This window comes from Theropithecus gelada, chromosome 6 (assembly GCF_003255815.1).
Source record: "Theropithecus gelada isolate Dixy chromosome 6, Tgel_1.0, whole genome shotgun sequence".
NCBI lineage: Eukaryota > Metazoa > Chordata > Mammalia > Primates > Cercopithecidae > Theropithecus > Theropithecus gelada.
Genome location: NC_037673.1, coordinates 97,606,336 through 97,750,514, shown reverse-complemented (window position 1 = coordinate 97,750,514; position 144,179 = coordinate 97,606,336).

The window sequence follows — 144,179 nt, the reverse complement described above, 5'->3', positions numbered from 1 at the left end:
GCCACTGTACCTGGCCAAATGTCCAGTAAATTTTAAGGTTCTCCTGTCTCAAACAGCTGCATAGAAAACTTTTTTGTCTGAAAAATTGTCTTTGTTCACTTTAATTCTCTTTGCATTTACCAGATGCACTTGCAGCTCCATAATCATTACTGTTGAAATGTATATGACTTTATTTTGTTTCATTTTGCTTTCTCTTTAACTGATATTTTAAAAATCGACAACTAATATTTTAAAAACATAGGTTATCTTTAGTTTTTTTGATGAGGTGGATATAGCGGGATCTATATACTAGCATATAGTTTGCAGAAGATAAAAGCTGAAGATGCACAAAATAGACATCTCAGCTACTGCATAAATCTGTCTAAAGAAATTTGTTTTGCATTATGGTTGTTTGTGTCAGTCAGCCACTGTTAGTTCTGTTGAGATAGAGTATTGTCTCCTTTGTAATATCATTGATGACAGACTGCTCTTTAGAACACAAAATAATTGAGTTTTATATTGCACTTCAGGTTTTCCTTTCTTCCCTGGACATTTTTATAGGTGTGTTATTTACAGTATAATTTCATCTATTAGTTATTTATGTGACTCTTCAAATTTCCATCAGACACAAGTAATACCATGAAAGTATCTATATTCCAACATGTTACATATAATTTAATACACTAGAGTGTTCAATCTTTTTTTTCTTTATTGAGGCACAGATATTTTATTCTGAATTTCTTTTAATAGTAAAGAGCTTTATATATTATTTTATATTTTTATAGTATGCTCCATAATATTAAATTTTACTTCACTGATTTATCTTGATATATGCAGTTTCATTAAATTAATAGGTACATGATTTTAGTTAAAAAATATAAATGGATATGCTATTTAATAAAAATTTTTAAAACATGGTATGTTTTTTATCTCAGCTTTTGTGATGTGTATATATGGAGAAAAGCAAAAGTTATTGGGTGTGCTTTTAAGAATATCAGGTTAAAGAAAGAGGGGCTATGAAATGTCAAAAAGAACTGGGACATAATAACTATAAATTGATGACAAGATAAGAGTGGAAAAAACTGGTTAATTCAACTATAAATTAGACATAAAATGTAAAATATCTTCCAATCTTATCCTTCACCACGAGTTCTACAGGGTTCTATATTTTTCCAGTGAACTTACTGAACTTCAGAAAACACTCAATTCTGACACTCTCCCATCCTTTCCCATGCACTTTGTGGTTTGAAATATGACAAACATATATTCATCCATGTGTTCATACATATTTTCCTATGGCTTATGACAACTCATAAATGAATATTTTTGAGGATATCATGTCTAGTAAATACTTTGCATGAGACTTAGTAGCCTAGTTAATACAATTTCAGGGAGGAAGGGTAAAGACCTGTAACAATGAAAACCAGAGAAAGTAGCAGAAAGAATGGAGAAAAATATGTAGAAAGACAGTAGCTCTTAAATATTAAGAATAATAGCATTTTGGGGAAAGAATTTACTGACCTTATGAGATTACATAAGTTGAAATATAAATTGTATACACATAAGATTACACACACACACACATATATATATATATATATATGATAGTGTTTCTTTCATCTAGGCTGGAGTTCAGTGGTACAGTCACAGATCACTGTAACCTGGAGCTCCTGGGCTCAAGGTATCTTCTCCTTCTCTCCTGCCTCGCAAGAGTAGCTAGGAATACAAGTGCTTACCACCATGACTGGCTAAATTTTTATTTTTACTTTTGTAGCATCAAGGTCTCACTATGTTGCTGTGACTGGTCTTGAACTTCTGGCCTCAAGCAATTCTACGGCCTTGGCCTCCCAAAGTGCTAGGATTACAGGCACGAACTATAATGCCAGGCAAAAAAAAAAAAAAAAAGTCAGCCAAAGAATACAAATCTTTCTTGATCCCACATCCTCCTGAAGGTACTATCCAATTTCTCTTTCCTTCTTCACAGGAAAAATTTTTCTTTCCTTCTTTACAGGGGAAAAAAAAAACTGTCCAAAATTCCTGTAGCATTTTGTATTCTAGAATTTGAAATGTTTGTGGTTGAAAATTTCTACACAATGATATCCAAATATCAAAAATAATAGCGTTCTTTGTTTTTTAAGGTAGTTTTCCTTCCCTTCCCTTTTCCCTTCTTTTTTCACTTCCCTTCCCTTTTCCCTTCCCTTCCCTTTTCCCTTCTTTTTTCCCTTCCTTTTTCGCTTCTCTTACATTCTCTTTTTCTTTCTCATTTCATCTTCCCGAAGGCATGTTGAGGGAAGGAATGGAAGGAAATAAACAATTCCATAATTTTAAAAAGAGTCATATGAATTAATTTATGTTGTAGCTTTTGATATACATTAAATGTTTTAAATTCTCTTATTTTCCATTTTTCTAGACAAAGGAGATCTTGCCAAAGGAAAAATATTTGTCTCCTTTCCTGTTAACAACTCTCTCAGCTATTTGTAAACTCACAAGCTTAGTGACATTCTGGTGTTAGGCTGTATGCATTGCCAAATACATATGCAAATATCCCAATCCTCCAGAAATATTTTCAGAATCCGCTAGGATTTCCCATTAACATCTCTAGATGTTTCTAAACATATTCCTAAGGTATTAAGGATGAACCAACATTTGGTCTAACCCCTTTCTCTCTTCTAATTCCTCATCTGCTTAATGGGTGGGGATTTTAGTATAGCTGTAGAAATAGGGAGTGTGGTGGGGGAAAAATGGATTCCTTGAAATAGGTCATTAGCTAGGCTCTGCATTGAGCTGTTAGAGCAAAGTTCTCTTGGAGGTGCACATTTTCAATCAGGCTTTTTCTCTGGTTTCCAAAATTATGTAATGCCTCTGGTTATATAATTTTTTAAGCTAAACCACTATAATCTATTACAGATTAATAATGTAGTAAGACAGTATAAAATAAAATGTGCTTGTATTGTATAAATTCTCATCATTAAGGAGTAAAATAAAAGTAATTTAAAATGCTTCATATAAAAGAAGAAAATATTTTTATTTTCTCAAATAATATTCAAAGTTTAAAAAACTGTATAATAATGGTCAATTCTAATTTTACATGTTATATGTGCATAAAATAAGAAATTAAATACTTCAACAGCTGTTTTAAGACAAGGTAGATTTTTTTTTTTTCCTCCAGAGAAGAAAAATCGGTAAACCTAGAGAGATGCTTATTTATCAAACTTCCAACTTGCTCTACAAAATTGTGACATCTTTAATTTAGAATTAGATTGATATCGACTTATTTTATTTTATTTTTATATAACCTAAACAGTAAATTTGTCTTTTCTCAAAAATGTAGCATACAATTTTACAACTTTCAAAAATTAATACAATATAAAATTAAATTTTGTTGTAATTTATTAAATCAGTAAGTTGAGAAAAGTTTGTCTTTTTTTTATATTTATAGGTTCCCAATATTTACCTTAAATTAGTGCATTTGCTTCATCAATCAAGACTATTTGTGTGGCAGATCCAATATTCTTATCATTCTGTTATTTAGTAACCTTATTGAGTTATAATTTACATATCATAAATTCAATCCACATGATTAAATGATTTTAGTAAATGTCTAGTTGTGTGCCATCACCACCATTTAGTTTTAGAACATTTCACAACACGGTTAACTTTGCCTGTTTTTTCAGGCTTTCCTGTTTTTAACACTAGAAGTCCCACATCCCATGGAACATTCAAGGCAAACCCAAGTGATTGGTCACTCCATATTTCAGTCATTCTGAAAGTAGCTTCCTATCTGGTTATAGTCAATCCCACTCCCTCTTCATGCTTTAGAAAACCACTTATTTGCTGTTTCCATAAATTTGCCTTTTCTAAATATTGCATACAAAATAATCCTAAATATATTCTTTTGTATCTAATTTCTTTCAATTACATACTATTTTGAGTTTTATATATAGCATGTGTTGGTATTTCTTTTCAATGTTGAATTTATTTCATTTTAATGTCATACTCCATTGTTTTCCTTCAATCACAACCTAACAGACATTAGATCATTGCTGGTTTAGAATCTTACAAGTAATTAATTTTGCTGTAAAATTTGCATACATATCTTTGTGTGGGAATTTAACACTTTATCTTGGATAGATTTCAAGAAGTAGAATTGCTGGGTTTATGATCCATTTTGAGTTCAGTTTTGTGTGGAGTGTGAGGTATGTCTCCTCCTCCTCTTCCTCTCTCTCTTCCCCCTTCTCTTAGTGCTCCTCCTCCTACTTTTTTGGCACGTGTCTATTCAGTTGTGGCAGCACAATTTGTGAAAGAATACCCTTTCCCTTTTAAATTGTTTTGGCATCTTTGTTGAAAATAAATAATCTTAAAGTAATGATTTGTTTCTGGCTTCTCAATTCTGGTGCTTTAATCTATATGTTTATCAGTGCTTTAATTCTATACTATCTTCATTACTGTGGCTTTAAAGTAGTTTAAAATCTAGTAGTATAATTCTCCAAATGTGTTATTTTTAAAAAGTTTTAGATATTGTAGTTTTGTGTTTTTCCCATATAAATTTTAGGATAACCTTTTCAATGTCTACAAATAAGCTTGACATGATTGTGACAGAAATTACATGGAATTTATACATCAATTTGGTGATAATGGCCATTGTGACAGTATTGAATTTTCCAATCAATCAACATAAAATGTCTCTTCATTTGTTTAGATATTTAGTTTTCTCCACATTTTATAATTTTCGGTGTGTAAACGTAAGATACATTAAACTAAAGTTCCAAAGGAAAATATATGAAAGAGACAGAAGAATTCATGAGAAAGGTGGGAAATTCAGGACATTAGAGTGTTACAAAAGCCAGAGACTAGTAGGAAGACTGGGCTGGAAAACAGGATTTAATCCCAAAGGTTGTAAATTCAATGGCAGGAGAAAAATAGGAAAAGATACAGATTTTAAAAAGCTGTAAAAAAGTGTTCGCATAATTTCTGAAATTTTATGTTTCATAATTCCATAGGGATTAAGGTAATTAAGGGATTGAACAGAAAAAGAATGAGATATATGCAAAATAACTTTTTGAGGGGTCAGGGACATAAATTATTGCTAGAGAAGTCAACAAAATCAAGTAAAAATTGCTTAACTTTATTGTGTTTTAAATATTAGGGAATTCTTGTTGTGTTTTTGAATGAGAAACTACTAGCAAAAAGAGATGGAATATTTTAAAAGAAGAAATAAATGTGGTCGTACAATCCTTCAGGAGTAAGAAATTGGTGAGAGTTGAAGCCCAGGTGCCACAATTTATTTGAAGAAATGGAAAGGCACTTGCTCTTACTAAATAAAAGAAATGTGAGAAATGGCGTGCCATGAGAATGAAGAGTCCTAATAGATTGAGCTCTCAAAGTCTTTCTCTAATAGTAACATTTTAAATATCAGATCTGAAGGGAAAAGTTTGGGAAGTGAGAATTATATAAAGTTATTAATAATTAGATTAAAGTAAAACGAAAGTTGAATTTTGAGTGAGGTCAATAAAAGGCTATTTATGCCATTCATATAGGGTAGTAATACCAGAAAAGGTAGAAGTAGTATAAAATAGGCAGTAGTTAGGAACTCAATTTAATAAACTGATAGAAAATAAGTAAACAGAGACTCTGTAAGAAAATATTATTTTTCTTGATTTCTGAAGAGATCAGCTAAGTCGAAAGCTGATTTTATAAAAGTAACTATACTTTAGGGAAAGACTGCCTATCTCTCTTCACTAGCCTAACACAAATTGTTTCTTAAGTAATCTGGAAAATAATTCCTAACATAAAATAATTAATGGCCTAAGCACTCTTTGAACTTTGTATATTATAAATTATACAGACTTCTTTTAACTTCTTTCCGTTTAAAAAAGAATAATTTGTTTAAATTAGTGTACATAGATAGTAGCATTATGTACCAATATGTCTGTATAGCCAAAGATATTTTTAAAACAAAAATTTATCTGTATATAATGTGTGTTTCGTTTCAAATATTTGTGTATTATTAAAACATACTGCTTTGGGAAACCTTAAACATATAAATCTGCTTTGTAATTTTTGAAGTTTTTCTTGATAAAGATTATCTAGCCCCAAATTTTCAGAAAATGGATAATTATTCTTAATATTGCTAGTTTCTCTAATAGGGTTTTTAACCATCTCTACTTTGAAAATCACATAAAAATTGAGGATATCTTAAAGCATAGTTTTATTTTAAAGTCCATTTATCAAAACTAACTGAGTGAAATGAGTGAAGGAGTTGGGTTTCCATTACCATGACATGTTTCTTATTACCTAATGCTCTCAGATTTGTAAGTACAGATAAAGCTTTAACTAGGTTTACATAATATTCTATGAATAGAAAATGTAGGAACATCAAATAGGCTCTAAAAGCTCTGCAGAACTTACCAATTAAATTAAGAGACACATAAAACCCTTGCGTCTTCACTAATAGAAATGTAATGATTAACAAGTGAACACAGTTCTAAAGATATGATGCCAGTAACATGGTTTTATTTGAGTTGAATTTTTATCATTTTATGCATCTTCAAATTTCTAAGCAAATATATATATATTTTACATTTTATCATGAAGGACTTGTTATCACACCATTTCCCTGATTTTATAATACTCTTGTTATTCATATTGAATTAAAATTAAGCTGGGTGTGGTTACCTGTGCCTGTAATCACAGCTACTTTGGAGACTGAGGCAGGAGGATTATTTCAGCCCAGGAGTTTGAAGCTGCAGTGAGATATGGTCACACCATGCACTCCAGCCTGGGCAACAGAAAGAGAATCTGTCTACAATAAAATAAAATAAAATAAAATAAAATAAAATAAAATAAACTTAATCTGTGTTAGGACTTATTTAATAGTCTGTATTACGGTTTATTTTATTTTACTATACATACATATATATACACACATATATATCACTATATTGTGTAGTGATATCTATCATACACACACACACATATATATACACATATATGACTACATATAGGAAAAAATTACATTTTTTGGTCCTTAAATGTAAGAAACAGTAAATCCACAGAGTTAATTCCAAATGAAATTAATCAACTGCTGTATAATCATTCTGGAAACAGGAGGGACTAAAAGTAAGATTTTTTTTTATTAACTTGGGAATTCAAAATTCCTGTACTTTGTTTTGGGGTAGTTCAGCTAGGTAAGATTTTTGTCATTTTGGAACATGGTAGGCATGCCATTTTCCCCAGAATGTTCTTTTGTTTATTGATTTATTTATTTTCTCTCTAAAGCAACAATAGAACAGAATGTCCTTAAAGTATTGATTAGACATTATTAACAGTAAATGTTCACTAAATGACCTCACTACTAAGTAATTAAAGTGTTTAACAAAATGTCCAGCTTACTGATCATAACCCTATTGAAGGCTCCATGTCTAAAGAGATCCAAGAATAAATATGTTTCCAAATCATACCAGTTCTTGTGACATTGCATGCCCTTAACCACTATGGACAAAAGACCAGTTCATCAGAGGATATTTTCCTAATAAATTTCTAGCTACTATTCTGCTCTTCATAAAACTTCATGGTTAGTTTGCCTGATTCAATCTTCTAGGGAAAATAATACAATATTACCTGGAGTTCAATATTAATTAAATACAAAACTTTATTAAAGATTCTAGCAAAGCAAAACCTAAAAGGTAGGAATAAAAGTTCTGTTGACACTGATTAGCAAAATTGTGAATTCTTTTTTAATGATCCAAGGAACAATGTAATATAATCAAAATTGTAACGTATAGTTCCCCAGTACGTGATACATTCTAGAACCTACTAACTCAAAGAAGAGTTCCAGCAGCTGCAGCCCTCCCTGACCTCTTAATTAAAAATGTGAAATCTCACACCCAACCCAGAAATCAGAATCTCCATTAAACAGATTTCTACTTATGTGATTTTTGTGCAAATGAAAGTTTAAGAAGCCCTGATTTAAAATAGTATACTTTCATCCACTAACTATAGTCTTCTTGAGTACCACAAATATACCAGACTCTATGCTAGACACAGTGGGTATTAAGATAAATTATTCCTGCACTGAAGAGTCTTACACAGTGGAAAGAGAGGAAAGCAGCTACTGTGGTGATAGTTGGGTGAACAAAAGGAACCACGAAGAGAAAATAAGTCACCACCCTGAGATAGGCAGACAATAAAGAGATCGACATTTCCACCGGGCCTTAAAAGGTGGGAGTATTTCTCAAGTTTTCAAACTTTTATCAGCAGAGGATAGAAGGGAATTCTGCTTCAGGTAAGACAAATTTCCCACGAAGTCTTCAATTCTCTCTACATGCTCTACGTAAGTCTACACAACCCCTGAGCAGGATCTTTACCCCTGTACATTGGGGTACTCACTACTCCACACCTCATAGGAAGCATATTTTTGCTAAAACTACACAACTGGATTTTACCATTATTAAACTCATAAGATTGTTGCAGGTCCTACAGGAAGCCCCAAACTTTCTTATACCTCCTGGGTCATCTCTTGAATAATTTCTAAACTCATAGCTGACCTTTTTAGTCCTCATCTCTGACCCCTCACAAACTCTCTGTGATTCATATTGTCAACTTCTTTTCTGAAATGTTTCTTCAACATTTTACTCTAACAGAAACTTGGTTCTCTCTTGATGATACTTCTTTTCCTGAAACCTTCTGAAGTGATGCTTTTTTTTTTTTTTTTTCCAGATTTCTAAAACCACCAGGATTAAAGATGAAGTATTTGTCCTTTAGGTCTCTCATTGACAATTCCAGACTTTTCTCCCTCCATTGTCCCTAAAACTGACAATTTTGAATCTCCCATCTTACAGTACAAGACTACTATTTCTTATTGTGTTATTTACAAATATCTGGAAACTCCCTTCACCTCTCAATGATTTCTAGCTATTATCTCATTGTTGTTCTCACCAAATCTCTTTACATCTTATTTCCTGATGATTTGAATAAAGAGATGATTCTTCCAACCCTTTGGCCTCTCCATTACTTTAAATATTCCCCTGCAAGGAGCTTGACCACCACTATCTCAGTCATTCAGTCTTATGGTCAGAGCCCAGACCATGTCAATTCTAATACGTGTAACCTTTCCATTATCTCAGTTTCATATATCTCATTCTTTGATTACTCCCTTTTCTTTTTAGTTCACTTCCTCTAGAATTCCAAATCTAACAAGTTACTGACCTACTGTGACCTCCTATCCATCAAACCTACCAGTCTCTTTGTTGATCTTTCTTCTTTTTCTTACCTTTTGCACTTTTTTTTTTTTTTTTTGTCTCTCTCTACACTCACTGCCTTGGTGATCTAATTTCATCTCATATATTTACATAACATGTATATAGTAATGATACCCAAATTCACGTCTCCAACATACAACTCTCTTTTAAACTCCAAACAAAACCTAATATATCCCACATAGAAAATTCGTTTTGTTTTCGCTATTGTTGTTCATTTGCATGTTTCAATTGTTTGAGCAATGTGTGGAACATGGCAGGTCTTTAATAAATGAACAGATGTGATTTTTTTTTCCACTAAAACAATGAAATAAGAGAGTAGATGGCTTACTGAAATAATTTGGAGTAGTATTATATGGTAGAAATGAAGAGTTCATGTATATGTGTGGGGATGGGAATATTGATTAGACTGAATTTTAAGGAGATTTTACTTTATTTTTTAGACATCAAGGAATCTGATGATTTTAAGCATCTGAGGTTTCTATCTTCAGTTAGCAGGTATATAGTGAAGCAATCAACACAGAGTGGGGAAAGAGTTTATGAGGTAGTCTTTCTTAGTTTGAATTGGACATCTCTGTGAGATAATCAAAATATTAGTCTTCAAACAACAGGATGAGCATTAAGCTGGCAGTGAAGGGTAGTGTCAGCTACAGATAAATATCAGGAAGGAATAATTATATTCCTAAGACATATTTTATGAAGAATTTTAAGTAGAGTAAGGATTTCTTTCAGCAGGGTACATCTTTATGTCAGTTTACTGCTGTGATTAACCAAAACACCTTTCTTTGAGTGGAAGTCACAAAAAGTCCAGGAGTTTTAGGGAAAATATAACACATATCTTTAAAAGTATTTAACAATAATTTAATTAATTAATTTTATATTATTTTAATAATATAACTTATTTATAAAAATAAATATAAATATAAAAATAACACCTTTTGTGACCAGCTGGTCAAAGTTCATTAAATAAAATTATTTCATTATATTTAATGGATATACAAATGTTTTATTTAAACATGGGCACAAACAAGCACAAATATATAGTTATCTATTTATGTATGTATATCTATATGTGTATCTATGCATACACACATATTCTGACCATGTCTCTAATTTTTGCATTTATGTGTTCAATAAATAAAAAGATTGAGTCTTTATTAAAGTATACTTTGTTATCATAGTATCTTAGTTTTTCATAAAATTGTAGATAATAAATCATTCTCAGGAGAGAATTCATAACCTGATCTTACATATCATGATATGTTATCTGGCATGTCATGTCTATTTCTATGAATTTAGTAAGCAAATAACCATGTAAACTACAGTTGTAAAAAGTGTGATATACAACAAATGTATGAGAAAGGCATATTAAACGTTCATAGACAAATAAGTATACAATGAATGTAATCTCTTGATCATCATAATAATTTAAAAATATTGGAATGGAAGAATTTGCATTCATGTGTACTTTAAGTTGTGTACTTTAAGTTAATTACTTGACAAAAATTGGGAAAAGATATGATACTTTATACAATTTTATTGCAACATAAAATTGTCTTTGCAGCTGTAATAAATGGCCCATCTTGTCATAAAAGAGAGATGAATGGTAGAAAATTGGCCAGACTTTAATGTCATAATCCCATGTTTCCTCATCTTGGCTAAAAAATCATTAAGTTTAATATCAGCCTGAACATACTGCCATTCTTCTTTCCTAACATTACATAGGAATGAATAACAATTCATAATAAATGAGGGATTCATTAATAAAAGATTTCTTGGATATGCGCTACAGGTAGTGAGCTTTGCTTCACTGCAGCAACCATATGTGTCAATGCATGTCTTCATCACTCAGCATATAGTCCTAGTATAGGAAGCAGAATTAATTTTCTTCTGGTTTCTGTTAAGAAATGTGTCCAGATATTATTAACTTTATAATATCTCTAGAAAAGTATAATATTTTATGGTTACATCAGTGAATTAGGTGTACTTTTGTACATAAACTTATTTATGTTTATTAAATATACCTCACCATCTATTACCAAACTCCTGTAATAGTATTTAGCTTCAGTATTTTTTGTAATATATCACAAAATGTTATATCAATTAATATATTAAGTGGTATTAACTATAATTCTTTTATTTCCATAAAGTTAAAATAATACCAATCTTCAAAAACAGAGAGACAGAATCACCATAGTAATATCACTAATATTATAAAGGAATATTATGAAAATCTTCATGCAAAAAATAGACAACTTAGATGAAATAAGCAAGTTAATAGACATATAAATTACAATTCTGTCTCAACTTTTCATCAGGAAGTGGCCCCTCCTTCACCAGCCCTTGAATCTGGATTGGCCATGTGATTTACTAAGCCAGTGGGACTTCAGTAAAAGTGGCAAAGATTTCAGAAATGTTGGCATTTTGATGCTATTTTGTTGTTGTTAAATGTGGAAATCTTAGACCGCCAGGTGAAGAATCCATTCTCTGCTGGAGGATGAGAAAATTTGTGGAGAAAACCAATGCACCTGAGACAACGGTCTGCCTGTGGCTATACACGTGAGTGAAGACATTTTAAATTTTGCAGCTACCTCATGACCTAGCACTGACAATGGAGATATGAGAAGGCTAAGCAGAGTCCACTGAGATGATCTAATTTGTAAACCACCCATTAAAACCCCCAATTATGAGATAATTTACATTCTTGTTTTAAACTTCTAAGTTTTGGAATAATTTATTATAAAGAAATAACTAACTTATACAGCAATATGTTTTTCTTATTGATACTCTCTTTACTATAAAAGCACACAAAAAAGACAAAATCTGACATATGCTTTTAAACTATCACTTGTCAGAGCCTGATTAGATAAATAAACTAGATAAAACCTACTTTCCCCATTTCTAGCTGGAAGTTGAGAGAGCTAACCTGGAGGCAGAATTCCGGGGTTATGAATAAGAATCAAATGATTCAAAAGCCCAAATTATATTTTGACTTATTTCAATACTTCATTTGAAGTATGTTTCAGAAAGAGTTGTTTAGGATAAATTTATGAAAGCCAGAAAGAGGACCCTTGCAATAATGTAACCAAGAGATAAAAGATTCTGAATTATGATGTGGCAATGAGAATTAGTTCAAGATTGGTTCAAAAAGATTGTGAAAGAATCATCAGCTTATACAAAAATTGCTGTAATGCAAAATCTGGTGTTACTCATTCTAAACTAAATGAGGTAATTTTTTTTTCCTGAAAGAAATAATATCAAAGCTTAAATAAATTAAATCTTCCAGAAAAATATTTTAATACATAAAAATAATATACCTTTTAATTATATATTAGTATTAAAACTCTGTTAAATAATATAAGATCATACTTTTAATATCATTTTTATCTTATCTTTTTTCTTTACTTCTAGAATTTTGTGCTTTTCCTGTTCCTCTTCTCCCTCTGCCTCCTTCTCTCTGTTATCCTCCTAGTTTGGATACTTTTTGGTGATAATATAGACTTCTAGCACCTTGTCTTCAGTAAGTCATGTGAAAGAATACATTACGGTGGTGGATGGTTGATTCAGTGTTTATGGCTCAGATCCAGCACCTACTAATTTGGTAACCTTAGATATGTTACTGAAACTCTCTGTAACTATATTCTGATAGACATATGGCATCACGAAAGACCACAAATGGAAAATCAGTCTTAAGAAAGAACAACAAAGCTGCAGACATTACACCTTTTGATTTTAAAATATATTACAAAGACACATTAAACAAAACAGTATGGTACTTGCATGAAGTCAGATTTCTTTAGTTTCTGTGTTTCTAAAATTAGAAAACTATGGAAACTGTTTTTATCTATGGTAATCTTAGCTAATTTCCTTACAAACCATCTTTGCCAACCCTTCTTATCTTTCAACAATGGCTTATTTTCTTGTCACTTTTATAATAGTTTTAAATTTTAAAACTTAAAAATAACAAACCACTGTTGCAGCATGGATTCAGTAGAGTCCTACTTAAAATTCAACTTACATTCTTCCAGCATATTAGAAAGTATGAATGAGCAAGGATTCATTAAATTGTTTTTAGTCTAGTAACTTTTCTTTATACCCTTTAGAATTAATGTTTTTGGTTCTTAAATTTCATATTATGCAATTTTTATACTTGCACATGAACCTGATTTTTAAATAAGTTGGGTTCAAATTATATGGAATATATCATACTACACTTGGTGTTAACCAAGTTCAGGTGACATTTGTCATACCAAGTCTTACATATAAGTGCTCTAATTAGTTAAATTGATTATTTATTCAAAAAGGAATGTTTCCAGATATTTAATTATAGGGTAAAATTGTATATTTTCAGATTCATGCTATGTCAGAAAAGATGAATCTGTCTTAATTCAAATATCATCCATTTACCATGTGCATATATTGACTCTTATATGGAAGCTTCTATGCATGTATGAGATTCAAATATTTCAGAAAAAAAGGCTATTTATAGCTGACATCTAAATTCCTGATTAAAATTATTTATGAAAGGGTTAGTTGTATCATCAGCCATAGGAAAAAGGCATAAATGAACAAAACCAATTTATACTACAATTATTTCTCTCCCTTTACTGACAACTTATTTTTTATAACTTTATTGGGGCCTTATCAGTTACTGCTTATATTTATTAGTGGTTTTCTTTGCTCTTTGTCTTTTAGTTAACTAGCTATTTGAACCTGTATGAATTCAGGAAAATGTCTTTATGCTTTAATATTCCATTAGTCACACTTTACTTATATTAATAATATCCAGTTTAGCAATGCGGCAATTGTGAAGGTGAGATATTGCCTAATGAAACATTCATCAGCTTATTACCTCCTTCCTCACTCACTTATGCTCTGCCATGAGTTTTATTTCATTTTCATCTTATTTTATCTATTTTGTTACCTGATCATCTTTATTAAAAACTGAAATAAAATTGTAATTTAGTAGGAAGTTTTCTGGGACAAAATTCTCCAGAGATAACTGAAAACACGTAGGATGGGGAAGATTTCAAAAGTTGTTCTAGATCTTAGAAGAAACATTTTTCTTCTTCTTTTTTTTTTTTTTTTTTTGAGTTTTTAATGTTCTGTGAAACTCTGTTTTTCCTCTGACTAAACACATGTTCAAAGGAAAGATTGAAGCAATTATTTAAAAAATATTTTTTCCAAAGGTGTATGTAATATAATCCACATAAGGTGGTAAGTCAAAAGACAGACACTTAGAAATTAAAAGTTGAAATCCTGATTATGTTACCTTGCACTGCAAAACATGCCAGTGTTTGTGAAGCTAATTAGTTTTCTATAATGGAAAACAGTATAATTGAGTCTATATTTTATGAGATGAAATTGAAAACAATCGCATATTTCCTGAAATTTATATTCCTAAATTATCAAACATAATTGTTTTCAGTTTTGCAGGTAATTGACTTGCAATTGTATAAAGTTATTGGAATATATTTCTGCTTCAAAATCTTTTCATAATCCATATTCCAATAATTTCATTTCAAAGACTTCAGAATGTTACATTTTAACCCATTAGTCAGCTGCAAGAATTATTATTTTTTACTAAATGAGAGTCACTTTATGGATAAACTAATACTTTCTTATAAATGGCAACAATCCTGTTTATTGTAAAGTCAACATAAATATTGCAGAAATGTCAAATTGGAGGGGGAAATCCTTAATTCCAAACAACCTGAGATGATAGCATTGCAATGTTATTGTATTATTGAAACTGTTGTATGAATTTTTATATAGCTATGTATATTAATATACCTTGGGACGGTATACTAAGTGAAATAAGCCAGTCACAAAAAGATAAATAATACATGACTCCACTTATTTGGGGTATCTAAAATAGTCAAATTCATGGAATCAAATAGTGGGATGGTGTTCGCCAGCAGCTGGAAGTGGAAGAAATGGAGAGTTACTAATCAATAAGCATGAAGTTCAGTTAAACAAGATAAATAAGTTCTAGAGTTCTGCTGTATAACGTTCTACCTGTAGTTAGTAATATAGCATACTATACTTAAAAATGTATTAAGTGGGTAGAACTAAGAATTCTTACCAAATTTTTTAAAAGAGTGGTCTCAATATTTTTTTAAAATTCAAAATAAATCTACTGTTATTTATTTTTTTAAATAACTGAATAATTTTAAACCTGAAAAAAGCTGGCTTTTTCAAAGAGCTATCTATATAATAGAACATTTACCTTTTGAAAGCCAACATTTTATATTGTCTGCACAATTTGAAAGAAAGCATGAATTTATCCGTTTCTTTGCTTCTGACTATTATTTTCATAGTTGCAGAATAAGCCAGCCTCCAGCAGGCAGGGAGAACCCTGAGCAGCAAAGACGGTATGTGTTTTGACTTGATGAAAATCAATTCAGTCAAAATTCACTAGCCAAATCAGTAAGGAAATAAAATCATATATTTTATCTGATTGATTCAACCATTTGAGTCTTTTGTGATGCTTAATCTAGAGCCAGCACAAGAAGAAAAAATAACCTCAGTATTCTTTCATAATAAATTTTCCAATTTTCCTGAATCATATATTTAGGTCAACTTAATTAGTTTTAGAACTTATGAGAATTCTTTCAGTTACTAATCTTCAGCTTTGAAGTTTTCTTTCATTGCTAACCTTCATTATAAAGTATGCCTGCCTTTATTGTCTTTCAAAAGATGAATAATGAATACATTTTTGAAGGTAGATAATAAGTCTATTCCTATAATAACATTCAGAAATCTGTTTCCTCAGTACAATGAATATTTTTATCTGGTCGGTAGATCTTTATTTTTTTCTTGATATTGGTACATTGTAGTGTTTTGAGCTGTATATATTTATCCTTTATATGAAATAGTTTTGTAAAATTAGACTTTCCTTGTCATTCTCATAATGGCACTTGACTTTGAAAGGACATTTATTTTCTCTTTCTTGAAAATTATTGGAAATCAGGTCTTTTCCCCTAGAATTCTATTGCATCAATAAATGTGGCCTAACAGTGACATTTGTAGCATGAAGTCCTCCTGTTCTGCTTAGGATCTCTGTGTACATAAAATTGCCATTGTGCTGCTTTCTTATATGCAAAATAATTAGAAAAGACTACTGTTTTAAAATTTTGTTTTTAACATGATATATTTTTATGAAACATAATCTGCTACTCTTTTGTTTCCGTGATCTGGAATCATTTCTTCCAACTCCAGGGATTTTAGTCACAGGACTGATAGGCAAATGGAATCAGTGAATTCCAAGATACTTTCCAGGTACAAAAGTGTGTGGTAATTCTAATTTAGAGTAATGGGAAATTTTCAGAACTTTTTCAATATATTGTCTCTGCTTTCTTTTTCTGGAATGTCCTCTCTCATGCTAACACACTTGGAAGTTCCTCCAGTATCTATCTTTAGAAGGCATAGCTCAGTTTCCATTTTCCATAAAACATAATTGCCCTTCAAAGAAAATTAAGCTCTATGGTCCTTGTATGTCTCTAGTCGATGTTCCAGTTGGCTATTATCAAATGTTTGTCAAACTGAATTGTTGAAAGGAGAAAGAAAAGAAATAGATGAAAATCAAAACATTGCTTGAAGCAGTGGTTACAATAGCTAAGATGTGAGAAAAAAACATGAATGTCCACTTAAGAGACAGATCAATGGATAAAGAAAATGCACTATATACTTACAAAGGGATACTATTTAGCCTTAAAAAAGAAGGAAATTCTGCAATATGCAACATCATGGATGAAACGTGAGGACAGTATGCTAAGTCGCAGAAAGTTATTGGAAAGTCAATTGAAATAAACAGTACAGAAAGGCAGCTTAACATCTGTTAAATTTACTCTATGTCACAAACCCTAGTCACCAAATTTTTTATGGCCATTACCATCAGCCGTTGGTGTAGCAGCTGAAGGAAGGCCTCCATCCTAAGGGAAGAGGTGCTATGGGTAGTGTAGTATCCACTACATCCGTCAGAAGCTGCAGAAAGTTTGAAACTTTTAAAAGGCAAATTATTCAGCAACTAGGTCTATCAAAATAAAAACAAAATAAACTTACATTTAGCTTTGCTCTAATATGTAAAGTAAATGATTTAATAAGTTCTTCATTTAGCATGAACTCAGCTATCTTCAATGCCTAACATTCTCTGGAAAGTATTAGTTTCATAAAACAGTGAATTACATTTTTTCAAGTCATTTCTACCATGGATCATAAAATAACATAGTGACCTGACAACAATTTTTATTAAGAGCATCAGTTGCTATTTCTAGAACATATAAGGGTAAAATGTCAAAAGTCAGGACCAACTGAAATGTCTCTATATAATGTTTGCTAGCTATTACCAGAAATATAAAAAATAATTTAAAATACTTAGAGATATGATATGGATAAAGAACTTCGAGTCTAACATTTCCAGGTTACTCATCAGAAACAATTATTTGAATTAATATGTATTTTCCCCTTTCTCCTGACCTGTCTTCTCATTTTGGCTTCCATTTTCCATAAACAATGTACAAAATAAAATCTCACATTTTATAAAATGTTTTTCAAACCAGGAGCAGTATTAACTGCTTTCATTATGTGTATCGAACGTGTTCATTTACAGTTTCTGTAATGAATAGGGTGATAATAGAAATGCCAAAATAGTCATCACTCACAAATTTACTAAGAAATTATAAAATATTCTTTAAACACTAATGGAATTTCTACCCTTATTTTGAATATGATGATTGCCATTGTGAAAGAAAGGACTCATGGATATAAATAAATTCAGAAGTAGGATAAATTTAGCAATTAAAGATTACACACTGACAACTCTTTTAATAAGCCAGCTTATTTGATGAAATTAGTAATGAGAGAGAGAGAAAGAGGAGTTGGGAGGGAGTGGAGGAAGGAGGGAGGGATGAGTTGCAAGGGGGAGAACACTTAATACGATGTGGAAGAGGTAAGACTAACAACACTGATGAATTTATCTTTCCGAATATATACAACAAAGGATAATCAAATCCTGGCACAGGATCCATTAATGTACATATCCAAGTGATAAAGTGTGAGTGTACTTTTGTGTGTGAGAAAACTTAGATTCTTCTATCCGTCTCTTCTCTCTTTTTTTTCCTCCTTCTCCTTTTCGTCCCCCTTGTTCTGCGTCTTCCTCTTCCTCCTCATTCTTTGTTCCTTATCCCCCTCCTTCTCTTTCTTCCTTTCTTCTTTTTTGTTTCTTTTTCTTTCTCTTTATCCTTTCTTTTTCAAGTGCCTTATTCATGTTTAGAACTTTGGCTTAATCTTTTAAAAATTATTTGAAAAGTAATTTTCCTGTTACATGTAAAGACTTCATCTAGCATGAACTAAGCTAGTTTGAATGCTAGCAACTTAACTGCTATGAAACAAATGGCTCACAAAGCATTCTCCTCTTTGGAAAAGTGTAAAATATACTGTAATAATTTACCAGTCTTCAACTGCTGAATTTAAATTGACATTTTGGATTCATTCTGCCATAGCTGATAAGAGTCTGAGGATAAAGGTGTTAAGCATATTCAACGGCATGTCTGTAATATTATCAACTCCAGCAATATTCTGTCGTCTGCCTTGGCAACAATAAAAGCAAAGATCTATCTCACAACAAAAAAGCAGCAGTAAACCAAAAGAAATGACAAAAGAAACTACTTAGAAAACCTTGAATATCATTGGCTTTGCCTGGGACCCTGCTATGGGCTCCTGTTATGTTATATTCAACTAGAAACAGACAATTTCAGAAATGTTAAAAGAAAAAAAAAACATTTTTTAGCTTTGACAATGGTCAAAATTGCAAGAAATATAATCAGGATGATAATATCCCTATTAATATGGCATGGATTGTGTAGGATGATGATGTGAGCAGCAACGCCAGCAGTTTCTCACCCTAAGTCCTTATTTTTTGAATTCACATTGTCAGGGCAGAAGTCTTTGATAGATCAGTTTTTAACTTTGAAATTTCATTCTCACTAGAAAGGGCTTAATGCTTTATGGCACATCTTAACATATATTATTTTTCCAATGGTAACACTGATCATAAGTTAGTTTTATGCCTGTTTTAAGATCTTAATTGTCATAGAATATCACTAACAAATAAAAGTAAGTCTTGAGAGGTAATCATAGACACTTATCAACAGGTTGTGTTGGTGGCAGAGGACAATTCTGTTTCAAACAGTATATTCAATTCTGTTTCAAACTGTAAATTCAAATAATATTACTATGTTTATTGTAAGTAATATAAAATTTCTATTTAATACTCACATTCTAACTTAAACTTAATATAAATTTTATTTGAATCATAGCCAATTTTCTTAACATATCTTCTCATAGTTTTGACAATTTCATTATACTTTCAGGTTGTAGTGTGTCTGCATGCTGGACAGCCAAAAATAAGATTCTCATGGGAGTGACAAACATTTTGTTTGTCAAAACAAAAATTTGTCATAACAACAAATTTTGTCATAACAAAAAATTATCCTTGATCAAACCTTAGTTAGGCTTCTATGAACCTTGTTCTTTAGTATACCTCAACATTGGCCTTTTGTCTTTGTCTTTGCGAAGAACAGTTTTAGCAAGAATTTTGCTAAGCTTAGCAAGAATCACCTACCATTGAGAGCTGATAAAGTTCTTCCCACACCCTTAATATCTAAGTCCTTTGCTTGCCTTTAGCAAGAATCCTGTTAGGCCAGTTTAGCAAGAATCTCCCTATTCTTTATGTCTTCTCTTAGTAGTTTTCGATTTACTGACCACTTAGCTCTACTCCCTGGCTACAAAACCCCACTTTTCCTTCTGTTGAGAGTTGGGAAAACCACATTTACTTTTTTACTTTTTCTCTCCACTTCTCTCATTGATTTCTCCCCTCAAAAAAAAAAAAAAAAAAAAAAAGGAAAGAAAAGGAACAAAGAAAGTAAATATACAGAAAAATTTGTTGTAAAATGAATTCCTATGATGTCTACTATTACTAAATATCTACTGCTGTAAAGTGATTACGTTCATAGTTCCTGTATGGCCCCATATCTTCTCATGCCCTTTTTCTCCTCTCTCCCTCTCTCTCTCTGGTTCTCACTCATGCTATGTACAATTACCTCATATGTCTTTTGTTTTTTTTTTTTCTTGAGCTGGAGTCTCGCTCTGTCGCCCAGGCTGGAGTGCAGTGGCTGGATCTCCGCTCACTGCAAGCTCCGCCTCCCGGGTTTATGCCATTCTCCTGGCTCAGCCTCCCGAGTAGCTTGGACTACAGGCGGCCGCCACCACGCCCAGCTAATTTTTTTTTTTTTTTTTGTATTTTTTGTATTTTTTAGTAGAGACGGGGTTTCACCGTGTTAGCCAGGATGGTCTCGATCTCCTGACCTCGTGATCTGCCCCTCTCGGCCTCCCATTACCTCGTATGTCTTTCTCTGATGATCCTCACCAATCACTACACACTTTGGGGCAAGGCTTCTTTATATATTTGAGGATAAGTGGGATCTGTGTCCCTCCAACTGCTCCATTCCCTACCAAGGTGGCTCCATCAGTTGAATTCTGAGAGAAGGGACAAAAAAAGAGAGTTCAGGATCAGTTTCAAACCTCTGCCTCCAACCCACTATTCTTTTCTGTAGTGAAAACAGAGTCACTGAAGTCTCATATGGTCTCAGTTTAGAACACAGTAGTGAGGAGAGTTCCCACTGTCATCTCTATAAATCATTAGGGTTTATAAGAAACCTAGAAAACAAGATCAAGGTATAGCAAGAACTTGATTAATGGGGATAGGAAAACACCCAATAAACTTCATAGAGGGGGCTGCTCTTTGTGAGACAGGAGATGTGCCTTAGCTTAGCTTTGATTTAGAAAGATCTTTAAGAACATTCCCTTCCCTAAATCAAATCTACAGGTCCCCCATCAGTATCTTATACAATGTTCACCTGAGGCAGTCATTTGTCATCCTACTGGGAAACCTTGATCTGAAATTCTCCTCCAATTTTAAGTAGACTTTCTAATAGTAGTGCTATTTTTATTCTCTTTAAAGCACTATGTCCTGCTGGGGTTTTTTTTTACCTTTATATTCAGGTAAAGAATATACAGGTTTCAGTATTTCAGCAGTGGGTTGATGCCAGATATTCTCGACCTCTCAAATTGCACTTTTGACATGATAATATGAGATAAATAGGCATTCTAATTCTAAACCCTCTACTTATTAAACAAAACATAATAATTACTTCCACTTTCTTCTTAATATGCATCAGCAAACTTTCCTTTCAAAGCTTCCCTTTCAGTTCCTTTATTAGTTTTATTTTTATTCTGAACTCCCTTCTGTTTGTTTGACACACTCAAATAATAATACAAAACATCTTAATTATATCCAGAAGGATAGGACATCTTTTACAATGCTACTTAGAGAAGATGTGACAGCTGCCTTCCTCACAATGCAAAGCTCTCAGTGTGACTCTAAAACATGTCTTATCAGCATCTGCATTAAATGCATAAAAGTATCATTTAATAATTACATATAGTGATACAATTAATTAGGTTATTAGCAACGACTTAAAAATACTTGTTTCTTCAATGTTAAAATAGGAACAACTCAGTAATAATCATTTGAAAATGTGTATCAAAGGGTGGTACTTTTGGCTATGACTGAGTGATTTATGATCAGGAAATATGCTGTCCAAAAGCAACTACAAAGTTGTACCAAATGGACAGAAACAAATATTTCAGCACACTGGAACTTAACTAAAGGCATGGAGAAGTCTGAAAAGTGTTTGTTTTTAAAAATATGCTGAATATCAAATCAAATAGTCTATTAGGGAAGTAGATGGCAAGACTGAACTGTGGTTTATAGAGTGTAATAAAAAAGATTGGTATTGTGGCTTAAATACAATAATCGAAATGACTATATGTATCCAGCTAGACGGGAATCACAGCAACCAAAAACCACAATCTGCTTATGACAATAATGTTGGCAAAATTCTGTTCCCTTAGAATTATGCGGAGTTCAATTATCTATGTGTTTTTGTATAGTAGGTACAGGGTTAGCAATACCGTAATAGAAACATATATAGGAAGAAAAAGAAGGCTTCAACGAAAAAGAGGTCAATTTGGTTTTCTCTGTAGGCAGCAAGAACAGCAAGAAAGCCTTCATAAAGATGACACTGGCAAAAGTCCTGAAGTGTAAAAGATGAATGTGCGGTAAGATGTGTTGGACAGTGGATGAAAGAAGAAAGGGCATTTAACATAAACAGGCACAAGGGCAATACAAAGATATAATTTGCTCGGCTATTCTGTCAAATTGTGATTCAAAGAAGTTGCAGTGAATTTTGAAGATAGTTGGGCACCAGACCCAGGCTGCCTTTTTCCTACATGGACGGAGAGTCATTATTAAAAACCTGGTTACTGGTGAGTCTATACTCACCAGTATCAGTTGTGCCAATTAGAAATTCCAGTCTGATAACAGCATGGAGAGACTGAAATGAGAATGAAGTCAGGGAGACCACTTGCTATAATCATCCAATTATTGTATAATGAACATACAGACCTAGAATTGCTGTTCTCAAGCTGTTTGGTCTAGGGACCTCTTTCCACTGTTAATTATTGAAAATGCAAAAAGCTTTTGCTTTTTTTTCTTTCCTTCATATTTTCTATATTATTACTGAGTTCTTCCTATTTTAACATTGAAGAAACAAGTATTTTTAAATCATTGCTAATGGCCTAATTAATTGTATCACCATATGTAATTATTAAATTAATACAAATTTTAACAATTAATAGTTTTAATTAACTTAAAATATCAATAACAAAGTTACTACAGAAATATTTTACATTTCTGGAAAGGTAATTATATTTTCCACATTAAAAAAAATCAGTTAAAAGAGTAACATTGTTTTACAGTTTTGTAAATCTTTTCAATGTTTGCCTGAATCTTTATATTTGCTTCTGCATCCAAAACAATCAATCTTCTTTTGGCTGATGGTTATGAAAACAACTTGGCCTCACATAGATCTGAGTTGAAAGACAAAGGATTGTTTTAATTAGCTTTTCAGATAACTCTTAATTTTCCTCTTTAACATTACACCAAAACTTAACAAGCGAGAGTTCATTAAAGTTTAGTTTTAATATGAAATCTCAAAATACATCAATAAACTTTTGATATCCTCTTACATTAAAATTCCTTGATCATCTTGCACTTTAGTGCTCTTTTCTCCATGAATGACTTTGTAGCATAATTAACTGGTCATTTGGAAAGTGCTAAGCCACTGCATTTTTTACTTTTCAAATACTGAGACATATCATTATGTAATATTTTAGAAAATTTTGTTTGTTATATCAGATCTCATCAGAAAAGCCTTTAAGAACTGGAAGCAGTCAAGCTAATGGTGACGAAAATTATTTTTCTAAAATTTTAATTTTATTTTTTTTATTATACTTTAAGTTCTAGGGTACATGTGCACAATGTGCAGGTTTTTTCCATATGTATACATATGCCATGTAGGTGTGCTGCATCCATTAACTCGTCGTTTACATTAGGTATATCTCCTAATGCTATCCCTCCCCCCAACCCCTTCCCACAATAGGACCCGGTGTGTGATGTTCCCCTTCCTGTGTCCAGGTGATCTCATTGTTCAGTTCCCACCTGTGAGTGAGAACATGTGGTATTTGGTTTTCTGTTCTTGCGATAGTTTGCTGAGAATGATGGTTTCCAGCTGCAACCATGTCCCTACAAAGGACATGAACTCATCCATTTTTATGGCTGCGTAGTATTCCATGGTGTATATGTGCCACATTTTCTTAATCCAGTCTGTCACTGATGGGCATTTGGGTTGATTCCAAATCTTTGCTATTGTGAATAATAAAATTTTAATTTTCAATTGAAATCTCAAATGTCATTGGCAACAAATATCATCAGTTGTTTAAGGTACAGATTCACAACATTCAATTTCGAAAAAGTGTCTGGCAAATACCTAAGTCTGAATAACTATAATTTGTCTAACAATCCATCATTCTATCAGGTAAACATGTTGTTGTATGAAAAAAAGGCAACCCAAAACCTAATCACACAATGGTTTTCTTCCATAATACCATTGTACTTCAATATAAAAAATGTTTTCTGTGTACTTTCCATTTTCTCACACAGAACATGTATTCATTGCTAAGGTTTAATAAATTTTAATTTAATTAAAGGACATTTAATTTAAAGGACATTTTTTTGTTTGTTTCTGATTTAGAGGCTCACTCTGTCACCCAGACTGCAGTGCAGTGGTGTGATCATTGCTCACTGTAGCCTTGAACCCCTGAGCTCAAGGGATCCTCCTGCCTCAGCTTCCTAAGTAGCTGGTATGTGCCACCAGGCCTAGCCATTTATTTATTTATTTATTTATTTATTTTTGTAGAGATGGAGTCTCACTATTTTGCCAGGCTTGTCTGGTCATGAAGGACATTCTTAAGTGTAACCGCTATTTATTTTTCCTGAGAGTACTCGGCCTCCTAAGTAGCTGGGTGACAGGTGTGTGATACGAGGCCTAGCCATTTTTTTAAAAAACATTTTTTATAGAGATGGAAACTTAGTATGTTGCCCAGGCTTGTTTGGTCATAAAGGACATTCTCAAGTGCAACTGCTGTGTATTTTTCCTGAGAGTGCATGACAGTGAAGAATAAAATGACTATCAGTGTAGTTTGCTGCCACTTCTAAAAGGCCATCAATTTTACCTACCATTGTGTTTGCACCATTAGTACAAATACCTATATGATGAGAAAAACAAATAATATAATTGTATGAATAAAAAAATGATTTTGACCTGTAGACTTCCTGGAAGGGTGTGAAGATGACCTGGAGTTCATAGACCACACTCTTGAGAATCACTGACTTGGAGAAGAGCAGAAGGGAAACAAAGTGCGAATGAATGCAAAAGATTTGGATAAATAAAATTTATAAGAAAATGTCTTTTTTATCCTTTCAAAATGCTGATGTTCATCTATTTGAATTAGGGTAGTCCTTTTTGTGTGCATCTCTGTATTCTTTCCAAATGGTTTTTCTGTACAATTTGTCTAACTGATCTACTTGTTAAAGCTTTGGGAAACAGAGTCTATCTTTTTCTGTAACCACCTAGAGCCTCCATAAATGTTGGTCATGTAGTAATTACCCACACAGTTAACAAGTTTTGAATTAGTTTGTAGCTCTTGAAATAGACTGAAGGAGTTGGACAGTAGATTTACACTCTTATGTAATCTAATATTTTATTAAGAATAACTAATATTATTTTTAAATTACTCTGAAATTTAGAACCTTCAAATACTAAAGTTACAGCAATTGGCATATTAATTTTTAAAATTTAATTACAGATGACTTTTGAATAATGCAGGGATTAGAGGTGCCAACCCCCTATGCAGTTGAAAATCTGTGTATAACTTTTGACTCCCCCAAAACTTAACTACTAATAGCCTACTGTTCACCAGAAGCCTTGCTGATAACATAAATGGTCAATTAACATGTATGTGTTATATGAATTATATATTGTATTCTTACAACAAAGTAAGCTAGAGAAAAATTTTATGAAGAAAATCACAAGGAAAAAACTTCATTCTCTCTGAAATGGCAGGGAACTACAGCTGCACCACACAGCTGCATATCAAGCAGTTTTTTTCTTGTAATGACATAATTTTCCTCTGCTTCTTGACAGACTTCCATGATCACTAATGACACTTTGTATGGGTCTTATGGTGTTATCAAAGGTCCACGGTATCACACTAACAACAATGAAAAATATATGAGAACCTGAGAGGTCACTTTTTATTGCAATATGCAATTTACTGAAGAGATGAGCTGCTCATACATAGATGATTAGAGTCACATACTTACAGACTTCAACATGATTTGAATAAAAGCAAAGTTATTAAATCAAAACTTAAAGCAAAAGAAAGGTGAAAGCTCTAAAGCTGGAGAATTTAATGACAGCAAAGGATGGTTTGATAATTTTAGAAAAATGTCAAGATAGATGAAGATGTTGTTTCTGTTGATCCAGAGATAGCAGAAAAGTTTCCAGGCATTATTAAGAAAATCATTCAGGAGAAATTATAGCTTCCTGAGCAAGTTTTTAATGCAGGTAAAAGTGTCTTATCTAGAAAGAAAGAAAAAAAAGCCACAGAGAACATTTATTAGTAAGGAAGAGAAACAAGAAACAGGATTTAAGGTAGGAGGAAATAGGTTAACTCTACTGTTTTATGCAAATGTAGTCAGTTGTACAATCAGGACTGCCCTTGTTTACAAAGCTGCTAGCCCTTGATCCTTGAAGGGAAAAGATAAACACCAGCTACCAGTGTTTTTGTGGCATAACAAGAAAGCCTGCACAAGAGAACTCTTTTTCTGGGTTGGTTCCATTGATGCTTTGACCCTGAAGTCAGGAATTAACTTGCCCATAAAAAGGACTGCTTTTTAATGTTCCTTTGATATTGAACAATGCCTCTGGCCACCCAGAACCCCTTGAGTTCAGCACTGAAGATGTCAAAGTGGTCTTCTTGCCCTCTAACAGTCTGTCTAATTCAGCCTCTACGTCAGAGAGTCATAAGGACGTTTAAGGCTCATTACACGTGATATTCTATAGAAAGAATTGTCAACACTATAGAAGAAATCCCAATAGAGAGAACAACATAATGAAAGTCTGAAAGGATTATATCATTGAAGATGCCATCATTGTTGTAGGAAAAGTCTGTGAAAGTGTAAAGCTTAAACACTAAATTGAGTAAATTCCTGTTGTAGAAAACTATATCCATATGTTTTGTGCATAATTTCACAGGATTTATAACAAAGCTAATCAAGGAAATCATGAAAGAGATTATGGATATGGAAAAAAGGGGGAGGGGCATGAAGGATTTCAAGATACAGATCCTGGAAAAATTCAAGAGCTCATAAACATGACACCAGAGGAATTAACAGATGGAGATTAGTGCTTCCAAACCACTGCCAGACAGTGAGGGAAAGACATAGAAGATGCAACGCCAGAAAACAAATTGACATTGGAAAATCTGGAGAAAGATTTTGATTATACAAGAACTGCTTTTGACTTCTTTTATGACACCGAGCCTTCTAAGATATAGGCACCAAAACTAAAGCAAAGAGTGGAAGTATTGGTACCATTTAGAACATTTATAGAGAAATGTGAAAGCGAAACAGTCAGAGATTACAATGTATTTTTGTAAGTTACACTGAGTGTGCCTGGATCTCCTGCCTCCCCTTCCACCTCCTCTGCCTCTTCTGTGTCTGCCACCCTGAGGCACCAAGACCAACCTTTCCTCTTCGTCTTCCTCCTTAGCCTACTCAACATGAAAACAACAAGATGACCTTTATGATGATCCATTTCCACTTAACATATAGTAACTATATTCTTTCTTCCTTATGGCTTTCTTAATAACATTTTCTTTTATCTAGCTTATTTTATTTAAAGAATACAGTATATAATACATATAACACACAAAATATGTGTTGATTGACTGCTTATGTTATCAGTAAGGCTTCTAATCAACAGTAGACTGTTAGTAGTTAAATTTTGGTGGAGTCAAAAGTTAAATACAGATTTTTGTCTGTGTGGGCAAAATAGTTCTCCTATCTACTGCATTGTTCAAGGGTGAACTGTACTTTCAAACTTTATATAAAAAGGCCCAACTCTATCTTCATAATGAGCAAATAATTTTAAGAAATCACAACTTATAGGAATATTGATCCTAACTTTTAAAATAGGGTGGCAGATTTTCTATGGATTACTTGATGCTTTCATTCTGTTTTTGCATCTGCAAATAAGAATACATGATGCATGACAAAGAAAATGAGAGCATAAGGCAATCTTTTTCTCTTTCTTCCTTTAACTCTGCCTCAAAAATTGGCCTCTATTACTATAGTAAGTAGTTGCGGGTGCTTGGAAGAAAATTAGACCCTCTTTCCAACAGAACAGGAAGAATGCTTCAGGGAGTCAAAGTTGCCATTTGTAGCCCTGATTAAAATGGAAAAGTGTGAACTACTCTAATCAGGCTTACCCTGCACTTGCTTATGCAGTTGTCCTGTAAAGTCACCTTTTCTCCTTTTCTCTAATTGTATATGAATTGAATGTGGCAGGTGTTGTTGTTGTTGTTGTTATTTGTTTGTTTGTTTTGTTTTTTTTTGTTTTGTTTTGAGGCAGAGACTTGCTCTGTCACCCAGGCTAGAGTACAATGGCACAATCTTGGCTCACTGCAACCTCCGCCTCCTGGGATCAAGTGATTCTCTTGCCTCAGCCTCCCGAGTAGCTGAGATTACAGGTGCCTGCCACCGTGTCCAGCTAATTTTTGTATTTTTAGTAGAGACAGGGTTTTACCATCTTGGCGAAGCTGATATCGAACTCCTGACCTCATGATCCACCTGCCTTGGCCTCCCAAAGTACTGGGATTACAGGTGTGAGCCACTGCGCCTGGCCGAATGTGGCAGTTTTTGATGGAATTAACATATGTTGCTTCTGCCTACTTGATTGCTGTGTCTCCTTTGTCACACAAGGAAATCTTGATTTCTTTGTGAGGGAATCATTCTTCTCACTCTGGGTCCAGTGTTAATGGCAGAGTCTGACTGTAACCAGACCTGAGTCAATCAATTATTCAATTATTTTTGAACTTATTTTGCCATCACCTAGGCAGAGTGATTGTTTCAGTAAGGGGTCCTGACTTACTTCTGGCCAGTTTCCCATAGGTCCTGATTTTATAGACACCTTTTGAAAGGTGGAGGTCTCTTTTTCTGTGGTTGCTGACAGAATACAATATAGGCTTAGAGTTACGTAGCAAATGTATTTTCCCATGAGGTAAGTTGGTCTGTGACAAAAAAAAAAAATGGTAAAAAAATCTTAGTTATTACAGAACTTTTATAATAAAAACTAAAATTTTCTTCTCTGTAAGGCATTTCAAGTATGGCATCTTATTATTTTGCATTTGAAATTTTCACTCTAATACGTGTAACTCTCTGCTATCCTTTCATATTTCCTTACATGTATATTATCTTAATAGAATTAATTGATTTTACAATTGCTAAAATTAAAATTTTTCTAGTGTTCCTATGAACAGAGGACATACATACACACACACTAGAGATCATAAACCATCACAAATAGTCTCTCAAATAACTCAGTTAAAAATACAAAAAAGAATCTAATACTTTGTTTTAGTCTTTGATAAAAGCATGGTTTGCTAGATAATTTGTATATTATCTATTCAAAATCTAACAATAATCCATTTCAAAGAATATTGTGTATTCAATTATTTTTGAACTTATTTTGTGTGTGGAGATCACACACTAAGGGAAATAGTACTAAAAAACATAGGTATAAAATAAATGAAAAGAATTAGTATGCATACAAAAGATTCTCATGAAGAAAATTTAATTTGATCTTTTTTTCCATGCCATGCCTTGAAAAATAATTTTTATTATAATAAATGTAGCTTAAGTAGAGTTATAGCTAATTATATCAAAACTTCTAGCTATGTAGAACATTTGCTTAACATTGACCTTGAAATAGTTCTTCTTGTTTCTGCCCAGAGAAGATTTATCTATACTTGAAATGCTGTAGCTTTCTCAGCCTCAAAGAAATTGTATCCTGTGAAACCTCCATTATGGTATTTTCCTTGGGATGGAGCTACATTTTCTGATGGAGCTACATTTTCTAACAGAGTAATTGAAGTTGTGGCTATGTATTGATACTGAATAGCCTAAGGCTTAAAAGACAGTGCTCGACAAATTCTTATTATCTACACCCTCAAAAAAATGGGTATGATGGCAAAAAAAAAAAAAAAATTAATCATGTCTCTCATTTCAGGAAGATGAAGGAGACAAAGATGAAGAAGTGCAACTCATTGAATGCAGTTTCCATTCAATTATAAAATAGAAATTAAAGCCTTCCTATCATGTCAATGAGCTTGCAATCCAAAAAAGGTGAAAAAATAATGTGCTGAGAAAATGTATATAATTCTAAAACAAAAACTGTCTAATCGTCATATAAGACTTAGGATTTACTCTGGGTAAAGTGGGAAGCCATTGGCAGGTTTGGAGCAGAAGGACACTCTGAGATATTTTATGAGGAGGAATTATTCAGATTTCTTTGTGGAAAGTGGGTTATGGAAGAGTAAGAGTGGAAATAGGGAGAGCATTTTCAAGTATTTTAAAATATTCCAAGTAAAGGTAATGGTGTCTTGGACTAGGGTGGTTGCAGTGGAAATAGTGGAGAGTAGTTGGATTCTGGATATGTTTTTATAATATGATCTGCCATTAAATTAGATGTAAATGTGAAAAACAAAACAAGATAACAAAATGACTCCAAATTTCTTGTTCTGAATATCTGGAAAATTAGTGGTATCATTTACTGAGGTAAGAAGGAAAGTAAGACAAAGATTCGTAAGAAAGGCGAGTGTGGGGTAATTGTTTCATTTTGGACATGGCAAATTTGAGATATCTATTGGTCATGTAGGTGGAGATATCAAGCAGGCTAATGTGTATATGGAAATGGAGTTAAGAGAAAGTCAGAGAAATAAATTTGACATCATCAGAAATAATTAATATTTAAAGCCAAAGAACCATATATGATCACCTACGTAGTACATGTAGACACAGAAGTACCCAAGAATAATTCCCAGGATATCTGTGTTTAGAGATGGAGATAAAGAAATCAGTGAAGAAAACCCAGAAGAAACAAAGAGTGTGTCAAAGGCACAACAAAATATAGTGAGGTATCTGAGCAGACAAATAAAGAGTTGATAAGGGAGAATTCAAAGATGATGCTGAGGTTTGTCTATAATCAGAAAGCTGGTCATGCATTACCTAAAACTGGATAAAGAGAGTCTAATTTTGTGTGGTTATTATTTTATCTCTTCTAAATTGGAATGATTTTTTTTTTTTTTTTTTTTTTTTGGCTAGGTATGGTGGCTCATGCCTGTATTCTCAGAACTTCGGGAGGCCGAGGCAGGAGGCTTGCTTGAGTTCAGGAGTTTGAGACCAGTCTGAGCAATATAATGAGAAAAAAAAAAGTAGCCAGGTGTGGTGGTGTGTGTCCCAGGTTACTCTGGGAAGCTGAGGTGGGAGGATCACTTGAGCCTGGGAGATTGAGGCTGCAGTGAGCCATAATCATACCACTGTACTCTAGCCTAGGTGACAGTATGGTCTCTAAAAGAAACAAATAAATTAGAATGCTTTTTGTATAAGTTGTTTTAGATAAAAGAAGCTGAAATAAAGTACATACCAATATTCTAAATATGGGTCATTTAAAAGATAGAACAAATAATATATTAAATTCTTTTAAATTCCTAATGCATGGTTTAAAACTTTAACGATTTTTTTCACAGTATTAGTAACAGAGGCTGGGACATTTTATTAGTAACAAGTTTATATACTTCCCTGTCATTAAATTATCATTGTTCTCTCGTGGTAGTAACTAGATTCAGTTATATCTGAATATAAAATATTACCATTCTAACGATGGTAAATCTGAGTTAAGAAATCTCTGGAAAGAGTATGGCATGGTCCCCTGAATTTTCTACTCATTTACACAGAACAGCAGAGATTTTCAAAATTTTTGTTTAGCAATTATAAAAAAGGCATTTGTATGCCTTCGTCAAATTTTTAAGTTTAATAAGAATTTCTTTTAGCATGGTCAGATTTTCATGCTTTCCACAGAGATATAAGAATTCTCATTAATAACACCAATATTGGGATTCCTAAATCCTGCTTTGAAGGCAATGGTATCTGTATGAACTCATTTATGTGAGAGTCAGCCAACACAACCCATATTCAACAAGGCATGGTATCTAATGAATTCTGGCTCAATACTTTAATTGAACTTTGGGAGCATAGTATAATTAGCAAACTCTTTAATTACCCAGACTTTCTTTCTTATTCATGCATATGCCTTTAGTTCCAACACATATTAAATACTCAACATATTCAATTGGATCACATACAATTTTATGCAGACAAAGTAAGAATGTGGAATTTTCCTTCCACAAACACCTTTCACATACATTAAAAACAATAAACGAAACACATCCATTCAGAATCCTTTCTGAAAGTCTTAGAACTATGAAAATATATAGTGGTGTCACTGTGGTAGAATGAAGTACACACTGTGTTTTGTCTAATAATTACTCATACATTTTGTGCAATTGGACATTTTCTTTTATGGAATAAATACATCATTATACCACAACATGATAAAATTAATATAACTTTTCATGGGAAATAAGTGCTATAATTTGATTTTTAATTTTCTTAAATTAAACTTAATTCTACATCACTCTTCAAAATCTACATTTGAAGTTAAATCAGCAATTTTAGTATAAGAAGTATAAAATTATAATGCAATAATAAGACCATTTACTTGGACATAACTGGGTCATACCTTTGAATATGGCTTTTGGTACAATTATTTTCCCATTATAGTTCTATCTAAGAATCTAATTTTGCCAAGTGGAATTTTTCCATTTGATAGGATAGGTGATAAAAGCAGTAAAATTCAATGACCTTATCATTTAAGAAACTGTAACAGCATTTCCTGATTACATGGGTAATAGCAAAATGTTATTTGTGATAGTTAGATATAATTCATATTGTTATACTCAAAAAAAACCCTCTAAATAGTTATCTCACTTTTAAAGCATTAGCACAGGCACAATGTGCTTTTTACATATTCACGTATTTTCCTTCCACAAACACCTTTCACATACATTAAAAACCATAAAGGAAACACATCCATATGTAAAAGAACAGGTTGTTTACTCCTTTTCCAGATACAAATTCGTACTGCCAAGAGAGGGAGGAGAATATGTTTGTTCCTACTGGGGATGAGAAAGGGTGAGTGTCTATACACGTTGTCATAGACTGGAATGATAAGTCACTCACCATAAGCCTTCAGTCCCTGGCATGTAGTGCTACGATGGAATGGAATTTCAGCAACTCCATAGTATATAATTTTTTTGGTGGAAAATTACCCAAACCCTAAATGTGCTCAAGAAGAGAGGAAAGGTGCTCCTATACTATTTCTAGTTTCCCCTTTTCTCATACACCCATACACATTTTCTTTTACTGTCGTTGATTTTTAAGGATAAACTGCTAATATCACTAAAATATACAGGAATATTAAAAGTTGTAGAGTCCAATAAATAATCATAACATTTGCTAAGTAACAGTTTAAGTGTTTTCTCCTCAACTTAAACTATTACAATATAAGGATAATCAAGTAACAAATCTGGATCAAACCATTTTGTAATTTAAATAAACTTACCCTCTTAGCTTACAGCAGCACTTTCCAAGCGCTGATTACGCATATGAACCCTTTGTAGAAATTCAGTATTTTTTACACAGTTGGGCACGTGTGGCAGCCCACCTAGCTCTACCCTTCCCTGGTTCAGCTTCTGAGTATGCACACAGAACCCAAGGGCTCTGCTATGTATTTTGAAAAGCAGTGGAGTATAATGTTACATTTTCATTAAATATTAGTTTTGATGATTATGATGATGATTAAACCCTTCTAACACAAGTAACGATTGTGTTTACAATTCAAAAAATGTTATTGTATCTTTGCTATGCATCAGGCATGTTGCTGAGGACATAAGATGATCCTTCTGCCCTTTTAGTTTTGTTGTATTTTTAGAAAAATGCTACCCTTCATAAAATTGTCCAGCTATGGAAGCATTTGAATATGCTTCTTGTTTTAGCTCTTGAGAATTCTGAATTATTATTATTATTATTGTGTGTGTGTGTGTGTGTGTGTGTGTTGGTAAAATGTGTGCAGATTTGTTAATGACATTAGAATACAGAAAAAAATATTTTGTGTACTTTAAGTAATTTTAATGACTAGCTGGATGCAGACAGACGAAGAAAAATGGCATAAACAATATAAATATGTGTAAAAAGTTATGTAAAAATTGAACAAAATGTCATCTCTTCAGTGACCCTTTTTCTGGTAGTTGGAACCCTGGCCTAAGAAGACAGGCGTTCAAGTCACAGCTCTAGAGTATAGTTCCAACCCCTAAGCCCACCCTCTTCCTGATCCTTACAGATCGATAGGCAAATCTAGCTCCTCAGTTTCTCAGGCCAGCATTTCCAGCACTGTCTTTATTTAGCCTTCTTTGCCCCTCCCTTCGTATCTCATCCATTCACAGTCTTAATGATTCTGAATCCAAAGCATAACTTTAATCTGACTACACCTGCTCATCTCCATCTCTACCACTCTGGTTCTAAACTTAATCACACTTCTCTTAGTCTACTATAATAGTGTTTAAATTGCTCTCTATATTTGCACCCTTGCTTCTGTATAATGTAAACTAAAAAAAAATTAATCGTCTCTACTAGAAAATGCAAAAAAAACTAGCCGGGCGAGGTGGCGGGCGCCTGTACTCCCAGCTACTCGGGAGGCTGAGGCAGGAGAATGGCGTGAACCCGGGAGGCGGAGCTTGCAGTGAGCTGAGATCCGGCCACTGCACTCCAGCCTGGGCGACAGAGCGAGACTCCGTCTCCAAAAAAAAAAAAAAAAAAAAAAAAAAAAAAAAAAAAAAAAAAAAAAAATAATCATATATTATATCCACTCAATACTACTACTTTCAACCTTTACAATTAGAATGAAATTCAACCCCTTGAATGTTATTATAAATCCCTAAATGACCAGTCTCTGTCTACTTCTCTGTTCTCTTCTTCTTTCTCTTTTCCCTTTTTCCCCTGCAGCCATGCTCGTCTTTCTCCTCTTCTTCAAAGGTGCCACATTCAGTCCTTTTTCACAGCCTTCTCACACCCTTTTCTCCCCCGGAATGCTCTTTCGCCTCATTTTTTTTTTTTTTTTTTTGAGACGGAGTCTTGCTCTGTCGCCCAGGCTGGAGTGCAGTGGCCGGATCTCAGCTCACTGCAAGCTCCGCCTCCCGGGTTCACGCCATTCTCCTGCCTCAGCCTCCCGAGTAGCTGGGACTACAGGCGCCCGTCACCTCGCCCGGCTAGTTTTTTTGTATTTTTTAGTAGAGATGGGGTTTCACCATGTTAGCCAGGATGGTCTTGATCTCCTGACCTTGTGATCCACCCGTCTCGGCCTCCCAAAGTGCTGGGATTACAGGTTTGAGCCACCGCACCCGGCCTCGCCTCATCTTTACAGGTTTTATATTGTCTAGACAACCACATCTTAGTTTAAAAGCCACTTTCTCAAAGAGGTGTTGCTCTCTGATCAATCGGTTACTAATTATTAATTACACAGTTTTGTTGTATAGTACTTGTCTCTATTAGTTTTTTTTCTTGGCTTGCATGTTTATTTATATATTCAGCCTTCCCCTACTAAAAAGTAAGCTCTATGAAAGAAAGAAGTGCAACTTAACCACTGCAAAATCTTTCGCCCTTGAAAAGTTCTGATACATAGCAGCCTCTCAATAATTATTTACTATGGGAAGAATGAAATTCCTCATCTGTAAAAAGGCTAACAAAATGTACCTACACTTTCAGAAATGTTATTAGTGTTATATGATGACCACATAGAACTTAGCACAACATGGTAAATATTAAGAGCTCAGGTAATCTTAGCATTATTATAACATTATTATTAAACATAAAATTATTATTAACATTCCTATGGATGACTGGCTAATGATAGGAGCCATTTTTATGTATGTTATTTTTTTCCTAAAATGGTTACATAGAATATGAATATATCATTCTAATGCTCTGAAAAACCAGATTCAATAAATCAATAAAAGTCTTAAGAAACATCTTCATCTTCAATGGTCTTTCAAATTACTGGAAATTTCATAGCATTTTATAAGTTTTACAAGAGGCTTTTACTTCTTTCACTTCACTTGATCTTTATTCGCAAGCTCTCAATTCTATTTCTTGAGTAAATGAAAGGATAGAATGGCCATAATTTTAAAGTCATTTGCTTGAAGATACTACTTTCTTCCCAGTCTTTTCAAGCTGGGGCTAATTTTCCAGGATTCTGAATCTTGAATCCAATGCCTTTTCAGCACTATCACTCTATATATTAGCATAAATAACTACTTTGATTATATTTTTGAATTAGTGATCTCAGGAGACAGTCACTGAACAGTCAATGAGGAATGTCTGTTAATCATTCTACAAATGCTTTGAACACAGTTCTTAATGTTAGTTACTTTAAGAGTGTGGAGGTTAGTGGTGAATGTGGTCATATTTTATCAAATAAATATAAACATACACCTTGTTCTACAGAAGCTGAAAACATATTAGGGTAAACAAGTTGGGTAACCACAAGTTAATACTACGAAGTATTAAAAGAGTTAGTATTAATATCTTTTTTGATAAAAGAAGATTTGATAAGATAGAATTAAATTTATTAAGGGAACTCTCCCACTTGGATAATTTTGTTGTGCTTGAGACGGAGTCTCGCTCTGTCGCCCAGGCTGGAGTGCAGTGGCGCGATCTCGGCTCACTGCCAGCTCCGCCTCCCGGGTTCATGCCATTCTCCTGCCTCAGGCTCCTGAATAGCTGGGACTACAGGCGTCTGCCACCACACCCGGCTAATTTTTTGTATTTTTAGTAGAGACGGGGTTTCACCGTGGTCTCGATCTCCTGACCTTGTGATCCGCCCGCCTCGGCCTCCCAAAGTGCTGGGATTACAGGTGTGAGCCACCGCGCCCGGCCAATTCTCACTTTTAAAAGAAATATAAATGTATTGTTAACCTGATTGCACTGAGCCTCAGCAGTAGGATAATTTAGCTATGCCCATGTAAATATCAAGTGACCAAGCATCTTAGTAACATGAGGAAGTTTCAGATTTCAGGTTCATGTTCCATTTTAATAAAGTGTTATTAAAAATGTCTCATTCTGAACACTTTGTTCCTTATGTTTGGTGTCCCACGTGCTGATGCTAGGTAGAAGGGGATGGCTGTTGGATCTATAGTTCTCATTTAGTTATTTTTTTTTTCTCTGCCTGTTAAGGCCTATATGATGACAGAACTGAGAAGCCAGGTACATAATCAGGTGCCAGGCATCCCTTAGCACAAATTAATATCAGGTGGGGTAAAATGGCAGCTTAACATCTTAATGTCATTCCCTTCTTTGTATTTGGTGTTCAAAAGTGTAAGAAATTACTCCCCAATTCTTGTTTTTTATTCAGCTTTCACCAATATTTTCAGCCTTTATCTCAGCTAACCAGGATCACTTTCAGGATTCCTGAGCTTATAGCTCCCTCCACATTTTTCTAACAACACCCTTGTATTAGTCCGTTTTCACGCTGCTGATAAAGACATACCCGAGATTGGGCAATTTACAAAGGAAAGAGGTTTAATGGAGAACTTACAGTTCCTTGTGGCTGGGGAAACCTCACAGTCATGGCGGAAGGCAAGGAGGAGAAAGTCACATCTTATGTGGGTGGTGGCAGGGAAAGAGACAGGTTGCACAAGCAAACTCTTGTTTGTAAAGCCATCAGATGTCCTGAGACTTACTCACTATCACAAGAAAAGCAGGGGAAAGACCCACCCCCATGATTCAATTATCTCCCAGAGGGTCCCTCCCACAACATGTGGGAATTATGGGAGCTGCAATATGATATTTGGGTGGGGACACAGAGCCAAACCACAACAACCCTATACTAGACTGTCTCAACCCCAGGGTTCAGGATTCCAAAATATTTATCTCCTATATTAACCTAAGGTCCTGTCAGGATTGTTAGATTATATTAATATTATTCATATTTTCTGGGTACCTAATATATACCAACAATCTTTAAGGGCTAAAGGTAAAAATGTCAAATAAGATAACTCTTCTTCTGTGAAAAGGTTTACAGTTAAGTGGACACAGACAAACACATAAACTCATGATTGCAATGTAACATGAAAGGGGTAATATAAAGCAGGTATTTTTAATTTTGTCCAAGCTTTGGGGTCTCTGGAGAAATTTTAAAAATACCAATATCTAGACTTAATCCTGACCAACTGAATACAAATCTCTAGTACTTTCCAGAGTCTCTCAGAATATAGGATTGGGGATCCTTGAGAAACAAAGGCATTCATAATCACTAATGGGAACATGGAAAAAATGATGGAAGGCTGGAAGATTTTTGTTTTTGTTTTGCAAGTGACTCTAAGTCTTGTGGGATGCAAAAGACTTCTTTTGGACAAGGATGGCGAAATGAACAGTACAAGGAGAGAAAATATCCTGGAAAATTGCCGAAAGCTTATTACTTTATTTGAGATCTTGATGTTTATGTAAATCGTCTCTGCAGACCTCTTTTCTTCCAGCTCTTAGTATTTCTCCAGCCTGGCTCCTATATATGTGATATAAAAAGATTCTCAAAATATTAAAACTAAAATGTAAAATCTGAAAATCTTCACCCCAAAGCTTTAGAGAGTTTTAAGATTTAAGAGATTTAAGAGAGTTTTACAATATTGGAATATACATAACTTACACAGGCTTCAAAAACAAGGTATTATTATGCTTGAATGAAATGTGTAAAATGAATAATCTTGGCCAAGTTTTTGTTGTGAGTATATCTTTGGAATCCAGTAAGTTTTACTTTGAGTATAGTTTTTCATTTATACCTATGTTTGGATAGCTAATACCCAAAGCAAGCTCAATATTATTGGTATTAAAAGTATTCATGGGCCGGGCGCGGTGGCTCAAGCCTGTAATCCCAGCACTTTGGGAGACCGAGACGGGCGGATCACGAGGTCAGGAGATCGAGACCATCCTGGCTAACACGGTGAAACCCCGTCTCTATTAAGAAATACAAAAAACTAGCCGGGCAAGGTGGCGGGCGCCTGTAGTCCCAGCTACTCGGGAGGCTGAGGCCGGAGAATGGCGTGAACCCGGGAGGCAGAGCTTGCAGTGAGCTGAGATCCGGCCACTGCCCTCCAGCCTGGGCGACAGAGCGAGACTCCGTCTCAAAAAAAAAAAAAAAAAAAAAAAAAGTATTCATAAAGTTGAACCTCCATCTCCCTTGCAAATGCACCAAATTTCTACAAAATAAGGGGTCTTTCTCTATCTTTCTTCTTTCTTTCCCTTCCTCCCTTCCTTCTTCTCTTTGTTTCTCTCTGTAATACAAATTAATCAATGCAAATTAATCAAAATGGGTACTTTATTTCAATAGAGCTCTGAGTGTGTCATACACTTATACTTTTATATATTTGACAGAATAAACTTGTAATTTTAGATATGATGCACATATTATTCAAAAGTTTTAAGCAAATCTCATATGATTGGTCTTTTGCGATAAATAGTATTTTCTAAAAGACCCTTCAGTAAATTATAATCACAAATCTTCCAAGTCTACATTTTGCACATGCACACAAAACAATTTCTGTCTCTTTCACTGAGTCTCTATGTATTTCAGAACTGGAGAGTTGCATCTTACCAAAACAACAACAAAAACCAACAAACAAAGTACTACATTTTAATTTTGTTTGAAAATGAGCCTGAAAGTGTGGATTGTTTGAATTTGAAATGCAACCACTAGATGGTGCTCGGTATCCTATCAGAAATGTGAGGCTTTTTAAAAGAACAAAAACCTTGAACCTGGTGTTACCAAGCAACCTGCTTAGCTTGGTCTGGTTGCTTTTCCTTGTGCCCATTTTTCTGTCTCTCCCTCCTTTTTATCCTTTTTCCAAATAATGGTTTTGTTTTGTTTTGTTTTGTTTTTCTGTTAACACACATGGATTTATACTGTGGGTTTCTATATGGGTAGCTATTAAGAAAAAATAATGAGAAAAAAGAATGTGATATATATCATTTTGGAATAACCACTATGTGTCAGTCACTTCTGAGGGGAATACAGAGGAAGTTTTGGCCATGGTCTGCAGCAGTTTACAAACTGATTCTGAAATCAGTTTTGTCATAAAAAGAAAAAAAAAAAAAGCAAAAACATGAAATACCTTGTTCTTACTAAATGTGATCTCTTATTAATAAATATGGCTTGCTCAAGAGAGCATCATTTCATGGATTAGAAGATAATCTAGATGGACCACTAATTAAATGGGTTACATGAAGCAATTTATTTAATCTCCCCGGTTTTTAGAAATGTTTGGAATAAACTAAATGATTTAAGGCACCATCCAATTCTAATATAATTTAACTTATTATTATTGTTTTTTATCTTTTAGAGTTATTGGAATTGCATGAAATGTACTTTAGGCCACCGTAGTCAGAAAAATCTCTTTTTTTAATAGGAATTAATAACGTATATTTGAGAAGGCGAAGTCTAAAGAAGAGAAATAAGTGAGGAATCTGATATTGTCTAATACTCAGACATGCCCAGACCTGGAGTGTGTTTGTTCAGCTAAGAGGGTTTCAAGTGCTCATGTAGGAAACGCGCTCTGTAAATTTGTATGTTCATACTCCTTCCAAGTACTTGGGAATGAGGCATGGCCTTAATAGTTATGGTAATAAAATAAAACAATAAAAGTTTAGAGGAACTTTATTTTTTTAAAAAACAACCCTGTAAAATGTTATCTTTCAGTTCATATAGTTTTTAAAAAATCTCTACATATTCTCATGATACTTTCCAATCTAGACCTTGATTGAAATCTGACTCATCAGTAGACCCTAGAGGAGAAGTTACATAGGATCCAGATTAAAATCCAGCAGTATCTTTTTTTAGTTCTCTGGTTGTACTTTCTTGCAACTCTTGCTGTATCTTCAACAAGTAGTTCTTTATTCTGTTATTTGAAGTCTGTGGGCCTGAGGTAGGGATCATTAAGTTTTCTCTTGGAATATGTTTTCTGTAGAGCCCTAAACTATTAAGATTTCCAACATAAGGTGACTCTAGGACTGGCCTTGTAGTATGATTAGTAAATAAAGATATGGTCTGCTCTTTCTGCACAAGAAGTTTGGTACTGACCTCTGCTAGTCTCTCTCTCATTAGTTCCGTAAAACTAGATTGACTTCATTTAATTTTTCTACTATTTCCTGTCTTGCTCTTTCTTTAGTCTCCGATTCATGCTGTTCTAATTGTCCACATTCTGCCATATTCATTTCTGTGTGGCTTTCAAGGTTTACCACTTCTTATTCCAAGTTCTTTATATTCTTCTGTAGTTCTTCACATTTCTTTTGTATTGTTTTCATAGATAATAACTCCTTTTGTACTTGCTGTGCTTTCTGCCAAACATGCAATCTTGTTAGATGTCCCTTCTGCCAACCATTATCCTTCTCTTTACCTTGAAAAGCTCTACATACAGAATTACTTTCTATAGAAGTCTTCAAACTGTTGGTATCTTTACCCAGGTGACAGGTGCAGTAAAATTTCAGACTTCACCAGTGTACAATTCATCCATGTAACCAAAAACCAGTTGTACCCATAAAGCTATTGAAATAATTTTTATTTTTTATTTTTGACAAACAAATTGTTCCTTGTAGATTCTGGATATTAGTCCTTTGTCAGATGTATAGTTTGCAAATATTTTATCCCACTCTGTGGATTGTCTGGTTACTCTGCTTATTTTTTCTTTTGCCTAAAGCCATAATTTAAAAAAAATAGTTGTTGGCATGGATGTGGTGAAAAGGCAACACTTTTATACTGCTGGTGGAAATATATAAACTAGTACAATCACTATGGAAAACAGTGTGGAGATTCCTTAAAGAACTAAAAGTAGAACTACCATTTGATCCAACAATTCCACAAGAAAATCCACAAAGGAAAATGAGTCTTTATATGAAAAAGATACTTGCCCACCCCTTTACAGTAGCACAATTTGCAATTGCAAAATTATGGAACCAGCCTAAATGCCCATCAAACAAACACTGGAAAAAGAAAATGTTGATGTATACACCGTGGAATACTACTCAGCCATAGAAAAGGAATAAAATAATGGCATTTGCAGCAACTTGGAAGGAGTTGGAGACCATTATTCTAAGCGAAGTAACTCAGGAATGGAAAACTAAATATCGCATGTGCTCACTTACAAGTCGGAGCTAAGTTATGAGGCTGTAAAGCCATGAGAATGATATAATGGATTTTGGGATGCAGGGGGAAAGATGGGAGTGGGGGTGAGGGATAAAAGACTATACATTGGGTACACTGTACACTGCTCAGGTGACAGGTGCACCAAAATCTCAGAAATCAACACTAAGGAACATATCTGTGTAACCCAAAACCACCTGCTTCTCCCAAACTTTTGAAATAAAATAATAGCAAATAAGTAAATAAATTGTTGGTTTCTGCCATGCCAAAACAGCAAGAGAGTATGACATAATCATGTGAAAAATGGCATGACCCATTTTTATCAATGCATTTTGAGTACCCTCTACATTAAAATAATCTCTGGTGATTGTTAAAACTAGATTTTCTTGGAATGTGCTAGAAATCTATTATATTAGAATTTTTTGTGGGGTAAGTTTTGAAAATTTTCTTTCTTAAGGAGAATCTTAGAAGATTCTGAGAGAGATCATAAATTGAGAGCACCCGCTAAAACCTACAAAAGTGCGCTAATGATTTGAAACAATAATGTGTTAATGAAGGGAAGTCTGAAAAGAGGGTATCAGTGGATAGGAAATCAGATGTATGTTTCGCTCAGGCAGTAGGGTACCCCATCTGTTGTTTGTTTCTCAACAGGAGATGGAATATTGACAAGACCAGCAATTGAGACAGTGATATAAATGGCTCGTGGCTCACATGTTACTCAGTGTCAATAATTTATTTTTAAAAAGTAACATTTAATATAGGGGTTAAATTTTTATCTTCTGTTATGCATCTCAGACTAGTATTCTGTATAAAGCACCATATAGCAAATGTTTAAATAAATGAGTGAAGAGAGGAAATTTCCTGAAGACAAATTTACAATAAATCAAAAGGAAGGAGAACTCATGAAAAGGCATTGGAGTAGCTAACTTTTTGTTTTGGCTCAAATGTCATATTCCCAGATATCAACTTTCTTTACCACTGTCTGAAATTAGCACATTCCAGCTTTCTAATTATCCCATAGCTCTGTGTATTTAATTATAGTATTTATCACATTATGGATATATTGGATTTTATGTGTTTACTTATTTATTATCTATCTCTACTCATTCATTTTAGGCTCCTGGTGGAAAGTTAACTTCATTATTTTCTTACTGATGAAGAAGTAAATGGTATCACCAGAGTCTACACAGTGGCATTCAATTGTTGAATAATTGGCATAGATGGTCAACACTGTAAACATTAAATTGTTGAATAAAGGAAAAAGTAAATAAGTTAATTAGTTTATAAGTAAATATAAGTAAATCACATGATTTCATTGGATTTGGAAAGATATGAATGATCCAAATATCTCCTGTGTAACTATTGCTGATGTAACACTATCTATCTGTAGAAGTTCATGAAGTTTTTTTCTAGTAGAAAAAGCTTACCTGTTGTATTAGTTTGTTCTCATGCTGCTATAAAGAATTGCCTGAGAGGAGTTCGAGACCAGCCTGGCCAGTGAAATCCCTTCTCCACTAAAGATACAAAAATTAGCTGGGCATCGTGGCCCAGGCCTGTAATCCCTACTAGTCACGAGGCTGAGGCAAGAGAATAGTTTCAACCCAGGAGATGGAGGCTGCAGTGAGCCAAGATCACGCCACTGCACTTCAGTCTGGGTGACAGAGTGAGACTCCATCTCAAAACAAAACCAAAGAACTGCCTAGTACTATGTAATTTATAAAGGAAAGAGGTTTAATTGACTCACAGTTCGGCATGGCTGGGGAAGTCTCAGGAAACTTACAATCATGGCATAAGGGGAAGTAAACACATCCTTCTTCACATGGTGGCAGGAGAGAAGAGTGCTGAGCAAAGGGGAAAAGCCACTTATAAAACCACCACATCTCATGAGAACTCACTCACTGTTATGAGAAGAGCATGAAGGTAAACACCCCCATGATTCAATTAAATCCCATTGGGTACCTCCCATGACACATGGGGATTATGGGAACTACAACTGAAGATGAGATCTGAGTGGGAACACAACGAAACCATATCACCTGTTAACAAGTATTACTAACTTACAGTGAAATTTAAGTTCCTTTTAAAAACAGTATCCAGTGGAGAAAATATTTGTATGTAGATGGTATAAAGAGAGGAAGTACAGAGTATAGAACATTCTGTGGGAAGACTAATTAGAATAGGAGGCATGTTCTTGGGCACATGGATTAGGGAGAGGGCAACATGATAAAATATGTACATTCCTCAAACAAACCTTTTAACAAGTGTTTCTAATAGGACATCAATCACTGTTTGAACCCACATGTATTTAGCACAACCTTCTTTCAAGACATCTTACAGGATACTTTTAGAGATTCACATGTGGAGAAGTTATTTCTTTCCTATTGGAAGTTGAAGTTTAATGCATTGAATGAAAACTTAACCAAGAAAAAATAATTAACTTCAGAGATTTTCTTTGGCTCATATCTGGGTATTTTGCAACACTCAAAACAGCTCACCTTGGATTCACCAGTAATGGGGCCCTGCACTTCAAATGCCTAGAAATGTTATAAAAATCTCTCTGGTTCGGTAACAGTGTGATGCTACACTTACCAGTTTGTACGTAATTGGTTAACAAAAACAAAGCATAATTATTGTATTAAAAAGTTAAATTACTGGATAAATGTTATAATATTGTAATGTAGTGATGTAACTGACAGAATATTTCCTTGGATTTTAACCTTCTACTGAAGATAAATGGAAATGTTTTTCTTCTTAAATAGATGTATTTATGATTGTATGGTTTTAACATTATGATGGTATTTGTTGCTTTAACCCTTCTTAAACTCTTACCTCAAGAGAGATATTTCTCAAATCATTCCATTAAGGCAGCATTACCCTGATAACAAAACCTGATAATTACAGGAAAGGAAAACTACAGAATAATATTTACCATGAACATAGATGAAAAAATTCTAACAATTAAAAAAATCAAGTTCAACAAAATATAAAAAATAAGTAATCCATGGTAGCTAATGAGATTTATCTTGGGAAAGAAAGGCTGATTTAATATAATAGAACGCTTAATGGCATTAATCAATAGGGACATGCAGTGACATACACACCAATAAGAATGGCTACAATTAGGCCGGGCGTAGTGGCTCACGCCTGTAATCCCAGCACTTTGGGAGGCCTAGGCGGGCAGATCACGAGGTCAGGAGATTGAGACCATCCTGGCTAACACGGTGAAACCCCGTCTCTACTAAAAATACAAAAAAATTAGCCAGGCGTGGTTGTGGGCACCTGTAGCCCCAGCTACTTGGGAGGCTGAGGCAGGAGAATGGCATGAACCCGGGAGGCGGAGTTTGCAGTGAGCCGAGATCACGCCACTTCACTCCAGCCTGGGCAACAGAGCAAGACTCCATCTCAAAAAAAAAAAAAAAAAGAATGGCTACAATTAAACCTACTGACCATATTAAGTGTTGACAAGAATGTGGAGCAGCTGAAACACTCATACAGTGCTGGTGGGAATGTAAATGCTACAAACAATTTGGAAATCAGTTTGGCAGTTTCCTAATAAGTTAAACATACACTTAACATACAACCCAGCAATTATACTTGTAGGTATTTGACCAAGAGAAATAAAATAATCTTATTAGTTTCCATGATGTGACTAGAGAGACAAACAATGCAGCAAAACACAAGGCTAAAATTCCCAGGGCGACTTCAAGGTTAGAGAAGGGTAGATATACAGGAAAGTTATACTAATACTATGTTGCACAACTCATAACCAACAGAGGGAAAGATGAAGGGATTCAGTGGTTTGCCTGAAGTTATGCATCTAGTGAGTGGTGAAGCTGAGCTTGACCAGAATTAAGTTCTATAATCACTGAAATGTGGTGAAGAATGAGGTAAAATTTCTGGAAAACTAATAGCCATCAATAACTTTTCAGGTTTTAGTATATCTATGATGTGATAATGAATAGTATTTGTCCCTGGGGGATTCTAAGTTGCTACGTTTATGCATCAAATAAACTTAGTGTGTTTGCTTCATTCTTTTTTGTAATGCCAATTTAATTACAATAAACTTTTATTTTAGAGTAGTTTTAGAATTATATAAAGGTTTAGAACATAGTACCAAGTTCACATAAATCCCACTTTCAGATTTTCCTCTCATTAACATGGTATGTCAGTATGATAGTAACATATATAATGCTAACATATCATGTTATCATACTGGTGCTTGTTGTTGGAGTGGTTTGATATGGGTGAGGTTGAACATACTATACTATTCTATATATCATGTTATTATACAGGTGTTTGTTGGTGGGGTGGTTTGATATGGGTGAGGTTGAACATTCTACACTATTCTAATTTAGTGAGCCTGTGTTTTGGTATCATAGGCTTCACTAGTGTTTCTGTTACTCCTCTGGTTTTTGTTTTCCTGTGCTATTCCAAATCTATTTCTTTTGAGTCTCTGTTCTCAATTTGCTACATGTTATTTTCCCCCCATTGTAAGACAAGAAGGCTGGAGGAAGCTGAAGTAGGAAGGTATTCCCTTTCTCTAGTTGGGATATGTTTTCAGAATTGTGTTCTGGTGAAGTCCTTTTGCTACAGAGAAGTCTCTTCCTGTGTTTCAAAATGGTTATTCTTGTTCTAACGTGCTTAGGTCCAGCAGGGCTCTTTCTTAGGCTTTCACTGTGAAAACTTGATGGAGTCTTGGGAGGAATGTGAGTGTGAGCACCACCATCCTCTCTCCGTAAGAATTTAGCCATCAGAAATATTTATTCTCATGAAAGTCCTCATTAACCTTATGAAAACTTGTCAAATTTTTCATTAAATATTCCTACCAGTTTATGGCTTCAGTGGCTTCTATTCAGCAGATGTTTGTTGGATGTGCATCTTTTTGGATATGCATGTCTCTCCAGACTGGAGTGGCAATTTGCTTTATGATCTGTTTTTGACGGGTCCACAAAGTCGCTGACTTTCAGTTTCTCTTTCTTTTCTTTCTTTCCTTTCCTTTCTTTCCTTCCTTTCTTTCTTTCTTAACAGAATCTCTCTCTCTCTCCCCCAGACTGGAGTGCAGTGGCATCATCTCGGCTCACTGCAAGCTGCCCCTCCCGGGTTTACGCCATTCTCCTGCCTCAGCCTCCCGAGTAGCTGGGACTACAGGCGCCCGCCACCGCGCCCAGCTAATTTTGTGTATTTTTGGTAGAGATGGGGTCTCGCTCTCCTGACCTCGTGATCCACCCGCCTCGGCCTCCCAAAGTCCTGGGATTACAGTCGTGAGCCACCGCGCCTGGCCCTGACTTTCAGTTTCTGTACTTTCTTGTTGTAAGGATGGCAATTATGTTTCTAAGCTCTTTACAACTGGAGTTAACACCAGAATTTCTCCTTTCATTCATTTTTCAACAAATATTTGTTGATAACTTATATTGTGCAGGTAACTCTTAATCATTAAAGATACAAAGGTAAATAAAACAAGCATGAATTGTGCTCTTATGGACTTTAATGTGGAAAAGTTATTAAATAAGTAATTATAAATATATCTAATCCATCTTTATGCATACTGTATACAATAAAGATAACAAAAATGGTAAATATAACAAAAATAAAGATTGCTATAAGAATGCAAAATAAAGTGGCCTGCACAATCCGTATGCTGAAATGTCAAAAAGTTTAATCAAATTAAGGCATTAAATTATTACAAATTGATTAGGTGCCTTCATGTTTCTCCAGAATTTTTTAGCAGCAATCCTCTAGGTAAGAGAGTAGAAAGCATGATTTCTGAATCTGATCAAGACATTTTTTAATTTGAGTGTTGGATTTATTGTAATTTGTGGAATATGAGCAGAAAGGAAAGCACTCAGTTAAAACATTTGATTTACTGTAGAGTATGACATCAGCTTAATTCTTTTCAAGGAATCAAATGAACATATTTGGGTTAAGAGCTGCTAACAGAGACCAAGTGGGACGGACATATTTGTTTCTAGTTAAACATCAGCTTTTCCTGGGAACAAAGCAGTATAATGTAAACAATATTTGGCAGTAGCTTTTAAAAAGCCTATTATGCATTGGAAAAGTAAATTGCATTATTTGAAAATGTTAAGTATTTCCCAGAATAACTGAGCACAAAGCCATTTATCTGCAACTTCATCTATAATTATTTATAAAATATAGATGTTTTAATATATAGCAGGATTCTTGGGTAGATGTCCTATTTAAAGATGAAACTAGAATTTTTAAAGTAATATTTGGTCCTTGACCATTAAGATATTAATAATGAAGTCACCATTCTTCACTCACTTTAAAACTATCAAATTAACAGGAATTTACTGAGTTCTTACTATGTGACTAGAATTGTGGTAGTCACTTAATATTGGAAAACAAAATATGGTTCCTGTATTCCAATAAAGCACAGTATTTTGAGGAAAAAAGTACAATTCAGAAAATGTAGTAATACATTGTCAAATTGCTTGAGATAAACATGAAGTTCAAAATGAGTTTAGAGAATGAATATTAGAAAGAGGCTTTCATTACTAGAATTGTCAAAAAATGATTGGATTGAAGAAGGAGGTCTTTGTTTCAAAACGGTTATTCTCCCTCTACCCTGCCTGTGTCAAGCGGGGCTTTTTCTTACACTTCCACTTGAAAACTTGATGGGGTCCTGGGAGGAATGTGAGTGTGAGCACCACCACCCTCTCTCTGCAAGAATTTAGTCATCAGAAATTTTTATTCTCATGAAAGTCCTCATTAAGCTTCCAGAAACTTCCTAGATATGACTTAAAGTTTACCTTGGATCACCAGAAGAGAGAAAAAAAAAGATATTATTCAGAGCAAGAATCAATTTGTGTGGAAGTTGGAATAAGATAAATAATCTTTGATTCCGTTATATCAGGACCTGGAAGGGCCTGAATGAATGGTCTGTGTTAAAGAGAAGAGATTTTTTCTTTTCCCCCCCAAGATTTTGTTTTCCTTTCTAGGCTGGAAACCTCTCAGAAGAGGATATGTGTGACATATGTGGACTCGTTAACCTTTTGTGACAAGTAGTACATCAATCTAATTCAAGACATTACTGAAAACAACCTTGTATATGCTTGGGGTGGTTTGGGTTTACATATTCAAGTAAAACATAACATTTCACAGAATAAAATGTTGCAATCCCAGAGGCAAAATATCTTTACCTCATCTTTAATCTTATCAAATATCCTTAAACATTTTTTTGGCCGTCCTTAAAAATGGACTATCAGTAACCAAAACAGCATGGTACTGGTACTAAAACAGATATATAGACCAACGAAAGAGAACAGAAGCCTCAGAAATAGCACCACAAATATACAACCACCTGATCTTTAGCAAACTTGACACAAACAAGCAATGGGGAAAGGATTCCCTATTTAATAAATGGTGTTGGGAAAACTGGCTAGTCATATGCAGAAAACTGGAACTGGACCCCCTCCTTATACCTTATACAAAAATTAACTCAAGATGGATTAAAGATTACATATAAGACCTAAACCCATAAAAACCCTAGAAGAAAACCTAGGTAATATCATTCAGGACATAGGCATGGGCAAAGACTTCATGACTAAAACATTAAAAGCAATGGCAACAAAAGCCAAAATTGACAAATAGGATCTAATTAAACTAAAGAGCTTCTGCACAGCAAAAGAAACTATCATCGGAGTGAACAGGCAGCCTACAGAATGGGAGAAAAATTTTGAAATCTATCCATCTGACAAAGGGGTAACACCCAGAATCTACAAAGAACCTAAACACATTTACAAGAAAAAAAAAAAAAAAACACACACACCCATCAAAAAATGAGCGAAGGAGACTGACAGACACTTCTCAAAAGAAGACATCTTTGCGGCCAACAAACATATAAAAAAAGCTCATCATCACTGGTCATTGGAGAAATGCAAATCAAAATCACAATGAGATATCATCTCATGCCAGTTAGAATGGCTATCATTAAAAAGTCAGGAAACAACAGGTGCTGGAGAGGATGTGGAGAAATAGGAACTCTTTTACGCTGTTGGTGGGAGTGTAAATTAGTTCAACCATTGTTAAAGAAAGTGTGATGGTTCCTCAAGGATCTAGAATGAGAAATACCATTTGACCAGCAAACTCATTACTGGGTATATACCCAAAGGATTATAAATCACACTACTATAAAGACACATGCACACGTGTGTTTATTGCAGCACTGTTCACAATGGCAAAGACTTGGAACCTACCCAAATGTCCATCAATGATAGACTGCATAAAGAAAATATGCCACATGTACACTGTGGAATACTATGCAGTCACAAAAAGGATGAGTTCATGTCCTTTGCAGAGGCAGGCATGAAGCTGGAAACCATCCTTCTCAGCAAAATATCACAAGGACAGAAAAGCAAACACCACATGTTCTCACTCATAAGTGGGAGTTGAACAATGAGAACATACGGGCACAGGGAGAGGAACATCATACACTGGGGCATGTCAGGAGCTGGGGAGCTAAGGGAGGGAGAACATTAGGAAAAATACCTAATGTAGATGACAGGTTGATGGGTGCAGCAAAACAACATGGAACGTGTATACCTATGTAACAGATCTGCACATTCTGTACATGTATCCCAGAACTTAAAGTATAATGATAATTTTAAAAACCCAAACAAACAAAAAAAGGACTATCAAAACAAGTTGATAATTTTAATGACATATCAGTGTAGAAATTATAAAAATGTATACCTGTTTTCAAAAATCCTGGAGACCAATTTTGGTAAAGAATTTGTAAAATGTTTAGTATATTCCTTGTGAGAGATTTTTGTTGCTTCCGTGGATTATGTGAAGTAAGGAAGTCTTTGTTTTTTATTTCCTCCAGAGTGCAACAGACATTTGTTAACCATGAGTGTTTGGGAACACTGTATACACTGACCATAATTTGGCAAATATACTGACAGAAATACAATTTAGATTTTAAAAATAATACAAATACCTAGTTCATATTCTCAAAATGACTTCTTTTCTGTTTTTTGATATTGAGTTTACGGATAGAGAATAAAACAGAAAGCCACACTGAGAGAGAGAAGAGAAGATCAATATACCGAAAGAAACACGCTTGGGTGCTTCATGAAAGACCAAGATTAAAACTCCAGCTTTCTCATGGGTGATGAGAATGAAGATTACTGCATCACCCATTGCTCAGTGTTGTTTGGGGTGTGATAACAAGGCTGAATTAAGCCACTGTGGAAGTTTTTCTCTGTGAGACGCGTAGAGCTAAGCATGACTAAAGAGCACTATGGACTGGAAACAAAACTAGGCTGCTTGGAACTTGTTTCTTTTTGTTAGTTTTCTATAAATCTGAATTATCAGCTGAGCAAACCTTTGTGTAAAGTAATACATTGTTCATGCAGGAATCAGGACGGAAGAGTGGGCTTAATTTTAACTGTAACTTGCATATACTTACCAGGGGAGACATAAAAATATGCTACAAGTTCTTTTAGAGGTCTCATGTTTATTAGCAGACTTGAGATTATTCATTACCTACATTTTCCGGTATTACCACTTGGTTCTTTGCAAAACCAAGTATAGAATTCAATTTTAAAACTACAATTCATATGTAAAATCCATATAATTGATATAATATTTTGCAGACATTCAAATTAGGTCTCTTCATATTGGCATATAATTTTTTTGAGATATATTAAGTAATAAAAGGTACAGAACAGAGTTCATAGTATGGAATATCTGCATAGAAAAGTGATATATACATATGTTTCGCCCCTCTGTGAAAGGATAATACTCTGCAATGTCACTGACCAGGCGGGCAAGGCAACAAAAGTGTAAGGTGGAAGGTTTTTATTGACAGAGCCCTATATGATTTCCTACTTTGCACAATGGTTTACGGATCTTTACATATAAATTTCTCAAATGATCAAAATTATTTTCAAATATAATACATGCATATGGAAAAACTTTAAAGAATACCAAAAGGGATAAATTATAAATATTAGTGGTTAACTATGTATTATTTAAATTGAAGCTGCACATTCGGAGGCTTCTTTCTCCAATCTTTAAAATACTACTGTATTTTATCTTCTCTCCCATATCCTACCTTGGAAGATTATCATAATCTTCATGAAATTTCAAAATAACCAAGAGCTGTGTTCTCAAAATTCTACATGTTATATGAGTTTGCATTATTTGTGTGGTAGACTGACTCAAATATTTGCGAAAATAATACGTATTTCAAGAACCAGTATGTATAGTTATGTAGAGATTAACAGCTGTAGTTTTATTTTTTGTTTTATTTCTATCATCTTTAATCTGTCTTGCACTTTTGTCTGCTCTTCAACTCTTCCTCCTTTACCTCGCAATAAGCACAGAAAGGATGAGCTTGCTAATATTTCATCACTAATATGTCTTTTCTTGCTGCTGATGGTGAATATGAAAGTCGTATTTAATAATAGATTAACTATTATTTGATCATTGACTAATAGTTGATGTTGTTAAATATCTCTTTCTTCAGGTCTTTCCTCTGGTTTCTCCTTCATAGAAAATATTCCATGAACATTGTATTTAAAATTGTAACCTCACCAAGATTCCTAACCACTACACATTGATTATGTTCTTCTGCTTTCTCCCTACCTTAATATATGTTTGTTGAATAATAGGAAAATTTGAACTCTGTGGCCTAGGCCACTCTTAGATTTCAAGAACTTTTACTGTATAAAAGAAAAGAATGTACTACATTGATTCTTTCCTCCTGTCTTAGTCCGATCAAACCACTATAAGAGAATATCATATACTGAGTGGCTTATAGACAACAAAAATTTAAGTATTACTGTTCTGGAGTCTGGAAAATCCAAGATCAAGGCACTGGACACATCCACTGTTTGGTGAGAGCACTCTTCCTGGTTTTTCTCCTTGTGTCTTCTCACGGACAATAGGCTGAGGAGCTCTCCTTTTTAAGGGCACTAATCCCAGTCATGAAGGCTCCCACCTCATGCCTAATCACCTCCTAAACGCCCCACCTCCTAATTCCATCTCATTGAGGGTTAGGATTTCAACACATGAATTTTGAGAAGACACGTTCATTCACTCTGTAGCAATTATCTTCCTTTTCTAATAATATCTTTCTTCGGGACGCCAAGTTTTTATTTCTTTGGATTCTCATGTTCCTCCTGCTCTTCATTTATTATGTACTCTCTCAATGTCATTTTCTTCTTTTATTCATGTTTCGTAATTGTCAAAACTTCTGAAGCTCTTTTCTTTTTGCAAACAAGCTAATCCGAGCCTTGAGTTACTTTTTCTGTGGCTTATATATATTTTGTTAATATTTAAAAATAGTATAAAATGAATACTTACTCTTAGTTAAACTGAAAAGTAGAATTAGCTGAGAATATAAACAGAAGGACAACCCTGAACAGCCCTGTTTCAAAACCGCTTAAAAGGCACAAATAACATACTAATATTTTAAATTCAATATTGAACACCTACTATGTGGTAGACACTATTTTAGTTCCCATAGATAGTGCTTCTGGAAGGAGTGAGGCAGGAATTGTTGTCAGAAATTATTACAAATAAATATGCTTAGTGTCTGTCTCCAAAGGTTATAACAGGATTGGTGGTAGACTAGGAGGAAACAATGTGTATTTTGGCAAAATTTTCCTCATGAGTTGCATATACTATACTCTTTCTTTATCTTTCCATCCCAATCTCCTTATATTTTCTTTTATTTTTCTAAAGAGATAGGGTTAATGATGTGACCATGGCTTACTGTAGCCTCGATTTCCTAGTCTCCCAAATAGATGGATTACAAGCACATGCCACCAAGCCTAGGTTATTAAAAAAAAAAAAAAAAATGTTTTTGTAGAGAAGGAGTCTGGACTTTGTTGCCCAAACTGGTCTTCAACTCCTGCTCAAGTGATCCTCCCACTTCAGCCTCCAAAAGTGCTGAGATTATAGGCATGAGCCACCATGCCCAGCCTAATCTTCCCATCATTGACACAGTCTCCATTATAGATGTCCTCATCTGATTTATGCTCATCTCTCTATAGTACTCGATAGTACCTTTTGGCTGGTACATCATCAATAAATAATTGCTGAGTGACTGAATAACTAAATGAACATCCAAGAGACAATAAAAATTGAATGGCTGGTCAAATATGCATGCTTCTGAGTATTCTGAATTTTCTAAATTTGATTTTCTGATTCATTGTTTATTATTACAGCCTCGGATAGCTTTCAGCCTTGATGGAAATTACCTGTGGTGGCCTAAAACTGCTTTGCCTATCTCTATTTATGGCCCTTAAGAGTGGCATAAATTCTTAGTCTCTTTGGCTTTATTTTCTGTTTAAGGTGTGATGTTCAGCCTAAAAAATATGTAGACAATTTCTTGGGATTTCCATGAATAATCTTAATGAAAAATTTGGAATGTTATGTGGAAAATACATTCTAAGAAAGAAATGAGAGAAATTCCAGTTTCGCTACACTATAAAAAGTACGGAGTATGAAGAAAGTCTTGGTTTCTCACATGACAAATTGAAATTTTGGAAGTATTCCAATAAAATCAGTATAACAAAACAATACCTTGATTCCTCAAAAAGACCATAAATGCCATTTTAGCAGCATACCTGAATTTCAGTAATACGGATTTAATCTATAATGCGAATGTTGTATTTATAATAAGGTTCATTAACATTCAAAGAGCTCCTTATGAATGGACTATTGGAACATAGCTGTTGATAAATCAGGACAGCATGTATTTGCAAGCGCCTCCTAAGATTCCAAGTGTGTTACCAAAAAATTTGTATCAGACATTTTTAATGTACATTAGCAACCTTTGTAATAAAACCTTTATAAATGAAATACACTTATCGGCAATATACCTATATTCCATAAACATCAATATTCAGGGTTTTTTTTGAGATTATGGCATATACATATGCATTTGTCTCAAAAAAAGGTGTGCTAGAAACCAGTTTGATCAATGAGTTGCTCTTTGTTAGCCAATCAACTATTTAAAAATCTATAGGCTTTCTTCATTGCAAATAAAATAACAAAACAATAAAAAAGCATTATATGCCACCCCTGATTTTAGAGTAGTATTGTGAGAAAAATATGAACAATGAAGAAGTGGGGTCTCATAATCTATAGTTTCTCTCTATTCTTTGTGCTTAAAGCTAATTTTTAAAAATTACGTATTAAATTTCTAAAATCTTTTGTATTTGAATGTTGCTTAAGTCATGTCATAAGATATAGTCAAGAGCTTATTAACTGACAAAAGTCTTATGATGCAGGAGTTTTTTCTTGCTACTTTGTAAATAATGAAATAAATAAAAGGACAGTGTAATTTATTTGGAACTTCTTGATCTACTTACTTTCTTTCACTCTGCCTCATTGTTAAAAATTACATTAAAAAGTACCGAATTTCTACTTCTTATTCCTATTTTTATCTCCAATCACGTATCACATATGTCAATCCACATACGTAAAACATTTAAGAGAAGACAGACATTGGCTTTAATGAGCCCACATATATTGCATATATTAAAATAATAAATACAATGTATAATTATAAATTTAATTTATTTAAGAACATTGGTGGTTTTAGCTATTCCCTTCTGGATTCATATGTTAATAAAATTTGATTGCACTGATAGTTCTTTTCTCTGTATAATTATTACGTCTGTATTAGGGCTTCAAGTGCACAAAAGACTGATCAAAACAAACGAATAAAACAATTGAACTTAAGATCAGAGACTACGTTGCAGAAACCAGAAGCTATCCTAAATATTTTAAACAGAAATGAATTTAATATAGACAGAATTAGTGTCTTATATAAGCAATGAAGGTGCTGGTAGAGTGGCTGTGGACCATGAAGAAAGTCGTTTTGAATAAGATCACTTAACAGGCGTTCAAGGTGAAATGCTGCTTCCGCTAAGGTGGAGAATCAGAAGGTTGTCATGGAATTTGTTAGATCAAAGGATACATTGTCCTAGTTTTTCATCCATCATAGGAAATTACAGCTTGAAATCCTGCCTCCTCTACTGCTTCTGCCTCTTGAAATCCATGATGCCAACACAGGCACAACTATGTGCCATTGCAAACAACATTACCTCTGCAAAGTAGCTTGTGAGGCACAATAGCTAAAGCAGGGAAAGACAGCCACTGCTTAAGCATAGATACCTGTAATTATTGGAACCTAATTTCCCTCAACAAACATAGCTGCAAGGGAATGTGAACAATATAGTTTTTAGCGTTATAGATTCTGTAGTTCACAAAGATGCAGTAAACGCAATTGAAACAGATGTTGGATGCCTTACCATATCCACAGTATTCATGTTTGTCAGTCTTTGCTAACCTTGTAATATGTTATGACTTCAAAGAAAGAGCAGAGTAATCAGATTAAACTATTACTTGGTTGTAAGGTGAATTTCTTGAGGGCAGTGATTACATATTATTTTTTGTGGAGCTTCAGAGCATCCAACAGGACTTGGCACCTTAAGGGCAAATACAAATTAAAAATAAGAGGCTTAGTTCTTTCTGTTGAAAATAAGGGAAGATATTTTTTCCTTGCCCTTTTTTTCTGAGAACATTTACTTTAAAAACATGTAAGCATAAGTTCTCTTTCTTTCTCTTTGAAATGTGTGCAAATCTTTTAAAAATTTAAATATACCACTTGTCAGTTTAATGTCTCAGGAATGACCTTCTCCAGGACTTGAGAACCATATCACTGGAATATAAACACATAGGGAAGATAGGGCCCCCTGTCCATTAGTTTCTGTGGAAGGTTAGGAGTCTAACTTCCCTGGTGGGTCTTGCATTAAATTGCAAAACTATTTTTTGTTGTTGTAAAAATATGAGTGCTTTTTTCCTTTCGATAAAGCCAAATAGGCAACAAACATTGTCACCAAAATTACGAGGTAAATTTAGCACAAACTGCATGTGACTAATGATGTTGTCAAGTCCTCTTACTTGAGGACTAGTTATTGTTTATCCTCAAAATGTGTGTAATGGGTTGTATCTACTTAAGTTATAAAAGTGGTAAGGTGTTTTTGTTTGTTTATTTATTTCTTTATTTATTTTCCTTTTCAATTTCTTAGCCAGATGGCCTTTAATGAACATTACATTTTGGTTTGATGCTTATTTGATAATAATAATAATAAATTTGAATTTGTCTTTTTTTTCTCTCTTCTTTCATGGAGATGTTTGCTGGATTAGGAGAAGTTTTTGTTTTTAACTATATTTCTCCAACAGCACATAGGAGATAGTTGCTATAAGATATTGTTACTTGCACAGGCACAAATTTCTTTCTTCTTTTAGTACATTCTTATGGGATGTGGAAGTCTCCACTCTGCTTCATTTCTTAATGTATTTTTAGGCAAAAATAAATGAAACATATTATAAATAACTATAATTATAATTATATATGTATATAATGTGATGTTTAAGATACAGTTCTGAGAAATAACTAAAACATGTTTAGTATTTAGGGACCAAGGGAGAGCTTTCCCTCTGGACCTGTGGAGGTTTGCTGAAAAATCAACTTTCAAAAGGCAACTTAACTGCAGAAAAGTCATACAAATCTAACATGTATCTATGAGACACTGCAGAATAAAAACCCAAAGATACAGGGGACATTGTCCATTTTTATGCTTAGGTTCAATAAAGTATGGGCAGCCATATAGAAATATGACTGAACAAAAAGGGATGTGATCGAATGCTAACAGACTGAGTGGGAAACCTCAGCCAGGGCTTTCTGTCCAGAATCGTCTCGGCCTCTCTGAGAATGCATTTCTTCCTGCTGGGTATGGGGCAGGACCCTCTCTAGAATGGGGGTCTTATGACCTATATTCAAACAAGGAAGGTCTGATAATTTCTTTATGGCCAATTTTTACAAAGATAAGGTAGGACAGTTAGAGTAACATTTTTAGGTTTTATGACTAGCTTTGGGGAAAAGAGGTTCTGGTTTCTACCACCCACCTTTGGGAAAAGGAATTCTAGTTTTTATGGTTAGTTTTGGGGGAGAATGGGGCTGAGAGATAGAAGGTCAGGAGAAGTTCAGATAAAAAAATGTTGCTTCTGGGGTTGATGCTGAAGTCTTCATTTTGGGATATTGTTTTCTGAGTCCTAGTAATTATTATAGAAAGCTACCTTGCCATTCTTACCAAATCAATCAGTCCAGCCAGAAAGAGAATTTTATTTTGCTGAAATAGATAATACACGAAGATGAAAGATAAACAGACTTCAAAAAAAAAGTAAGCTTTATAACAGCTGATATTTAAATAATCTCCAATCATATCTTTTATTTTTAAAATAAAAGATCTCAGTGCTTTATATTCTCAAAAACATTAATGTCAACTAGTGTTCTAATATAGTTTTCCTCTTAAGTGCTTACCAAAGTAATCTTTTATTTGTAAATTCTACTCGCTTGAACAAATTTTAAAATATAAAAGATAAGATTTTTTAAAAATATGGAAATTGTTGTCTGAAAAAACACAATGCCTTTTGTGATAGCAAGCAATGATTATTAATCAACATAGTTTCTATATCATTACAAGTGCTCATTTAAATGATTTGATTTTAACAATTTTAACTTTTAATAATTTGACTTTAAAAATTTTATTTTACTCTAAAACTATTGAGACCTATAGGCCTTTGCTAACCTCTTTGCAAAAATGTTTGCAAATGTTTTCTTTATTTCTTTGTTTAGTTTTATCCTACATATACTTTTATTGCCTTACAAATTATATTTGCTCCATGAATATTTATTTAAATACTAATCACTGAGCTCTGGGCAAATTTGTTTTAACTATATCATTCTATTTTACTTTATGTTTATCTTACTTTTACTGATGTATCACTGACCTGCAGTTACACATTTTGTTATTTTATGCCACATCTCTCATCCCAAGTATTAAAGTTAAGTTGTCTAGAACCAAATCCCTGTGTGAATAACAATTCTTTATTCAGCTTAGGTCAATTTCACTGCCTAAAACCTCTTGCCATCCAATATACCTATGATTGTTCTCAATGCTCATTACAGACTATCATATTTCATGACCCCATAGGTTAGTCTTCGATATTGCATGCTCTGTTGAAAATGGTCTCAAATCTAAGGCTATTATGTCCACAGATTTTTCCCACTAACTCTGTGTTCTGTCTAAAAAAAATTGTCCAATTTCCTAGGCACTTTCCCTGCTTTCATGATTTCTCTGTGTGACTGACATATTTAATCAACCTTTTATTCTTATTTAGGTCTCTGAAAATGTGGCTTTAGTAAGAAACTTTAGAATTTTCTTCTTTTAAAATTTAAAATTTCTTTAGAACTTTCAGGGATAAATGTGTTGCACTATAATGGCTTCCAGCTTCCTCTTTTCCAGTGTGGAAATGTTGGTTTTGATTAAGCTGGCAATATTGCAAAAAACAAGTAAACCAACCAGAAATCAAGGTGAGAAATGCAGTTTGTTCAGCAGAAATTAGAGTTAGCATTCTGAAAAAAAAAAGTTTTTTGTTTTGTTTTGTTGTTTTTTCTTTTGAGATGGAGTCTCACTGTGTCGCCCAGGCTGGAATGCAGTGAAGTGACCTCCTCTCACTGCAACCTCCACCTCCTGGGTTCAAGCAATTCTCCTGTCTCAACCTCCTGAGTAGCTGGGACTACAGGTGCTCACCACCATGCCTGGCTAATTTTTTTTTGTATTTTTAGTAGAGATGGGGTTTGACTAAAATGATCAGACTGGTCTTGAACTCCTGATATCATGAGATCCACCCACATTGGCCTCCCAAAGTGCTGGGATTACAGGCATGAGCGACTGTGTCCCACCTGGAATAACTATTGATAAAACAAATGAGCTTCTCAGCATACTATGAGAGCTAATAGAGGGTTTAAGCTATGTCCTAGGAGGTGCTGGAACTTGGATAATTAACTAATATCACTGTTAAATCAAACTAAAATTTGGCCTGAGAAAACTTCTGAACTTGCAGACTTGAGTTTTTATGCAGGAACCACAACCTAACCCTATACATAAACAAGTTGAAAATCTAACTTAAGAGTATGCTTCTGTAACAATAGCCAAGTCTCAGTCAGTCACAGCAGCCATCCTTCACTCACCATTGGCTAACTGTTCAAAACATGTTCAAATAAGGCAAACCTTGACCTGTAACAAATCCAGATGTTTCTGTAACTCACTTCTGTTTTCTGTACATCGATTTCCTTTTTCTGTTCATAAATCTTAGTTGACCATGTGACAACTCTAAAGTCTCTCTGAATCTGTTGTGTTTCTGGGACTTACCAGATTCTCAAATTGTCTTTTTCTTTTACTTTTTTCTTGCTAAAGGTCTTAGTTCCAGAGGGAGGAATGCTGCCACCAGGAGATACAACTAAGATTCCATTAAACTGGAAGTTAACATTGCCACCTGTACACTTCATGTTCCTCCTACCTTCAAGTAAAAAGGCTAAGAAAGGAGTACAGTGTTGGCTGTGGTGATTGATTTGGACTATCAAGATGAAATCAGTCTACTACTCCACAATGGAGGTAAGGAAGGGTATGCATGGAATACAGGAGATCCATTAGGGCGTTTCAGTATCATCATGCCCTATGATTAAGGTCAATGGGAAAGTACAAGAGCCCAATTTAGGCAGTGTTACAAATGGCCTAGACCCTTCAGGAATGAAGGTTTGGGTCACTCCATCAGGAAAAAAACCACGATCTGCTGAGGTGCTTGCTGAAGGTGAAGGGAAATCAGAATGGGTAGTAGAAGAAGGTAGTCATCAACACGAGCTACGACCACATGACCAGCTGCAGAAATGAGGACTATAATGGTCATTAGTATTTCCTCCTTCTTTTGTTGAAAACTTGTTTGTGCATGTATACACTTGTCCTAAGAAAACGTCTTCATTTCTCCTTCCAATTTCCTTTACCATGTGACATAAGATTTACTGACTTCACATCAGTATTTAATATTGTTAACTTTATGTAATATTATTTGGGTTGGGGACTGGTGCGTTTTCAGTTGTATGAAGGATAGTTGTATTATGTTAGGAATAATTATGATCTTATATATTGTTTTTATTTGAAGATTATGTATGATCTCAGGAGAGTGTATGGTTCAGGTGTATGGGTTCAAGTTGACAAAGGGTGGACTTGTGATGGTTAATACTGAGTGTCAACTTGATTGGATTGAAGGATACAAAGTATTGATCCTGGCTGTGTCTGTGAGGGTGTTGTGAAAGGTTATTGACATTTGAGTCAGTGGACTGGGAAAGGCAGACCAATCCTTAATCTGGGTGGGCACCATCTAATCAGCTTCCAGCATGGCTAAAATATAAAGCAGACAGAAAAATGTGAAAAGATGAGAGTAGCCTAACCTCCCAGCCTACATCTATCTCCCATCCTGGATGCTTCCTGCCCTTGAACATCAGATGCCAAGTTCTTCAGTTTGGTACTTGGACTGGCTCTCCTTGCTCCTCAGCTTGTAAATGGCCTACTGTGGGAACCTGTGATCATGTGAGTCAATGCGTAATGTGAGTTAAAACTTGTGATCATGTGAGTTTTTATATATATATATATATGTTATATATATATAAAAAGCAGGTTTATGTAACGTGTGTGTGTGTGTGTATATATATATATCTGTCCTATTAGTTTTGTCCTCTAGAGAACCCTGACTAATACAATGCTTTAGCACAAGAGAACCCTGAAGTATGGTTACAGGGCAAAGTAAGAAGGGCTGTCATAGCAGAACCTGTAAAGATACCATTAAAAACAAACATCCCAACACCAAGGAAAAAACAGTTTCCCTTAAAACCTGAAGCACTACAGAAATATAGCCCATGTTACAAAGCTTCTTACACCAGGGGCAGACCAGACCTTGCCAGTTCCCTGTACAACACCCCTATCCTGCCTGTTCAGAAATCAGGAGCAGGAAACTACAGGTTTGTGCAGGCGCTTTAAGCCGTCAACAGTGTTGTCCAGGACATTCACCCAACAGTGCCCAATTCCTATACATTTCTAGCCTTTCTCCTAGGGAACAAAAACCTTTATTGTGCTACATCTCAAATATGCCTTCTTTTGTGTCCCTCTAAGCACTGACTCTCAGAAATTATTTGCCTTTGAGTAGAAAGATTCTAAGATGCATCAGGGGCAGCAGCATTGCAGGATAGTTCTTCTCCAGAGTTTCATGACCTCCCCAACTATTTGGGGGGAATCTTGAGCTGGTATCTATGGGACTTGCATATAGGAGCAGGGCATGGCTCTGCCAATAAGTAGATTATATCCTCATGGCCAGACTCACTAAGGAAGATTCTGATAGAAAAAGGTTCAGATTTCGAAGATGGTCCAGTACTTGGGGTATGTTATCTCTCAGGGGCAGCAAGTCTTCTCTAAGACCAGAAATTGGCTCTCTGCTGCTTGGCCTCTCCCAGAAACTGCAAGCAATTGTGCAGATTTCTGGGCATGGTGGGATTCTGCTGCATCTAGATCCCAAATTTTAAGCTCATAGCAAAGCTGCTTTATGAGAAACTTCAGAGCGCCAACACTAATGCTTTTGAATGAGATAGTCAATGTGATCAGACTTGTTAGAAGCTAACAAAACCTCTTATTAGAGGTTCTCGCCCTAGGACTGCTAGCTTAACTTAGTCTTTTGTTCTCTGCATCCATGACGAGCAAGAAACAGCTTTCAGACTGACCCAAATGCTAAGATGTGTGAAAATTATGGGGACCTACTTCTCTAAAAAACTTGATGTTGTGACAAGGGGCTCGGCCCCTGCCTTAAGGTAGTGGCGCCACTTGTATGCTTATCCAGAAAGCCAAGAAGCGCACAATCGGCCAGGATTCAACTCTTCAGGTACTCCACCAAAAGACAAATGTATTGGAGGCCAAAAGGCATCATTAGTTGACAAGCAGCAGAGTGTCCCAGTATCAGGTCTTATTGGTAGATACCCCAACATCTGTGAATGTACATGCTAAACCCTTAACCCTGCTACCCTAATTCGCAGTACCCAAGATCTCCTAATCCTAGCCTAATCCACAACTGCTCTGCCACCCTAAAGGAAATATTCGTGCAGAGAGGATTTGCAGAATGTCTTCTTCCTTGCTTGGAAGACACATGGTTTGTAGATGACAGTAGCTGCATGGAAAGAGTCCGTAGAAGGGCATGATATGTGGTTATCTTCCTACAAGAAGTCATTAAGGCCAAGAGCTTCTTCTTAGGGGCAATAGCCTTAATAGCTCTTAATAGTTGGGGGTAAATGGGAACATTTCTCATACAAGAAACATGACATCAGAGAAAGCATAGGTTTGATATAGAATGAAAATCTGTCTCAGTCTTCTTGAGCACAGATGCCTCAGAGTGTTTTTATTTTTAATACAAGGAGTATTCCTTAATGATGAAATATGAAATAGTATCCCCTAGCTTGAGGCTAGCAAGTAAAAGAAAGGAAATGAGGAATCTAGGCCAGTAGCTTTGGAGGGACTAATGTCTTTGAGCGCAGTGTTTGACTATGTCAAGGTTGCTAATCATAGGATATTCTTTATAACACGGGACAAACTGGGCATGGAAGGTGCAGAAAAACAGTTTTAAAGCAAATTATTATTTGTTTGTTTAATGATTTAATGATTCTGTTATCCATGCTTAATTTTTAAGCCATCTAATATGTCATATTACTATGAAGGGAATCATGAAAATATATTTTGGGAACAAATTGGGTTAGAATATGAGAGTTTGGAAAAATGGATTCTAGGATTCACTGTTTGGAACAAAGTGTTTAAAAATGTATAAAATTTCCCAAGGTTGAAGTAAGGCTTATGAAATAATAAAGGAAATAATTGGGGTCACTTTGACATAAGGAACATTTTGCCATCTGAAAATTTTCCTGCAATAATTAACATTTACATATCCTGAGCTGCATTTACCAAGGAAGATGACTTCTTTTACAGGCTTATAGAATCTTTTTGCATCCTTTTCAGAAGGGAGGTTTGAAATGAACAGATATATCCTCCAAGGGCATTCTGAACCGAATTACTGGGGTTGTGAATCCGATGAGCAGAGTGTGGATGAATTCTTTAGAAAGCTTGGCCTCATTTTGTAGATATTTCACAGGGGCATGCTTCGGAGGGTGGGCCCAGTAACTGGGGACCTAACAAGGTTTTCATTCGTCCATTAGGAATCTTTACCTGAAATAGACACAGCCCATGGACAAGTCTCAGTGCTAAGGTACATGGTCTTACATGTAGGTTGGATTTTACCTTTACATATCCATTTTTTTCCAGATAATTTTTGTACAATATACATCCTACAAAGCTCAGTGAGTCATCCCAGCTGATAATTTCAATTTACTTAATCTCAGGCCAAATAGAAAAAAATGGCAATATAATCTCATAGAACAGGAACACAGATACGCTCTCCTTTTAGTTTTCTCTCACAATCTTACCTTGATTAAGACGTATGCCTGGTTTTCAAAAAGAAAAATAATTCATAGGAAAGTTACATATTTTGTAATAATCTCATATATTCAAAAGCAATATAGAAAAAGCCATTACGAGACAGAACAACTGGAAACTTTAAGCTCAGAAGTATTTAATCTTTTCTTCTACATTTCTTACATACTTACTTTATAGTCATTATTAAGGTGAATTAGAACTGTGAGTATATTTTCCTGCTTACTCCCAAAACATGTTCCTTAAGGGTGAGGAGACTGCATTTGATGTTTGAATTCCAAGCAAACAGCATAGTGCCTGGCACATAGTTGGCATTTAATGAATGCATGGTATTTCATATTTCTTACTCTCTTACTTTCTTAAGGAACATTAGAACTTTTTTTTGGAGTAACATGTAGAATATTTCTGATGACACATAGCAGTGTTTTTTTTTTTTTTGTACTTTATTTCTTTTTAAGGTAATTTTATAAAGACTATGCCTTAAAATACTATTATGGCTAGGTAACAGGCTAACAGTAAAATTTTTATGCTGAGCCTCTTTTATTTTACTTAATTTTTTTTCTATTTTGCGGCTGCACTTTGAGTGATAAAATTGGGGATCTATGTCTGTCAATCATTACTAATTATATGATTTTAAGTGACTATTTAATGACTCTAAGCTCAGCACAGTCTGCAGTAAAATATAATAATTTGACAAATTGTAGCTTGGTTATAAAATAGAAATATTGATTTGAAATTGCCTAAAATAGGATTAAACACTAGAAGAAAGAACAGACTGTATTCAAAGTATGATTGTATTCAGCCTATGATTGAACAAATCTTGTTTTTAGCCAGTATTTAATGTCTCCGTAACGCATACAGTGCTGACTTGTTTTCCTTTTCATTTTATTAGAAGTTCTATGACATGGAGGATCTTACAGAATTTATTAGTATGTCAAAAATACATTTTAAAACATTTAAGCATGATCTTATTCTGTCACAATAATTCAATAAAATCAAACCCTCTCCTATCCAGTTTTAGTGCCTGCAGTATGAAAACAGCTTTTGAAATATTCTGCTGGAAGTTGCCATGTTTAAATCCTTTCCAATTTTTGCAAAACTTCCTTTGTTTTTAACAAGGAATCAAGGAGAAAATTAGAGGCCTGAATATGAAACACTTTCTAGTGATTATTTAACACAAGTAAACATTTTTGTTTTGGAACTGTAATAAATTCCTTATATCAATTTTTAAGAAATGTTTGTAGGGTAAATTAGTCATTCATGATTCTTCAAACAAGGGCTTTGCAAAATGATCTTGAAAATGATCTGTATTTAAATCTTAAAAAAAAAAAAAACTTATGAGGAGAATGATACTAACTCTAGAGTTTACAATGGTTTATGTCATTTAGAGGGAATAATATAAAGTTGTCCCTGACTTCCTATGGTAATTAGTGCCTCTTTTATGGTACCATAAAATGCTCTAATGGTAATGTTGTGGGAAGTCATTTTTTTTTATCAACTGCTGAAATTACTTTAGATGTTGTCACTAAAAACAGAGAGATATATAAGTATGTCAGCATTCAGGATGCAATAGTGCAGCACATGCTTGCCTGAACCCAGCTTTTATTTTTTGGAGGCTCCGATTAAAGGCCTGATTTTGTTGTCTCCTCCCTCACAATAAGTGAAGTCACTCACTAACATTCATTCAGTTATTCTTATGGAGGTGAGAGAGAGAGAGGATCTGAAGGAAAGGAAGTCAGGGTTAAGGAATGAGAGGGAAAGAAATAATTAGGGAGATACTTGAAATTTTTAATTGTTTGGCATTTTAATCTCTTACTGAATATTAATCTATTAAGTTCTACACATGATGACTATTCTCATCTTTCAAAGTTTGCTTTAAACCAAGAGAATTTTTAAATAATATTTCTGTATAGTTTCTGATAAGACAAACATGAGAGAAGAGAGAAAGAAGCAAACAGAACAAGACCAAAGGCAGGACGAAAGAAAAAAAGAGAAAACCTGAGAAGTCTTTGTCAAGCTGCCACATTGTTAGAGATGGTCAAAGTTTCTCAACTCTTTTGCAGCTCAGTTCATCTTGCTGACTTTTCTGTCTTGCTATCACTGTTCATTTTTGTCTCTCTTTGCTTATACCTTTTTTCTTATTTTTCTTTCTAAATTTTCATCTGTACATGATCTGTCATGTGACATCTTTCAGTTAGCCTAATAATATCTGCTATAACCTTAACACTTATTACTATTTCCATTACATGGGTAAGGCTAATGCATCTGTGAACATCGTGACCTACCCAACTCTGAAAATGGCAGCTCTCCACCAGGGAAGAGTTTCTCAAAATTTTTGTCTGAGAGCAAATATCAGAATGGGGCTAAATGCTCTCAAGTTATATAAAGATGGCTGTGGAGGGCAAAGCAACTCTATCTTGGAAGCTAATTCTGCCATGTTGGCTTCTGATTAACCCCTATTACCTGAAAACCTCTAAGATTTCAGTCTATCTATTGTCCGTTGTGTAAGAGCAGGTACAGCAGGTACTTACCATAAATCCTGCCCTTAGCTCAATAACTTTAATGTTCTTGTGTTTCAATTGTCCTACACATCCCTTCTAAAATATCCCTCTTCTATGGTCTGCAGGATAATGGCATGGGGATCCACCATCTTGTCTCACTGCCACCCGAGACACAGATATGTCTTCTGTTTGTAAGTCTCTATTAAATGTTTTTTCCTAAGAAACTGGGTTTGTCAGTCTCTTTCTTTGGCCTAAGATTCCTCAGACTTTGAGGTTAGGTTTGCATAGATTTATCCACTGCAGAACTATGGCCAATTAGACAATCTGTTTCTAGAAGAATATTTTAAAACTTTCCCAACAATCCTATGATTATAAATATGGTGACAGGTACAAAATTGCAGTCCTGAGTTTGGAAGAGGTCTGGGATTACACGCAATTAATAATCATGAGAATAAATTCATAGAAATATGAATATATTTAAAAGGTTAGCATATTTCATCATTTAGTGAAGACAATTCTAATTGTTCAACTGATGATTTTCACTTTATGAACTGACAGTATGACAATATTCAGAAGTCAAAATCAAAGTTAGTGCCGGACCATATGACTGTTCTGGAATGGGAATGTGAGTTAAAATGATGTGTTTCCTCTAGTCAAAGGCAGGTATAAGTTAGTATTTTTCTTTTTCTCCTCCATCTCTCCTTCTCTGCCTTGACAACCCTAGAAACCATGGAAAACAACTGCCAGAAGGTGGAGGGAAACCCCTACCTGTCTGCACTGACTTTTCACAAATGAGAAATAAAATTTTATAGTACTAAGTCACTGATAATTCAGGGTTTATTTGTTACCATAAAAGAATATAGGCCAGGCGCAGTGGCTCACGCCTGTAATCCCAACACTTTGGGAGGCCGAGGTGGGCGGGTCACGAGGTCAGGAGATCCAGACCATCCTGGCTAACACGGTGAAACCCCGTCTCTACTAAAAATACAAAAAAATTAGCCAGGCGTGGTGGTGGGCACCTGTAGTCCCAGCTACTCGGGAGGCTGAGGCAGAAGAATGGCATGAACCCAGGAGGCAGAGCTTGCAGTGAGCCGAGATCATGAGGCGACAGAGCAAGACTCCGTCTTAAAAAAAAAAAAAAAAAAAAAAAAGGATGTAGCTGATTCTAACACCTATGTTTAGTGCAACGTCCTAGAACATACCTTCTATTAAATGATAATTATCATGTTATGATAGTATTCTATGGGTCTACTGGAAGATGAAGTACATTTATTCTACCTTCATGGATAACAATCTTTATGAAAATAAAAATAGGCAAATATGATAGAAGGTACATTATATATTTATTAATTTCCTTTGGCTCACTGTGTAGTATATTGTAACATGACAGCAAGTAGGTCATTTTCATTTAGATATACTATGTCTTTTTATTTATGCTGTCTCTTACATAACCAGTAATGCCTTTGGCCTAATTTTCAGAGCTCTCCATCATTTAAATAGCTAAGAAAATAGAAAGAATTTTAGAATATAAGATAAGGTAGAGAACAGGAACAAAAAAGAACTACAACAAAATGGAGAAAAGGGGAAAATTTGTCTTTGGAGTAATTTTATGTTACTTCCCTCAATAGACTGCTCTAGTACTAGTACAGGTTTTTAAGACTCCTAAATAGAGGAACTGAAATCACTGAGTATATTAAATGACTCAAATAATCAAGAAGCTAGATAGTGAATAAAGCATGTCAACAAGTCAAAACTGTAGTCATCAATTATGGCTTGACCACCTATCCTGCTGGAAGTTTTAGGAGAAGATCCAAGAAGAATAACTGCATACATTTCCCATGATTAAAGAGATCGTTTAAAGAGATAAAGAGCCTTGAATTTGTTAGTTAGCAGGTCTAATTGGTGTTTATAGGTGAGCTTTTAAAGCACATGTAACAGTTGTTATAACATCAACTTTCCAATTGTACACATTGTGAGAAAAGCACATGTATTTGATGTCCTCAAAGTATGCTCTTCTTAAAGAAGTACAGCCGGGTGTTTTAGCAGTGCAAGCAAACTCAAGTTTCTCTTAAAATGTTCATGATAAATTTGACTTCTAAAAAAACTAGTCTTTAATGTGAACAGAGTAATTTTTATTCTTTTATATAAAGTATCTAATTTTTATATACTTTTAAATTTATTATGCTTATACATGTCATCCTGATAGAAAATGGTTCTTGCTATGAAGAAAAAGTAAAATGAAATCCATTTCTCTGTTAATCATTTTGCTGTGACAATATTTTTTAGCCATGAACTGGAGAATCAATTTGTGGCTTGGGTGCAATATGCTAGGTTTGGTTTCAAGGTTATTCTACGTATCTCTGATTCTAAAACGAAGGTGAAATAAATAGCAGTCATTGGAGGCATGCTCTTTTTATAGCAGATAGCAGAAGGCAAGAGGGCAAATGGAAGTATGTAGCACTTTTCAAAGTCCCTGCCTGGCATGCCACCATTTCATGTGTCTGAGGGTTTCCTTGGTTAAAGCAAGTGGTGTGACCAAGATCAAAGTTAATGGGGTATAGATGTACAGTCTACTCTCCTGAGAGTTCCTACAGAATTCTTGATGTATAGTTATAACATTTATATTTCATTAGAAAATCACATGTACTTTTTGTTTATATCTTGACAATAAATTAACTCTGTAAGTGAATAATATTTTATTTAAAAATGTTAGAGAATGATGTGTTCCTTTTATTACATGAATATTCAAAATCATTATTTAAAAGTGCTCATTTGCAAATTAAGTCAAATTAACTGTATTCATAAAGCTACATTTATGTACAATAATTCTGATCATTATGAATATTAAGATTGAGTTATAGTTATGCAAAGACCATCTCAATGTACTTTTATGTGTTATTTAAATTATAACTTCTTATAATCATAGTAAAGTTATTTAGAATATTTTGTCTTTTAAAAATCTAATCATGTTATACAGGGTATATATGGGCATTTGTATATATTGAAATATTGTCTTAACTAAAATTTAATAAAGTCTCTAATAACAACTAAGTAACTACTATTAATAATATTTTCCAGGCCAGGTGTAGTGGCTCACGCCTGTAATCCCAGCACTTTGGGAGGCTGAGGCCAGTGAATCATTTGAGGTAAGGAGTTAGAGACCAGCCTGACCAACATGGTGAAATCCCATCTCTACTAAATACAAAAAAAATCAGTTGGGCATGGTGGAGCATGTTTGCAATCTCAGCTACTTGGGAGGCCTTGGCAAAATTGTTAGAATTCGGGAGTAGAGGTTGCAGTGAGCTGAGATTGCGCTACTGCACTCCAGCCTGGGCAACAGAGCAAAACTCTGTCTCAAAAAATAAAAATAAATAATAAATAATATTTTCCAAGAGAGTAATGAGTGCTTGAGTTTCATGATGGTTGTATGAATTTTTGCATGATGTAATACAAAATGAGACAAGACTATATGCACCATTTATTTAGTATATACCTTGTACCAGATTCAGTGGTCACCACCTTACTTGGATTATTTCTCTATAATTTCCCAAGAGCTCCATGAATCTGAAACTATTATTGTCCTCCTCTTGCAAATGAACAAATTTTGTTTAGAGATTGATTGGCTCAAACTTACACAGTTAGTAAGGGCTAAATAGATGTATTATGAGACAACAAAATGTCAAATGTAATCATTATTTCGTGATCACATCTTCCATCACAATTAAATTCTAAAAAAACCTAACAAACCTAGCAATAAATTATGTGAAACAGATAACTCATGGTAATTAAATGTACCAGTAAGCCTTTTTTTTTTTTTTTTCATATTATAGGAGCATTTTTTAAGACAGTAGGTAACCTGAGGGGAATTTAAACGTGTTATACTTTATTTAAAAAATCAATTGGCAGGTTTCAAGTGCACATCTATTGGGTTATTTTATATAAACATGATCCATGAAGTAGCCATGAAGATGGTCTGAATTGCAGCAAGTGGACTGTACTGGATTGGAAGAATTAATATTGTTAAAATGTCTATACTACCAAAAAAGATCTACAGATTAAATGCAATCTCTATCAAAATTCCCATGACTTTTTTTTACAGAAACAGGAAAACCTATTCTAAAATTGGTATGGAACCACAAAAATTCCAAATAGCTAATACAATCTTGACAAAAAAAAAGAGCAAAGTTGGAGATACCACACTTCTTGATTTCAAAATTATGCTATAAGACTATACTAACCAAAAAAGTATGATCCTGGCATAAAAACAGACACATAGATTGATGGGATAGAATAGAGTCCAGAAATAACTCATGCATATATGGTCAACTAACTTTGACATGGATGCTAAGAATATATAATGAGAAAAGGGTATCCTCTTCAATTAATTGTGTTGGAAATACTGGATATCTACAGGGAAAAGAATACAATAGGCCTCATCTTATGCCACACACAAAGATCTACCCAAAGTGGATTAAATACTTAAGGATAGAAACTGTAAAGCTCCTATAAGAAAAAAATAGGAAACACTCTTCTTAACATTGGTTTTGGCACTGATTTTTTTGAACATGACACCAAAAGCACAGGTAACAAAAGCAAAAATAAGTAAGTGGCACTACATCAAACTTAAAAGCTTCTGTACAGCAAAGGAAACAATCAATAAAATGAAACAAATCAAACTTAAACATATCAACAAGAAAAGACAAATTACCCCATTAAAAAGTGAGCAAGGAGCATGAACAGACAATTCTTAAAAGAAGACATACATGTGGCCAAAAATGATGAAAAAGTGCTTGACATCTCTAATCATCAGAGAGATGAACATCAAAACCACAATAAGATAACATCTCACACCAGTCAGAATGACTATTATTAAGTCAAAAATAACATACATAAGCGAGGTTGCAGGGAAAAGGGAATATGCACTTTATACACTGTTAATAGTAATGTAAACTATTTCAGCCTCTGTGTGAAGCCATTTGGAGATGCTATAAAGCAGTGCTCCCTAACCTTTTTGGCACCAGAGATCAGTTTCATGGAAGACAATTTTTTCCATGAACAGGGCAGAGTTCGGGAGATAGTTTTGGGATGAAACTGTTCCACCTCAGATCATCAGATCATCAGGCATTAGTTAGATTGTCATAAACAGCATGGCCTAGATGCCTTGCATGTGTAGCTCACAATAGAGTTCACAATCCTATGAGAATCTAAGGTTGTCCCTGATCTGACAGGAGGTGCAGCTCAGGGGTAATGCTTGCTGGTCACTCACCTCCTGCTCTGCGGCAGGGTCCCTAACGGGCCAGAAATCTGTACTGGTCTATGGCTCAGGGGTTGGGGACCCCTGTTGTAAAAGAATACCTGAGACTGGGCAATTTGTAAAGAAAAGAGTTTTATTTTGGCTCATGGTTCTGTAGACTGTACAGGAAGCTTGCTGCTGGCATCTGCCTCAGGGAGCTTACAATCATAGCTTATCATAGCATAAGGGGAAGGGGAAATGAGTCAGCATGCTACATGGCAATAGAGCCCTGTGGCCTGAAAGACCTAACAGCAACAGGAAACAAAATCATGAGAAGATTGCTGGTGATCAGGGGTAGCTCCCCTGGGGCCCTTGGGCAGACCTGGTGAGGGTGTTGCCTCTCTCCCAATAGCACTACAGAACATACCTGCAAATGTGAAGATATGGAAAGGAACTGTGTGGCAAGGAACTGCCTATTGCTCTCAAGTGCCATCTATTGGATAGCAGCCCAAACTACATAAAAAATTCTCTCTCATAGGACGCAAAGAGCAAGAATGCTACAACAAAGAGTCTGTACAGAGCATTAGTCCTCTGAAATTCCAAAAATGAAGTCAATGGGCAATACTCAGTTTACACCACAACTAAAGAAATACCAGCCCTGCCAGATGGGAAAGGATCAGTGAAATAACTCTGGCAAGTCAAAAAGCCATGGTGTCCCCTTACTTCCAAATGACCCCACTAGCTCCCTAGTAATGGTTCTTAACTTGTCTGAATTGTCTGAAATAACAGACATGGAACTCTGAATCTGGATCGCAAGGAAGCTCATTGAAATCAAGAAGAAAGTTGAAACAATCCAACATAGTGAAGCAATACAGTAAAAATATTCAAGAGCTGAAAGATGAAACTCCCAAAATAAGAAAAATCCAAACTGAGCTTCTTGAGCAGAAAAATTCAGTATGAGAATTTCATAACACATTTAAAAGCATTAATTGCAGCATAGCCAAGCTGAGGAAAGAATCTCAGAGCCTGAAATCTAATGCTTCAAATCAACTAAGTCACACAGAAATAAAGATAGAAGAATTAAGAAAAATGAGCAAAACCTCTGAGAAATATAGGATCATGTAAAGAGACAAACCTGTGACTCACGGGCATTCCTGAGAGAGAAGAAGGGAGAATAAGCAACTTGAACATTATATTTGAGGATATATTCCACAGCAATTTCCTTAATCTTGTTAGAGAGGTTGACATGAAAATCTAAGAAATACAGAGAACTCTAGCCAGGTACTGTACAAGACAACCATCCCCAAGACACATAGTCATCAGATTCACCAAAGTCAGTGAAAAAGAAAAAAAATCTTAAAAGTAGCTAGAGAGGAAGGTTCACGTAACCTAAAGAAGGAACCCCATCAGGCTAGCAGAAGACCTCTCAGCAGGAATTTTAGCAGCCAGAAGAGATTGAGGGCCTATTTTCAGTGTCCTTGAAGAAAAGAAATTCCAACCAAGAATTTAATATTCTGCCTTACTAAGTTTCATAAGTGAGGGAGAAATAAAATTCTTTTCAGACAAGCAAATATTGAGGGAATATGTTTCAACTAGACCAGTCTTACAAGAAGTTTTTACGGGACTGTTAAATATGGATTCAAAAGAAGGACACTTGCTATCACAAAAGCACGCCTAAACATACAGCCCGCAGGCTCTATAAAATGCAACTAGACAATCAAGTCTACATAACAACCAGCTAGCAACACTATGACAGGATAAAAATCACACATGTCAATACTAACCTTGAATATAAATAGCCTAAATGTCTCACTTAAAAGACACAGTGTCAGACTGGATACAAAGATAAGACCCAAACATCTGTTGTCTTTAAGAGACCCAGCTCCCATATAATGATATCCAAGGGCTAAATAAAAGAGTAGAGTAATATGGAGCATGCAAATGGAAAACCAAAAAGAGCAGGAGTCTATTCCTGTATCAGATAAAACAGACTTTAAACCAATCAAAATTAAGAAGGACAATGAAGGGCATTACATAATGAAAAAGGGTACAATCCGACAAGAAGCCTTAACTATTCTAAATATAAACACCCCCAACATTGGAGCACCTAGATTCATAAAATGGGTTCCTGGTCCACAAAAAGACTTAGACAATCACAGAATAATAGTGGGAGACATTAACATCCCACTGACAATGTCAGGCAGATCTTGGAGGCAAAAATCTTGCAAAGAAACGCTGTACTTCAACTTGACACTTGACCAACTGTACCTAATGACACCTACAGAATACCTTACCCTACAACTACAGAACATGCAATCCTCTCATCTGCACATGGAACATATTCTAAGATCAACCACAAGCTTGGTTGTGAAGTAAGCCTTGATAAATTCAAAATAATTAAAATCATACCAAACACACTGTTGGACCACAGTGCAATAAAAATAGAAATTAATACCAAGAATATCTCTCAAAACTATACAAATACATGGAAATTAAACAATTTACTCCTGAATAACTCCTGGGTAACCATAATAATTAAGGTAAACATTTTTTAAAAATTGAAATTAATGTAAATAGGGACACAATTTACCAAAATCTCTGGGATGCAGCAAAAGCATTGTTACAAGGATAGTTTATAGCTCTGAACTCCTTCATCAAGAAATTAGAAAGTCTCAAGTTAACAATCTAACGTTGCACCTAAAGGAACTGGAATAAAAAATAACAAACCAAACCCAAAACTAGCAGAAGAAAATAGATCATTAAAATTAGAGAATAACTTGATGAAATTGAAATGCATATTCCATACAAAAGATCAATGAAATCTTTTTTTTTTTTTTGAAAAAAATAAATAAGACTGATGGGTCCCTAGCTAAACTAGCCAAAATAAAACAGAAAGAGAAGACCGAAGTAAGGACAATCAGAAATGACAAAGGTAATATTACAACTGATCGGACAGAAATACAAAAGATCCTCAGAGACTGCTATGAATAACTCTATGCACACAAATTAGAAAATCTAGAGGAAATGGACAAATTCTTGGAAGTACACTATCTTCCAAGGTTGAATGAGGTACAGATTGAAACCCTGAATAGACTAATATCAACTTCTGAAATTGAAACAGTAATAAAGAGCACCCCCTCAAAAAAAAAAAAAAAAAAAAAAAAAAGCCCCAGACCAGATGGATTCACAGCCAAATTCTACCAGACATACAAAGAAATGCTAATACCAACTGTATTAAAACTATTCCATAAAATTGAGGAGGAGGGGTTCCTCCCTAACTGATTCTATGAAGCTAGCATCAGCCTGATATCAAAATCTGGCAGGGACACAAGAAAAGGAAACTTCAGACAAATTTTCCTCGCAAACATACACATAAAAGTCCTCAACCAAATACTAGCAAATTGAATCCAGCAGCCCATAAAAAACTTAATACATGTCTTTTTCAGGAACATGAATGGAGCTAGAAGCTATTATCCTTAGCAAACTAACTTAGGGACAGAAAATCAAATACAACATGTTCTCATATATAAGTGGGAGCTAAATGATGAGAAGAAAAACTAATTATTGGGTACTGGGCCTAATTATTTCATCACCTAATACGTGGTGATGAAATAATTTGTACAACAAATCCCTGTGACACGAGTTCACCTATGTTAAAAACCCTCACATGTACTTCTGAACCTAAAATAAAAGTTTTTTGTTTTTAAATTTAATACACTATGATCAAGTAGGTTTTATTCATGAGATATAAGGCTGGTTCAACATACACAAACCAATAAATATGATTTATCACATATACAAAATCAAAAGCAAAAACCATATGATCATCTCTGTAGGTGTAGAGAAAGCTTTAAATAAGAAATAACATCTCTTCGTAGTAGAAACTCTCAACAGACTAGGCGTTAAAAGAAGATACCTCAAAATAATAAGACCCATCTATCACAAACCCACAGCCAACGTTACACTGAGTGGGCAAAAGTTCCAACTATTTCCCTTGAGGCCTGGAACAAGACAAGGGTGTCCACTGCCATCACTCCTATTCAACAGAGTACTGGAAGTCCTAGCCAGAGCAATCAGGAAGGAGAAAGAAATAAAAGGCATTCAGGTAGGAAAAGAATGAGTGAAACTATCTCTCTTCACTAATGTTATGACTTTGTACCCAGAAAATCCTAAAAGCTGTGACAAAAGGCTCTAGAATGGATAAACAGTCTTAGTAAGGTTTGGGATACAAAATCAATGTACACAAACAGTAGCATATCTGCACACCAACACCATCTAGGCTGAAAGTGAAATCAAGAACACAATCCCACTCACAAGACCCACAAAGAAAATGAAATACCTGGGAATACAGCTAACCAAGGAGATAAAATATCTCCACAAGGAAAAGCACAAAACGCTGTTGAAAGAAATCAGAGATGACACAAATAACTGGAAAAAAAAAAAACAAAAAAAAACCAGTCCATGCTCATAGATTAGAAGAATCAATACCATAAAAACGGCTATACTGCCCAAAGCAGTTTAGAGATTCAATGCTACTCCTACAAAACTACCAACATCATTCTTCACAGAATTAGGCAAAACTATTCTAAAAGTCATATGGAACCAAAAAAGAGCCCAAATAGCCAAAGGAATCCTAATCAAAAAGAACCATGCTGGAAGCATCACACTGCCTGACTTCAAACTATACTATAAAGCCACAGTAAAAAAAACAGTTTTGTACTGGGGTGGGGGAAACAAACCCACAGACCAATGGAACACAATAGAAAACTCAGAAATACAGCTACACAATGACAACAATTTGATCTCAAATAAGACTGACAAAAATAAGCAATGAGGAAAGAACTCCCCATTCAAAAAAATGGCACTGGAATAACTGGCTAGCCATATGCAGAGTATTGAAGCTGGACACTTTTTCCTACATAGAACAATTAACTCAGAACAATTAACTCAAAATGGATTAAAGGTTTAAATGCAAGACCTCAAACTATAAAAATCCTGGAAGACGACCTAGAAAATATCCTCTCAACATCAGCCTTGGCAAAAATTTTGGCTATCTCCCCAAAAGCAATCACAATAAATCAAAAATTGACAAATGGTACCTAATTAAACTAAAGAGCTTCTTTTGCACAGCAAAATAAGCTATCAACAGAGTAAACAGATAGTCTACAGAATGGAAGAAAATATTTGCAAATTATCTATCCAGCAAGGGTCTAATATCCAGAATCTAGAGAGCACTTGAAGAAATCAACAAGCGAAAAACAAATGACCCTTTTAAAAAGGGGGCAAAGGACATAAATAGATACTTATCAAAAGAAGACATACAAGTAGCCAAGAAACATATTTTTAAAATGCTCAGCATCACTAATCAGAAAAATGCAAATCAAAAGCATGATGAGATACCATCCCACACCAGTCAGAATGCCTATTATTAAAAAGTTAAAAAATAAATAAATAAATAAATAAATAAAACAAAAGAAAAAGCAGATGCTGGTAATGCTGGGGAGAAAAGAAGAAAGAGAATGCTTATATGCTGTTGGTAGAAATGTAAATTAGTCCAGCCACTATAGAAAGCAGTTTGGATATATTTTACAGAAATTTAAACAGAGCTACCATTTGACCCAGAAATCCCATTATTGGATATATCCCCCAAATAAAATAAATCAGTCTACCAAAAAGATGCATGCACTTCCGTGTTTAGTGATGTACGTTTCACAGTAGCAAAAACGTAGAATCAACCCAGGTGCCCATCAATAGTAGACTGGATAAAGAAAATGTGGTACATATACACAATGGAATAATATGCAGCCATAAAAAGAATGAAATCATGTCATTTGCATCAACATAGTTGGAGCTGGAGGCCACACTGCTAAACAAATGCATGCAGGAACCGAAAACCAAATACCATATGTTCTCACGTATAAGTGGAAGCTAAATATTTAGCACACATGGACATAAATACGGGAACAATAGACACTGTGGATTACTAGGAGGTGGAGGTGGATTCTGAAACTACCTATTGGGTACCATGCTCACTACCAGGATGATGGGATCCATATTCTAAACCTCTGAATTACACACTACTCTCAATAAGCACATTTATCCCTTGTATCTAAAATAAAAGTTGAAATAAAAAAAATTAAAAGTCTCTACTTCCCAAAATAAAATGTGGTACATATACACCATGGAATCCTATGCAGCCATATGAGATCATGTCCTCCTCAGCAACATGTCTGAAGCTGGAGGTCATTACTCTAAGTTTATTAATGTAGAAACTGAAAATCAAAAACCACATGTTCTCACTTATAAGTGGGCATATGTGGGTACAAAGATTGGAACAACAGACACTGGGGACTCCAAATAGGGTGAGGGAGGGAGCCAAGGTTGGCCGTTATCTGGGTGATGGGAGCAATAAAAGCCCAAACCTCAGCATCACACCATGTACATACTATGTACTTTGGGGATGTCTACATCCAGAGCATGTGTCCCCTGAAGCTAAAATAAAAAAACACAAAAAAATCATGTTGTACACCTTAAATATACACAACAGGTTGAATGTGGTGTCTCTCACCTCTAACCCCAGCACTTTAGGAGGCAAGGTGGGTGGATTGCTTGAGTCCAGGAGTTTGAGACCAGCCTGGGCAACATGGCGAAACCCTGTCTTTACCAATAAATAAATAAGTAAATAAATAAATAACATGAAATAAATTAGTTGGTCTTGGGTGGTGTAGTCCTAGCTACTTGGGAGGTTGAGGTGGGAGAATCACTTGAGCCCAGGAAGATGAATCTGCAGTGAGCCATGATTGCACCACTGCACTCCAGACTGGGTAACAGAGTGAGATCCTGTCTCAGAAAAATAAATAAATAACTAAATAAATAACTAAATAAATATATAAATATATATATATATAAAATAACAAAATGACATATATCCTCATACTTGTTAGGATGACTGTTATCTTTTGATATATATATATATATATATATATTTTTTTTTTTTTCCCACAAAAGTGGAATCACTATCTTGAAGAGATATCTGCACTCTCATGTTCATTATAGCACTACTCACAATAGCCAAGATACGGAAACAGCCTAAGCAACTGTCAATAGATGAATGAATAGGAAAATGTGGTGTGTGTGTGTGTGTATAAAATGAAATATTATTCAATCTTTAAAAAAATTCTGCCATCTGTGACAACATGGATAAACCTGGAGAACATTATGCTAACAGAAACAAGCCAGGAACAGAAAGAAAAATACTGCATTATTTTCCTTATATGCAAAATCTAAAAAAATGTCAGATTCATAGAAGCAGAGAGTAGAATGGTAGTTCTAATAGCAGGGGCAGGGGGAAATGGGGACAGGTTAGTCAAAGGGTACAAAGTTTCAGTTACGTAGGATGAATAAGTTCTGGAGATCTAATATACAGTAGAGAGACTATGTTAATATTGTAATGCACACTTGAAATTTGTTACATAGTAGATCTCATGTGTTCTTACCACAGGAAAAAAACAGTAAAAGAATATTATTGTGATATGATTCCTAATTACCTGAAGTCAGAGTGGTGTAAGTTCTGTAACACACAGAAGCTGAAATGCAGTTGAGAATGTCTCGTATTACCAATGGCAAAAAGAAAAAGATAAACTGGCTTACATACTTGGCCTATATCATCTACATTCAATAAATGCTGAGTCAAATTATTGGCTTATTTTTTTCCTTATTACAAATATGCTTAAGTATTAGATGTTTCCATTTTGTGGGATTGAGAATTTTACTCATATTGAAATTCACCATCATGGCTTTTCATATAGAAATTTCTATTTGTCAATTATACCAGAATAAAAGTATAGTTTTTAATACTTCAGACTTTAAAGAGGGTCTAAATCTTGCTGTTAATGAATGTGTAATTCTCTGTAAAGCATTTCAGATTAAAAGAAAATTTATTTACCATAAATATTGTGATGGTTCCTTTGAAAACAAATTTTAAACAACTGAACCATAATGGATCTAAGTATTTCTAAAATATATCTTAAGTAAAATATTGAGTCCCTATATAATAATTGCACATAAATATGTATTTGGGAAATAATTTTGTACTTTATGGATTTAGTAACCTCTTGCTAATCTTCATTTCTCTCCTGACACACGGACACGTTAGCCAAAGAGTCCTTTATTCTGGATAGTGTATTTTAGTCACACGGTCTCAAAACTTTATTAACTATTTCTATTAAATTACAGCAACAACATTAACAGTTATTATCGATCATTAGACACAGTGGAAATTCTACCTTTTATATTTTTTCTTAACTTTATATTTTTATATTGCACACTGAAACATAGACACTTAAAGTTGTACCACGAAATTCTTGGGATGGAAGGGCATTTAAAAGTCATCCAGCCCAGAGAGTTATAACTTTACTTTGCCAGCACATCTCTTCTATTTTCAGATAAAATTGTGTATGGAACCCCCAATAATAAAACAGGTAGAAAGTGCAGCAGCTCTGATTCAAGAGAAAGAACCAAGCTTGCCTTTATCCCCCACGAAAGGACTCTGAGGTTCCCCCAAGCACAGTTTGATGATCATTGACCTGGCTAATTTGTTCAATCTGCTCAGAATGTTTTTCTAAAATCTTTCTTTTGACAAATGATCATATTGTGTCATTGATAATATGTTTAGGCACGGGGATATGATTCCTTACAAGAAAGGCCATTTGTTTTTTGAGGGGAAAATGTATTAACTATTATAAAATAAAAAGAATTTTCTATATTAAACCTGCAAGTAACACTTCCTTATTTATTTTATCATTGTTCTCTTTGGTGATTAAGTCATGGCAACAATTTTCCAGATAATTGAAGACTGTAAAGCCCTATGACTTATATCACTTTGGCTAGAAATAAACTTGGCTAAAGGATAAAGGTGTTTAAATTTTCCTTCTAGAGAGATGAAATACTTTCTGTCCCTTGCTTTGATCTTCCTGGAAAATACTATGTTCAGGAGACAGAGTGACTCTGTCCTTTTGTTATGTCCATGGAGCAAAACAGAATCTTATAGTAGAAGCTAGATAAAAATTGAATTTTGAGTGCAGCAGTCACAGGAATATATGAAGAGTATCAGTTTTGAAGTCCCTGGGATTCAATAGAGATGAAAAACCATACTCAAAGCAAGAGGGACTAAAAAGGTAAATATGTAAGATAAAAATAATTTGGGAGACAGAAAATAGATAGGGAGATCCAAAGTGAAATAAAACTTTATATAGAAGAGAAGAACATTTTATGGAGGACTTTTTCCTACAAAGAGAATGTGATAAATACAATGATATATGTATGTGTTCCATCTTACCTGGTACACTTGTTACAATGAATGAACAAATATAATACATCACTATTAATTAACACTGACAGTAAATTCATATTTTTCTATTTTTTACCTAATTTCCTTCATGAGTTCCAGGATCCCACCAAAAATAGCACACTACATTTAGTCATTATGTCTCTCTAGGCTCCTCCTGACTGAAAGTTTCTCCAGTTTTCTTTGTTTTATATGACCTTGATGGTTTTGAGGGATATTGGCCAGGCATTTTGCAGCATGAGCCTTCGTTGAAATTTGTCGAATGTTTTTCTCATATTTAGACTGTGGTTATGGATTTTAGAGAGTATACCACAGAGGTAAATTGCCATATTCATTACATCGTATCAAGGGTACTACCAATGTGATTTATCATTCTTGGTGTTGTTGATGTTGACCTTAATGATGTGTCTGAGGAAGGACTTGTCAGGTTTTCTCGTTGTAAGTTTACTTTTCTTCCCCATGGCCTCTTTTCGTACTTTCATCTTTGGAAGGAAGTCACACCATGCGTAGCCCACTCTTAGGAAATAAAGAGTTAAGTTCTCCTCCTGAGGGCAGAGTATTATATAAGTTCTTTGGATTTTTTCTCCATGAAAGATTGGTCTTCCATCTCACTTTTACTTATTAATTTATTTATATCAATATCGTTATATGAATATTGATTTTATCCTGAAGATTATTGCATGGTACTACTTATTTGTTTTCTTGCTCTGATTCTGTCAATTTTGGCCACTGAGACATTTTTCAATTGGCTCCTGTGTCCTTTTGAAATACCCCTATTAATGTGTTTTAGTGCATATTTACTTTTTGGCTATACAAGACACTCCGGGCTCAGTTTGTACCTTTCCACAATGACATTGCGTCATTCTTCCAGGAAATCCTGGTTCCTTTTATTCAGCACGCAACTATTATCTATGTTAAGGTAAATATTACTTCATATAAATGTCTCTAGCTCTAATCCATTACCAAATTTATCATTCCTTACTACTTCCTTGGGTTATTTGTAAATTCCCACACCAATGGTGAGAAAACTGGCTCCCACCATTTACAATGTATTTACTTAATTACTGAATTTTACTATGCATGTATAGCAGTATCACCATTTTTTAACTGCACCTTACAAGAAACAGCCTTATCAGCAATGCAATGCATTATGTTCAATTCCATTTGCCTCTAAACTTATAGAAGCCATTCATTTCTAAACTTCCTAAGGTCCTCTCTCCTAACTATTTTCAGCAATGTCATTTCATGTTTGTAATACAGATAGATTCTTTCGTTACAGTTTGCATTCTATTTCAGATCTTTTCTCCTGAATGACTTTTTCTTTAAGTTTGCATACATTAAGTTTCGGTCTTTGTCCAGTGAAGTTTTATGGGGTTGACAAATATGTAGTATCATATATCTACCATTGCAGTATCATAGAGAATAATTTGCCATTGTTAAAAATGCCCTATGTTTCATCAAACTCTGAATATTTAATTGGCTCTATAGTTTTCTTTTCCAGAATGTCAAATAATTGGAATTACACAGTGTGTATAATCTTTTCAAACTGGCTTCTCTCATTCAGAAATGTGCATTTACGGTTCCTGTAAGTCCTTTCATGGCTTGAAAGCCCTTTTCTTTTTATTATTAAATAGTATTCCATTTTATGGACTTAACAGTTTTTTTATACATTCACCTACTGAGGAAAATCTTGATGGCTTCAATTGTGATGATTATGAATAAAACTGATATGAATATTTGTGTGCAGCTTTTGCATGGGCTTGAATTTTCATAGTACTACCTAGGAGTGTAATTGCTGAATTATATGGTAAAACACGTTTTAGGTTTGTAAGAAACTGCCAAATCATTTTAGAAAATGGCTGGCTCATTTTGCATTTTCACTATCAGTGAATTATAATTTCTGTTGTACCATATAATTGCAAGAATTTGATATTATCAATTTTTTAAAGTATTAGTCATTCTTTGAGGTGAGCAGTGCTCTCAGTGATGTTTTAATTTGCAATTTCCCAATGCCAAATGATGTTAAGTATCTTATATGCTTAATTGCAGTATGTGTATCTTCTTTCATTGGATATCTGTTCTAGTCTTTTGCCCAATACTTGAGTTATTTTAAATCTTATTTTTGAGTTTCAAGAGTTCTTTGCATATATTGGGTACAAGCTCTTTATCGGATATGTGTTTTCCACGTATTTGTTTTCTAATCTTATATTTGTATTTGATCCCTTAAAAGTTTTTCTCAGAGAAGAAGGTCGTAATGTTTTAAAAGTTCATCATGTCAATACTTTTTCATAGATAGTTCTTTTTGTGTTGCTAATACTATCACTTGATTGCCGACATCTGTCCCTTCCAGAAAAGTACAAGTCCTATTAAAATTGTATATTTCCATTTGTCTGAAGGCTAACAAAATATTCCATTAATTATATCCTTATTTGCTTTTAAATTATTTTTTTGAGACTGGATCTCACTGTGTTGTCCAGGTTGATCTCAAACTCCCGAGCTCATATGAGCTTCACCTCAGCCTCCCAAGTAGCTGGGACTATAGGCATATGCCTAGCTTCTGACCTGCTTATATTCTATATTTACAACCTAGAGAGAGGTGGTAAGGATTGTGTAATTACACTGTATATTATAAAGTTCTACAGATATTTTAAATTTTCTAACATAACCAGTATAGATGTATTTACATATATGAATACACTTAATCTGTACCTAAAAATATATAAAGAAACCACATCAAAATAAAAGTTACATGTATTTAATAAGTTTTAAAAGGTATTTCATAAATAAAATTTGGAGTGAGAAATTTATACTACCAGCTAATCAAATTTTTTGAGCTATGTTCTTATTTGAAAATTAAAATTAAATGTAGACAGTTTGAGAAAATGAGGTCAGAGAACATGTTGTCTGATACAGCTAGTTAATTGATGCATCTGTTTAACTCAAATTATCCTAATAAATTCACTTAATCACCTATGCACATTTAAACATCTTATAAATTAGTAACTAAAAAATGTACATTAGGGATTATATACTCAAAATATGTTTTTATGCTTTGAAGTACACTACTTCATGGATTAGTGTTATGTCCAATTTAGAGTAAACCTCTCTCAGAATTATAATTTTCCATTTTTCTGAACATAGTGAAAAAAATCACAAATTGAGATGTCAAGATGTAAGCAAGATTGGACTTGCACTACTTGCTTCAATTTTGATTTTATCATTGTTCTCTCTTTGATAGCACTAAGCAACAAGTATAATTTGATTTATACTTCAAAATAAACTTTGAAAGTATGTTCTTACAATGTGAATTATTTATATTATACAGACCTGATACTCAAGTGTTAATTCTCTTGATCATATAACTAAGATTATTATCATGAGTCATATGCTTTGGAGGTTTATTGAAAATTATAAAATGTAATCCTGTCAATCTGGGAATATGAAATGGGAAGATTGACAGTGAGTAGACAACCAATTTTCTTTTACTCATTCATTTAAAGTTTCCAGATATTGTTGCTAGAAAAAAGAGGAGCTATTACCTACAAAAATGTTGAAGTCTGCATTTTAAAAATGACAAACAGTACTGACTTTAAATTATTGTATTTTTTTCATTCCTCAAGGCATTATAAATCATAATGTCAATGAAACCAGAGGCTTCTTTATTCTCTCACCATAAATAATAATGAGTTCCAGATGAGTAGGCGAGTAGATATTTGTACGACTATTTAAATGCTTTGATTTAGAGTAGTCAATGATCTCATAAAAGCACAGAAGACAAGTGAAGGTAAACAGCATGAAACAGATACGATAATTTAATGCTGGGTTTTTCACTAAATGCTTGAAGGATATACACAGTTTATGGTCTAATAAACACTGCCTTTTATTTTCAACAAAATGTGTTTGAGAAGAAATCAAGCACTGTTTCATAGTGACTAAGAAAATAACTTGAGCTTTTTGACTCTTTGGAAGGTATTAATATATATAGTGATGTTGAATGTCCCCTTGCTAGTCCTTCTTTAAATTTTTTGGAAAAAGTTACAAATGTTCTTTCTCAATTCATGACAAATGGAATATGGACCCAGGCATACAGAGATTAGCTCTATGGTCTAGTGAATCATCATTTATTTAATTTTTCTATTTCTTTTTATTTATTTAAATTTTTTATGTTTAATTTTCGTGGGTACATAGTAGGTGTATATATTTATGGGGTCCATGAGATATTTTGGTACAAGCCTGCAATGAGTAATAACCACATCATGGTAAATTGGGCATCCACCTCCTCCAGCCTTTATCTTTTGTGTTACAAACAATCCAATTAGACTTTTTAGTTATTTTTAAATGTACCATTTATTTTTGCAGTAAATATTGGAATACTACTTTTTAATAAGTAATATCCAACTTTATTAACAAAGAAGCACAAATTAAAACAATACATTTTTTCCCACCAAATAAGACTTTTAAAATCGGTAGGAACCCTCTCACACACCGTTGATAAAAATATAATTTAACACACTGTTTCTGCAAAAGAATTTGGAAAATAGATTTAAAAACCTCAAAATTCCCTTTCACTCACTCATCACTTCTAGAGCTGGATGGAGTCACTAACACCTGTTATGGGGATAGGATAAGGCCAGTAAAGGCTCTGCCCTCCAGGAACTATCCTAGATACCTCAAAACTGTAGATTGAGTGGCTTTTTACAATTAGTCAGATGTTTACCTCAGACAAGGTGCCTGTCTTTGAAGTCAGGAAATTGCATGAGCATTCTTGGTACCTACAAGTTATGTCAGCAACAAAAAGGGTATGGCAAAAATTTATAGGAATAACACTGTGTTCATATCCTTGACATGTATGATCAAGATGACTTCTACTTGACAAGATTAATTTATACATAGACAAAATGTAATAAGGCCCATAAAGAAACTAGTCTTAGCTGTTAAAATAAACCAATATTTATTTATAGTCACAATATTTATTGAAATTAATAATTCTCACCAGAGAGAGAACTCAGCAATAAGTCTCTTAGCTTCCTATGCCATATTGGACTCTGCTGATAGTGAGGTTCTGTGAGCACACATAATTCACCAACATGCCATGCAATAATGAAATGATCAGCCTCTCTTTTTGCAAAATTACTCGGAAGGAATCAGAAGTCTAGAAGCCTATTGACTAAGAATGTGGAAAACACATTTCTTATGTATGACTAATGAAACAAAAAATTTGAATTAAGAAGTAAAAAGTAACAAGAGAAAGAAAAACACAATAAAATTATAAATCAAGAATATTAAGTTATTAGTTTTAAACTGGTTTTCAATTAAGGGGCAAGTTCCTAGTCATAATATGATACTTAGTGTGAAATTGTACTGAGGTGTTAATTTACAAGAAGTATTATCTGAAGATATTTAGTTTCCTATTGCTGTTATAAGAAATTATTACAAACTTAGTAGCTTAAAACAACACAAATTTATTCTCTTACAGTTCCAGAAGTGAGAAGTCCAAAATGGGTCACACTAAGCTAAAATTAAAGTGTCAGCCGGGATGTGTTTCTTCTGGAACTCTGGGGGAGAATCTGTTTCCTGCATTTTCCAATGTCTAGAAGTTGTCTGCATTCCTTGGCTTGTGGCCCCATATCACTCAGATCTCTGCTTTTATTGTCGTATCTTCTCTGACTCTGACTCTCGTAACTCCTCCTTTTCTTATAAGAAACTTCCTTATAAGAACCTTATAAGGAAACCCTTGTAAGGTGATTACAATGAGTTTATTCGGATAAAGCAGGATAATCTTCCTATTTTAAGACTGAAGTCAATGACATCTGCAAAGTCTCTTTCACCATGGAAGATAACATGTTCAAAGATTCTAAAGAGGAGAAGTGGATACCTTTGAAGGGCCATTCTCCCCACCACAAGCTTAGCTTATGACACTGCTTTTTATGCAAAACAAGGTGCTGTTCTTAGGAAGAGTATTGTACATGGAGAAAAAAGAATGTTGGTTCCAATTTATGACTCTACTATCACTGTCACATGTTCTGTAAGCCAGTAATTCTGAGCATCATTTTCCTAAACTGTCTAGAGTCAGAGATGCCTCCCTTGATTACTTCCCAGGTACGCTGTAAAAATTCAATGACATAATCTAGGTAAATGTTTTCTGCAAGGGGTACATAATTTATAAAAGGTGAGATTTTGTTAATAATACTGAGCAAATTAAGGACCCCAGCAAAATAAACAGATATTCTAAATTCCATGGCCTGTCAAATCCATGGAGGAAAGGGAACCCAGAAATGACACTTTCACAAATTTCTTAAATAAAGTTTGTGCAAGTAATCTCTTTGCAGCATTGCACAAAAGTTTCATAGAAGACACTATTGAAATTGTAAATGGAGATAAACAAAAATGTGTGAGGAAGGAGTACAGTGTGAAGAACAGCATTTGTGAGACTGCATTTTAGACACGTGGCTCCTGAGGATGAAACTGTTTTATGTGTACTTAGGAAAGTGGCTTGAAAACTGTTCATTCCATTCTGCTAAATGGGAAAATAGCAAGCCAAATGTGGTGCTTATTGCATCTAGTCATTAATGTAGAACTGTGAGAGATTTTTATTTGGCTTTGGGAAGTGATCAACACATTCCTTGGAAACCTAAGGATTAATAACCACAATAATATATTCTGACTCCTACAAAATCTCTTAGAAGCACTTAACATATCAGAATCTTAGACAAATTGATGCAAGAGTTTAAAAAGATATGCTAGAGTATCAAAGTGTGCTGATGTGGGAGAGTGAATCATTAAACTTACAGCCCTTTAAACAATCTTCTCATCTTACTTTTTTTGCCTTTTACCTTTCTCTTTATAACTTAATCACATCAATTGTTTTTGAGTACATCACCTGAAGTAATGTTTTCTTTTTGCAGGTTTTTATTTATACTGGCAATTTGTAAACATGTTTAAATCAATTTCTCACATCTCCACATTTTAACATTTAGAATTAAGCTCCTTTTGTTGATGTTGCCATAGATGCCTGACCTTTTATTGTATTAGCCTTTAGATTTCTTTTCTCTGAAATTTATCTCTGTCTGTAAGCTTTGTGAGAACATTTCCAACAGTGCATGCACACAAGCTTATCTCAGGAGAGTAGAGTGTGGGGTAGAAGAGGGAGAAAAAGAAGGAAGAGAAGAAGAGGAAGAGAAAGAGAATAATGCACATTTCTTATTTTAAATGCATTACAGTTTTCTGCTATATGATATGTAGTATTTTATTTATATTAATTTTTCACCTATAAAGACAATTGTTTCCATCTGTCATGTGGAAGGGCATACCTATGGTACACATGTAAATGTTAAGTTGTACATCCTAGGAGCATATATCTTTAAATTTACCAATAGCTATGTAACAAAATTACTTTGTAGCCCTGCTTTTTTTTAAAGGTGTGAAAAATAAAGGAAGAACAAAATAAACTTTTTATTTGAGACATGTGAGCCACTTTAAATTATCAGGACCAGAGAGGCATTGGAATGAAATGATAGTCTTGTCACATCCCCTTGAACTGAAATAATTACCTCTTGAAACCACTTACTCTGTGGGCTCTGGACTAATGGATGCCAAGTCGCAATAAAATGCCAAACACTCTATAGTTCAACAATATATAACCTATCATTAAGCAATGTTATTTCTGTAAACCAAAGAGAATTCCTGGTAAACAACTTTTGAAATTGCACCCACCACTTCTGATTCATCCCTTTTTCTTTAAAAACCTGAACCTCTCTTTTGTTCTCTGGTGCACTCCCCGAGGCATTTTGGAAGTGTGTCCTGGGCTGCAGTGCTCAACCCTGGCCCAGATAAACACTTTATGTTAATTTTGCCTCAGCTTCTTCCTTTTAGGTTGCTGACACATGGTAAAATGAAAAAAAAATCTTATGTCCTTTTTTCATATACTGTGCCATTCTGGGCAAGTCATTTGCCATTCCTGTGCCTCACTTCTTCATCTGCTATATGGAATAATTAGTACAAACCTCACAGGGTTGTTGTGAATGAAAATTAAGAGAGGTTGTGTAGTCCCAGCTACTCGGGAGGTTGAGGCAGGAGAATGGGGTGAACCTGGGAGGCAGAGCTTGCAGTGAGCTGAGATCGCGCCACTGCACTCCAGCCTGGGCGACAGAGCGAGGCTCCATCTCAAAAACAAAAAAAGGAAAAAAGAAAAAGGAAAAGAAATGGAGACTTAATGCTGGTTAATATTCAGGGAGAAAAGGACAAGTAACAAGGTCTGGTTTCAGGATACCTGACTTCTATTCCGAGCTGCAACACTAACATCTGGGCTTCTTTTGTTTGCATTTTCAAATGTAGTTTGGGGCTAGATTTGTTAATTAATTACTTTGTCATTAAGATTTAAAGTCTTCTATTTTCAAAATATATCAATTAGGTAGTACATTTTTATACAATCCGCATGTCTAAAGCAATTTATACTTTTTCCAGTTAAAATTTATGCAACTGCTATGATTGAACACATTCAAGAAAAGAGCCTACTATCTTCAAAAGAGAACTCACTTCATCTTCAAACATTTTTGAATGGTAGAACACGTATTTTGTATTGAATGGTCATCTGCCTTCCTGTAGAAGCCTCATAGATGTGTTGATACGCGAATTTTTAAAAAAAGTTATAATGGAAACTCATTGTACATTTTTTTTCCTAGGTACTTTATAGACATCCTGAAAAAAGAAACATTTTATAGACATCCTGAGAAAAGAAACTTTTGCTCAAGGTGATTTTAAGTCTTAATAATTCTGAGAGGCAGAATTCTAATTAATTAATATCTTTATTACTTTTCTGTTGCAACTGGATTTTTATCCATTTTATTTACATGCACAACTAGTTTAATAGCTTTTACTGAATATGCTATTTGAACTAATTGACTGGAGAGTTAAATAATCAAACCAATGCTGCATGGAGATGTGAAGTAGATTTCTATAGAATTTAGCTGGTCATTAGCCTGCTTTATGAAAGTCTTAACTAATTCTTACTGACCTCTTCACCCTGTACTGTTCCTTTTAGGCCATTCTGCTGTGATGAAAAAGCTTACTGTAGCAAATGAGATTATTGAATAGATAGTAACATAATTTATCCTCCAATACTTGCCTGTTTATTAAATAGGTCACTATTTGGGAAATTTGTTTTATTCTACTATGTCTCTTATGGCCACTATGTTCATATCACTTGTGGCTTTTATTTCAAGGATTTCCAGTTATTTTTGTGACAAGCATTTACTTTAGAATATTTCAAAACTAATTTTGACTTTCTATTTTGTGATAATTCCCAAAGGCAAATGTGAGAGTCACATGCAGTTATAAGAAATGATTCAGAAAGGTCTCATACTATTTCCCTAGTATTCTCCAGTGACAACATATTGTACAACTATAATCAAATATCACAACCAGAATACTGACACTGATACAATCTACTTAATTTATTCAGATTTCATCAGTTTAAAATGAACTCATGTGTAGGCTAGTATATGGGCATATTTAGTTCTATGCAATTTTATCACCACATGTACTTTTGTGTGACCACTGTCACAATCAAGATACAGAACAGGTTCATCCCTATTGGAATTCTTTTTTTTTTTTTTTTTTTTGAGACGGAGTCTGGCTCTGTCACCCAGGCTGGAGTGCAGTGGCTGGATCTCAGCTCACTGCAAGCTCCACCTCCTGGGTTCACGCCATTCTCCCGCCTCAGCCTCCCGAGTAGCTGGGACCACAGGCGCCCGCCACCTTGCCCGGCTAATTTTTTGTATTTTTTAGTAGAGACGGGGTTTCACCGTGTTAGCCAGGATGGTCTCGATCTCCTGACCTCGTGATCCGCCCATCTCGGCCTCCCAAAGTGCTGGGATTACAGGCTTGAGCCACCGCGCCCGGCCTGGAATTCTTATAAATATACCCACAGGCATCTTGATATTGTTGTTATTGTCCTCATTCTTCTCCTTCCCTTCCTCTTTCACCTTGACAAAGTTGCCACTGGGGAAAGAAAAATATTCTCAATAAATGGTGTCAGAACAAGTGGATAGATAAATATTTATTTTGTATTATTTTAAAAAGGAAACTACACTCTTCTCTCACACAAAATACAACAATTCACTTCACTCCCTTTAGTCCAAATGGATCATAGATCAAAATATATTAAGCTTCTGGAAGGAAACGTAGGAGAAAATTCATCGTAATCTTGAGTTAGACAAATATTTCCTAAGTAATATGCAAAATGCACAAATTATTAAAAATTGATAAATTATTGTCAAAATAGTCATATTAGACATTGAAGATTGCAGAGTTTGACAAGATCTTTCTTATAAAATTAAAAATATACTTATTGTAGCCCAACAATCCCACTACTATTTACCCAAGTGAAATAAAAATCAACAGACAAAAACTTCTATTCTAATATTTAGACACTTTATTCATAATTGCCCCAAACTGAAAATTACCCAATTGTCTGTCAACTGGAGAACGGATACATAAACTCTGGTTCATCAATAAAATGAAATAGTGCTCGGCCTCGCTCCGTGGCTCACGCCTGTAATCCCAGCACTTTGGGAGGCCGAGGTGGGCGGATCACGAGGTCAGAAGATCAAGACCATCCTGGCTAACACAGTGAAACCCCGTCTCTTCTAAAAGTGAAAAAAATTAGCCGAGTGTGGTGGTGGGCACCTGTAGTCCCAGCTACTCGGGAGGCTGAGGCAGGAGAATGGCGTGAACCCGGGAGGCGGGAGTTGCAGGGAGGCGGAGGTTGCAGTGAGCCGAGATCACGCCACTGCACTCCAACCTGGGCGACAGAGCGAAACTCCGATTCACAAAAATAAATAAATAAATAAATAATAATAAATAAATAAAATAGTACTCAGTAAGAAAAATAAATATATTGTTAACACACATGACAACATGCATGATCCTCAGATACATTATGGTAGGTTAAAGAAGGCAGATTCAAAGGCTACATACCACGATTTGATTTTATTTGTATGCTATGTTGGAAAAGGAAAATATTAAGAATAGCAAAAGATTAGGAATTTTCAAAGACTGAGTGTTTGACAGGTGTTGGACTAGAAAAGGCCAGTTAGGAAATTCTGGTGTGACTGAATTGTTCTATATTTTGATTATAGTGGTCACTACGGAACTTCAGGTGTTTGTAAAAATTCACAGAACTATATACTGAAAAGAGTAGACTTTACCATATATAAATTGGCATTAAATATAAAATACAGGATAAGTCAAAAAACGATATGATAAAACTTGGATATTAATCTAGAAAAATGGGTTGGAAATCTATATTTAGTCACACAACACATATAAATTTCAGACATTGAATATAAAACACAAAATTTTTAAAAATCGGAAGAAAATATAATATGTTTATAATTTTAGGATAAGGAAGATTCACTTAACAAGTCAAAAGATGAAGGAATTATAAAGAAACCGACAGATGCCTTTGTTTACATAACATTAAACATTTTTATATTACAAAATATGTCAGAATAAATTTTATCAACTAATAACAAGCTGGAAAATATTTAAAGCATATATCAGAAACAAAGAATGTGTAGGAAAATATTGGAAAGAAGAAAACAAGATAAAGCTTAACCAAACAACTTGAAAAGTTTATGGAGAAGAAAATCACACAGCAGAATATCAAAATTACTTTTAAACATATGAAAATATTTAACCTCACATGCCATCTGGAAAATAAAAGCAAAGATAATTATATACTTTTCTCCAACAGACTGCAAAATATAAAGGAAGAAAAATAGATACATTTGATATGTTGGATAAAGTCCAGAATTGGCCAAGTCGTGAGAAAACCCTTATGAATATTTCAAAGGACTATTAATTGGTTCATTGTTCTTGGAAAGCAATATCACAGTATGTATTATGTTTAAAATTTGCATAATTTTAAATTCAGAAATGCTTTCTCAAAATATCTTGAAAAATATTTGTGCAAAGAGAAATACATTGCATTTTTATACTATTTTTTAAAAACTTGGAGATAAACTAAATATGTATTCCTTATGTCATGGTGCAAAATTATTATGACACACTTAAAAATGGAATGAGTGAAATAGATTTATATCTACAAGGAAAATCCTCTTATTTAAAAAAAACATAATTTATAAAAATATCTATGGTCTTATTCCAGTTATAAAGAAAGTCACACTGAACACGAATTCTTCCATCAATACCTGTTGACAGTACCATTAAAATTGTATATAGCTATATCTATTAAAATTTGACCAAGTTTATAATATGGATAGGTAGATGTAGATTCACCATCCCGCAACCCTAACATTTTGTGAAGTAAAATGACAGTGCCAAAGGGCAAATACTTTTCATGTAAATCATTGTCTACCATTATAAAAATTTTTGAATTGAGTTTTTAGGAATCTACGAGTTTAAAAGGGAGTCTAATCTTAGGAGATAAAGAAAACCACACATATTGCATGAATATTTACTAATTGCAAAATCTTTAGAATCTATCAACATATTTAGTAACATATGGCAAAAATATCTAATATACAATAAGGAAAGCATGTTTAAAATACAATAAATTGTTTCATTTGAAAATCACAAATTAAAATTTAAAGGAATGCAAATTTAGCATCCACTGTGGTGCTTAGTTCAGGAGAGTTGTGGGTGATTAAGCATTTTCAAACATATTAGGTTTTAATATATGACAATATTTTGATTTTACTATTCATCTTGCTATATAATACCTCTGCCTGAGGCTACAAAAAGCATCCCATTTTAGAGTCTTGAATAAAAGTGATAAACTCAAGATATTAAAACTCTAAGACATAAAAAGTTTCTATATAATTTACTCCAATTAGAAGGAAAATTATTCTTTTAATCAGCTTACCAGACAGATAAATTCTGAATTAGGCAATAGGCTTTAACAGGTTTAATAATGTCAATGCACTCACATTGCCTCTTCATAGAGGAGAAATTGTCATTAACAGTCTCTAGAAAGGAAATGAAACAGATTCTCAAATCCTAAATTTAAGAAAATGCTTAATTTAAAAGTGTGTTTAACACCTTATTTTCATTAGTAAAACATAACTTTTGAAATCTTTTTCTTTCCTGTTTCATTATCATCTACTACCTTGCTGTTCTCTAGGAAATGTAAAGCTTAATGAGATATTCTTATGTAACAACAGAAGTTCTTAAAAGAAAATTAGGATGTTTGCTCCTGAAGGGATTTATAGATTAATTTGCCCAATCACCTCATACTATAAGGGAAGAAATCAAAGAAACATTTTACGCAAACAGAAAGAATGACTTTTTTTCTTCATGGCTTTTATGCAGGGAGTTTGGCTAGCTTCTTTCGGTGTGGTTTGATCTTCGGCTTTTATACAGGTGATTCACCATTCAGATGTGAAAGAAGTGCAAGCATCAACAGGAGCACTTCTCGAGGCTGGTAACATGCAGACCATACTCAAAGCAGACTGTGGATCTCCAGTTCTTTCTATTTCATTTTGTTTTGCCTTTGCTAAGGACTGAGAAAAGGAAATCATAGAATATTTAAGAATTATCTAAGATTAATATCCTTTTCCTTGTGTACATACAAGCTGGGGACAACTTACACAGAAACCAGAGACACTCGCCTGGCACAGGCACGCACACTCACTCACAGTTAGTTAGAAGGGTAAACACAAAAAAGAAAGAAAGGTGAGGGTGGAGTGTGGAGGACTTATTTCACAAAAAACTTCGACAATCTGTATTCTATTGTACATTAAACTATATCCATTGTACTGAGTTTTACGTGGTTGTGAAATCATTACCCTTTTTTCTCTTGGGGTATTAAGCCTTTTTGATTCTTTGAGGATCTATGGTTATGAATATTTGTATCAAAGAATGACATTTGAAAAGCAAATATTATGACTGAAACCATTTTCAAATTTTTCTGAGTCGTTGGAGTTATGACAGAGGCTGCATCATTTAGTCATCTCTGTGACTGTCATTCTCATCAGCCACCATTCAGGTCCATGACAACTTGTCTTTTTCAAGACAGAGAAATTGTTTGTTGCAGTTGACATCATAAAAAAAGGCAACTAAAGATGCTTGTAGCATGCCCACAACTCAATTGTCAGCCGATCTCATGCACTCTGTAAAACTGCAATTTGAGAAACTCATGGGTAAGCCATATTAATAAAAGATACAGATATCCTCACACACAACCAAATTATGAAAGCAAAATGTCTAAAATGGAGCATAATGAAACTGTATATTTTTATCAGGATAGAAAGTCCTTGACCTAATAAAATAGAAGAAAACATTAGATGGTGAAGTTCTACTTGTTACTAACTTAAGATGCAATTCCCAGGGAGTAAACTTGATCTCTAAGTTTAGGGAAAGAACAGATGTGTAATTAAGTAACAGAAATATTTCAGCCACGAATTTAGGAGAATTCTCTCAGCCCTGGACTCCCTAAACTGTCAAAGCTAAATTAGATCTTCCAACGATACCAAACTACTGTTTGTCAGGCTTAAAAGATTTCAGTCCACTACGGTGTCCTACATCAGAAAGCACATTGGCCTCAATAGGATGTGAATGTAGAATAAAATGTATATGGCTACTGGAACTGAAAACAAACCTTTGCTGCACATAGAAAAGTGTTACATGTGGAAAATTCCTTATTTAATTCTGGTCCAAAAATATCTCTTCCAGGCACTCAAAGGTAAATTGAAAACAAATATATACATGTACATATATATGTATATATTTGTATATGCAAATATAAATATATAAAAATATATAAATTTATAGACTTTACTTTTTAAAAATCTGCCAAAAAATGAAGTTCATTATTTCATTATTACAGAAATGTCTTGTGCGGGGAACCAATGGCCCGAGTCACCTAAGTGATGGAAGTGGTTCTAGTCCACAGTGGAGCAGGCTAGGGTTGGATCACACAATTTGCTGCAGTGAAAAGTATCATCCTTGCTAGGAGTGAAAAATAGCTACTGACTGTGGAGGGTCAGCTAGCTCTCTTCTTCAGGGTTTCATGTAGGAAAGGGAAGAATGAGGTAGCTTTGGAAAAGAATCAGTACTTAACTCACTTTTTTTGGTATACTTAAAAAATGAAAGTCAATTTTATCTATTCACAGATCTCCATTCAAATGATGTAAATACTACTTTATAGTGAAAATAAAGGAATCCTTCAAAATATTTTGGTAAAGAAAAAGTTAAAACATTATTTACGAGGATTATTTGATTTCAGATTTACTTCTCTGATTTGCAGATGACATAATTCTGTATCTAGAAAACCTCATAGTTTTGGCCTCAAATCTCCTTCAGCTGATAAACAATTTTAGCAAGGTTTTTGGGATACAAAATCCATGTACAAAATCACTAGCATTCCTATCCTATACACCAACAACATCCAAGACAACAGCCAAATCAGAAAGGCAATCCCATTCACAAATCCCTCAAGAAGAATAAAATATCTAAGAATACAGCTAATTAGGGAGGTGAAAGATCTCTAAAATGAGAATTAAAAAACTGCTAAAAAGAAACAGAGAAGATACAAACAAATGGAAAAACATCCTTTGCTCATGGACAGGAAGAATCATTATTATTAAAATGGCTATACTTTCCAAAGCAATTTTCAATGCTATTGAAAATTCACTGCTATTCCGGCCACACCACCAATGATATTCTTCACAGAACTAGAGAAAACTATTTTAAAATTCATCTGGAGCCAAAATAGAGCTCAAATAGCCATAGCAATCCTAAGCAAAAAGAACAAAGATGGAGGCATAACTCGAGGTGACCTCAAATTATACTACCAGCTACAGGAACCAAAACAGAATGGTTGTGGTACAAAAACAGGCACATGGACTAATGGAACAGAGTAGAGATTCCAGAAACAAGGCCACACACCTAAGACCATCTAATCTTCAATAAAGCTGACAAAAACAAGCAATGGGGAAAAGGCTCCCATTCAATAAATGGTGCTGAGATAAGTGGCTAGCTGTATGCAGAAGACTGAATCTGGATTCCTTCCTAATACTATCTACAAAAATCAACTCAAGATGTGTTTGACTGGGCACAGTGGCTCACGCCTGTAATCCCAGCACTTTGTGAGGCCAAGGTGGGAGGATCACTTGAAGTCAGGAGTTCAAGACCAGCCTGGCCAACATGGTGAAACCCCATCTCTACTAAAAATACAAAAATTAACTGAGCATGGTGGCATGCACCTGTAATTCCAGCTACCTGGAAGGCTGAGACACAAGAATCCCTTGATCCCAGGAGGCAGAGTTTGCAGTGAGCTGAGATAGCGGCACTGTACTCCAGCCTGGCGACAGAGTGATACTCTGTCAAAAAAAAAAAAAAAAAAAAGTCAACTCAAGATGAATTAAAGACTTAAATGTAAAACCCCAAACTAAAAACCCTAGAAGACAACCTAGACAATAACATCCTGGACATAGGAAGTGGCAAAGACTTATTGACAAAGACACCAATAGCAATTGCAGCAAAAGCCAGAATTGACAAATGAAATATAATTAAACCAATGAGCTTCTGCACTGAAAACAAACAAACAAACAAAAATAACTATCAACAGAGTAAACAGACAACCTACAGAATAGGAGAAAATGTTTGCAAAGTATGCATTTCACAAAGGTCTAATATTCCACATCTATTAGGAACTTAAGCAAATTTACAAGAGAAAAACAACCCCATTAAAAAGTGGGCAAAGGACATGAACAGACATTTTTCAGAAGAAGATATACATGCGGCCAACAAGCATATGAAGAAAAACTCAATATCACTGATCATTAGAGAAATGCAAATCAAAACCTCAGTGAGATACCATCTCACAACCACTCAGAATGACTATTATTAAAAAATCAAAAAATAAATTATGCTGGCAAGGTTGCAAAGCAAAGGGAACACTTACGCACTGCTGGTGGGAGTGTAAATTAACTCAACCGTTGTGGAAAGCAGTATGGTGATTCCTCAAAGAGTTGAAAGCAGAACTACCATTGAACTCAGCAATTCCAAGACTGGGTATATACTCAGAGGAATATAAAGCATTCTCTCATAAATACACATGCACATGAATGTCCACTACAGCACTATTCACAATAGCAAATACACAGAATCAACCTAAATGCCCATTGACAGTTTGGATAAAGAAATTGTGGTACATATATGCACCATGGAACACTATGCAACCATAAAAAGGAATGAGATCATGTCTTTTCTGGGAACATGAATGGAGCTGTTGGCTAATATCTTCAGCCAATTAATGCAGAAACAGAAAAGCAAATACAGCATATTCTCACTTATAAGTGGGAGCTGAATAATGGGAACTTTTGAACACAAAGAAGGAAATAGCAGACACTAGGTTTCTCTTGAGGGTGGAGGTTGGGATGAGAAAGAAGAGCAGAAAAGATATCTACTGGGTCCTGGGCTTAATTCCTGATTGATGAAATAATCTGTACAACTAACCCCAGTGGTATGAGTTTACATATGTAGCAAACCTTCACATATACCCTTAAAACTAAAATAAAACTTTAAAAAAAAGTCCTGACAGCATAGCCAAGACCATACAATAACCCCCTCAAATGGTGAATTATTGAATTGAAAACTTGGAACACATTCACCTTGAGTAACCTGAATTCATGAAGATAAGATTTTTTTTTTTTTTTTGAGATGGAGTATCTAGCTCTGTCCCCCAAGCTGGAGTGCAGTGGCACGATCTTGGCCCACTGCAACCTCCACTTCCTGGGTTCAAGCAATTCTCTTGTCTCAGCCTCCTGAGTAGCTGGGATTAGGGACATGTCACCACACCCAGTTAATTTTTGTATTTTAGTAGAGGTGGGGTTTCACCACGTTGGCCAGGTTGGTCTCGAACTCCTGATCTGAAGTTATCCACCCACCTTGTCCTCCCAAAATGCAGGGATTACAGGCGTGAGACACCACGCCTGGCCCAACTCCAGTACGTATTATAAATACAAAGAAGATAGAAAAACTAAGATATTTCTGAGGAATGTGAGAAATACCCATGGTCAGAAGCATGATACCCTGATGTCTTATGTCTTTGTCTTCCCCATGCTAATTCATATCGGTTCATTGATTACTTAGATACATCATCCAAAAAGAATACTTCAGATTTGAGAATATTTGCTGTGATTCTGAAATATATTTGCTGGTGCTTATGACTTTTAGGTACTCTTAGATCCTGCTTTCCCTACTTTGCCAATTCCAATTTCAATTTCACTTGACTCCATTAAGTTTATTCTTTATTTTTATGTTCTTACAACAAGCAAGTTGCTATGCCTAATGTTTCAGGGAATGAAGAGGCGAGGAAGACTCTACTCTTAAAACTTTTATTAGTAACAATCAAAAGTCCAACACTAATATATTTCAAGAATATATATACTTTGAAAGAAATCTAATAAAAATGATATAATAATTTTTAAATAATCAAATAACAAATAAAATTTCCTAACCTAAATGGTGCCTCTAATTAAATTGAAAAAAATGCTTGCCTCTTCTTTGCCTCAAGTTTACTTCCATTTCCTTGAAAACTATCATAACACAGACGCACATGCAAGTGCTCCCTCCCAAAGCTCTGTACAATTATATATGGTGGCCATAAAATAAAATTAAAATATGTATTTTATATATATAATATACATGTAAATATATATTATGCACATATAAATATATATATATTATATACATATATATTATGTACATATAAAAATATATATATATTATATATATAAGCACTCCAGCTTGAGGGACAGAGCTAGATACTCCATCTCAAAAAAAAAAATAATCTTATCCTCATGAATTCAGGTTACTCAAGGTGAATGTGTTCCAAGTTTTCAATTCAATAATTCACCAGTTGAGGGTGGTTATTGTATGGTCTTGGCTATGCTATCAGGACTTTTTTTTAAAGTTTTATTTTAGTTTTGTGGGTATATATATTTTTTATATATATGTATATATTTTATATATATACTATATATACGTATATGTGTGTGTATCTATCTATCTATCTATATATATAGATACACAAACACATGAAGGAGAGAATATGAAACAAAATGTTCTTAGGGAACAAAAGAAGTGACTTACCCCCAAGATACAATATATTTATTACAAAGTATGTTCCTTATTATCAAGGGGGGATTTTTAAAGAACTCATATTCAAAAGCTCAGCAAACTCTTGAAGTCATTCAAACAGAATAACCTTTGAACAATGTGGAGGTTAGGGTTGCCTTGAAAAATATGTGCCGAGTCCTTGTACAGTGGAAAATGTGAGCATAACTTTTGATTCCCCAATAACTTAACTCTCAATAGCATACTGTTGGCTAGAATTCTTGCCAATAACAACATAGTTTATGTTATATGCATTATGTACTGTATTGTATTACAATGAAGTAAGCTAGAAAATAGCTAAGGTTATTAAGAAAGTCATAAGGAAAAGAAAATATATTTATTATTTATTAAGTGGAAGTGTATCCTAAAGATCTTCATCTTCACCACCCTCAGATTAAGCAGACTGTGGAAGAGAAAGGGGAGGGAGGAGTTGGTCTCACTGTCTCAGGACTGGCAGAAGCAAAAGAGGTGGAAGAGGTGGAAGGGGAGTCAGGAGATGTAGGTGCACTCAACATAACTTTATAAAAATACATCATAATTTATGTTTGACAATTTTGTTTTTTCATTTCTCTAAAAATATTCTATATAGTACTAATCATTCTTCCACCATTTGCTTTAGTTTCAGTGTCCAAATCATAGAAGAATTCATGTGATAAAAGAAGTCAAAAGCGGTTTTGAATAATTTGAACCTTTCTTCCAGATTCTCTTGTGTCAATTTGTTTCTTGGCATTGCTTCTTCTACATCTTCTTCTTTGTCTTTGAGCACTGATTTGGAAGCATTCATCTCCATCAAATCATTTTCTGTTAATTCCTCTGGTGTGGTGTCTATCAGATCTATATCTTGAAATCCTTCGCCTTCCACCTTTTTGCCATACGCACAATCTCTTTCATGATTTCCTTGACTCTGTCATAAATCCTATGAACCATGTACATCAGGACACAGTTTTCTCCAGCAGGAATTTATTATTGTTAAGGCTTTCATTGCTTTTTCTATAACAACCATGGAATCTTCAATGGTATAATCCTTCCAGACTTTCATGATGTTCTCTTTACCAGGGTTCTCTTCCACAGCATTGACAATCCTTTTCTTAGAGTACCATGTGTCATGAGACTTAACGTTCCTTGTGACTACCTGACAAAGTATTTGGGGATTTGTAGACCACTTCAATACTTTTGGTGTTGAACTCATGGAGTTCTGGATGGCCAGGGCCATTGTCTAATATTAAAAGAATTTTATAGGGAAGTTCCTTGCTCACAAAGTACTTCCAACTTTAGCGACAAAGCATCAATGAAACAAATCCAGAAAAAAAGGGTGTTCATTTTGACTTTCTTATAGCACAAACAAAAGACTGTCAGCTCATGTTTGTCTTTTCCCTTCAAGGCTTGGGGGTTAGTAGCTTTATAGATAAGGACAGTTCTGATCATAAACCTGACTGCATCTGCACAAAGCAATAGAGAGCCTATTCCTTCCTGACTTAAATCTCGGTGCTCACTTCTCTTTCTTATTAATACATATCCTTTGTGGCATATTTTTTTCCAGAATAGAATACTTTCAGGGACATTAAAAACATATTTGGGCAGATATCCATTATCCTCAATGATTTTCATCACATTTGTTGCACTAAATGTAATGAAAAACATATGCTAGAACCATAAGAGATCATTTTTACTGTGATATGTAATTCACTGGAGAGATGAACTGTTCACAAGAAGACAATTAGCATCATACAGCATTTTAGGGGATGCTTACAACACTGGAGTTCACCTCACTAGCAACAAGAAGTGGTTACAAAATTTTGACAGTAGTATATAGTATGTACTACATTTAATTTTATGTAGTTATATTTTTAACACTGTATCTTTACATATTTTTACATTTGTTTTGATTGCAAATGGTGCCACATATGCTCTTAAGTATTTACATGTATGAGTTTCCATAAAATTTAACTTTTTATAATAGAGTTGTGTATATTTATGGTAGTAAATCTTAATAGAGAGTAATATCTACACATACTTCATATTTATTTATTTATTTATTTTTGAGATGGAGTCTCACTCTGTCACCAGGGCTGAAGTGCAATCTTGGCTCACTGCAACCTCTGTCTGCCAGGTTCAAGCAATTCTCCTGCCTCAGCCCCCCGAGTAGCTGAGATTAAAGACATGTGCCACCATGCCCAGCTAATTTTTCTGTTTTTAGTAGAGACAGGGTTTCACTATGTTGGCCAGGCTGTTCTCGAACTCTTGACCTCAAGTGATCTGTCCCCTTCAGTCTCCCAAAGTGCTGGGATTATAGGCGTAAGCCACTGTGCCTGACAATATCTATACAAATTTCATGCATTCTTAACATACCTAACTTTAAAAAAATTTCATTATTTTTAGGCTACATGATTTACTTGCAAGGTTTTTCAGTGTTGCCAATATCCAAAAAAAACTTTACAACATATTTATTTTAAAAAATCTGTGTCTATATTGACTCACACAGTTCAACCCCATGCTGCTCAAGGGTCAACCATATTCTAATACTGTGAATATCATTTTTTTTCTCTTGCTTTTACAAACAAAAACTAGAATATTTCTGTAAGTGGCATTTATCACTGCCTCCATTGATTAAAATAACAAAAGTCATCCACCCTGTTTTGTACAAAATTTCAATGTTCAAGTCAACCTTTTCCAAAACAAAAGAAACACGACTAACAAAAAGGTTTCAGCTCTAATAGCAAACTCCTAGCTTGCTGTTACTTCAAAATAGAAATAAATACTTCAGTTTTAAAGAATGATGTTGCTCAACTTTCAGACATTTAATATGTTCTCCATTCTGACCTAAATTATATTTTCCCAATTTGTGCTGTACATATTATTTAACTCAAATTAGTGTTCTAGATATTAGAAACCACTTATTTTTGAACCATAGCAGCTACATAAAGTCAGCTGGAGATTACTCACAATAGATAACTTCATATTAAGGGTGAGGCCCTCCAGAGCTTTTGTCTTTAGTCATCAAGGTGGAAGTTATTTATTTGCCATATTCTAACAATGGAAGGTCAGACCATTGTGTAACACATTTACTGTTTTATTCACGCTATTTTAAAGTAGGTCTTTTGCCTGTGCAAAAACAAAGAAATATCTTTGTAAATAGCTACAGAAACCTGGAAGTAACATAAAACAGTTCTGGAATCTTTTCTCTTGTTTCTGGCACACAGATCTCATTAGGCAGTTTCCATGAATATTGCACAATTACTGTTTTCTGCACAGTTCAAGGAAACAATGATGTGGCATTACTGAGGCTGTTCTGGATAGGACCTAAGAATGAATTCCCAGAGCTGGGCACTAATAAACGGTCTAGATGGAAACGGGAGCCAGGAGAAGGCTTGTTTTGAGAAAGCTAAGTCAAGTCACCTCTGGGACACTGGGAGAGTCAAACGTATAGCAGGAATGCTAGAAAGTCTTTGTAAATGCAGCTTCATTAATCCTCACACTCCCTAATTTTCTCTCATGCACATTCTAAAACCTAAAACTAAACTGAAAAGCTCTGGTATTCTCAGTTGCCTTCTCAGTCACAGGATTATTGAGGAAGGAAAAAAAGTCAACTTCATTACTCATTCAAGTTTACTCATAACCTAGAAATGGCATGGGAATAGGTATAGATTTGGAATTTCCTTCTGGTCCTATTTACTGTAAAATACAATAAACAAAATCTTAATAAGCTTTTGCAGTAAAGCACATCTATGGAGATATAGGGTGATTTTTGTTTTCACTTTTTGTAAAATAAATTTGAAAGCATTAATATTTTGATGACTTATTATACAATTCTATATTTACCTGACATCAGTGTAAAGTAATGTTCAGTGTTGAAAAGTGGCCATTTCAGAGCGATGCTAATGACTACCCTAATAGTTTGTGAGCTGAAATTTGAGATTTAAAAAGTTTTCTTTTATGAAATTGGCTCATGAAAAACCCAGTGATCCTTTAATCTAACTAAAACACATTACAAACATCTTATTATTGGCCCATATTGCATGGCAAAATTTCTAATGTGAATGAGAGTTGTTTACTTTTATAACATCGTGTAGAATGTAAGTAAAAATGTGGGCATATACTGAGGCATTGGGCATATGCTGAGAGGTATATACAAAGAAAATATACTATTTCTATACCATAAGACTGTATAATTTAATTTAGGAATGTGTTAATTTAGTTCCTCCAAGAAGTAGACGCCAAGACAGGGTTAGATATGTGAAATATTTCCTGGGGTTGGGGAGAAGGAATGCCAGAGAAATGAGGAGGACACAGAAATAGGCATGAAGAGACTTCAGAGTTAATGCAGACCTGATACCGATGACAAGAGGGAGGGAACTAAAAAAGACTGGTTAGAAAGTGCTGTATTGCAGTCATGAGTAATACCAGACTGACGGGGAGTTCTCAAGCTGAGAGCTGAGCATCAGGAGAGTTCCATATTTTACATGAATGGTTCTGAACTATCTCCAGCATGTGCAGTCATTGACTAAGAGAAGCCCAAGAGAATAATGGCTTTAGTGCAAACACAGCTGTTTATCTAGACAGGAGTCACTTGGAAGAACTGTGCATTTTCCAGGATAGTCTACTCTTTATACCATGTAAACGTATTTCTCCACAGAGATACAGACAGCAAATTCTTGTTGGTTCCTGTGGACTTCTCCTTTTAAGGAAAATTTAGGAAAAGGAAAGGCAATGAGATGAAATGTAGCCCCTCTTGTAGTTTCAACTGAATTCTTACTTGTCTGTATGTTGTCCAGCATTCGTTACACAAAAGCAAGTGTTCACATCCTGTTTCATTAATGCTCATGGCAGCTCTGCAATGGAAATTAGTCTCCCATGCTAGAAACAAACAAAAGCAATAACACAAGAAAGCAAGGAAAAGAAAGATTTAAAAAATAGAAGAAGAAACACATAATAAAAATTCAGAAATGAATGCTTACTGTTGGTTATTGGAGAGAAAAAATGTCACTTAATTTCTAGGAATCATGGTCCTGGCCATTAAAATACAAAATAATTAGAGAAATTACTTCCAAATTCTAATAAAATGCAACAGTTTTGGGTAAGAGAATGCACTTAATTAAGTCTAATTAATGTAATTTAAAAAGCTGGTTGATTTAATTTTTTTTTTAAGAAAAGGAGATGTAGAAGAACTGATGTAAAAAAAGAAACAGAATGCCACATATATGGAACGCATTCTTTGTAAGTATACCATGATACCATCTTGGAAGTATATCACTTTTTGTAAGATGATTTCTTACAAATCAATCTATAATCAAGCTTATCTCTGTTATTATCTTTATTTTCCATTTCTATATCTGTATCTAACTACTTTATAAATAAAGATATGAATAAACACCGTATTTCTATTCCCATGGCTTTCTCTTTCTATTTGCTTTGATTTGCCTTTAAATTTTTACTGTGGTTCCCCTTGAATACATCAATATCATGCCAGCATAACAGATGAAAAGGAATTATGAGGAAAAGAACCACAGAGCTTAGAGAGACAGATTTTAGAGCCTTAAGTCTGATTCCCTCTAATTCAAGGCTTTCTCTCTTATACTGCCATCTCTTACATACACTGTAAGATCTTTTTTTTTTTTTTTTTTTTTTTTGGTTTTGAGAGCATTTTTCTCTTAAAACTAATTAATATGTTGATTTGTACATGTTTCTGAGATGAGTGTTGGGGGGCGAATTTAATTAATGTGTTACTTCTTTCTCAACTAGGGTGTTAAAAAAAAGAAATTTGATCTAACATTTGTTTACAAACCATATTGGAAAATACTTTTCTAGGTTCCTGTAATTCCAGCTACTCAAGAGGCTGAGGTGGGAAGATTGCTTGATCCCAGAAGTTCAAGGTCAGCCTAGGCAATAGAGTAAAACACTATCTCTAAACATATATGTATTTTTACATATCTATCTCTATATATTTATATATTACTATGTAATCATTGTGATATCTTAATGATCTAGATTTTTATCACTTTATTCTATATCAGAAAACACCTAAGTTTATTAATTTCAGACTAGACTCAACTGCATATAAAAAATTATGCTACATATCTTTGGCTGTCTTCCACAGTACCATACGTTAAGGCCAGCCCGACATGTAGCTAACATAACCGATGTTGAGAATGTGAGCTTCTTAAATTTTTCCTCTACATACTATAACTCAAAGATGAGAAAAAGGTGAAAATGTATAATACAACACTACCACCTAAATAAGTTAGGTAATTATAATAGGCAAATGGATTTGCCTTTTTTTTTTTTTTTTTTTTTTTGAGACACAGTTTCACACTGTTGCCTAGACTGGAGTGCAGTGGTGCTATCTCAGCTCACTGCAACCTCTGCCTCCGAGATTCAAGCGATTCTCCTCCCTCAGCCTCTGGAGTAGCTGGGATTACAGGAGCCCGCCACCATGCCCAGCTATTTTTTTTGTATTTTTAGTAGAGACGGGATTTCACTATGTTTGCCAGGCTGGTCTTGAACTCCTGACCTCATGATTCACCCTCCTCAGCCTCCCAAAGTTCTAGGATTACAAGCATCAGCCACCACGCCTGGTAGACAATTTTTAATATGAATTAGTGTGTGTGCTAACAACAATAGATACATTATTGTTTTTAAGTACCTTTTTCCCACTGATATGTATTTGATACTTTTCATGTCAATTAATGTGTATTTACATTATCACTCACACTGAATGAATATTATTCTATTGTATGTCCTACATTATTTACCAATCAAGGAATTTCATACATACCATTGTTAAAATGAGGCCATATAAGTAGGGTAGATCCCTAGTTCAATATGAGTGATATACTTACAAGAAGATGGCCATGTGAAGACAGAGACTTACAGGAAGAATATTATGATACAACCTAAACAGAGATTGCATTGATGCAGCTGCAGGCCAAGAAACACCAAAGATTGCTAGCAAAACGTTAGAAGCTAGACTAGGCAAGGAAGGATTCCCCTACATGTTTCAGAGATATCATTGACCTGCTGACACCTTGATCTTAGAATTCCAGCCTCCAGAATTTCTGTTGTTATAAGCCACCCAATATTTGTACTGTTACAACAGTCCAAACAAACCTATGCAAGCAGCAACACTAAAACTATTATTTATAATAAAGACTCAAAAGTTTCTCTAGTTAGAATTAGATAATACAAACCCATTGTAAACATGAACTTCCGTAATGTATGGAAAATAGAAACCAAGAAATGAAGATGATATTCCACATCTTTGTTTAACTTGGGATCATGGATGTTTTTGATGTTTGAAACTTAGAGAGTATGATATTGACTAAAACACTGCAACCCAAATTTCTTCAAAAGATTCCCAACCAAATAAAGAAGATTAGTTGTAAATGTTCTTATATGAAGGCCTTTTTATCTCCAATTGATATCCCTAAAAAAGCATGCAAGTACATTTGTTCCATTATTACAAAATATCTCAATTGGATAATTGAATGAAGAGTATAATGTAGAAAGTTTTAGGTTTTAAAGCAAGTTAAAAGACATAAAGATGTGGACAGAGCCTCTCAGTAAAATACAGAGCAGAAATAATGGGACCATTAGCATTTAAGGGAAAAATTGCAATAAGGCTATTAAAATATAAGGGGAATAAAGCCTGCTAGATTTAACAGAAATATCTATGTGAAGAATGGTTCTTAAAAAATACAGGTAGAAGTTGCTGGCCTTCAGAAAGCTTTTATTGTAGTGACAGTAACCTCATTCCAAGCTGAGCAAATTGCTTGATGAAAGCAAGTGCGGCAACAACCTTCAGCTCCTTCAGTCTGCAGAAAAATACTAAAAACAAAGAAAACAAAAATCTGTACACTTGAGGTTCTCAAACTATGGGTCAAGGCACCTGGAAAAAAACTCAGCAAAGTAAGCAAAGTGCTCTGCAGTATTTCACATTTCCAAGGGAAACATAACTACCTTTGTTGGACACAGCATAAGCTACTATCTTGAGGTAGTTCGTAGTTTCAATGTGAGACTAATTTTCATAATGACATATATTTGCAAAGCTGGATTTTAACAGTTGGCTTGATAAAAAACCAATGCAAGTATCATGTGAAAATTTATCTGGGATATGAAATGCATTGTGATGTCCAATAGGACTCCAAGATTTGAAAAGTTGTGCAGTGATCAAAACATGCTCAGTTGTTAAGACATAAGTATTTATCAAGATGTTGGAACTATTTTTTAAAATAAACTGTTAGGGTTTGTTTAGGTTTAAGGATTCCATGAAAAACATTACTGACATGCTAAGTGCACCCTGAAGCAAGAAAATGAGGAAATCTTCAGAGTAAATGTTAAAACTCTTTTATACAAGAGTGATGGTTGTTATTCCCCAGCTATTCTGGAACCTTATAAGCCTGATTGCCTAAAATAAGCTCAACAATTCAGCCAAGAGAAGCACGTAGGAAAGGGAATTTTTCTCCTTGAAGTTTATATTTTATTAAACAGAAAAATCTGGTTTTATAAAATATTTTAAATCTTAGATGTTAAGTCATAAGTTGCAAAATATCACATTTTTTTCCTAATAGAAGATCAATTATCTATGATTTTTAATCTTTTTGAAATATTGCAGATTAAAAACAACAACATTGTATCATCAGTGTTGTCAAATACAGTGTTCTGTATTGGAGGGTGAAAACTGTTTCAGTATTTTGAGCGGAATATATGAGAGCCTACATAAAAACATCTATAATCTTTATTAATCGTGTATTTTGTTAAATTTATTCTAAGAAAATGATCAAATGAGTATTCATGTTTAAGTATAATAATTTCAACATTCTTAATAGAAGAAAAAATGAAAGTAAACCCATTATCTACTTACAGGGAATCTCTTGAATGAATACCATCATATATATGAAACATATTTCTCATATATAACATATCAAATATATGACATATATATTACAAATATAATACATATATTAGTTGGTGTCCATGCTGAAAAATAAAAATGATAATATGTATTTTCACAGAGAGAATGTACATGTATTTGGAATAAAAAAGTATTAACTTGATCTTATAAAAATACAAATTACCTACATAGAACTAGAAGAAGGATTGAGAAAAAATAATATTAAAATATAAGTACCATTATTTTGCTAATATGTAGTATACACACATTAACTTTTGATTATTAAACATGAAATACATAGAGATAGCATATTTAGAAGCAGAAAATATACAAAAGATCCAATCCAAAAATGTGACATTTTTGTCTTCTTTGGGGTTGGTATTATACAAGGATTCGAAGGGGTTCAAACAAGCACTTTGAGACAAAGTTCATGAGAAGTTAGTATAAAAACATTACTTAAATATTGTCCTCATCCCATCCCTATATTTAGGAAAATGCCTCACTGAATGTGTACAGCTCTAATATAAATATTTACACATGAATGGAAGATAACTATGTGCACTGGTGTGTGTGTGTGTGTGTGTATATATATATATATATATATATATATATATATATGTTCTTTGCACATTATTTATATTTATATGTTTATATGTCTGTTTTCCTAACTAGCCTGTGAGCTGCTCGTGGTGAATGTTATGTATTATTCCATGCCCCACCCTGGCACACTGAGGTGCTAAATAAGTATTTGTGAAATGAAACAAGACATAGTCTCTGCCTTCAAAAAGCCTATAATCTAGAACATCTGTAAATCTAAATAACTATCAAATATTGAACATATTTTTAAAAATAATTTATCTGTATATAAAGAATAGGAACTTTTGCATTCTGTGTGCATAAAAAACAATAGAGGAGAGTAAATTGTAAAAATAGTAAATAGTATAGTCAGTAGCGACTTTTTTTAAAAAAACAAAACTTATAGAGAATGTATATTTTTAGACAAAGGGAAGCGATAGAGCAGCTGAAATTCTGAAGAGGAGGTGAATGTATAGAGGGATCAGTGACGTTAGAAAACTGTGACTCCTCCAGATGATCAGAGAAGCAAAATGGAACATGGTATTCCCCCAGAGGTCAATGTGGTCTCAGCAGCTGGTGATACTGTTGTTGGAAACACCACCCGATGCCTCTTCATTACGTACCGGGAGCCCTGCTGTCAGACACATTGCCACTTCTTGCCATTATGGCAGCAACTCACAGTAAGCCACAGTCACATGCTGCTCCTATAAAGAGAAACCCAAAAAATGTGCTGCTGAGAATACTGGAGTACACCTGTCACTGCTGTTGTTGGAACCACGCTGTCTGAACAGGCACCTCAGAGTCCATGCTTACCTGGCATTTATAGAGCTGTTTATAGACACCAAAAAGAAATGGCTCATCTTTTTCTCCTCCATGGGCAGTACGCTGCCAGCGGCTCTCACTGGAAGACTCTAACTTGAAGTCAATTTGCAAATGAGTCTAGATAACATAGTTTGTTAGCCTCTATCTTTCCTATGGCACAGAGGAGAACAGAGAACAGTGATAAAATTGAGAGCTAGAAAACCAGCACACCTCATAATGAATAGTATGCAAATTTATAAGCAAATAAATTTTATCACATGGAAATGTGATCAAAATATTTTTCTCTTTAAAATTAGCAGTTGTAAGAATAATATGTACATAAAACCCATCAATTGCATCACCTATGTTTCTCAAAAAAGATTAAATCTGGGAAAGTGAAAATATATAAAGATGTTTGTTTCTAATCATTTAATTTACATGATTTGCATATTTATAATAAGTATATATTTTATTTACACACTTAATATAACATATGTTCTACAATAGTGCAAAAAGATCTGATTAATTCTTTCTGGAAACATAAGTTACTGTTTATGAACTGCTTTCACCATGCTGTATATATTCAAAGAAAAATAATTTACCTTTTATTCACAAATATTTATTGATAAGAAAATGTTTATGATTCTGATTATGGCATGATCTGAACTTGTACCATGTGTGTATGCATAAAGCCAGCTAAAACGTATTTTTGTACAAACACTTACAGTCTCCTTTGAAATCCCTGCTGCCACAAAATTCAAGAACTGCCTGCTCAACTTTTCCCTATACTTTAGGGTGAATGTGTCTTTCAGACTGGTTTTGAGACTTTGTAAAACAGAATCTGGAAAATGGAAGAGAGAGTAAATGAAATCCATACGAGGCAAATGATAGGATATATAATAAGGAGAAGCATAAAAGAAATAAAAATAAAGAGATAGAAAAAGAGAAGTCTGGCCAGAAATACTGAGTTCACCCTTCACCTAGAAATACTAAAAAATATTTAGGCAGATTAGAACATGAACTACAGGGAAGTGAGTTGAAAGTATGCATATGGGAATACTCTCACATAGAAATGACCAGATATAATTTAAAGGAGTGCTTTTAAAACAGCTTCTGCAGGGGCAAAAATGAACAAATAACAAAACAGCAACAACAAAAACCAAAAGGAGTAACTACCAGCAATTGGTTAGTGAAGAGGAAAAATAAAAATCTCATAGGCTAAAAGTCAATTGCAGGTTTGGAGGACTCACTTCAAAACCAAAACAATTAAATGAAATACTATCAGAATACATGAACTTTGCAAAACTGAGAGAAGATATTATGAAGTTACAAATACCATAAATACCTGAATATTGTAAAAATTAACAAAAGTAATGTCCAGTTCACACAGACCTATTGTACAATCTCAAGAAATAAAAGTGCACACATATCAAATAAGGAAACCCACCTCTAAAAGAAATCTTGAAGAAAAAGGAAATTATAATTTGAACAGAATTATATATACTCAAAGGAGTATTTGTGCATATAACAAAATCACCTTGAATCAGAAAGTCTAAAACCATATAATGCAAAGAATGTTAACTAAATTCAGGAAAGGAAAGAAAAATAGCAAGAAATGAGGAATAAATGCCAAGGTGCTCAAGGGAGAATAGAGTGAAATAAAATGTAATAGGAATATTAGGGAAAGACAGGAAAACAACCAAAGGAATGAAAATAATAAAGAAAGATGCAAAGTGGGTTATAGAAAATGTAGTAGAAATACTAGTTGGGAAAAAGAAGGGTGATATTAATATTAGTAGAGAACCTGAAGAATCAAAACAATAGAAAAGAGTCAGTATTTAAAACTGTAATTCAAGAAAACCTTTGAAAATTGAACAATGCTTGGATCTATATATTGAAAGGGACTGCCAGTTAACTTAGAAAATCAACTCGTAATAATCATCTATGAAACATATTCTACTAAAATTATTGAATTTTATGGAAGATAAAATCCTCAATGCCTTTAGGCAAGAAGATCAAATAACTTGAAGTTATAAAAGAATTGACTATCAACAAACTTTTCAAAACCCAAATGCAAAACACAGCAGCCAGAGAGCAGCATTTTTATAAAGCTCAATAAAAGAAAGTGTGTACTAAGGATTTTTATATGCACACAAGGTGTCCTTCAAATATCAAGGGTACAGAAAAATTTACGATACAAGATTTAGAGAATTCTGTACCCAGCGGCTCTTCTAGGGGAACATTTATCATTTTAGTCCAGGAGGAAATATCATCAGACCTAGCCCTTTAAGAGTGTAATTACAAAAGTGTCAGCTGTAGTTCTTCTCCAATAATGCCATGTAAGGTAACATATTTGCCGATTTCCAGGATTACAACATGGATATCACAGGGAAGGCATTATTTAACCTATCACAGCTGGATTTATGTTCGTTTATAAGGTCTCACCTTTAAATCCGGAAGTTAACTAAGTAGCTACAATAAAGGAAAAAAAGTCCAAAATAATATGTATGTTTATATGATTTTAATTTTACTTAATTTTAAATTTTAATACTTTATATAATTATTTCTTAATCAGAAATTTATTAAGTCCTGGTAAATGCTAATTAGTTAACTGAATTATATTATCTATGTCAAATTGTTTTTGAAAGAAACAATAGCAAAACATGCACTAAATTGAGTCAGAACACTTTGACTATGTTCCCATTTCTAACAATATTAGTCTGAGTGATCTTGTATCCTCAACTCTTAACATCTCTAGGCCTCAGTCTCCCCTTGAATTGTGTAATATATTTAATTAGATCAGTGATTTTCACACTGTGCTCTGTGAAGGTCTAGGACTTGGAGGAAACATTAAGGAGAATAAGCATGGAGGGTGTGCTCCTTTATGTTTTATATATCAGGTTTCTGACTGATTTTATTTGATGACTAACAAATAAATATTAAAACTAGTAGGTAAAAACAATTTTAGAATACTCATATTTCCTATAAAGTTATTAAGAAAAAAATGGAGAAGAATTGTAACCAGGCAGCTTAACTTCAAGATGCATTTTAAGATTATATTTTTCCTTTATTTTGGGTTTCAAGATATAACCTTGAGGTAAACTGCAGAAGCCTTTCTCCTTAGCTTTAAAATCGACTCTATGTCCCTCCCTTTCTCCCTGTAATATACTCCCTTCACATTCATCTAACTGCATGCTAGTAGCTAATTATGTGCCATCTTAGAAGTTCCAGGGGCTAATCTTGACAGACCAAATATGGAGACCCAGCTGCAAAATTCCAGAGATCACTTCAAGGCAGCTAATTAACAACCCAGCCATTGTCGAGATGATGCCAGCCTGGGATCCATGTGGACTGGGACCCAGAATAGCCACCAGAACCAGACACACAGACATCATACTCAGCACAATTCTTGTATGCCCTTCTTATCAAGTTTTTCTTTTCTTTTCTTTTTTCTTTTCCTTTTCTTTTTTGAGACGGAGTATCTCTCTTGTTGCCCAGGCTGGAGTGCAGTGGTGCAATCTTGGCTCACTGCAACCTCTGCCTCGTGTGTTCAAGCGATTCTCCTGCCTCAGCCTCCCAAGTAGCTGGGATTACAGATGCCCATCACCATGCCTGGATTGTTTTTGTATTTTTAGTAGAGATGAGGTTTCACCATGTTGGCAAGGCTGGTCTCGAACTCATAACCTCAGGTGATCCACTCGCCTCAGTCTCCCAAAGTGCTGGGGTTACAGGCGTGAGCCACCATGCCCAGCCAAGTTTTTCTTTTTTAATCCCCTGCCTTGCTCCTAAAAACAGAAGTGATTGCTTGGGATGAAAATCCAGCCACTTCTCTTTTACTAGTTTTGGTTAATAAAGTCACCTTCTTTCTACCAACCCCTGCTCTTGTTAATTGGACTCTGCAAGTGGTAAGTATTTGGACCTGTGTTCCGTTACGGAATTCCTACTTTATATAAGACTAAGAATTCTGAGGATTCTTTCTCTTGAAGAATGTATAACCTGGTTGAGGAAACTTAAAAAAAAACAAAAACAAAACAAAACAAAAAAACCACACACACACAAAGAAAACGACGACAAAAAAATGAATGCTGGACATGCAATTGTTTTAGCTGGTCAAACTTCACCTTAACCTATAAATTATGTTAATACTACCTTCTTCTTGTGTTTATTCAAAATTTAAATTCACAAAGATAAATTAAAAAAAAAAAACAGTACAGAGACTAGTACAGTAAATTCCTTCTCTTTGACATTTTTACAACTATATACATTTGTCAAGGACTTTTGTAGTAAAAGCTAAGTGAACAAGTTGTGAGGACTGTCAGAAGTAAACTGTCATCCAGCACCTTCCACTAATGTCTTTGTACTGCTTTGTATTCATTTTCAAAACTTGGCAGAAACTGACAGCCACACCACCATATCTGAACCCACTAGCTCTCAAATCTATTTTTCTTATTTTCTCCTGCTCTGCTCTGATGCAGAAACTTGACGGACACATTTCCCAGGCTCTACTGTCACCTGCTTCTGGCAGGTTTGGCTAATGGGAATCACTGGAATCTTAGCTTGTAGGGGTAAGAAAACAAATGATGAGCCAGGATGTTGTTCTCTTCCCTCTCTGCCTTGGGGAACTTCTTTGGACGCTCCTGTATTGATATGTGCATCCTACTTCCTCTGGATAGGTCCACCTTATTTTCAGTTCCATCACAGGATCCAACCTCCAGACTCTGGTCACACTAAATCCTTCTCCCTTTCTTTCCTTCAGACCAAGAGTGGCCCAGAAATCCCATTTCTGGGTATATGCTCAAATAAAATGAAGTCACTATGTTAAAGAAATATTTTCAACTGCATGTTCTTTGTGGCATCATTTACAATAGCCATGGTTTAGAAACAACCTATGTGACCTTTGATTAATGGGTAGATAAAGAAAATGTGGTATATGTATACAATGAAATATTATTCATCCTTAGAAAGGAAGAAAATTCTGCCATTTGCAACAACATGGTTGAATATTATGCTAAGTAGAATAAGCCAGACATAGAAAGACGAATACTTTACAATCCCACGTATATGTGGAATCGAAAAACGTTTAATTCATAGAAGCAGAGAGTAGAATGGTTATTGCCTAGGGCTTGGGGAGAAGAGGGAAGAAGCTGGTCAAAGATTACAAACTTTCAGGTGGAAGATGAATTAGCTCTGAGGGTCTAATAGAGCATGGTAACTATTAATATAATTAATCATACTGTATTGTATACTTGAAATTTCCTAAGTGTTCTCCCCATAACAATATAAAAGGTAATCAGGTGAGGTGACAGATATATTAATTGGCTTGATTGTAGTAATCATTTCACAATATTTACATGCATTAAATCATCACATTGTACACCTTAAATATTCATAATTTTGAATTTCTCAATTATATATCAAAGGTGAAAAAGGAAACAGTGCTCTTGGCATATTGCTAATCTTGTATTACTTCTTTTCTCTGTTTTGTTTTGATAACATCTATTGCCTGTGGAATACATTTGTTGCATTCTGTTTCTTCTGTTTTAACTTCCAGAAGGACTTTCTGTTTTCTGTGATAGATTTAGACCAATATACTATCCGTAAAAAAAGAGGGGTTCTAGTTTGCCCTACTCCTTAAGTAAGAAGCAGTTGACCTTCATATATGGAATCCTCCCTTGTTATAGAAATCATTTCATTTATTTCTCAGGAAACTGGGGTCTAATTCAGGAATATTCTATGGCTTAGCATGTTATGTACAGTTGCTAGAGCATTAGTAGACTTTGAAAAAAATTGTAGTTCTATGTTCTCTTTTAAGAAAAAGTGCATCCTTTCAATTTGGTCTCAGTACTTTTCTACATAATGTAACTTATAGTTTGTCGATAGAATTTTTCTTTATAAAACACATTACACTGCTTGTGTTTCATGTTTTATGGTGTGTAACTGTAGCCCATAAAGGAATAAGATTACTGATATTTGATAAATACTCTTCCAAACCAATAAGCCAATTATTTTATGGTGTAAGGCATTGTTGCTAAAATGATTAATTCCATGGAGGATAATAGTGCAAAAGGTGACAGAATTCACAAATATATTTAGGGGACAAGTGTAAAGGGCAGTTTGGATCTTGGTGTATAGTGGATAGCTAACTAACCTCACCATCTTATTATATTTAGTTCTCTGAATACTAAAAATAGAACATGTGATTTTCATAATTTAGAGAGTTATGGACTTTTTAATCCTAAATTTAGATAGAAAAATTACTTTGAAAAAAATCTTTTCTAGTTAGAGATTCAACCAGTTACTTTAAAAGGGAATTTATTTATTCATCAATTAAAAATGTGAATGCATAATTTAAAAATATTCAGCAATATACTAGGAAATATAAGAAATAAAAATGTAGTTAGGGCCGGGTACAGTGACTCACACCTGTGATACCAGCACTTTGGGAGGCTGGGATTGGTGGACTACATGAGGTCAGGAGTTTGAGACCAGCTCAGTCAACATGGTAAAAGCCTGTCTCTACTGAAAATACAAAAATTAGCCAGATGTGGTGTCAGGCACCGGCAAGATCAGCTACTCAGGAGGGTGAGGCAGAAGAATCACTTGAACCCAGGAGGCTGAATCTTCAGAGAGCTGAGATGGCACCATTGCACTCCAGCCTGGGCAACAGAGGGAGACACCGTCACAAAAAAAAAAAAAAAAATGTAGTTAGACACTTTTCTCACAATCTTGAATTCTAATTAAAGGGAAAGATACAAATAGGAAAGTATATGTAAATGGGCTAAATGCCCCAATTAAAAGACACAGACTGGCAAATTCTATAGAGTCAAGACCCATCAGTGTGCTGTATTCAGGAGACCCATCTCACATGCAAAGACACATGTAGGCTCAAAATAAAGGGATGGAGGAAGATCTACCAAGCAAATGGAAATGGAAAGAAAAAAAAGAAAAAAAGAAACAAAGGCAAGGGTTGCAATCCTTGTCTCTGATAAAATGGACTTTAAACCAACAAAGATCAAAAGAGACAAAGAAGCCCATTATCTAATGGTATAGGGATCAATTCAACAAGAAGAGCTAACTATCCTAAATATATATGCACCCAATACAGGAGCACCCAGATTCATAAAGCAAGTTCTGAGAGACCTACAAAGAGACTTAGACTCCTACACAATAATAATGGGAGACTTTAACACCCCACTGTCAATATTAGATAGATCATCAAGACAGAAAATTAACAAGGATATCCAGGACTTGAACTCAGCTCTGGACCAAGTGGACCTAATAGACATCTACGGAACTCTCCACCCCAAATCAACAGAATATACATTTTTCTCAGCACCACATGGCACTTACTCTAAAATTGACCACATAACTGTAAGTAAAACACTCCTCAGCAAATGTAAAAGAACAGAAAGCACAACAAGCCGTCTCTCGGACCACAATGTAATCAAGTTAGAACTCAGGATGAAGAAACTCACTCAAAACCACAAAACTACATGGAAACTGAACAACTTACTCCTGAATGACTACTGGGTAAATAACAAAATGAAGGCAGAAATAAAGATGTTATTTGAGACCAATGAGAACAAAGACACAACGTACCAGAATCTCTAGCACACATTTAAAACAGTGTGTAGAGGGAAATTTACAACACTAAATGTCCACAAGAGAAAGCAGGAAATATCTAAAATTGACACTCCAACATCACAAGGGTTGAAAGAACTAGAGAAGCAAGAGCAAACAAATTCAAAAGCTAGCAAAAGACAAGAAATAACTAAGATCAGAGCAGAAATGAAGGAGATAGAGACACAAAAAAAACCTTAAAAAAATCAATGAATCCAGGAGCTGATTTTTTGAGATCAACAAAATAGACTGCTAGCAAGACTAATAAAGAAGAAAAGAGAGAAGAATCAAATAGATGCAATAAAAAATGATAAAGGGGATATCACCACTGATTCCACAGAAATACAAATTACCATCAGAGAATACTTATAAACCCCTCTACGCAAATAAACTAGAAAATCTAGAAGAAATGGATAAATTCCTGGATACATATACCCTCCCAAGACTAAACCAGGAAGAAGTTGAATCTCTGAATAGATCAATAACAGGTTCTGAAATTGAGGCAATAATTAATAGCCTACCAACCAAAAAAAGTCCAGGACTAGACAGATTCACAGCCAAATTCTACCAGAGGTACAAAGAGAAGCTGGTACCATTCATTCTGAAACTATTCCAATCAACAGAAAAAGAGGGAATCCTCCCTAACTCATTGTATGAAGCCAGCATCATCCTGATACCAAAGCCTGGCAGAGACACAACAATAAAAGAGAATTCTAGGCCAATATCCCTAATGAATATCGATGTGAAAATCCTCAGTAAAATACTGGCAAACGAATCCAGCAGCATATCAAAAAGCTTATCCACCATGATCAAGTCAGCTTCATCCCTGGGATGCAAGGCTGGTTCAGCATATGAAAATCAATAAATGTAATCCATCACATTAACAGAACCAAAGACAAAAACCACATGATTATCTCAATAGATGCAGAAAAGGTCTTCGACAAAATTCAACAGCCTTTCATGCTAAAAACTCTCAATAAACTAGGTGTTGATGGAATGTAAATCAAAATAATAAGACTTTTTATGACAAACTTACACTCAATATCATACTGAATGGGCAAAAACGGTAAGCATTCCCTTTGAAAACCAGTGAAACACAAGGATGCCCTCTCTCACCACTCCTATTCAACATAGTATTGGAAGTTCTGGCAAGGGCAATCAGGCAAAAGAAAGAAATACAGGATATTAAATTAGGAAAAGGGGAAGTCAAATTATCTCTGGTTGCAAATGACATGATTGTTTATATTTAGAAAGCTGCATCATCTCAGCCCAAAATCTCCTTAAGCTGATAAGCAACTTCAGCAAAGTCTCAGGATACAAAATCAATGTGCAAAAATCACAAGCATTCCTATACATCAAGAACAGACAAACAGAGAGCCAAATCATTAGTGAACTCCCATTCACAATTGCTATAAAGAGAACAAAATACCTAGGAATCCAACTTACATGGGATGCAAAGGACCTCTTCAAGAAGAACTACAAACCACTGCTCAACAAAGTGAAAGAGGACACAAACAAATGGAAGAATGTTCCATTTTCATGGGTAGGAAGAATGAATATTGTGAAAATGGCCATACTGCCCAAGATAATTTATAGATTCAATGTTATCCCCATCAAGCTACCACTGACTTTCTTCACAGAATTGGAAAAAACTACTTTAAATTTCATCTGGAAGCAAAAAAGAGCCTGCATTGCCAAGACAATCCTAAGCAAAAAGAACAAAGCTGGAGGCATCACGCTACCTGACTTCAAACTATATTACAAGACTACAGTAACCAAAACAGCATGGTACTGCTACCAAAACAGATACATCAACCAATGGGACAGAACAGAGGCCTCAGAAATAACACCACACCTCTACAACCAACTGATCTTTGACAAACCTGACAAAAACAAGCGATGGGGAAAGGATTCCCTATTTAATAAATGGTGCTGAGAAAACTGGCTAGCCCTATGTAGAAAGCTGAAACTGGATTCCCTCCTTACACCTTATACAAAAATTAACTCAAGATGGATTACAGACGTAAATGTAAGACTTAAAACCATAAAAACCCTAGAAGTAAACCTAGGCAAAACCATTCAGGACATAGGCATGGGCAAAGACTTCATGACTAAATCACCAAAAGCAATGACAACAAAAGACAAAATTGACAAATGGGATTTATTAAACTAAAGAGCTTCTGCACAATCAAAGAAACTATCATCAGAGTGAACAGGTAATCTACAGAATGGGAGAAAATTTTGCAATCTATCCATTGGACACAGGGCTAATATCCAGAATATATAAAGAACTTAAACAAATTTACAAGAAAAAAACAAACAACCCCATCAAAAAGTGCTCAAAGGATATAAACAGACACTACTCAAAGGAAGACATTTATGCAGCCAGCAGACATATGAAAAAATGTTCATCATCACTGGTCATCAGATAAATGCAAATCAAAACCACAATGAGATGCCATTTCACGCCAGTTAGAATGGTGATCATTAAAAAGTCAGGAAACAACAGATGCTGGAGAGGATGTGGAAGAATAGGAACACTTTTACACTGTTGGTGTGAATGTAAATTGGTTCAACCACAGTTGAAGACAGTGTGACAATTTCTCAAGAATCTAGTATTGGAAATACCATTTGACCCAGAAATCCCATTACTGAGTATATATCTAAAGGATTATAAATCATGCTACTATAAAGATATGTGCACATGTATGTTTACTGTGGCACTATTCACAATAGCAAAGAGTTGGAACCAACCCAAATGTTCATCAATAATAGACTGGATAAAGAAAATGTGGCACATATACACCATGGAATACTATGCAGCCATGCAAAAGGATGAGTTCATGCCTTTGCAGGGACATGGATGAAGCTGGAAACCATCATTCTCAGCAAAATATCACAAGGACAGAAAAGCAAACACCACATGTTCTCACTCATAAGTGGGAGTTGAAAAATGAGAACACATGGACACAGGGAGGGGAACATTGCACACAGGGGCCTGTTTGTGGGTGGGGATCTAGGGGAGGGATAGCGTTAGGAGAAATATCTAATGTAAGTGCAGAGTTGATGGGTGCAGCAGACCACCATGGCACATGTATACCTCTGTAACAAACCTGTAGGTTGTGCACATGTACCCTAAAACTTAAAGTATGATAATAATAATCAAAAAGAAAAGATATGTAACAAAAAAATTTTTAAATTGTGAAAATGTCACCTGTAGATATCACAAGACATAACATTACTTGAGTGTCTGATAAGGGGTCTAGAGGGCTCCATCAGAATCTTCTGAAATGCCTTTTAAAATAATATATCTCTATACCTAAAGATCTACTTAGCTAGAGATTCATGCGAGATGTTGAGGAATTATACCTCTGAGGAAGCCAGGCCTTATTTTATTGGTGGGAAGTGCCAGGGGCAGTGGGGGATGTAGGTCAGGGGAGTGAAACATTGCAGGATCTGAAGTGACATGGGAGGGCTTTTAGGAAGAAACATGACTTTACCAGAGCCTTGGAGGTTGGGGTAATACAGGTAGGTTGATAAGGGATGGGGATGGAGTCTGTTAAGAAACTAAAGTTGGGATTTTATGTGTCAATATAGAGATGATGAATTTACCAGCCCTCCTAGACCAGAAAATTTACCTAAGAAAGAAGGAGGAAAAGAAGAAAAAGGCAAAGGAGGAGGAGGAGGAAGAAGAGGAGAGAAAAAAAATCTGTTATGGACTTAATCACGCTACCCAAAACTCATATGCTGAAACCCTGAGCCTTGGTACTTCAGAATGTGACTGTATTTGGAGACAGGACCTTTAAACAAATGATTAAGTTAAATAAAGCCATTAGGCCACTCTAATTCAGTCTGACTGTTGTCTTTGTAATTGGAGATTAGGACACAAAGAGAGACACCAGCAGTTCAGGTGCACAGAGGGATAGCCCAGTGAAGATGCAGGCAGAGGGCAGACACCTGCAAGTGGGGAAGAGCGAGGCCTCAGAGGAAACCAGCTGTGCCAGTACTTTGATCTCGGACTTCCAGCCTCTAGAACTGTGAGAAAATACATTTCTGTTGCTTAAGTCAGTCAGTCTGTGGCACTTTGTTATGGCAGTCTTGGTAAAAATAATACAATATATAATGCAGTTACATTCTATATTTGAGCAGCATGGCTGTTTGCTATATCTCATCTACATCTTCTGATTCAAATCAGAGGAAAATAATACCTACAGGAGTTCAGAAAATCTGAAGAGGTTATAGATCCTGATGATGTTTATACACTGAGAAAAAGTGGACCTTGGTGTTTAGATTATTTAATACAATAGGTCCTTGAATAACATTGTTTCGTTCAATGTCATTTCATTATAATGTCGATGAGAAAAAAGCTCGAGTTCCAGCAAGGACCACTGTCTGAGTGGAGTCTGGAGGCACTTCCTATGTCTGCGTGGGTTTTCTCCAGGTACGGCGTTTTCCTGCCACGTCTCACAGCTGTGCACGTGAGATGAGTTGGCCTATCTGATAGTCCCAGTGTGAGCCAATATGGGTGTAGGTGTGAGTGTGCTCTGTGATGGGTTGGTGTCCTGTCCAGGACTGGTTAGGTAGCCTGGAACCTTGAGCTGCCAGGACAGGCTCTGGTCACCTGTGACTCTGAACTGAAGTAAGTGAGTAAATAATGATCTTACTTCTTTTTATTAATCTTTTAAACATGTGTGTATAGCTCACATTTATGTCAATGTTTAATACTGAAAGAGTTTGGGGTCTTTTTTTAGAAGTTTGATTTTTTTTATTACCAGAAATATTCCATAGGAACTTAAGTCTTGTTTATATTAACTAGTTTAGGGTCAAATATGTCTTCTTAGACTTCGTCTTTCTTAAAATTGTGGTTTCCAAGAACCTATCCACAAGGTTACATGAGGACTTACTGTAATTGTATGCTTCTCCGTGTCTCTTTTTCTGTAAATTTCCAAGTTATAAATAGTAAAATAAACTATTAACAAAGTACTTATATATAATAATTAGCATGGTTGTTTTTGAATCTCAGGCTATAAAAAGGAAGAAAATTTGGTAGCATTTGCCATAAAATAATTTTCATTATATGACAAAATAAATAAAAAAGATTAATCTTTTTGTACTGAATAATCTCTCCATTCTTATAGAATGAATTAAAGAACAAACTATTTCATTACTATGATTATCTGATAAATACATACATTTTTATAAAAATTATGAAAGATTAGGCAAAATTGAAAAAACAATTCTAGCTAGAAAATTTTGTTATTATCATTAACGAAGCATTTTTGGAACTGAATTTTTACATATCTGCCTTTTACATGTACAAACTTATTTCGTTTTCTGACGAATCTACCAAAATATCAGCTCTGTGAAACTAGAAATATTGATTTTTTTTGTTGTTCACTGCATTTTCCCAAAGCCTAGAACAGTGCATGGTACGTAGTAGGTTTTAAAAAAGTGTTGTGTAGAATTCATAAAGGAATCACAAATGTAACACAACCTCCCAGGTAAAAACACAAACAACACAGGAGTATATAAAGTATAAATAGTTTTGTGTTTCTCGCCTTCTTTTTCTCACTTGCCAGGATGAAATCACAGTTACCATGGCATGTGTTTTAATAACTATGTTCTGTGTGCTTATCTGCCTTCCTCAGCACAGGAACCACAGATAAATAAGTAAATCATCGCAGCTACTCACCCAGGAGTGTAGAGTTTTCCATCTGAGAATTAGCTTGATCATAATCATGTTAGCTGTTAAATATATCTTCTGGCTTTTTACTTGGGGTTCATATTTGAACCTGATATTTTTTGCTGTTTATTCACAGCACTTCTATATTTTTGAATACTTAAATAATTCTGAAGGGCTTAAATCTCAACATATTTGTTATGTCCCTTCTGATTTGCATTAACAAAGGTCTCCTGAAGCACTTCCTAATTCTCTGGAGAATTAAGAAAATGACCAGCTGTAACTTTGAGCTGCCCACCCTTGTTTCAGGCACCAGGTCTCAAAAAGTTATTTCGATTACATAAGATAATTTTATGATTTAAGACTTAACATCACAAACATACAATCCAAAGTTAATGAAAACATGTCTTTTATGGTGTAATATAATAATAAAAATGCCAAAAGCTAGTCTAATTTAGGTACCAATATTTTAATCTCTTTCCTCTAATGTTTGAGGAAGCTTCAAGGAGACATTTAAATCATGGGAAATAGGAAGGCACATAAGACCACACAAGGAAAAAGTAAAATCATGTCAATACATAGATTGTAAACTAATATTCAGTAACTAATTTTAGTATGAAAATAAGCACTTATCTGCTTATCAACAAAAAAGAACAGTCTATTTATTTAATCGACATCAAAAAGAAAATTGTTTCCTTTGAAGATAAAATGCTGTTTCTAGCACATATTTTTAAAAAATGTTTTCTTATCCACATATTACATTGACTTGAAATTAACTTGCGTCTTGGTTAGAACATCTTCCAGTAGTCCCAAACTGTCTACAGTAAAGGAGGCAGTTACTAAGTTATAAGACAGCATTCATCATTTAAACTGTCTGACTACAGATAGGCTTCAGATGGTTAGGTTATTCAAAACATCACAGTCTGAGAACAGAAAGATCCTTGAGAAACCATCTAGCTTATCTTTTTTATTTTACAGTAGAGTAAAAAAACCTGTATGCCTTTGATAAGGGCTATTTAATTTTGCAATCTTTTATGCACAGACTTCTTCAAGAAACAATAAGTTAGTGCAGAGTAAGAAAATTATTTGAGTTAAATATTGAAGCTGGCCCTGAATGACTGTGATCATTTTTCTGCTCTAAACCAGTTTCTTCATTTTACTTGTAAGGAAGGTAAAATTCCTCATCTAACCTCTTAGGTTATCCAGCTGGGATTGATGTAAGACAGATTAGCAGGAGAAAAACATACAAATTTTATTTAGTAGTTTTTACATGTATATGGGAGCTCTCACTAGAAAAATGAAGATCCGAAGAAGTAGACAGGCCTAAGTGTTTATATACTAGGTTAGAGAAAGAATGGCGATTGCAGAAAATTAAAATATATGGGAAGACAAAAGGAAGATAATTATCTATTTGTACAGGGTTCTCACAGCCTTGGCTCACCATCTCTGGCAGTAAAAATGTTTCTTTTCTCCTGATATATGGAGGGTATCTTAGAAATGGACAGTGATATTTATAATTATCTATTTACTTAATTTACCAAGATGATGACTTACAATCTAGATTTTTATCTTCTTTTATTTATTTATTTATTTTCCACCAAATAGACATTTTCCAATTTCTTCTTTAAAACTGGGAAAAATATGGTTTTACAAGACATTATACTGACCAAATTTGTGCAGTTACTTCAATTTTGTTCAGTGTTGCCTGGAATCTCTGTCTGCATTTTACCAAAAAACAAAACAAAACAAAACAAAAAAACATATTTATTTTCTAGTCTCATTTAATTATGTATAATTTGGTCTACCCATTGACAGGATTTAAAAAGTATAAAGTTTTCCTCTACCATAAATGATCTGAATGTCAACAAACAGTCTTTCAACTTTCTTCTAAGGAATGGAAATCTTGAAACAGTGTGTTATTGCCTTTCATATCTTGGTTTTTGAAAGTGCTAGTGTGGCTATATTTTCTTAGTCAGTTCTTCTTCATACTTTACAGTGTGAGTCCAGAACACATTAATAGGAGACACTTGGATTATTAAGTTGTTATGAACCTTAAAACTACTATTGGCTATGTTTATGCAGAAGGGGCATAAAATGTAGCATTTATTTACTGAATACATCTCTATTAACAGAGACAATTAAAAACACGGATTCTGGAAGTTAAATAGCTTATTATTATTATACATCCCAGGGGCTAATATAAAATTGGTTAAAGGTTGATTTATTCTGCAGGAAATGAAACCTAGATTCACATTTTGACTGGCCTGCAATATTTTTGCATTTCTATTCCCCATAAACAGATATTTCTAAGTGGATTGGAGAGTAAATATAATTATGTTCACACCACTGGCTAATTAATTATGTAAATGGGCCTTTGCTTGCATTACGTTCCTCTTCTGTGAATAAGTGATTAAAATTAGGAAAAAGAAGTGTTGCTATTTCATGGTTTTGCAGAACGTCCTTTGGATAGCAATATTAGAGTTTTCTTTTGCTGCTTGTTTCAAGTTTAGTTTATTCTGCCTTTTCTAACGTCTTAAATTGAAAGTTTAGATTATTATTTGAGACTTTTCTTCTTTCCAAATGTAAGCATTAGTTTTTGTCCTGTTTTGGTTATTTCTCACAAATTTTGAATTTTCATTCTAATTCAGTTTAAAATATTTTCAATTTTCCCAAAATGTTCCCTTCAGCTCTTGTTTGACCTAAAAGAGGGTTGTCTGTTAACTTCTATATACATGAGAATTTTCTACGTAGTTTTAAAATATTACATGTTATTTTGTGATCTAAAAATATGAAATATATTATTATTATTTTAATTTTTTTTTTCTTTTTTGCGATGGAGTCTCCCTTTGTCACCAGGCTGGAGCGCAGTGGCATGATCTCGGCTCACTCCAGCCTCCACCTTCCAGGTCCAAGTGATTCTCCTGCCTCAGCCTCCAGAGTAGCTGGACTGTAGGCCTGCACCACCATGCCCAGCTATTCTTTTGTATTTCCAGTTGAGACAGGTTTCACCATGTTGGCCAGGATGATCTCAATCTCTTGACCTTGTGATCTAACCGCTACAGCCTCCCAAAGTGCTGGGATCACAGAGGTGAGTCACTGTGCCCAGCCAAAGTATATTATTTCTATTGTTTTAAAATTATGAAGGTGTAATTTGTGGGCTGAGAAAAAATCTGTTTTGGTGAATGTTCCATGTGCACTTAAAGAAATACTGTATTCTGTTTCAAGCTATGTGTCAATTAGGTCTAGTTGGATGACAGTTTTGTTAAAAGTATATACTAATTCTAGCTTTAGCTCTGACATAAATGAAGCTGAGAAATAATAACTTACATCCTTACAACAAGAAAAATGGGACAAGCTGAAAATCAACCACTGTCCTTTAACCTGTCAAAGCAAAAATTGCACCAGACACACTGAAACAGGCAGGAAAAACTTCAAAGTTATTAGAACAGAGGAAAGAAACCCAACTAAACTCTGCTAAAACAAGTAAGTAAAGAATTTTTAAGAGGTGGGATGAGGCGAATCACAGGCCACATGTGTATGTTAACTGGCTTTACCAGAAGGAAAAGTAAATTTTCTCCTATCTTCATGACAAGAGGTAGTTTTACACATTGGAGCCACAAAGTGTCCACCTGTTAGGCTCCTAACTCCTACGATATTGAGAGATAAGGGCTTTATCTTTCTTCATGAGTACATTTCAAAGGATAGCTCCCAGGTGCTTGAGAAAGACATTCATGGGTTGCAAAACTGGCCAGAGGCTTTTAAAGTTTGTTTTATTTTTTGGATTTAAATTGGAAGTTTATTTGTCATTCAGACAGCATTCTGAGGTAAGCAGGGATGGCAGATGAACAGATGGCTTTGCCCGTTTTGTCCTTTAGGTACCCAGCTTCTTGCTATCTAACTGCTCTGCCATTGCTTAAAGCAGTGCTGCCCTTGAGAAGTTTCTGTGATGATGAGAATAGTCTGTAATTTGCATTGTCTTATATGGTAGAGCCACATGTGGCTATTGAGTACTTGAAATGTGGCTAGTGAGGCTGAAGAACTGAATATGTGATTTATTTAATTTTAACGAATTACTTAAATTTAAATTGCCACATGTGGCTAGTAGCTGTCGTATTGATTAGAATAGCTCTAGAGCATTGCTTCTGGTTTTGTGTGGTTTTGGTTTATTTATTTGATTGTTTTCAGCTTCACTGAGGTATAACTGACAAATAAAACTTGTATATATTTAAGGTATACAATGTGATGCTTCCATATACAGATAAATTGTGAAATGATTATCACAATTAAGCCATTTAACATGTCAATCACCTCACGTGGTTAACTATTTTTGTGTTTATGGTGAGAATACTTACCTGCCCTCTTAGCAAGTTTCAAGTATACAATGCATTATTATTAATTATAGTACCATGCTGTGCATTAGACATTTAGAACTTATCAACCTTATGACCAATTTGTACCCTTTGACTAACGTCTCCCCATTTCCCCCACTCCCGAACCCTTGGTATTGTCTTTTATATATATAAATATAAAAATGTCAAAGTCATACAAACAGAAAGTAGAAGGGTGATTACCAGTGGCCAGAGACTTTTAGAAAGATTTATGCCCTCAAAGGGACAGAGAAAGAATATGCAAGTTTTCTTTTTTTTTTTTTTTGAGACAGAGTCTCGCTCTGTCGCCCAGGCTGGAGTGCAGTGGCGTGATCTCGGCTCACTGCAAGCTCCGCCTCCCGGGTTCACGCCATTCTCCTGCCTCAGCCTCCCAAGTAGCTGGGACTACAGGCGCCCACAACCGCGCCCGGCTAATTTTTTGTATTTTTAGTAGAGACGGGGTTTCACCGTGGTCTCGATCTCCTGACCTTGTGATCCGCCCGCCTCGGCCTCCCAAAGTGCTGGGATTACAGGCTTGAGCCACCGCGTAAATTCTCTAAGGAGAGGGAGAGTGGGAGCCTAGTGGCAAGAAGAAGCCTGTGGAAAGCTTAGTAAAGCTGAGAGAGAAGTAAAGTCATTCTTGGTCAAACTGATCAAAGATCTGATGTCACAAGTCAAAGCACCATGAAAAAATCTGGAAAGACAAGAGTACTCCCCCACCAAGAAATTGAACTGGATATCTACCGATGGCTAGGCCTCTAGAAGACTGTGTGGGATATTTTTATGCCTCCTCTTATAAAAATAAGCACATTTTGCCTAAGAATAAGAAAAACAAGCCCATTAGACCTTGCTTCCTTGCATGATCAATGGATTACTTCACACAAAGGTTTGCTCAGTCAAAAACTCAGATTTATAGAAAACTTAAAGAAACAAGCTCCAAGTGGCTGTGCTCCATTGCCAGCTCACAGCCCTGTTTAGTCACACTGGGTTCTGTGAGCCACACAGAGAAAAGCCTCCACACTGGCTTTATTCTGCTTTTAAATCAGTCCCCAAACAACACGAGCAGTGGGTGTTGCAGCAATCTTCCCTCCTTGTCACCCATGAGAAACTTGGAGTTTTAATTTTCTCTTTCATGAAGCACCAAAGTATCTTTTTCTATTAGCAGGTTGAGCTTCTTTCTTCTCTCAGCACGACTTTTTTGTTTTATTCTTTACTCATAGACTGTGCCAAATGAATGAGAAGAAATCAGCGTGGGAATTTCACTTAGATATTTGTGTTATTATTCAGTTTCCTAAATTGTATTTCTATAGCTATTAGTGTAATTCTGTGATTACTGTACCATATGCTCAAATACTCATGATTAACAAATGTCTATAGCACTCTGGAGGAGATGAAGTACAAATACTCTCTTATTTCACATAATCACCCAAACCAATGAATTTTTTTTCCATAAGACTAAGGAAACATTATGTTATACAAGTCATTTATCAACAATTTTTAATTTAGGGTTTTATGAAACTCTGTTCCTTTTTTGAATATTTCCCATGTTGAAATGCATAATCAGGCACTTGTCATGATACTTCATTTTCAATAACCACACACACACACACACACACACACACACACACACAATTTAGGGCTATCTGTTATAATTAAAGATGAGATAAAATTTCATGTTTCCAGGATTACCAAACTTTACTCATTGGACTAGTATGTTTCACTTGAACATATAAACCTAGAACACCTCGAGTAAATGCCATTGATCATTCAGACCATTGTTTTCTGTAATGTTTTATATTACACTGACCTATTATGTGTCAAAAATGATTCATGAGTTCCCACATGTGTCTCCTATGACTAGTTGTTAGCCCAGGAAGCAAAATAAAATCTGGGAGCTAATCTCTGCTCTTTGACACAGACCATTCAGGTCCTCCCAGGTCCTAGACTAATGGTCTCCAAGATGATTTATCTCATTCTACCCTTGACACAGAGTGATGTTTGCCCTGAATAATATCCTTTCTTTTCTGCTCTGTGATCCAAGGCATATAAGTCAGATCCAGCAAGTGTTCTGCCTTCTTCATCACAACTTTCTGACAATTCTAGTCTCAGAAGTCTCTTCCCATTATTCATTCTCTAATCTCATTTTGAACTTTTTTCTATATCAAATGAATGTCTCCAAATATTCTTTTTATTGAATACAGAAACCATATTCTCATTTTCTGTGATACACAGAACTGACTATCATAGTGTGAGGCATACAATAAGAGCTCAGTAAATGGCTATTCATTTGGCAGTTCAAAAATTAGTGAAAATTTAATTGATTCATATAAAATGAAAGCCTCCATTATTAATGTCCAAAGAGAATCAAGAAACAAATGCTCTTATAATAATTCTGATTTGTTTTAAATAGAATACCTTATGTCTGGACCTACCTGATGGCCCTGCCATGTCTGTATATTCTATTTTGTGAATAATGGTAGACAAAGTTGTGGGAAAATGGCTTTGTGCTCAGTTTTCCTGGGAAAGCATTGATAGTTCACATAATGGGATTCACTATTCTGATGCATAACAGGTTTTTAAAAACCTAGCACAAGTTTATTCACATAAACTTGTTTTGTCCCTAAGGAAAAATAACTAGAAGTAAACACATTCAGCTTGGTCTTAATTGACAGTTATTCACCCAAACATATTCACTTGCTCTGAATAAAGAATTAAGCTAATACTATACTTTTTGTAGCGAGTCACAAGTTTTAACTGAACATTTATCATTCTTCAAATATATTATTTTGTGTTCCAAAGATTACAATAAGCACCACACTCACAAAGAAAAAAATATCTTGAGCAAATGTAGAAACCTTGAACAGAAATCTGTGGTTTTCCTCCCCAAATCCTATAAACCTCTGTAACCATTAGAAAAGTATTATACAAACTCAAATTAAAAAGAAACTTCACCAGCCCCCCTCAAATTGTAAAGTCATTCAAAACAAGAAAAGATTGCGAAACTGTTACAGCCAATAGGGGCCTAAGAAGACATCGTTACCAAATATAATGTGGTATCCTGATAGGGATTCTAAAACAGAAAAAAAAAGGCATTAGATTAAAAACTGGAAATTGTAAAGTATACACTTTATTTAATAATAATATGTTAGTACAGATTTATTACTTGTGACAAATGTAGCATATTAATGTCAACAATAGAGTAAACTGGTTGTAGGGTATATAGGAACCTTCTGTACTAGGTTCACAATGTTTCTGTAAATCTAAAGCTATTCAAAAATCAAAGTGTATTTTTAAAAATATGCATTTTAATGAATTTATAAAAGTATTGAATAAGTGTGAGGAGAATAAACATGGCACTTCCATATGGGAAAAGTCTTTTGAGATCAGCAGTGTATCCACAGTAGAGGAACATGAACAGCCAAGCGATTTCCAGCACATAACTACCGTTTTAATTCTACATAGATTTAATCTATATAATATTATTATATTATTTAACACAGACAATACTAATTTAGATTTCTCATGTTAATTCTTAAAATCACTCTTTACCTTATCATTGAACTGGTATCATTTCATTTTTACCTAAATAAAACCTTTTTAAATATGGTTGTCAATGAAAAATGCAAGGTTTTTTTGTTTTTGTTTTTGTTTTTTTTTCCCCAAAAATGCCTTTATCTTGTTTCATTTGGAGAGACCATTTAGCTGGTTATATTAGTCTTCTTGGGCTGCAATAACAAAATGCCACGGACTGGGTGATTTAAACAACAGAAATCTATTTTTTAAGGTTCTGGAGACTGGGAAGACCAAGGCCAAGGTATCAGATAGGTAGGTTTCATTCAGAGACCTCTTCTCATACTCATCGTTGTCTGCCATCCCATTGTGCTGTGTGCTCACATGACTTCTTTGTACATGAGAGAGGAGAAAGAGAGAGAGAAGCCTCTCTGGTATTTTTCTTGTAAGGACACTAATCCTGTTAGAACTCCAACCTTATGATCTCCTTTAACAGTAGCTACCTCCCTTCAGGCTCCATTTTTAATATAGTGACATTGGAGGTTAGGGCTTTCATACGGATTTTGTGGGGGACACAATCCAGCCCATAGCACTGTTTATAAAATTTTATGTTGCTTGGTATGTTATTTAATTACATTGTTTTCTGTTTTTAATTGTTTAAGTTGAAAGTTATCTACAAGTTTTATTCTTGTCCCTTTGAAGACATTATGTCACTTTCCTCTTTTGCTTTCTGAATATTCTCTTTCTCACCACTATTTCATAAATAAAAGGCAGCAGAAAGTAGTTTATTTTATTGTTGTTTTATCTCATTTCTGTATTTCGTTTTGGTTTCCCTTTCTTTCAGAGAGCCAGTAGCTAATGAGTTGGCAGATTTACTATCTCAGCAAGGGTACATCTCTGGTCTAAAACCCATCAGGAGGAGCGGGGGGCAGTCATCTCCTTCTCAACATGATGGAGGTTCTTATTTTATTCCAGCACAAAATGTCAGCAGGCAAAGCTTTTCGAGAGCATAAATAGCATGCTGGTACTTACAACTCTTCTCTGATGTAATAAACCAGTAATTTTGACTCAGGTCACCTTGAAATCCACTGCTTTTCCAACCTGTATCTAAGAAACGCCAGTGTGTCATCTGCTGCTGCTGCGTCCTCAGCCTTTGTCAGTGGAATTCTCACTTGTTTTCCCCATGATATTTAAGAATTTTAAACCTGAGACTCACCTTCCAAGATCCAACAGTAGTCTCTATTGAGTATTGTGTGGCTCCAGAGAGGAAGATAGAAAAACAATAAATTTAGAACCAGACATTGAGAATTTCCCCTATTCCATTTTGTTTGCATTTACTTCAAATGCGTTTCGTTTTATATTGAAAGTTATAACAATAACCTTGTATCAGTGGTTTTATATTTGAACCTATATGTAAAGTATTTTCACAAAGCAATTTGGAAATAATTTCAGATTCTAGAATAGGCGTAAGTCACTTTGTTAAAGTTACTTTACATATATATTAATGTTAAATATATGTTAAAGTACTTTAAAGTACTTTACATATAAGTACCAGAAGATTCATGCTATTTTAATGCACTAAACATGTAGCTCTCTGTACTGCATTTCCTATTTCTGTAGAAAAAATGTTAATAGCTATTTACATAATAACATTTTTATTAGATATTTTTCAAACAAGTCTTAAAATTACGCTTATATCACTGTATCCATTTTATTGAGTTATTCGCAATCTGTTTTTACATGTCTCCACTGAATTCAAGAAAATGTTGGTTTGAAAATGATTTATATGACAGTGAATGAGTGGACCACACTGGCTGAGAGAAAACAAATATATGTCTCTGATCTCATCTGTACACCTGACTGCTTGTGTGAATCCTGAAAAAGTAGTGCTGCCCTGTAAGCTGTATTTGGTAAGAATACAGCTCTGAAATAAGATACCAGAGATAATGACTTTGTTTTCAAATGTGATATCCTAATATGCTTATATCTGCTTGATATGGTTGAAAAAAGAAATCCAATAAAATATAACCTACTATAGTATTTTCTGATCACTTGAAGTTTTATTATCTTTTTCTGTTTTCAGAGATAATTTTGCTGATTTAGGCTGTTCAATATTTTTCCATATAACATCATTCCTACTTTCACTAACCTCTACTTTCCCTTCTCATTAGCCTGGTCACTCATTGGCCTCATCTCTATCTTTTTATCAGTGTCGTTAATGAAACCTACAGGATTCAGCTTTGTAGTGGGATTTATTTCAAGAGAACATAATCCAAGATCACACATTGATTTTGAAATTGATCAATTCATTTATTATAATGTATTTAAAAGATTACAGTGTATTGTATTAGGAATCGTTTTTTTAAAAGGTAGTAAGAGACTCCCTTCTTGTTAGGTTGCAAATTATTTAATACATTCTTTACACAAAATTGTGGATGAAATACGCAGCTCTCATATACAGAAAGGTGTTTTAACAAAGCACCTCAAATTGTGTTTAAAATGAGAGTGAGTCATTATAAGATAATGAATCTGGTGAGCAGATTATTCTTTCTGAATAGCTTCAAAAGTCTCAGCATCTTGAATCCGAATTTAGGACAGAGAAATAGATCTTATCACTCCTTCTTTCTTTGTGAGGTAGAAATTGCCTTAGTCATTTATATCTAAGGTCATTCACAGTAATGATAAACAGTTGCAAACTTTCCTTTCTTATTTAAAGCATGAATCCCCTTATGAGATATTACAATATAGCCTTACTGTACCAGTGTCTCTCTGCAACAGCTTTCTAGTCTCTCTGTGTTTGTGTGTGTGTGTGTGTGTGTGTGTTTATATATACACACAGATAAATAAGCATATAAGCATTGCTGTACAGCTAGTGGTATGTGGCCTTTCCAAGAGTGTCATGCAATAATCCAGAGTACCTGTAAAACTTTCTAATATCCCTCTTTATCAACTCATCAATTCTAAATCTACTTCTCAAATCCCAAAGATTGTCACTATCCAAGCCAGAAAAAACTCCGTTCAACACTGGGTGCTCATGGCTATCTCAGCGCTTTAATCTTAACCCATCCCACCCCACTCCATCCTTTCTCACCTTTCTATGAGCCCAGAACTTGTACACTTCTTTTGATCTCGCAACATCTCTATCTAGAATATACTAAATTTGTTTTATTGCTTCTATTCCTCTGGTTTCTCCAAATCTTACACCAAAAATTCCTCATGACAGGCCCCTTCTAAGAAGGTTAAAGTGAGAAAACGTTAAGTAAAAAAGGCAGAATTATCTTTAGATGATACAGATGAGGAAGAGAAAAGGGTAGAAAAATACATGTTAAAATACGTATTCCTATTAATATGTTTTTAAAACTGTTTGTCAGTAGAGTTGGTCATGAGTAAAATGAAGACAATCATTTGATGACTTGTAGTCAAGTAAAGGGCCCTGAAAAGAAACTCTTTGGGACCCAGTCGATACATAGAACCCCCTCTCCCATTCTGCTTAAGGCAAATGCCAGGTTACTGTCCTTATGAATAATGCTATTATAACTTTTAATATCCATTAAGACATGAAACCAAAGCAGACTAATACTAATAATGAGATATCAATTAATTCATAGCTTTTGACATTAAATCACTTAGTGGCAAACGGCACGAAGGACAAAAAGCGGAGCCCTGGGCGCATAAGCACTAGGTTTTGAATCAGGTTTCTTTGTCTTTATTGTTCATTTAGCTTAACCAAATTTTTTTGTATCTCTGCTATTTGTATGTGATGTGATAACAATATGTATGTGTAACACCTCTTAGCTTTAAAGACAACGCATATTCAGCACCTAACTCCATGCCTAGTACATACTACTTAACTCAAAGATGGCACCAACTCTTTTCTTGCATTGTTTCTTTTTGTTAGCTGTCTATTCATATATACTTATATGTGTTTATATATTCATTTATTTACTTAAAAATCTTATTTGTTCTCCCATAAAATGGCTATAGCAATACAAATCAGTTTATTTTAGAATATGACCTATTAAGTAACGTTGTATTTTGGATTTTGTAAGAAATTCCAAAGGTCTGAAACATGAAAAGTGAATGGAAGATCGGAGACAGCTGCTGGTTAAAGATCACTAATCAAGCATTACATGAAAACCTGCTTCAGTATTTGATCTCTAAACACTTAGAAGCTGACATCTTAGAGAAGTTGGGTATCTGAATTAAATTATAAATGTGGCTAAGGCAATAAATATCTTAAAAACATTAATTAAATCTGATATTTGGGGCCATGGGATAACATTTTTATTTAATAAATTCCAAAGGTTAAAGCTTTCAGATTAGTCAACCAGAAATTTCTGAGAAAGTGAACATATGAGCGGTTGAAAGTCAGTTGAGCAGCAGTGAATATAAAGTTAAATTTTGTATTTACAAGTGCAACTTTTTTTTTTTCTTTTTTGAGACGGAGTTTCGCTCTGTCGCCCAGGGTGGAGTGCAGTGGCCGGATCTCAGCTCACTGCAAGCTCCTCCTCCCGGGTTCACACCATTCTCCTGCCTCAGCCTCCCGAGTAGCTGGGACTACTGGCGCCCGCCACTACGGCCGGCTAATTTTTTGTATTTTTAGTAGAGACGGGATTTCACCGTGTTAGCTAGGATGGTCTCAATCTCCTGACCTTGTGATCTGAGGGTCTCAGCCTCCCAAAGTGCTGGGATTACAGGCATGAGCCACCGTGCCCAGCCGACATATGCAACTTTTTATTAGACATTCATTTGCTCAAACTCTAAAAAATTACTGAGAGATTCAAGTTAAATCTAAAGAGCAATTTCTGCCTGAAGTAAAAACAGTCTTTCACATTTTAGATTGCTAAACTGCTTGAGTTCCAGATAACCTATGGTGTGAATTGCCAACGTGTACATCCATCAGTGTTCAGATTACCAAGATATAACTCAATTCTTTAAATCTCATGTTCAATTAATGGAGTGGACATCTCCAATTTTTAACAACATTTATATAATCAAGCTAGCAAATATTAAACATAAAGTATTTGTGAGTTTTACAGTTACAGATTTTTTAAAGTGTTATTTGTAGGAAAAAATTTTGCGAGAACTCCAATTTTATTTTACCTTACTTTTTTTTTTTTTTTTTTTTTAGTATACTTAGAATGTCTATTCAATAGGCATGATTACCTTGAAAGCTAAAAATATAGTTCAGGAGAACTAGAATTTGAGGAACTTTAATTAGAAAAAAATACTCTTTGGTAAATCAATGAAATTAATACGTCAACTCTTTTCACCCAACTTCTCACCCCACCCCAATCTGATCCACTATCTTCAGGCTCAATTGAATTCCTTCTTTACATGAAGTATATGTAGCCCATTCTGGTCTCCAGTACTTTGTGCTTGCTCTTTATGACTTATGTTTGAGTGATCTTCCTGGAGACGGTCACACAAGTAACTCTCATTCAGACTCCTCAGATAAGCAGTCCCTTTTGAAAGTACACACCTACTTAATTAAGTAGCCACCCTCAACTTCACAATTATTACTGTTCTTTATCACATGTATATTCTGTTTATAGCACTTAGAAAAAGATTTTAAAAATGTTTTTATATAGAAAGCATTGTCTGCTTCCCCCTACTGAATTTTAACTTCAGTGAGGCCAAGAACCATAACAGACTTATTTGTCTGTATCCCAGGGCTTAAAACAGTGGGTGAAAAACTCAGGTAATGATGGTTGTCAAGCAAGTAACTAAATTTTGCATCTTCAAAAATGACATATTAGTTGGGTTTTTTCCTGAATCATTCTTTAAAAAATGATTGCTTTGCAAAATTATGTAAAATAAAGCAAGACTTAGATTTTTGTCTTAATTCAACCATAATAATTCAATTTTTTATTATTTATAGTTCCACAGTGCCTGTAACTAGGTGGAAGTTTATTTCTTGCTTGTTTATTCTTATAATAGTATGTATAATTGGTTTTAATAATCATTTATGAAGCATAAATTAGAAAATACTTAGGATATGGTGTATAATTTATTTTAGCCAAACTTATTTAAAATTGTCAAATCTGGATTAAGCTGATTATTTGTGCATAGAAGGACTAACATTTTGCATTCTAAAGTCTTAAAACTTAGGTGTCCCTATTGTCTTTATATTGCTTTCTTTGTCACTCTTGGAGCACATTCATATGTCTTTACCATTGATCCTTGAACTATGCCAGTCTGCTTATGTGTGAATTTTTTTCAACCAAACTTAGATGGAAAATATAGTATTCACAGGATGCAAAGCCATGTATATGGAGGGCCAACTTTTCATATGTGCAGGTTCTGTGGGGCCCAATGCAAGGCTTGAGTATGCTTAGGCTTTGGAATATGTAGGGGTCCTGGAACCAATCCCCCAACCAGTACAGAGGGACAGCTGTAATTTATATGCAGGTTTATGAAGAGAAAGAGACCATATAATTAAGGGTAATAATATGTGTGTTAATCATAGATGTTATCAATTGCATTGACATGGAATATTATATATGTATACACGTGCATACAGATATACAAAAACTATCAAATCTACAATTTTGTGAGTTTTGTCTTGTCAAATGAAACTAATGCTGCAATCAAGAAACAGAGTATTTCCATCCTCTACAAAATTTTCCCCATGGCCATTTGCAGTCCATCTTTTCAGCTGCCCCTAGCCACAGGCAATCACTGATTGCCTTTTTGTTATTTATAGATTCATGTGAAATCTCTAGAACTTTATATAAATGGAATCATAAAATAAGTTTTTGAGTTTGGCTTCCTTCATTTAGAACACTGATTTTTATATCAATCTATGTTTCAGGTATCAGTAATTATTTTCTGGTATATACATATTTATTTCTATTACTGAATAACATTCTACTATGTAGGTGTGCAATGCTATGTTTGGTAGATACCTGGATTTATTTCTGCTACTGTGAATAAAGCTACCATGGACATTTATACACTAGACTTTGTGATTTTGCTTATCTTAAACAAATATTTAAGAGTGGAATGTTTGGATTGAATGGCAAGAGCTCATTAATTATTTTTAGAAACTATCACTTTTCCATTGTGTTTTATATTTAAAATGGATATTAGCAATGTATGAAAGTTGAAGTTATTAACTATCCTCATCAACACTTTGTGATTTTAGAGTTTTTTTCACTTTTACCATTCAAGTTATGAATAGCGTTATTTTATTATGATTATAACTTATATTTTCCAGATGACTAAAATATTAACCATCCTTTCATGTGCTTATTGGGCATTTCTAACTCCCTTTTGTAAAGTGTCAATCAAATTTTGTTCTTTCCCCTCAGTGAATTACTTGGTATTTGTCTCCTATATCAGGTGATCCAATATGTGTGGGACTATTTCTGCACATATTCATGGCTTGTTAGGAGGTTGCACATGCAAACAAATGAGGCAGAAAAAGCCTATTCAAAAGTAACATCCAGGATGGACTTGGAAAATGCCTAATTCTTGAATGCACTGTCCATCCCACTGTGAGATCCTTTGATAGAGAATGGAAACATGACTAAATTAAGATATTCAAACATAACCTCTGCCAAACCTGTGGCTGAATACTAACCTTTGCAAACACAGGTGCATCCCCTAGGAATCCAAGTTAAAAAGAAAAAAGAATGTAAAAAGCAGCCGCACATTGAGAGGAAATGAAATTCAACAGATCTTACAAGTTATTATAGTTAAAAATATCAATAGCAAAAAGAAGAAAATTAAAACCTTCTAAAATATTAGAATTAAGAATTACAAAGCTATATGACCTTAAATGCCTAAGTTTCTACAATAAAAAAAGTTCAGAGACATTCTAAGAAAGAGGAGAAAATAGTTGAGTTTACACATAAGAAGATGACACAGGCAACTTATATGTCAGAGAAAATATACTATGGGGCAACATTAAGTATACTTGCATACTAAACGAGGACCCCAGAAGGAGAGGAAAGACAGGCAAAAATGTAAATAAATGGCAAAAAAAATCCAAGTTTGATGAGAAACATAAATCTACATATTAAGCACATCAGCAATTCTGATATGCAATAAATATAAATACATAGACACAACATAGCCAAACTGTTAAAGGTGAAGTATAAGAGTATTTGTTGAAATCAAGACGATAAAAATAGCTAGCTATGGTAAAGGTTATATGATGCAAACAGTAACCGTAAGAGAGCCGGAGCAATTATTTTAATGTAAGACAAAACATATTTTAGAACAAGAAGTATTATTACATACAAAGAGATTTTTATTTTTGAAATAACAAAAGTGGATTTTATTAATATCATCAGTGTCATAAAAATACTTTGTTCTCAACTGTCATTAAAAACTCATGTTATCATTTTATCCCTTTTGTAATTTATATATTTCCTTTTTTGAACTTTTATTTTAGGTTTTGGGGGTACATGGAAGGTTTGTTACATAGGTAAACTCATGTCATGGGGTTTTGTTGTACAGATTATTTCATCACCCAGGAATTAAGCCCAGTACCCAATAGTTATCTTTTCTGCTTCTCTCCCTCCTCCCACCTTCCACCCTTAAGTGGACCTCAATGTCTGTTGTTTCCTTATGTTTATGGGTTCTCATAATTTAGCTCCTATTTGTAAGTGAGAACATGCAGTATTTGATTTTCTGTTCCTGTGTTAGTTTGCTGAGTATAATACATTCCTATCTTCCTTATGGCTGCATAGTATTCCATGGTGTATATGTACCACATTTTCTTTATTCAATCTGTCATTTACAGGCATTTAGCTTGACTCCATGTCAATTGCAGCACTAGTCACAGAGATATTTTACAATGTACCAACGCCAATGAATAAAAAAGCTGTACAATTATAAATGTGCACAAACAATAGTAAAGCCCTAAAATACAAGGGACAAAAATTGACAGAATCAAAAGCAGAAAGTAACATAGGGTTGAAAAATTTAATATGCAACTTTTAATAATTGACACAATATCAGTGAGTGTATGACAGATATGAATAACACTATCAAATAAACTAAATTGATATTTGTAGAATATTTCACATAAAAACAGAATTATATACCTTTTTTTCAAGAACAAAGGAGTATTTTGCAGTATAGACCATATGCGTGGCTCTAAAAATACTTTAATGAAATTAAAAGAATTGAGATCATTCACAATATGTTTTCTGATTACAATGAATTACATTATAAATCAATAATAAAAGGAAATTTGGAAAATCCCCAAGTATTCAGCAGCTTACACAGTTCTAAATAACCCATGTGTCAAAGAAGAACTCAGTGAGGGACAACACAATATATTTTGAACTGAATGAAAATGAAAATACAACATATAAAAATGTATGGCATTCAGGTAAAGCAGTGATTAGAAAGAAACTTAGAGCTTTAAAAAAGGAAAGTTCTCAAATTAACAATCAAATCCTCAATTAAAAAATACTGCAATAAGCATATAAACCAATAAATAAGCAGATAAAATTAAACCAAAAAAAGAAGATAAAAGGAAACAAAATCAAAGTAGAAGTCAATGAAATATAAATAGAAAAGCAATAGAAGAAATAACTGGAACCAAAAGTTGGTTATTGGTAAATAACATCAAAGCTGGTATATCATTAACTAGACTGGCCAAGAAAAAAAGAGAAATAATATACAATAATTGAACAAAAAGTGTTATATTACTGTTATCTACAGAAATTAAAGGAAACATATGGAATTATGAAAATAAAACTTTCTGCAAAACTGGGCAATATACATAAAATGAACAAATTCTTAGACATCAATTCATCAAAACTAAATAAAAAGATAATAGATAATCTGAGTAGACCAATAACAAGTAAAAATATTTAAGTAAACATTTTCCTGCAAATTAAAGCCCAAGTTCAGAAAACTTTAGTAGTGCATTGTGTTTAATATTTAAAAAACTGTACTAATCCTACAAAATCATTTTTTCAAAAGTAAAGAACAAGGATGCAAATCCCAATTTTTTGTATTACTCCAGTATTATTCTGATACTAAATTTGGAAGAAAAAAGATAACCTCAGGAAAGGAAATTTTAAATCACTATCTCTCATGAGCCTAAACATAAAAGCTCTAAAGAAATATAAGCATATCAAATCTAGCAACATATAAAAATGAGCATAAATCAAGACTAAGTGGTATTTAACTCAGTATTGCAAGGGTAGTTTACTAACTGAAAATAAATTAATATGTTAATTAACTAATATGTAAATATAATAGCATAAAAATTACAAGTTCATCCCAATAGATACAGAAATTAACCACTATATACAATAATCAATTGCATTTCTATACACTAGCAACAAATAATGAAAAATATGATTAAGAATACAATTTCATTCCCAATAATATTAAAAATAATCAAATACTTAAGAAAAAATTTAACAAAAAAGACTCATATAAATAGATACAATTAATTCACATAGTAGATAGTTAAATATTGTTAATATGCTAATTATCCCCTAATATATACATGTAATAAAACCTCCATCAAAATACTAACAGGCATATTTGTAGAAATTCATAAGCTGATTATCAATGCAAATGAAAATGCAAAATATCTAGTGAATAGCTGGACAATTTGAAAAATTAGAGATTTAGGGGCTTTCACTTTATTTTAAACCTTATTATAAAGTAGAGTAATGAAGAGAGCAGCTTACTTGCATGAAACCATTCAGATAGGTCAAATAATGTAAATAATTTAGAAATGAATTCTTACTTGCTTGTGCAGCCAATTTATCTTGAAAAGTAGACAAGATGTTTGAGTGAAAGAAAAAATGTTGTTTCAAAAAATGGTGCTGGAAAAATTGGATATCCATATAAAAATAATTTATCCCTTACTTAGTTTATTGTTTACAAAAATAAACTCAGCATAGATTATAGATCTAAAAACATATAAAGGAAAACATAGGAGAAACTTTTAGTGACGTTCAGTTAGGCACAGTTTTCTTTAATATGATGTGGAAAGCACAATCAATAAATTTTAAAAAGTATTGACTTTCATTAAATGCAAAATATTTGCTCTTCAAACGCACTGCAAAGAAAATGGTAAAAATATATTCAAAGTATATATCTGATAAACAACTTTCATCCGTAATATAGAAAACACTTTGTTACTTAATAAGAAATTGATAAACATCCCTATTAGAATAAAATTAGCAAAATATTTGAACAGGTGCTCCACTGAAGGAGATACACAAATGTCTCAGCGTCATTAGTCATCATAGAAAAGCATATTAATGCTATCAAGAGGTATCATTGTTGTTGGTGTATAGGAATGCTAGTGATATTTGTACATTCATTGTGTGTGCTGAGACTTCACTGAAGTTTATCAGCTGAAGGAACTTTTTGGGCCAAGACTACGGGGCTATGGAATCATGTTGTTTGCAAACAGGGATAGTTTTGACTTCCTCTTTTTCTATTGGGATGGCCTTTATTTCTTTCCATTGCTTGATTGCTGTGGCCAGGACTTCCAATACTATGTTGAATAGGAATGGTGAGGGAGGGCATCCTTGTCTTGTGCTGGTTTTCAAGGGAAGTGTGTCCAGCTTTTGCTTATTCAGTATGATGTTGACTGTTGGTGTGTCACAGATGGCTCTTATTATTTTGAGTTATGTTCCTTCAATATCTAGTTTATTGAAAGTTTTTTTTTTAACATGAATGGATGTTGAATTTCATCAAAAGTATTTTCTGTATCTATTAATATAATCATGTATCTTTTGTCTTTAGTTCTATTTATGTAATAAATCATGTTTATTGATTTGGGTATGTTGAACCAACCTTGCATCCAAGGGAAAAAGCCTATCTGACCCTCTTGGATAAGTTTTTGATGGGCTGCTGGGTTTGGTTTGCCACTATTTTGTGAAGGATTTTTGCATTTATCAATCCAAGAGCCAAATCAGGAACACAATCCCATTCACAATTGCTACCAAAAGAATAAAATACCTAGGAATACACCTAGCCAGGGAGGTGAAAGAAGTC